The 143,780-nt window shown below is 42.2% G+C and overlaps 5 protein-coding genes, 1 long non-coding RNA gene and 1 pseudogene across 30 annotated transcripts; 2 read left to right on the forward strand and 5 right to left on the reverse strand.

Annotated features, from left to right (window-relative positions):
* Positions 1–5,051: 5,051 nt before the first annotated feature.
* Positions 5,052–20,436, reverse strand: LOC124001394 (annotated as a pseudogene).
* Positions 20,437–20,660: 224 nt separating this feature from the next.
* ckba (creatine kinase, brain a) lies at positions 20,661–32,110 on the forward strand. 2 transcript variants are annotated; one of them, XM_046308430.1, is made up of 8 exons: positions 20,661–20,686; positions 28,450–28,637; positions 28,776–28,930; positions 29,071–29,203; positions 30,696–30,867; positions 31,166–31,289; positions 31,448–31,637; positions 31,798–32,110. In XM_046308430.1, exons 1-8 carry the CDS (start codon positions 20,676–20,678, stop codon positions 31,974–31,976), a joined length of 1,152 nt encoding a protein of 383 aa, XP_046164386.1. In that variant the 5' UTR covers positions 20,661–20,675; the 3' UTR covers positions 31,977–32,110. The 2 variants fall into 2 exon arrangements, with proteins under 2 accessions (XP_046164386.1, XP_046164385.1); XM_046308429.1 differs by lacking the exons at positions 20,661–20,686; positions 28,450–28,637 and adding exons at positions 26,174–26,291; positions 26,934–27,135.
* Positions 32,111–32,178: 68 nt separating this feature from the next.
* On the reverse strand, positions 32,179–64,772 carry mark3a (MAP/microtubule affinity-regulating kinase 3a). 16 transcript variants are annotated; one of them, XM_046308426.1, is made up of 20 exons: positions 64,078–64,771; positions 61,932–62,114; positions 59,366–59,419; positions 56,171–56,219; positions 55,158–55,223; positions 54,422–54,492; positions 53,818–53,874; positions 53,051–53,287; positions 52,737–52,877; positions 51,956–52,055; positions 48,228–48,340; positions 47,976–48,123; positions 47,602–47,819; positions 47,373–47,476; positions 44,749–45,015; positions 42,800–42,826; positions 34,956–35,035; positions 34,770–34,816; positions 33,279–33,323; positions 32,771–32,909 (listed from the first exon to the last, which is right to left on the reverse strand). In XM_046308426.1, the coding sequence occupies exons 1-19, from the start codon at positions 64,126–64,128 to the stop codon at positions 33,306–33,308; spliced, it is 2,031 nt and encodes a 676-aa protein (XP_046164382.1). In that variant the 5' UTR covers positions 64,129–64,771; the 3' UTR covers positions 32,771–32,909; positions 33,279–33,305. The 16 variants fall into 16 exon arrangements, 15 of the variants coding, with proteins under 15 accessions (XP_046164370.1, XP_046164369.1, XP_046164373.1 ...); XM_046308423.1 differs by lacking the exon at positions 34,770–34,816 and having other exon boundaries at positions 32,681–32,909; positions 64,078–64,770; XM_046308425.1 differs by having other exon boundaries at positions 32,774–33,323.
* Positions 64,773–66,019: 1,247 nt separating this feature from the next.
* On the reverse strand, positions 66,020–72,317 carry LOC124001776 (eukaryotic translation initiation factor 5-like). 5 transcript variants are annotated; one of them, XM_046308826.1, is made up of 12 exons: positions 72,029–72,317; positions 71,649–71,832; positions 70,326–70,602; positions 70,064–70,145; positions 69,743–69,915; positions 69,133–69,244; positions 68,905–69,026; positions 68,570–68,728; positions 67,055–67,216; positions 66,751–66,915; positions 66,504–66,644; positions 66,020–66,367 (listed from the first exon to the last, which is right to left on the reverse strand). In XM_046308826.1, exons 3-12 carry the CDS (start codon positions 70,395–70,397, stop codon positions 66,269–66,271), a joined length of 1,287 nt encoding a protein of 428 aa, XP_046164782.1. In that variant the 5' UTR covers positions 70,398–70,602; positions 71,649–71,832; positions 72,029–72,317; the 3' UTR covers positions 66,020–66,268. The 5 variants fall into 5 exon arrangements, with proteins under 5 accessions (XP_046164782.1, XP_046164785.1, XP_046164784.1 ...); XM_046308829.1 differs by lacking the exon at positions 71,649–71,832; XM_046308828.1 differs by having other exon boundaries at positions 71,649–72,032.
* Positions 72,318–79,898: 7,581 nt separating this feature from the next.
* On the forward strand, positions 79,899–82,605 carry LOC124001095. The gene is made up of 6 exons (XR_006832737.1): positions 79,899–80,799; positions 80,909–81,010; positions 81,105–81,231; positions 81,477–81,586; positions 82,192–82,344; positions 82,486–82,605. It is a non-coding gene; the product is annotated as an uncharacterized LOC124001095 (long non-coding RNA).
* A 9,194-nt stretch (positions 82,606–91,799) lies between these two features.
* Positions 91,800–101,766, reverse strand: LOC124002168 (tumor necrosis factor alpha-induced protein 2-like). 2 transcript variants are annotated; one of them, XM_046309495.1, is made up of 12 exons: positions 101,563–101,766; positions 96,423–96,638; positions 95,517–96,168; positions 95,307–95,418; positions 94,798–94,920; positions 94,571–94,665; positions 94,343–94,438; positions 94,121–94,247; positions 93,853–93,978; positions 93,564–93,719; positions 93,285–93,406; positions 91,800–93,060 (listed from the first exon to the last, which is right to left on the reverse strand). In XM_046309495.1, the coding sequence occupies exons 1-12, from the start codon at positions 101,594–101,596 to the stop codon at positions 92,913–92,915; spliced, it is 2,007 nt and encodes a 668-aa protein (XP_046165451.1). In that variant the 5' UTR covers positions 101,597–101,766; the 3' UTR covers positions 91,800–92,912. The 2 variants fall into 2 exon arrangements, with proteins under 2 accessions (XP_046165451.1, XP_046165452.1); XM_046309496.1 differs by lacking the exon at positions 101,563–101,766 and adding an exon at positions 97,143–97,425.
* Positions 101,767–108,733: 6,967 nt separating this feature from the next.
* LOC124002191 (exocyst complex component 3-like protein 4) lies at positions 108,734–130,679 on the reverse strand. Of its 4 annotated transcripts, none has more exons than XM_046309531.1 (17): positions 125,011–125,140; positions 124,699–124,858; positions 121,119–121,452; positions 120,591–120,635; positions 119,774–119,983; positions 116,651–116,779; positions 116,236–116,448; positions 115,343–115,970; positions 115,103–115,220; positions 114,813–114,941; positions 114,571–114,671; positions 114,257–114,355; positions 112,780–112,903; positions 112,356–112,478; positions 111,230–111,382; positions 110,878–110,996; positions 108,735–109,983 (listed from the first exon to the last, which is right to left on the reverse strand). In XM_046309531.1, the coding sequence occupies exons 3-17, from the start codon at positions 121,441–121,443 to the stop codon at positions 109,761–109,763; spliced, it is 2,739 nt and encodes a 912-aa protein (XP_046165487.1). In that variant the 5' UTR covers positions 121,444–121,452; positions 124,699–124,858; positions 125,011–125,140; the 3' UTR covers positions 108,735–109,760. The 4 variants fall into 4 exon arrangements, with proteins under 4 accessions (XP_046165490.1, XP_046165489.1, XP_046165487.1 ...); XM_046309530.1 differs by having other exon boundaries at positions 124,967–125,118; XM_046309534.1 differs by lacking the exons at positions 124,699–124,858; positions 125,011–125,140 and adding an exon at positions 130,481–130,679 and having other exon boundaries at positions 108,734–109,983.
* Positions 130,680–143,780: the final 13,101 nt, after the last annotated feature.

Here is a 143,780-nt window from a genome sequence, read left to right on the forward strand (position 1 = left end):
CAGGGCAAGGTGACCGGAAACATGACCGAATACAAACAGTGTAGCTATTCCCTCCGCAAGGCAAACAACCTAAGCACCAGCATAGAGACAAAGTAGAGTCACAATTCAACGGCTCAGACACGAGAGGTATGTGGCAGTGCCTACAGTCAATCACAGACTATAAAAGGAAAACCAGCCCCGTCACGGACCAGGATGTCTTGCTCCCAGACAGACTAAACAACTTCTTTGCTCGCTTTGAGGAAAACACAGTGGCACTGACACGGCCCACTACCAAAACCTGCGGGCTCTGTATCACTGCAGCCGACGTGAGCAAAACATTTAAACGTGTCAACCCTCGCAAGGCTGCAGGCCCAGACGGCATCCCCAGCCTCGTCCTAAGAGCATGCGCAGACCAGCTGGCTGGTGTGTTTAGGGACATATTCAATCAATCCTTATCCCAGTCTGCTGTCCCCACATGCTTCAAGAGGGCCACCATTGTTCCTGTTCCCAAGAAAGCTAAGGTAACTGAGCTAAATGACTACCGCCCAGTAGCACTCACTTCAGTCATCATGCAGTGCTTTGAGAGACTAGTCAAGGACCATATCACTTCCACCCTACCTGACACCCTACACCCACAAAAATTTGCTTACCGCCCCAATAAGTCCACAGATGACACAATCACACTGCACTAACCCATCTGGACAAGAGGAATACCTATGTGAGAATGCTGTTCATCGACCACAGCTCAGCATTTAACACCATAGTACCCTCCAAACTCGTCATCAAGCTTGAGACCCTGGGTCTCGACCCCACCATGGGCAACTGGGTACTGAACTTTCTGACATGCCGCCCCCAGGTGGTGAGGGTAGGTAACAACATCTCCACCCCACTGATCCTAAACACTGGGGCCCCACAAGGGTGCGATCTGAGCCCTCTCCTGTACTCCCTGTTCACCGACGACTGCGTGGCCATGCACGCCTCCAACTCAATCATCAAGTTTGCAGACGACACTACAGTGGTAGGTTTGATTACCAACAATGACGAGACGTCCTACAGGGAGGAGGTGAGGGCCATCGGAGTGTGGTGTCAGGAAAATAACCTCACATTCAACATCAACAAACCAAAGGAGATGATCGTGGACTTCAGGAAACAGCAGAGGGAGCACCCCCCTATCCATATTGACGGGACAGTAGTGGAGAGGGTAGAAAGTTTTAAGTTCCTCGGCGTACACATCACAGGCAAACTGAAATGGTCCAACCACACAGACAGCGTGGTGAAGAAGGCGCAGCAGCGCCTCTTCAACCTCAGGAGGCTGTTGAAATTTGGCTTGTCACCAAAAACACACAAACTTTTACAGATGCACAATCGAGAGCATCCTGTCGGGCTGTATCACCACCTGGTACGGCAACTGCTCAGCCCATAACCGTAAGGCTCTCCAGAGGGTAGTGAGGTCTGCACAAGGCATCACCGGGGGCAAACTACCTGCCCTCCAGGACACCTACACCATCCGATGTCACAGGAAGGATAAAAAGATCATCAAAGACAACAACCTACCCGAGCCACTGCCTGTTCATCCCGCTATCATCCAGAAGGCGAGGTCAGTACAGGTGCATCAAAGCAGGGACCGAGAGACTGAAAAACAGCTTCTATCTCAAGGCCATCAGACTGTTAAACAGCCATCACTAACATTGAGTGGCTGCTGCCAACATACTGACTCAACTCCAGTCACTGGATAAATTTATGTAATAAATGTATCACTAGCCACGTTAAACAATGCCACTTCATATAATGTTTATATACCCTACATTACTCATCTCATATGTATATACTGTACTCTATACCATCCACTGCATCTTGCCTATGCCGTTCTACACCATCACTCATTCATATATTTTTTTGTGTACATATTCTTATTCATTCCTTTACACTTGTGTGTATAAGGTAATTGTTGTGAAATTGTTAGGTTAGATTACTCGTTGGATATTACTGCATTGTCAGAACTAGAAGCACAAGCATTTCGCTACACTTGCATTAACATCTGCTAACCATGTGTATGTGACAAATAAAATTTGATTTGACAGGGTTCAATTCTCGGGACTCTCTTCTCTGTATACATCAATTATGTCACTCTTGCTGCTGGTGAGTCTCTGATCCACCTCTCTAGACGACAACATTCTGTATACTTCTGGCCCTTCGTTGGACACTGTGTTAGCTAACCTCCAGACCAGCTTCAATGCCACGCAACTCTCCTTCTGTGGACTCCAACTGCTCTTAAATGCAAGTAAAACTAAATGCATGCTCTTCAACCGATCGCTGCCCACACCTGCCCGCCCGCCCAGTATCACTACTCTGGACTGTTCTGTATTATTGACTGTGTTTTGTTTATTCCATGTGTAACTCTGTGTTGTTGTGTGTTGAAATGCTTTGCTTTATTCTTGGCCATGTCACAGTTGTAAATGAGAACTTGTTCTCAACTTGCCTACCTGGCTAAATAAAGGTGAAATAAAAAAAATGTAGGTGTCTCTTTCTGGTTAGGGCCAGTTTGCGCTGTTATGTGAAGGGAGTAATACACAGCGTAGTACGAGATCTTCAGTTTCTTGACAATTTCTCACATGGAATAGCCTTCTCAGAACAAGAAAAGACTGATGAGTTTCAGAAGGTATTTGTTTCTGGCCATTTAGAGCCTGTAATCAAAACCACAAATGCTGATGCTCCAGATACTCAACTAGTCTAAAGAAGGCCAGTTTTATTGCTTCTTTAATCAGATCAACAGTTTTCAGCTGTGCTAACATAATTGCAAAAGGGTTTTCTAATGATCAAACTTGGATCAGCTAACACAATGGGCCACTGGAACACAGGAGTGTTGGTTGGTGATAATTGGCCTCTGTACACCTTTGTAGATATTCCATAAAAATAAAATATTCTGTTTCCAGCTACAATAGTCATTTACAACATTAACAATGTCTACACTGTATTTCTGATCAATTTGATGTTATTTTAAATGGACAAAAAAATGTTATTTTCTATCAGAAACATTTATAAGTGACGCCAAACATTTGAACGGTAGTGTATATCAAACCTTTGCTGATGTACCCAGAGGACCGTTACTAGCATGTTTTAACCACTCCTATGAAAATGGTTGATCAGATACTCAACAAAAAGCTCTGATTTCACCATTACTGAAACAAGTAAATACACTGCTCAAAAAAATAAAGGGAACACTAAAATACATCCTAGATCTGAATGAATGAAATATTCATATTAAATACTTTTTTCTTTACATAGTTGAATGTGCTGACAACAAAATCACACAAAAATTATCAATGGAAATCAAATTTATCAACCCATGACGGTCTGGTTTTGGAGTCACACTCAAAATTAAAGAGGAAAACCACACTACATGCTGATCCAACTTTGATGTAATGTCCTTAAAACAAGTCAAAATGAGGCTCAGTAGTGTGTGTGGCCTCCACATGCCTGTATGAACTCCCTACAACGCCTCGGCATGCTCCTGGTGAGGTGGCGGATGGTCTCCTGAGGGATCTCCTCTCAGACCTGGACTAAAGCATCCGCCAACTCCTGGACAGTATGTGGTGCAACATGGCGTTGGTGGATGGAGCGAGACATGATGTCCCAGATGTGCTCAATTGGATTCAGGTCTGGGGGACGGGCGGGCCAGTCCATAGCATCAATGCCTTCCTCTTGCAGGAACTGCTGACACACTCCAGCCACGAGGTCTAGCATTGTCTTGCATTAGGAGGAACCCAGAGTCAACCGCACCAGCATATGGTCTCACAAGGGGTCTGAGGATCTCATCTCGGTACCTAATGGCAGTCAGGCTACCTCTGGCGAGCACATGGAGGGCTGTGCGGCCCCCCCAAAGAAATACCACCCCACACCATGACTGACCCACCCCCAAGCCGGTCATGCTGGAGGATGTTGCAGGCGGCAGAACGTTCTCCACGGCGTCTCCAGACTCTGTCACGTCTGTCACATGTGCTCAGTGTGAACCTGCTTTCATCTGAGAAGAGCACAGGGCGCCAGTGGTGAATTTGCCAATCTTGGGGTTCTCTGGCAAATGCCAAACGTCCTGCACGCTGTTGGGCTGTAAGCACAACCACCACCTGTGGACGTCGGGCCCTCATACCACCCTCATGGAGTCTGTTTCTGACCGTTTGAGCAGACACATGCACATTTGTGGCCTGCTGGAGGTCATTTTGCAGGGCTCTTGCAGTGCTCCTCCTTGCACAAAGGCGGAGGTAGCGGTCCTGCTGCTGGGTTGTTGCCCTCCTACGGCCTCCTCCACGTCTCCTGATGTACTGGCCTGTCTCCTGGTAGCGCCTCCATGCTCTGGACACTATGCTGACAGACACAGCAAGCCTTCTTGCCACAGCTCGCATTGATGTGCCATCCTGGATGAGCTGCACTACCTGAGCCACTTGTGTGGGTTGTAGACTCCGTCTCATGCTACCTCTAGAGTGAAAGCACCGCCAGCATTCAAGTGACCAAAACATCAGCCAGGAAGCATAGGAACTGAGAAGTGGTCTGTGGTTACCACCTGCAGAACCAGTCCTTTATTGGGGGTGTCTTGCTAATTGCCTATAATTTCCACCTGTTGTCTATTCCACTTGCACAACAGCATGTGAAATTTATTGTCAATCAGTGTTGCTTCCTAAGTGGACAGTTTGATTTCACAGTAGTGTGATTGACTTGGAGTTACATTGTGTTGTTTAAGTGTTCCCTTTATTGTTTTGAGCAGAGTATAAAGAACCAGTCCACTGGGATCCCGAGTGGCGCAGCTGTCTAAGGCACTGCATCTCAGCGCTAGAGTCGTCACTAAAGACCCTGGATTGATTCCAGGCTGGAACACAACTGGCTGTGATTGAGAGTCCCATATGACGACGCACAATTGGCCCAGTGTCGTTAGGGTTTGGCCTGGGTAGGCCGTCGCTGTAAATAAGAATTTGTTCTTAACTGACTTGCCTAGTTAAATAAAGGTAAAATAAACATTTGAGTTCCCTTACACTTCAGTGTTGTGATGCAAAATGCATAGCGCAAATAATAAAAAAAGGTATGGTCGATATTATTCATTCAAATCAGTTTTGGAGATAAGGTACTCATAGCTAACTTTGAAAAGGCTTATGATAAAGTACGACTGGAATTTATTGTATTGTTCACTCAAAAATAAAACTTTTACATTACTGTGAAATGTACCTATAAAATGGTCTGACAGTGGACATAATCCGTATTCATATCCCTAAAGAAATGATAGCACTGCAATACATTAAGAGAAAGTTACCAAAAATAAGACCTTGCTACCATGGAAAGGAAAATACCTGTCTATTTATGGGAGAAATTCTTTAGTTATATCCCAGTTCACACATTTGCTTATGACCCTGCCTACACCTAACAACTTGTTATTTATACCATTTTATTTGGCAATGCAAGCCATAGAAAATAAAAACAGGTTGATTTATATAATATGAATTTGAAGGGCAGAAATTATTAAATATTAAAGCATTAGACCTCTCACTAAAGCCTACAAATATTATGGTTAAACTCAAATATACTAATTGATATAAAAAAAATATTTAAAATATATATAATCTTTGAAAATCATATAAATACAACTGGAAATATGGAAATGTCTGCTCTATCTAAAACTACAACCAATTAATTGGAGCATTACCGCAAAAATGGAAGAGGCAAGTGGAAGGGGGAGAAAGTAAGGAACTTGTCTGTCAGCCCTGCATTAAAGACCTAAATTAAGTCAAGAGAATTGTGATGAATTAAGAAGTATACAAGTTTCATTTAAGGACCAAAACATATACAGCTGTGCCATACAGCTTGCAAAAAAGTTGTGAAGAGATTTGATGTACCGATTCCATGGCACATGGTTTATGAACTGATACACAATGACACTTGATTCAAAACCGTCCCAGCTCTGCAGATGTTGCTGCAAAGAGAGAATAATTTGATCATTTGTTTTGGTACTGTCCATATGTAGGTTGTTTTTAGTTACAGGTTCTGGAATGGCTGAAGAATTGAAACATTTACCTGGAGCTAACTCTGCAAATAGCACTGCTGAGTGATTTGAAAAGTCCTAGTCAATCGATCAATAATACTCTTAGCAAAAATGCTAATCTTTCATTTACAATCTGTAGAAACTATGAGAACAGAAAGGTTCTGAAGTTTTGTGAAACATCACAGCTGAAACATATGGCAATACAAATCAAAACTGCAAACTGTCTTCGGAGATACATTGGGGTTGAGGGTAGTTGAAGGATGGGACTAAAAACAAAAGAGATATATATATATATATATTTTTTACATTAGTTATGTCTAAGCTGGAAATAGAAGCCTAAGTGTCATTGTCCATTAGTTTACTCCAATTTGAATAGGGGTGGTAGGGTTAGGGGAAAATAATCAATCAAAAGTGTTAAACCTTAGGTTCTCCCACTGATATTTTTTTATTTAAATTAGCAGACCTGTATCATTGGGCAGAGGATGTGTTCCTTTGTGTAATGGTATGTTTCTTCTACAGTAAAATGGTTTACAGTCCCTCACACAGAGGAAGAGAGGGAAGTAGAGCACATCTGCACCTCCTCCACCCAGCCTGAACGGCTGCCATTCCTCTGCCTGTTTTGGTCTGGAGCCACAGCTCTGTCCAGTAATGAAGATAATAGCACCTCATAAGTTAAAGAAAACATATCACAGTACAAGCAAGGCAGTAGGAAGGATAGTAAAGGTGCTTATTCTGCAGAGGGTGATGCTGTAACGAGGCTGAGACAAAACACCATCTCCCAAACACAAAGTGCAAAACAAATAGGTTTTCCACCCAGGTCAAGTTAGGACCCAAGTCACCAGCAATGTATTTAGATCTTAGAGTTCCCCTGACATAGCCTCCTAGACCAACAGTATCTACAACCTCCAGCAGTCAGTCCTCTACACCCGGGGTTTGGTGGCAAAGGTGAAGTAGCCTGTGTGCCCTGCCATCTCCCTGAGGGGCATAGTTGTCTTAGAGAACAGAGGTCCCCGGGTGTCGGTGGGGATCTCCAGGGGCCGGTCAGTACCAAAGTCTGGTAGGGGGAGCATGGCGGTGCGCACGTCATGCACCTTCAGCAGAACCTCCAGAGTGCTGATGGCCTCGAAACCATCATCAGCCAGCGCCTCACACGTCTTCTGCACCTGCTCAATACATGAGGAGAAGGAGCACACACACACACGTCCCCCTGCTGAGGGAGAGAGAGAGAATGAGACAGGGGGATTACAGGATGGAGACAAAGGGTAAAACAAATAAACAAAAAGGGAGTCAATTATTCTGTTTGAATCTCACACACTTTGCTTCTAGGAAATTTTTATGTAAACGACCTGAGTTTATATGTAAACGTCATCCCTAATGGAGAATCCTCTAGCCATGTTTAAGATTATTTTTCAACGCCGATACAGATTATTGGAGGACCAAAAAAAGCAGACACCGATTAAATCGGCCAATTTATTACATTTATTTGTAATAATGACAATTACCATACTGAATGAAAACTTAATATAATACATCAATAAAATCAATTTAGCCTCAAATAAATAATGAAACATGTTCAAATTTTTTTTTTTAATGCAAAAACAAAGTGTTGGAGAAGAAAGTAAAAGTGCAATATGTGCCATGTAAAAAAGCTAACGTTTTAAGTTCTTTGCTCAGAACACAATAACATATAAAAGCTGGTGGTTCCTTTTAACATGAGTCTTCAATATTCCCAGGTAACAAGTTTTAAGTTGTAGTTATTATAGGAAATATAGGACTCTCTATACGATTTGTATTTCATATACCTTTGACTATTGGATGTTCTTATAGGCACTTTAGCATTGCCAGTGTAACAGTATAGCTTCCGTCCCTCTCCTCGCTCCTGCCTGGGCTCGAACCAGGAACACATCGACAACAGCCACCTTCGAAGCAGCATTACCCATGCAGAGCAAGGGGAACAACTACTCCAAGTCTCAGAGCGAGTGACTTTTGAAACGCTATTAGAGCACACCCCGCTAACTAGCTAGTCATTTCACATCGTTTACACCAGCCTAATCTCGGGAGTTGATAGGCTTGAAGTCATAAACAGTGCAATGCTTGAAGCATTGTAAAGAGTTGCTTGCAAAAAGCACTAAAGTGCTGTTTGAATGAATGCTTACGAGCCTGCTGGTGCATACCATCGCTCAGTCAGACTGCTCTATCAAATCATAGACTTAATTATAACACACAGAAATACAAGCTTTAGGTCATTAATATGGTCGAATCCGGAAACTATCATCTCGAAAACAAAACGTTTATTCGGGTGGCACCCATAAGTCTAAATATTCCTGTTACATTGCACAACCTTCAATGTTGTCATAATTACGTAAAATTCTGGCAAATTAATTTGCAACGAGCCAGGCAGCCCAAACTGTTGCATATACCCTGACTCTGCGTGCAATGAACGCAAGCGAAGTGACAATTTCATCTGGTTAATATGACCTGCTAACCTGAATTTCTTTTAGCTAAATACGCAGGTGAAAAAAAAAAATCTGTGTATTGATTTTAAGGCATTGATGTTTACAGTCGTGCAACGATTGTGCTTTTTTCGCAAATGTGCTTTTGTTAAATCATCCCCCGTTTGGCGAAGTTGGCTGTCTTTGTTGAAGAAGAAATAGTCTTCACACAGTTCGCAATGAGCCAGGCGGCCCAAACTGCTGCATATACCCTGACTCTGTTGCAAGAGAATTTCTCGTTTAAAGAAATTCATGTTAGCAGGCAATATTAACTAAATATGCAGGTTTAAAAATATATACTTGTGTATTGATTTCAATACAAGAAGCCAAGTATTAAATGCTGAGCTGTAATTGATGAACAGCATTCGTACATAGGTATTCCTCTTGTCCAGATGGGTCAGGGCAGTGGGACAGCGCTGTCTGTGGACCTATTGGGGCGGTAAGCAAATTGGAGTGGGTCTAGGGTGTCAGGTAGGGTGGATGTGATATGATCCTTGACTCGTCTCTCAAAGCACTTCATGATGACGGAAGTAAGTGCTACGGAGCAATAGTCGTTTAGCTCAGTTACCTTAGCTTTCTTGGGAACACGAACAATGGTGGCCCGCTTGAAGCATGTGGGAACAGCAGACTGGGATAGGGATTGATTGAATAGGTCCGTAAACACCAGCCAGCAGTCTGCGCATTCTCTGATGACGCGGGTAGGGATGCCGTCTGGGCTGGCAGCCTTGCGAGGTTTAACACGTTTAAATGTTTTGCTTCTGTTGGCTGCGGTGAAGGAGAGCCCGCAGGTTTTGGTTGCGGGCCGTGTCAGTGGCACCCTATTGTGCTCAAAGAAGTTGTTTAGTTTGTCTGGGAGCAAGACATGGGTATGGGTGTCCGCGACGAGGCTGGTTTTCTTTTTGTAATCCGTGATTGACTGTAGACCCTGCCACATACGGCTCGTGTCAGAGTTGTTGAAATGCGACTCTACTTTGTCTCTACACTGACACTTAGCTAGATTGATAGCCTTGTGGAGGGAATAGCTACACTGTTTGTATTCGGTCATGTTTCCGTTCGTCTTGCCATGATTAAAAGCAGTGGTTCGCACTTTCAGTTTTGCGCGAATGCTGCTATCAATCCATGGTTTCTGGTTGGGGAAGGCTTTAATAGTCTATTGGTACAACATTACCGATGCATTTGCTAATAAACTCGCTCACCGAATCTGCGTGTACATCAATGTGGTTGTCTGAGGTTATCCAGAACATGTCCCAGTCCACGTGATCGACACAATCTTGAAGTGTGGAATCAGATTGTTCAGACCAGCATTGAACAGACCTGAGCACGGGCGTTTCCGGTTTTAGTTTCTGTCTATAGGCTGGGAGCAACGAAATGGAGTTGTGGTCAGATTTGCCGAAAGGAGGGCGAGCTTTGTATGCGTAACGGAAGTTAGAGTAGCAATGATCCAGAATTTTGCCAGCCCGGGTCGTGCATTTGATATGCTGATCAAAATTTAGGGAGCCTTGTTTTCAGATTAGCCTTGTTAAAATCTCCAGCTACAATAAATGCAGCCTCGGGATATGTGGTTTCCAGTTTACATAGAGTCCAATGAAGTTCTTTCAGGGCAGACGGGGTGTCTGCGTGGGGGGGGATATACACGGCTGTGATTATAGTCGAAGAGAATTCTCTTGGTAGATAACGCGGTTGGCATTTGCTTGTAAGGAATTCTAAGTCAGGGGAACAAAAGGACTTGAGTTCCTGTATGTTATGATCCCACAACGTCTCGTTAATCATAAGGTATACACCCCCACCCTTCTTACCAGAGAGAGGTTTGTGTCTATCGGTGCGATGCGAAGAAACCTGCTGGCTGTACCGACTCTGATACATGGCTCACTCGTGATAAGTTTTCCGTGAAACGGACACTGCTAATCTCTAATGCCTCTCTGGAAGGCAAACCTGGCTCGAATTTCATCTACCTTGTTGTCAAGAGACTGGACATTGGCGAGTAGTATACTCGTGGGCGATGTGCCCGTCTACAGAGCCTGAACAGAAGACCACTCTTTCTGCAGCGCCATTGTTTTGGGTCGCCTACTGGGATCCGATCCCATATTCCTGGTCGCAATGTTGGTAAGTTGACGTTGCTCTTATACCCAATAGTTCTTCCCGGCTGTATGTAGTAAGACTTAACATTTCTTGGGGTAACAGTAATAAATAATACATAAAAACAAAATACTGCATAGTTTCCTAAGAACGCGAAGCGACCATCTCTGTTGGCGCCATCATAAGATCTGTCTTTATACTATGGGCACCGATAGGTAACAGGCAGCAATAATTCTGGTGCTTGGGCATTTCGTCACTGGTTATTTGGACAAGGCCCTATTTTTCACAGGTGTATCGCGTCTTTAGAATTTTGGGAAGGGACAAAAATCGGCCCATAACTTGCAAAAAGCGAGGGTTGAGCTCCTCGTTACGGTTACGCTTCTCATTCTAGCATCTTTATCCCTTCTCTTAATACATGTGGACCCAGTACTTAATCGAACAGCTGACCAATTATGCAAGACTTAACTGAGATTACATTGTTGTGGATGGATGTAAAAAAAATATATATATATACATCCAAGTCAGGAGCCGAGTGTTTCTGGTCACTAAACTAGAGGTCGACCGATTAATTGGAATGGCCAATTAATTTATTTTTCATAACAATCGGAAATTGGTATTTTTGGCCAATTATTATTATTTTTTTTTTACACCTTTATTTAACTAGGCAAGTCAGTTAAAGAACACATTCTTATTTTCAATGGCCTAGGAACGGTGGGTCAACTGCCTTGTTCAGGGGCAGAACAACAGATGATTTTTACCTTGTCAATCTTGCAACTTTAACCACCTGCCTTACATTGCACTCCACGAGGAGCCTGCCTGTTACGCGAATGCAGTAAGAAGCCAAGGTAAGTTGCTAGCTAGCATTAAACTTATTTTATAAAAAACAAAATCAAATCAATCATAATCACTAGTTAACTACACATGGTTGATGATATTACTAGTTTATCTAGAGTGTCCTGCGTTATATACAATCGATGCGGTGAGCATTCGCGAAACAGGACTGTTGTTGCTCATTCATTATTGTTGTAATTGTCATTATTACAAATGAATTAATCGGCATCGGCTTTTTTTGGTCCTCAAATAATCTGTATAGGCGTTGAAAAAAAATCATGATCGGTCAACCTCTAGTACAGGTGCATCAAAGCTGGGGCAGAGAGACTGAAAAACAGCTATTATCTCAAGGCCATCACTGTTAAACAGCAATCACTAACATTATGTTGGCAGCAGCAACTCACCGACTCAAATCTCTAGCCACTTTTATAATAAAAAAATTGGATGTAATAAATGTATCATTAGTCATTTTAAACAATGCTACTTTATATAATGTTTACATACCCTACATTACTCATCTCATATGTACAGTCGTGGCCAAAAGTTTTGAGAATGGCACAAATATCAATTTTCACAAAGTTTGATGCTTCAGTGTCTTGAGATATTTTTGTCAGCTGTTACTATGGAATACTGAAGTATAATTACAAGCATTTCATAAGTGTCAAAAGCTTTTGACAATTACATGAAGTTGATGCAAAGAATCAATATTTGCAGTGTTGACCCTTCTTTTTCAAGACCTCTGCAATCTGACCTGGCATGCTGTCAATTAACTTCTGGGCCACATCTTGACTGATGGCAACCCATTCTTGCAAAATCAATGCTTGGGAGTTTGTCAGAATTTGTGAGTTTTTGTTTGTCCACCCGCCTCTGGAGGATTGACCACAAATTCCCAATGGGATTAAGGTCTGGAGAGTTTCCTGGCCATGGACCCAAAATATCGATGTTTTGTTCCCCGAGCCACTTAGTTATCACATTTGCCTTATGGCAAAGTGCTTCATCATGCTGGAAAAGGCATTGTTCGTCACCAACTGTTCCTGGATGGTTGGGAGAAGTTGCTCTCGGAGGATGTGTTGGTACCATTCTTTATTCATGGCTGTGTTCTTATGCAAAATTGTGAGTGAGCACACTCCCTTGGCTGAGAAGCAACCCCACACATGAATGGTCTCAGGATGCTTTACCGTTGGCATGACACAGGACTGATGGTAGCGCTTACGTTTTCTCCGGAGAAGCTTTTTTCCAGATGACCCAAACAAATCGGAAAGGGGATTCAGAGAAAATGACTTTACCCCAGTCCTCAGCAGTCTAATCCCTGTACTTTTGCAGAATATCAGTCTGTCCCGGATGTTTTTCCTGGAGAGAAGTGGCTTCTTTGCTGCCCTTCTTGACACCAGGCCATCCTCCAAAAGTCTTCGCCTCATGTGCGTGCAGATGCACTCACACCTGCCTGCTGTCATTCCTGAGCAAGCTCTGTACTGGTGGTGCCCCGATCCCGCATCTGAAGCAACTTTAGGAGACGCTTCTGGCGCTTGCTGGACATTCTTGGGTGCCCTGAAGCCATCTTCACAACAATTGAACCGCTCTCCTTGAAGTTCTTGATGAGCCGAAATGGTTGATTTAGGTGCCATCTTACTGGCAGCAATATCCTTGCCTGTGAAGCTCCTTTTGTGCAAAGCAATTATGACGGCATGTGTTTCCTTGCAGGTAACCATGGTTGACAGAGGAATAATAATGATTCCAAGCACAACCCTCCTTTTGAAGCTTCCAGTCTGTTATTTGAACTCAATCAGCATGACAGAGTGATCTCCTGCCTTCTCCTAGTCAACACTCACACCTGTGTTAACGAGAGAATCACTGATGTCAGCTGGTCCTTTTGTGGCAGGCCTGAAATGCAGTGGAAATGTTTTTTTTTGTAGATTCAGTTGATTTGAATGGCAAAGAGGGACTTAATTGCAATTCATCTGATCTCTCTTCATAACATTCTGGAGTATATGCAAATTGCCATCATATAAACTGAGTCAGCAGACTGAAAATTAATATTTGTGTCATTCTCGAAACGTTTGGCCACGACTGTATATACCGTCTACTGCATCTTGCCTATGCCATTCGGCCATCGCTCATCCGTATATTTATATGTACATATTAATTCCTCTACGCTTGTGTGTATAAAGTGTATAAACTGAGGAGATGATTGTGGACTTCAGGAAACAGCAGAGGGAACACCCCCCTATCCACATCGATGGAACAGTAGTGGAGAGGGTAGCTAGTTTTAAGTTCCTCGGTATACACATCACAGACAAACTGAATTGGTCCACTCACACTGACAGCGTCGTGAAGAAGGCGCAGCAGCGCCTATTCAACCTCAGGAGGCTGAAGAAATTCGGCTTGTCACCAAAAGCACTCAAACTTCTACAGATGCACAATCGAGAGCATCCTGGCGGGCTGTATCACCGCCTGGTACGGCAACTGCTCCGCCCTCAACCGTAAGGCTCTCCAGAGGGTAGTGAGGACTGCACAACGCATCACCGGGGGCAAACTACCTGCCCTCCAGGACACCTACACCTCCCGATGTTACAGGAAGGCCATAAAGATCATCAAGGACATCAACCACCCGAACCACTGCCTGTTCACCCCGCTATCATCCAGAAGGCGAGGTCAGTACAGGTGCATCAAAGCTGGGACCGAGAGACTGAAAAACAGCTTCTATCTCAAGGCCATCAGACTGTTAAATAGCCACCACTAACATTGAGTGGCTGCTGCCAACACACTGTCATTGACACTGACCCAACTCCAGCCATTTTAATAATGGGAATTGATGGGAAATGATGTAAATATATCACTAGCCACTTTAAACAATGCTACCTTATATAATGTTACTTACCCTACATTATTCATCTCATATGCATATGTATATACTGTACTCTACAACATCGACTGCATCCTTATGTAACACATGTATCACTAGCCACTTTAACTATGCCACTTTGTTTACTTTGTCTACACACTCATCTCATATGTATATACTGTACTCGATACCATCTACTGTATGCTGCTCTGTACCATCACTCATTCATATATCCTTATGTACATGTTCCTTATCCCCTTACACTGTGTATAAGACAGTAGTTTTGGTATTGTTAGTTAGATTACTTGTTGGTTATCACTGCATTGTCGGAACTAGAAGCACAAGCATTTCGCTACACTCGCATTAACATCTGCTAACCATGTGTATGTGACAAATAAAATTTGATTTGATTTGATTTGATAGTTGTGAAATTGTTAGATATTACTGCACGGACGGAACTAGGAACACAAGCATTTCACTACACTCACATTAAAAGCAACCATCCTTGATTGAGAGAAGCAGAAGAGGTGGAGCTAGTGGTGATCAGGCTGTCAACAACACTGATCCAGGGAGTGTGTGAAAGCTACCGTTCAAGGTATTTGACAACTAGTCAAAATATATCACGGGCCAGGCAGCCGTGCATACTGACAGAGGCAGAGAGAGGTCAGTAACAAACACTGTTGGGCCAATTGTCTCATCTTCAAGTAGGGACATTGTGTGTGTTGTGTGGCCAGATCTAAATCAGGCTAAGAGGGTTGTGTAGGGACAGATGGAGTGAAAGGGGTTGGAGCAGAACAAGCGCAGTGGGAGAGAGAGAGGGACAGGTCTGCCACTCATGAGCAGTGGTGTAAAGTACTTAAGTAAAACATAGTTTTAACTTAACTACTTTCCTTAACAAAATGTTGTACTTTTTACTCTACATTTTCATTGCCACCCAAAAGTACTCGTTACAATTTGAATGCTTAGCAGGACAGGGGGAAGAAATTTGAAATTCACACACCTGGTCATCCCTCCTGCCTCTGATCTGGCAGACTCACTAAGCCGACATGCTTTATTTGTAAATGATGTCTCAGTGTGAACCGATCTTTCAGTAAATGTAAAAACAAGAAAATGGTACCATATGGTTTGCTTAATAAGGAATTTTAAATGATTTATACTTAAGTACATTTTAGCAATTCTATTTACTTTTGATACTTAAGTATATTTTCAACCAAATACTTTTATTCAAATAGAATTTTACTGGGTGACTTTTACTTGAGTCATTTTCTGTTAAGGTATCTTTACTTTTACTCAAGTATGACAGTTGGGTACTTTTTCCACCACTGCTCATGAGTTTAGTTTACCAGGATCACAGCAGATCCACTTAACCCAGGATCACCTCCTCCTCTGGCCAAAACCTGGACGTGCAACACTCAGGCTCCAGGGAGAAGAATGTGTGTGTGTGTGTGTTTCTATGGTGACAAGGAAGCAGTGACAGGACCAGTGTTGAACTTCACGGGACTGAAAGAGCCGAGGCAGAACGTGTGTATGAATACATGAGTAGAATCAAACGCACAAGACTATGCATGCGTTTCCACTGAGATAATGCATCCAGAGAAAGCCTACACACATCATTAACTAACATCCAAGAATGTGTGCAAACTGCAAAGGATTTCCCTCTAAATACAAGCCCCACAGCAGGGTATGAGAGCAGCTTGCCAAGATATCTTCATTAACCTGGAGAGACTGAGTAAAGCATGCAGCCTAAATCACACGCCTATTACAGAAGCCTAGGTCTCACTGTGAGAAGACTTGATTTTAGAATTAACAGTGTAGGAACAGTGAGGTGGCTTTTTTGCCATACAAATAAAACAAGCAACACAAGCAGACATTTACTATTAAATGCCAAACACACACCCCAAAGTAGAAGGTAATATATTAGACAAGCACTCACAAAAAAAAAAAAACTGTCTAATCTTGGAAATGTGGGCCCTCTTAGATAGCGGACGTTCCATTGACAAATAAGAGCCGCCTTTCTCCTGCTAGACAGCTCTAAAGACATCCCCCATTGGCCCCATGTCTCCTGGAAGAGGGGGAGGGTCTGTGCCAGGATACAGGGTCTTCGGAGCACAGCTTCTCTAAATAAAAAGGGGCAGGCCACTGGCCATTTTTTTTTTAAAGAATTACAGTGAGAGAAAAAAAAAGAAATTCTTCACATTCTGCCCCTTACCCTGGTTCTCAGATCGTCGCATGACCAAATTTAAAGCAGGGTAAAGGAAAAAACACTTTTATTATTATTAGTGGTTATACAAGCTCTGTGCAGGAGCATGTGAAGCTCACAGGGGCAGTATAATTGACTTGTCAACTGCTGGACACCCTCGGCTGAAGCACAGAGACACAGCTCCATAGTGTTCAGTCCTCTAGAGTGAATGAGAGCGAGATGGGGAAAGGGGGATACATAGTTATACAACTGAATACATTCAACTGAAATGTGTCTTCCACATTTAACCCAACCCTTTTGAATGAAAGAGGTGCGGGGGGCTGCCTTAAATCGACATCAACGGCACCCGGGGAAAAGGCAGAACGACATATTTTTACCTGGTCAGCTCAGGGATTCGATCCAGCAACCTTTTGGTTACAGGCCTAATGCTCCTACCCGTCAGGCTACCGGCCAGACTCAAGTCTCTAAGACTGGAACAGAGGGAAATAAATGGTGCCTTGCCTAAAGGAGACTTCATGCAACCTCTCCCTACAGCACATAACCCTGTATGGTCATGGGACTAATTCTATATCCAGATATCTGGCTGTGTGTGTAAGGGGGAGTCAGATAGCTAAAGAGGAATATGCAGAAGTGAAACCATAAAAGGGAGGAGTGAAACAACTACTGCAGGAGAAAATGTAGGAAAGGGTGCTGGAGTCTTTGCATTGATGCTAGTCCATAAGATGATCAGTTCATGGTCCTCAGGATTATAAAAAGCAACTCAATCGTTTACAAAGCAGTTCATAAACCAGTGATCCAAAGTAAGTAACTGTACTAAACTAGGGTTATGTGAATAATAGCCCTGATGTATTCTATCCATGTCCCACCTTTAGCCCACGAACACACACGCTCGCAGAAACTGACCACCCAACTAAGCCACAAACTTGCCCAGGCTTGCCCCCACTACACCATGGGTCGTGGTCTGCACGGAGAACACTGCATGCACTTTAATCAGGTCACTTTATTCTGCATCCGTGTGACATGAAAGAAACAAACAGAAACAAACAGGGAGGAACACATGCGAGCCAAGGACCCATTTAATAAGCACTCTGCAGACCCAGATCAAAATACAATATGGAAGAGTGCACTGCACCGCCAGGGTACAAAGGCTTGCTGGGATTTCCGAGTGGACAGGCCAAAGTAATGTTATTGGGACCAAGTTTTTGGCTTTCTCCACACACAACCTTGTGTCTTACCCTGCCTCCTCGTGGCAATCTTGGCATGTTGGACGGCCTCCCAGGGAGAGGGGATGCCACCCTCCTTGCAGATGTCCTGGTTACGTGGGGCTCTCTGAACTCCGCCACCTTCTCAGCATGCTGCTGGTGGAACTCCAGTGTGCAGGTGGCCTGTGGGCGCAGGATGGCGTGGGACAGAGACCTGCTGCCCATACCTACAACCACAACAAAACAAACAGGGAATGGGTTAAGAAAGGGTATGCGACGAGTGGCAGTGGTAGTGTCATAGATGGCTGGCGTTTTCACAACGAGAAATGTCAAACAGATCAATACCAGTTATGTCATATTCCATAAATGTGTCTGATGTACAGTACTTTACGAGTTTGTGTAGTTGTGCAAACATCAAAATAGTAATCAAATATTGGACTGTACATCATACTATATGACCACAACAATACTTGCTGTTGTCTGATTGCGTCTGAAGCGATCTTGTGACACGTGGTTAGTGCAGGGGGACATGGTGATGGGCTACAGTGACCCTTTTCTCCTCCCATTGCATCACTGCTGCTTTTGTTCTCATGGCAACAATGGGTGCAATGTTTACCCCACAGCGGCACATTGACTTGCTAAACGCCACGTCGTTTGACCGACCGGATGACGGACATCAGAGCCAGGGGCACAGACAAGTGCCTGGTAACTACTTACTGCATGTAATCGGATGCTATGTGTGGGTAGTGTTACTGCATGGTAAGCCATTTCCCAGGCTTTGCAGTTTACTCCCCAATTTCATTCACAACTCTGCTCCAGTGTGTGTGATGTTCTACTATGACAATCCTTAAGCACTATGGGGATAGCTTCAAATCGCAAATATGCAAAACATCCAGTCACCTTCCATGTTAATATCAAGCAGGAACATTCCCTCAGGGTACACGTGGAGGCCTAAGCATGGAGTGCACTGAGGACACATTACTTACATATTCCACTGTAAAAAAATATATATATATCAAATAATCACACACACACTACCGGTCAAAGGTTTTAGGACACCTAATCATTCAAGAGTTACTTTCTTTTTATATCTCAGGACAAATGAGTTAGCTAGCTAAATTGCCATGAATGTTTAATGCTTTGACAGCGCACCCAGTCTAGTCAGCATGTAATCCTGGCAGCAGGATGGAGCCTGGTCAGCGGGCAGCAAAGAGGGAAGAAATTAAACATGAGAGGCAGCAGAACATAACAGGAGACCTTGTGCTAGCCTGCTGAACCGCAAGGTGACTCCTCTAGTGACTGAATTCTCCCTACAACACATGGTGCACACAGAACAGGCAACTGATAATCACCTATCACTGCCTGTTTACATTGCTCAGTCCCAAAGTCACTCAAGACAAAATAAGTCAACCCTGATATTAAGAAGTGCTTATCGGCAGATAAGCTCATTGCAACACTGCAGAACATGTTGCGGCTCCCCATTATGCCAGGGAGGGAGAGTGGGGGATGAGCAAACAGGTTGTTCATAGATACGCCGTTTTGAGTCGGCACACACGTTTACCGATGTTCCATCAATAACCTGCCCGACTGGGAAGGAACAGAACAGCAGTAAAGCATGATGAAGCACTGCAGCAAGAGCAGCAGTCTGCCTCCAGACACTCCTAGCCAAGCACGTACACACAGCCAAGGCTGCAGCAGCCATCCATTAACCACCCACACACAATCATTTTTCTTCTGAAATTAATTCAACCGGTGGACACTCCTTACCGGGGGAGATTTCTAGATGGTACTACTGTGGTGTTCCATCTCACGTCTAGTTCAGATCATTCTCATGACTGACCGCTTTACTGAACTTGTCAAGAGAGAAAGCTGAAGTAGAATTTGATACCTGTGGGCACTCGAAGTCTAAGAAATGGGATTTAAAACTCCACACGGTGTGTCCCAGTGAAAACAGACATCAGCAGCTTTCTTCAAAGGTAGATAATCATGACAACTTGACATGAGTCATCAAAAGCCAAGTGTGATGTTGTTCCCACCACTTAGCTCGAGAGCTTTCACTAACTGGCCCCTCTGTTACAAGAATCATTGGTGTCACATTTAGCCTTTTGTTGTTGAGTGCGTGGTTTCCCACTAGCCTATGACACATTCCTCCTCCAGGTCTTCTTTCTGTGACCCTCTCCTACAGGGACATGAAACATGCAATCCATACTGTATGTCATATGCTAAGCAGTTATTCTGTGAAACAGTGACGTTGGGAAAGTTTCAAATTATTTATGTCCTCAGATAAAGTAGCTTACACAAAGTTGGAAATCAGCAGGTTTTGTCCCTCTCACCGGTTTCACAAACGACAGAGCCAGGCTTGAGCTCCAGCATCATGATAATGTTGGCAATGTCTATTGTGTATGGGGCAGGTTGAGGGTCCACAGCTCAGGGGTGGGGTGCATTACATAGATCAGGAGACCATTGTGCCAAAGCGCTGGCCTAGGTCCTTGGAGTGGCAAATGACTCCATAGCGAGTCTGTGTTTGGGAACCCTGCTGCACCTTGACTGGCATCATAAGTCATAACCCAGGAAGATAATGGCAACATCACCCTCCTGGATAAACTCTGAACACTCTACAAAATTAATGTCTTCTATCACAGGGAGGAACCAAGGTAAAGAGTTCCAGATGTTATCACCACAAAGACTATCAAAAAGAGTGGAAACTAGTGAACATTTCCCCCGTGACAAACATAACACTATTCACAAATGCATAAAAATACAAGCTTGTACAATGTATTGGGCGACATAGCTGTGTTAAGCTAAACATCAGTTCTGTCTCCTGTAGTTAGGTGGTCTGGACATCAAAATCCCTCCAAAATGAGTGTTTATTTTCATACTCAGAACAGTTGCACGTGCGAGTTGTATATTTTGTTTTAAAAACAAGTATCATTTAAATCTAAACGACCGTTGTTTATTTTCGAATTAGAACAGTGGAGAAACTTTACTTCAGTTATTTGACTGCCTCCACCTAAGAACAGCCACAACCATGGAGAAAATGTAAGTGAAAAACAGTTTGTTCATTTTAAAATTGCATACCTAGCTAAGACATGTTAGTAAATTAACACATCTAGTTAAATGCAATTTAGCAACCTTTCATCGTTAGCTAGCTTGGTTCGACAACAAATGTAATATTGCTTTTCCCAAGTACACTATTCGGCAACTTCACTGTGCAAAACTTCTCAATGTTATGGGGGGAGCAATCAAGACGCCATTCATTAGTTAGCTAGCTAGATAACATTAGCTAAAGTCAGGCAATGAACAATCACGACAACGAACGTGTTAGCAAACTTTGACCCGCCATAAACGTAGCTACTTGGAACTAACTCTAGTAACGTTACTGTATAAAAGCGAAGTAAAGATCCTATTCGAAGTGATGTATATGTCGAAAGGTTAATGATGCAGCCTTGTTAGCGAACTTACTTGCTGTTCACATGCTCTTGCAGATCGCACATGTGGATTTGTTAGATACCACTGAGACTGACCAGACGAGACGTCGGTTCATTCGCAGTAATCCACTGAATCGTGCAATGAATGAGGCAGTTCAGGTGGTATATAAATCTGCGAAAAGGCGCACACGCGGTGCTTTTTAAATGCTCTTCGACAGCTGAGCTGTGCAGGCTCAAGTTGATGGCGTTTGGGATTTCGTAAAAAGGCAGAACAAGCAATTTAGTGAATCATAATTGACTTTCAGCCTTTTTCACATGACAGCCCTATATTTGTTAATGAATCCCTAGGAATTGCAAACAGTTTGAGCAAATAATAGTTAGTTAGGTCTATTTACATGCGCCAAAGAAGGTCAGTTCATAGCTTTTGGGACAACATCTGTGTATTGAGTGGACTGACACCACTCAGGGAGTCCAACCAACACACTGACTCTCGATGTTGTGTCCCAAAGCTAGTCAGTTCATATAATTTTACATGGGATAAAAACAGAGAATCATTGAGGCCACTAGGGGAAAAAGATGCAGTTTAAGAAAGCATGAAACAGATATATTACATTTACATAAGTATTCATTTACTCAGTACTTTGTTGAAGCACCTTTGGCAGCGATTACAGCATTGAGTCTTCATGGGTATGACGCTACAAGCTTGGCACACCCGTATTTGGGGATTTTCTCCCATTCTTCACTGCAGATCCTCAAGCTCTGTCAGGTTGGATGGGGAGCGTCACTGCACAGCTATTTTCAGGTCTCTCCAGAGATGTTAGATCGGGTTCAAGTCCGGACTCTGGCTGGGCCACTCAAGGACATTCAGAGACTTGTCCCGAAGCCACTCCTGCGTTGTCTTGGCAGTGTGCTTAGGGTCATTCTCCTGTTGGAAGGTCGTGAGCGCCCTGGTGCAGGTTTTCATCAAGGATCTCTCTGTACTTCTCTCTGTTAATCATTTCCTCAATCCTGACTAGTCTCCCAGTCCCTGCCTCTGAAAAACATCCCCACAGCATGATGCTGCCACCATTATGCTTCACCGTAAGGGATGGTGCCAGGTTTCCTCCAGATGTGACACTTGGCAAACTCCAAGCAGGCTGTCATGTGCCTTTTACTGTGGAGTGGCTTCCGTCTGGCCACTCTACCATAAAAGCCTGATTGGTAGAGTGCTGCAGAGATGGTTGTCCTTCTGGAAGTTTCTCGATGGTCAGAGTGACCATCAGGTTCTTGATCACCTCCCTGACCAAGGCCTTTCTCCCCTGACTGCTCAGTTTGGCCAGGCAGCTAGCACAAGAAAGTGTCTTGGTGGTTCGAAACTTCTTCCATTTAAGAATGATGGAGGCCACTGTGTTCTTGGGGACCTTCAATGCTGCAGAAATGTTTTGGTACCCTTCCCCAAATCTGTGCCTCAACACAATCCTGTCTTGGCGCTCTACAGACAATTCCTTTGACCTCATGGCTTTGGTTTTGCTCTGACATGCACTGTCAACTGTGGGACCTTATATAGACAGGTGTGTGCCTTTCCAAATCATATCGAATCAATTCAATTTACCACAGGTGGACTCCAATCAAGTTGTAGAAACAGCTCAAGGATGATCAATGGAAACAGGATGCACCTCAGCTCAATTTCAAGTCTCATAACAAAGGGTCTGAATACTTATGTAAATAAGGTATCTGTTTTTTTGTTTCAATACATTTCAAAAAAATTCTAAAGCTTGTTTTTGCTGTGTCATTATGGGGTATTGTGTGTAGATTGCTGAGGATTTAAACATGTAACATCTATTTTAGATTAAGACTGTAACGTAACAAAATATGGGAAAAGTCAAGGGGTCTGAATACTTTCCGAATGCACTGTATATTATTATGCAGTAATAAGTTTTTTTTTCTTCAATAATCAGTTACCCAATCAAGGCAGGGCCAGTTACCCAATCATGGCAGGCCCCCCCCCCCCCCCCCCCCCCCCCCCCCATCTGAAGATTAGCAGAGCAGCAGCAGCAGGCTGTCTAAACTCATTGTGAACTTCTTCCTGTGGTTGGCAGTTGCTGTAAAAAGATATATATATATATTACATATATATTACATATAATATATACTGTATGTATATAATATATATATATACACACACATATATATATATTACATATAATATATGCTGTATATATATAATATATATATACACACATATACACATATATACACACACATATATACACACATATATATTACATATAATATATACTGTATATATAATATATATACACATATATATATACATACACATATATACATATATATGCAAATATATACACACATATATATATATATTACATATACTATAATGTATATATTATATATATACATATATATATATAATAATAATAATAATAATAATAATATATGCCATTTAGCAGACGCTTCTATCCAAAGCGACTTACAGTCATGTGTGCATACATTCTACGTATGGGTGGTCCCAGGGATCGAACCAACTACCCTGGCGTTACAAGCGCCATGCTCTACCAACTGAGCTACAGAAGGACCGCGTATATATATATATATATTTATAGTACATATAATATATACTATATATAATATATACACACACATATATATATACATACACATATATACATATATATATATACACACATATATATATTACATATAATATAAAATGTATATATAATATACATACATATATATATATATATATATATATATATATATATATATATATATATATATATACACACATATATATATATATACACATATTTACACATATATATTACATATAATATATATATACATATATATACACATATTTATTTCTGTATATACATACATATTACTGTATACATTTCCTTTATTTTATTTTAGCTGCCTCTTGGGCCCTTCAGCCCCAGTAAGTCCCTGCATTAACCTGGCCTTGAGCAGTGCCATTGAGAGCTTCCACCATGCTTATTAATTTCAAAGTAGTCAACTGGGTGGGGATTCATATGGGTTGTAAAACCTCAATGGCACTGCCCATGCTGTCACAGACGCTCTCATGCTATAAATATGAAGATAAAGCCCTCTATTTTTAAAAATCACATTTTTACATTGTTATATCATATGTATAACCGTAAAAGGTCCAATGCAGCCATTTTTTATCTCAGTATTAAATAATTTCTGGATAACAATGGTCAAAAAGAAGAAGAAAAAATGTCTTCTTCGCAAAGAGCAATTTCTCAAGCAACAATTTCACTAGGACTGTCTGGGAGTGGTCTGAGTGGGGAGGGACTAGGTTACTGGCAGAGAGGTTTGGAACTCTCTTTCTTATTGGTCCCTTAACTCATTTACCGCCTGGTGATGTCATCTCACCAAAAACAGGCTGAAATTTCAGGTGGTCGTTTCAAACAGCTCTTACACTAAAAGGGCATTATCATAATTTTCACACTTTCACATTATCCCAACCTCATAGTATGGAAATATATATTTAAACAGAGGAAAATCACAATTTTGACTGCACTGGGCCTTGAAACCTCTTAGATGTAAAGTACCCTGTTTTGGGGACCTGCGTGGTCCTGGTACCGGTTCCGACTGACATTTTCCGCTTATAAATCATTATGTGGACACCATAGATTGAGCAGTAGCCCTGATTCTCATGGACACATGTCTCTTCTGCCTGTATGAAGCAAGATGTGAAATCTGACACCACTTGAAGCTGGAATGTCCCTCCTACAACTTAATTCACTCTTCCGACTCTCCATCAACTCCTGGCTGAACCCTAGGTCACAGCCACTAACAATGCATATGTCTGGAATCCTTACATCGTAATGAGATGTTCACAGCGATGGGGGCAGACGTTTTGATCAAGAGAGACCTTCAGAAGATATGCACATTTTCTCTAACAGTAAATAGACTAATGTATTTTACAGTTATAAGGAAGGTTAAATCTTATAGTTAGTCATTTTAGAAATTGATTATACTATATTTAGACAAAATATAATTCATTTAAAGTCTTATTCATACAGTTTTGTTGAATAGGAAATACATCATATCAAATATTTCATGTCCTTCTTTCATAGAGCATTTTTATCATAGAATTTGCACACATGACTGTAAGTGCTTTGATAGCGTCCTAAATGATTTGTTTGTACCTGATTTTGTGTCCTCAAAAGTGACTACACCTCAGCAATGTATAAAAAAAATGTCAACCTTTCTTGGAGTATGCATATTACTTTTTGGAATTAAGTAGATTACATTTTCGATTACATGTAGTTACATATAAAAGTTTTCAAGAGAAAAGTGTGAAGGCGAAGGTAAGGGAACATCTAAAAACTGCAATCCGGTATAGTACCAGTAGGTATTAGGTGGAGCTTCCTGGCCCCACCCACCTGTGGGTAAAACAATCTGTGGTTACCCAGGTAACTAAATTGGCTCACAGCAAAAACTTTCAAATGCAGTTTTCTTTTTGTTTGCTTGTTTTAACAAATTACAAACTACATTCAAGAAAAGTACATGTCTAAATATGACTTTTCAACATTGCTTGCTCCCTAGAACTCTCACTACTTAGAAAAACGTAATACTGTAGGGCTTCTCTCATGCCCTTTTCTTGACAATGCTAGCAGCCATGTGAGTGAGTGCTAGCTAGTTACCAACCTGACTATAAAGCTACAAGTAGTGAGGAGTTACAAACGGACTAAACTAAACAAGTTAAATGTCTTACCTGTGATTAAACGTTTTCAACATGCATAGCTAGCTATGTGTAGCCTACTTGGACACCTGATCCCAACATGTCCCAGTCTTCCACACAGAATAGCCTGTACATTGAATAACACAGCAGCATTTCGGAATGTTTTGTTATTTATGTATAACTATAAATATACTACTAAGTTGCCTGTTTTAAATTGGGGGTCAATTGGAAAGAACGTTTGTTTTGTGGGCGCAGTCCAGGGGGATTCCTTATTTTTTACATTAATATCAACTCGGAGTATAGCCTATAGTGTTCGACCAATAGAATGAATGGAATACAAACACTGACCAATGGGAGCCGAGTTCGCCTACTATAAAGAACCATCTCCAAGACCATTTCCCTCTACTGGAGTACCAAATAACGTTGGTGATTGCGCGTCACGGTCGGAAAAATAGGGATCTTTGTGTCTTCCCCTAGTAGTAGTGACCAGCCTCCGCAGCAGGTAGGACCCCTATTTCTACTCACTCGTGGATGATCAGAATGGCATCATTCGTTTTAACCCCAAATCAGCACATTAGTGACTCATTAGCAAATACTTTTATACGTTTTTAGCAGAGGCTAGATTTAAAAGGATATCATTCATATATTTGACATATTTCGGGGAAATATCGACAATAGACAACGCAAAAAAGTAATATCTGTAGCCGTGATCGAGCAGGAGACCTCGTTATGTTGATGTTCTTGCTCTAGTCTAGTGTGCCGCACCTGTTATTATCTCGCATAGCCTACCCTACTTTATTGTTCTGAACGACTTGGATTTAACAAGCAAAATACCACTCTAGACTAGAGCTCTGTGAAATAGTTACTTGGCTTGGAATGACACTGCTGCGCAATCTTTAGCATTTGACTTGCATTCCATCACTCCGCCTCTAGAGTAAAGGGATCTGTTTTATTTTAGCAACTTTCTGTCGATATTTTCCTCTAGCCTATATAATCGTGACTGTCTTTCGGTGCATTCGCTTACTACACAATGCGCATATTGATCCATGCAGTCGCATAATAAAAACCAACTATTTGACAGTTATGTTGTACTATTTTCAAGCTCCCATTCACCCGTTTTTCCTCCACTCCGTGTTGCGTCCAGGGATCAGCCATGCCTTTCGGAAACACCCACAACGCGCTAAAGCTGAAGTATGCTTCTAGTGAGGAGTACCCAGATCTCAGCCAGCACAACAATCATATGGCCAAGATCTTGACCCCTGCCATCTACGAGCGTCTGAGGAGCAAACAAACGCCCAGTGGATTTACATTGGATGATGTCATTCAAACCGGGATTGATAACCCAGGTAAAGACTCATGCAGCGTTCAACCATCAAGCCATGTGTTCTGCCTCTTCAAAGTGCGTTTAGTGAGGGCGTCCAGTACAGAGATGTTCACAAGTCTTTGAGGTAAAGGTCAAGCCATTGCCAACAGGGACGTTCTGCCTGCTGTGGGTTATCAAATCAAATATATTTGTCACATACACATGGTTAGCAGATGTTAATGCGAGTGTAGCGAAATGCTTGTGCTTCTAGTTCCGACAATGCAGTAATAACCAACGAGTAATCTAACCTAACAATTCCAAAACTACTACCTGATACACACACAAGTGTAAAGGGATAAAGAGTATGTACATAAAGATATGAATGAGTGATGGTACAGAATGGCGTAGGTCTATAAACACATTATTTTTGGGGACAATTAAATACATTTAAAGTTGGTTGCCAAACACTGTCATAATTATATAATTTACAGCATATTTAAATGACATGATTTAACATACACGCTAGTTCACTTGCTTGTTTTAACAAGCTTTACTTAAGATTAACGTTTGCTTGTTCCTGTCGTTTAACTACATAGCAATCGCATACACAATGTCCGCTCAATCAAAAGGACAAAGTGCAAATATGAGTAACTACTATTCTCCCATTGAAATAGATACGTCCTTGTCTGCATATTTTTTGCAGAACGCAGATGTTCTAGAACACTTTAAACCCCTCTGTATCAAACTACTTTCTGTTCCAATGCCGCCTGTTCCATGTTATCTGACAGAATGCACAACAAACTTATCCCAGTACTGACGTTCATTGTTCACGAGTCTCATCTAGAGGTCAAGTCTCAGACTCATGATCAATTGACTTAAGTCAAGTCGCAAGTCTTTTTCTTTGTGACTCGAGTCTGACTCACTCGAGTTTCCATCTTTGATCCAGTATCACACTCTAGGGAGGCGCTCATACACTTTTGTTCTGCACAGTGACCTTGTTGATGGATTGTGTAACTCTATATGAGTCTGTAATCAATAGGAAGAAGGATGCGTCTTTTCCATTGGCCTGCATCCATACCAAATGCCCAAAGCACAATGGTTCAATGATTCGTTTCAGGTAGCCTTTCAAATTCTGCTGGGAATAATGCTTGTTGGTCTAGCATACCATAATAATGTATCAATACAGACACTATGATCGATTGTCACTGCAATAAGTGACAAATCTGGTGACTCTATATGAACTAAAATGGTATAGTCCAACCCTTTTTGAGGGGAACTGAGGCGCTGAGTAGATGGTCCAAATGCATTTAAGCATAGCAGGTGGCTTACCCTGTAGAATGTGTGTGTTATTGTTCAGCAATGATAAAATGGCTAAACTGACCATCAAGAGGCTGTCACCTGAGGAGGAGTTCCCTGACCTAAGCCAGCACAACAACCACATGGCCAAGGTCTTAACCCAGGACATGTACACCAAACTCCGAGACCGTGCCACCCCCAACGGCTTCACCATAGATGGTGTCATTCAGACGGGGATTGATAATCCTGGTAAAACGAACCCATCCTGAGTCTGACTCCGCCTTTGGAGTCTGATGAAATGCTATCTATTATTTGAGGTTGTTAATGTTTGTCATGCTCTACAATTTGTCTCCTAATTGACTCCCCTGTTTGTTTTTTTTCCCCCAGGCCATCCCTTCATCATGACTGTGGGATGTGTGGCTGGAGATGAGGAGACGTACGAGGTCTTCAAGGAGCTGCTGGATCCCATCATTGAGGACAGACATGGAGGATACAAGCCTACAGACAAGCACAAGACTGACCTCAACCCAGACAACCTGAAGGTACTGCCCTCTAAATGGGTACCTGGTTGACTGTGGTATAAGGCAAATGTTCAACTGTGTACCCTGCAGGAAACTAGACCAGTGTTGTCAGGTTACAGGTAACTCTAGGATAACTTTGTTTTCCTTTCTTTTTTTTACAGGGTGGAGATGACCTGGACCCCAACTATGTCATTAGCTCCCGTGTCCGAACAGGCAGGAGCATCCGTGGGTTCTGCCTGCCCCCACACTGCAGCCGTGGAGAGCGAAGGGGTGTTGAGAAAATGTCAGTCGAAGGTACTTACCTCAACCCACCCAAAAGTCTATCAAGATGGACTGAACATATTTTCTAAATGTTTTTACCCAATAAATGGTGAAGATGGGAAGTGTAGAAACAATGTCTTGAGGGGTTGGGATGGTGTGTTTAATGCATGGTAGAATTGTAGACAGATGAACTAGAATTGTTTGAACTGTAGGGTGGAGCGGTGCAGAGACTACTCTAGAATGATGCCAGTTCCCTCTTGCAACATTACTGTGTGGAGGGTCCCCTCTAGTGGTGAACTATGTGAATTGATATGTCTGTTGCTGACAAGATGACTTCAGACCAAGGGTAATCATAGACCAGGAGTATTTATTTAAAAAACATATTTGTACACTTATCTATTTTTCCAGAGGTAGTGCAGGGGATCTGTGAAAAAATATTAAAATGTATTTAAAAAAGTGGGAAACTATTCAATGTTTTTATGACTTTTACTAGCAACAAGACTAGACTCATTTTGAATTACATACCTACAATGGAAAAGAGGTAAATCATCTCTCTAATGATTAACTTTATTTCTCAACTCCTAATAGTGCAAATTGCATTCAATGGAGTATCTGACATAGGCTTTGACTGGTAATCACAGGTGCTTTTTTTTTCATGGCAAGTGCTGCTGGTAAGCGTTCTTGAATTGGAAATAATTTTGCACATGGCAAACCTTTGTTTAAACAGTTGCTAATAGCGACCGTGTTTGGCGTAGAGCTGGCACAATTGTGGTATAGTCTTAATATATACATTTTAGGAGAAGGGGGGGGATGGGGGGATTCCAACTTTATATACAAATGTGGATATCTAGTTGACCTAATTAATTTCCAAACGTTCTAATTTGTCAGACATTGGTTTTTGAGAAAGGAGTGTCACCAAAGCTGCGCTGTATGATTTGGGTAAACTTATGTTGTATTTGAAAGGGGGATACCTAATCAGTTGTACAACTGAAATGTGTCTTCTGCATTTATGCATGTCTAAATGATGCATATAAGCTCAAAACACTTCAACAAAAATGACAATTATTACTATCTATGGTCATTTGCATGACAATCGTTACCCAAATGTCAGTTGTCACAGCCCTAGTTGGAGTTACCTTTCTAGCTAATGTTAGTTGACACTACTTCCAATTATAATGTGGGGATGTCAAAATAATAACACTATCTACCAAACCTTTACATTTTAAAATGTTGATTTATACTTGTCCTTCCCATTATTATTCACCGGATGACAAGGCGTGGGGGGGGGGAAACATTTTGTTAACATGATCTGGGTCCCTGGACAAGGAAATGTTGACGACCTCTGCTTTAGACTGCAGATCACTGTCTGGACATATTTATATACATTGAATTGATCCTTTCTTCCTTGAGGTAATTTCTGGTTCAACCAGATTGAAAGCCATGTAATGAAGACTGCACATTCACTCATCCAGTAAGCTCATGCAGAGCCAATGTATCTGACATATCTGATTGTGTTCCTCTGCAGCTCTGGACTCCCTGTCCGGTGACCTGAAGGGGAAGTACTACGCCCTGAAGAACATGACAGATGCTGAGCAGCAGCAGCTAATTGATGACCACTTTCTGTTTGACAAGCCTGTGTCTCCTCTGCTGCTGGCCTCTGGCATGGCCCGGGACTGGCCTGATGGCAGGGGTATCTGGTGAGAGGACAGGGTTTTTCATTCTCACACTTCTAGGTTTCCTCAGAGGTATTAGAATCTGGTTTTGTTCTAACTCACCAGTCTTTGTTCTCACTTCTCCAACCTTACTTTATTCAAGTAAATGACTGCTGGAAGGGAATGGTAAATTCTCAAATGTCCTCTAACTAGATGTACCTTAATCTCTGCTAAGTCAGAGGGTAAATGTTCATAATGGTTTATATGCTGGTGGTGGCATAAGCCATTGTCCATGAACCTTGTAAGAGGACCATATAACATCTATTTATTCTAATCGGTCAAGGCACAATGATACTAAGACCTTTCTGGTCTGGGTCAATGAGGAGGACCACCTGCGCGTCATCTCCATGCAGAAGGGTGGCAACATGAAGGAGGTGTTCAACCGTTTCTGCACTGGCCTCACAAAGGTGAGTGAATATCTGACGAATACCTTCAGGGTTTTGAGAATTTAAAGGATCATTTGCTGTTGCCATGTTAAATGCTCTGTGTAAACATGCTGGCAATGATCAATCGATTGTGTTTGTATTACTTTCCTTGTTAAAATTTGACACCGTCTCTTCCTCAGATTGAAACTCTGTTTAAAGATAAGGGCACTTCATTCATGTGGAATGAGCACTTGGGCTACGTTCTCACCTGCCCATCCAACCTGGGCACAGGGCTACGTGCTGGAGTCCACGTCAAGATCCCCAACATGAGCAAGCATGCCAAATTTGAGGAAGTGCTCAAGAGGCTAAGGCTCCAGAAACGTGGAACCGGTAAAACATTTATCCATCACAGAACCAGATATCTACTTTTGTTTGCTGTTGCTCAGGTTAACTTACAATCACATTAAGGCGGTAGTTCTAGGGTTAAAGCTGTAATTTCTCGAAGGAGTATTGTAGCTGTTAAGTCCATCTTCTGACGTCTCCATTCCAGGTGGGGTGGACACTGCAGCTGTGGGTGGCACCTTCGACATCTCCAACGCAGACCGCCTGGGCTTCTCTGAGGTGGAGCTGGTGCAAATGGTTGTGGATGGTGTCAAGCTGCTGGTTGAGATGGAGAAGAAGCTGGAGAAGGGACAGTCTATTGATGACCTCATGCCTGCCCAGAAGTGACACTCTTAATTGCCTCTCCCTTGTCATCTGAATGTGACATCCTGGAATGCACTCTGTAATAAACAGCACTTACACTCTAATACAAGACACTCTCATTGAAATGGGACATCTGAAAATAAAAACGGTTTCTTCCATGTTTGATTCTATTTCTTTCCCCATTTGTGATGTTGCACATCCTCATTTAGAACTAAAATATACTGAGTCAAGTTGACAATTTTATTGACACGTGTTCTTACCTAATTAACATTTACATAAATTCCACCTAAAATCAAACTGAGTATAACAGTGTAGCTGTCTTGAAAGTAAGATACATTATTTACACAAAACGATGGTAACTTTAATGAAATAAATAAAGACAAAGCTTTGTCCATTTTCACAGCATGACCAACTATATTCAATTTGTTATGATGGTCTAACATGACCAGAATATATACTGGAGCTATTAGTAATTCAGTGATTATTGTATAGCTGAATGCTTTTGGCATTTTCATTCAATACATACTGTATTTTTGTGGAGAAAAAAAATGGAAACTGCTACTTTAATCATTGTACAGCTTAAATACTTTCAGACAGTTTTGCCCTTTCGTTCATAGCTTTAACTCGTTGGCGACTTTGGATGCAATGTTTTTAAAAGTGATGGATGAGCCTGATATCCTCTTGAATCTCACGCCATTGAGGGAGAGGCGGGGCAGCTTGCACACCTCCATCTCCCATTGGACAAGGTTCTCAGCATGTCCATCACCATGGACACAGAGCAGCAGGAAACACTCTTGCTGTTCATAATCGCAGTTGTTGGCGTTGAGCACCTTGCGTATCTCTTCCATGATGTCGCAAGGCTCCATGGAGCTGGTGGTCCTCATACTCCAAGTGAATCTGAGGGAGCGGGGTTTACCGTCTTTACTTTCCCCTTTCTGATCCCCAGGTACATTGCGACTGAGAAGAGGGAGAAAGAGAAGATGAATTATCTAAAGCTCTGCATTTTCCCCTATGTTTAGTCATTGTCATATCTGTTTATGGCTCGGTATCATGAATAGACAAACTAATGCAAGGTGTTGATCAAATTAGCAAAGCATACAGGGAACAGATGGTCATGCAGCACACCACTCAGAGGAAACCACAAAATAACCACACCCGTAATCACATACAGAGACCACTTCCATGGGGAAAAGGTGAAGGACCTATGGATAGACAGATGGGACTACTGGTTGACTGACAGAATGGAGAACAGAGCTGGGAGTGAAATGATATCAAGCCTGTCGTCACAGAAATATCAGGTTGCGAAAGCAACAACATACACCTCACCTTGAGCCCTCAAATCTCCCGTTTCTCTCAAACTCGGTTGAGACTCTGACAGTTGTAGAGGAAGCAGAGCAAGATTAGGAAAAAGAGAAAAAACACATGTGGACTTCCAAAGAGAGTATTTTGTCATTTCAAGGATGAGAGATATAACATACAGTGAGCTCCAAAAGTATTGGGACATTGACACATGTTTTGGCTCTGTACTCCAGCACTTTGGATTTGAAATGACACTGACTAATTTGAAGGTATTTTCGTCCATATCGGGTGAACCGTTTAGTAATTACAGCACGTTTTGTACATAGTCCTCCCCACCCCATTATCGGGGACTAAAAGTATTGGAACAAATTCACTTATTTATATTAAAGTAGTAAATAGTTAATTGTTCCCAAATTCACAACACGCAAAGCTTGACTCTACATTTGTTGGATGCATTTGGTGTTTGTTTTGGTTGTGTTTCAGATGATTTTGTACCCAATAGAAATGAATTGTAAATAATGTATTGTGTGTCATTTTGGAGTCACTTTTATTGTAAATAAGAATATGTTTTTAAAACACTTCTACATTCATGTGGATTCATTATTATTCACAATTAATTTAGGATTATCCGTAATCATGGTAGCATCCACATTGGTGTAGAAGTATTTAGAAACAAGAAAGCCACCGCCAAATATCTATAACCTCAATATGGAAGTGTTGACATGAACCCTGTGCAGAATCAATGGGAAAAGAGACTTTGAACTGGTCACACTGATCAGTCTCGCCGGTGTTCAAACTAACAAAAAGTGCTTCAACAGACCACATAGAGCAAGGGGATACAGGAATGGAAATGTGTTGAGTGACGGTATGACAGCTTGGATACGTTTCTTGACATGACGAGATTCACCCAAACAAGACAAAAACAAAACCATACAGTGGAACTACAGTCCACACACCCACACGTCTAATACACACGTTGTGTATTAGGGTCAGTGCATGCAGACTGGGGCTGTTGCGGGAGCTCTCATGCAGTCTATTCTCGAGGTTGACAGACAGCAGGACAGAGGTCCTCTAGACATCCTCTAACATGTCCCATGTGTCTTCCCTCTATGTGACACTGGTTATATTTAGAGGAGAGGGGGTTGGCTTGAAAGACAATTAGGCAAGCAGTTACAGGGCCATTGTCGGACTGCATACCATGTCCACAGACCCTAATGAGTTTTGTGCTGCAGACATGCAGACTAGCTCTGAAATGAGTCTACAGGAGGGTAGAGAAAGTTTGATTCCCGGAGGGTTTAGTTAGTGGGCAAGATAGAAGCCTCTAGCCAGTGGGATGAGGGACAAGAGAAGTACTGAGACTGTATCTGGGGCTGGGAGTGTCACATACACATTCTAGAGAGAAGGGAATGTGACCATGTAACCATGTTGTATATGAGTTTGTTCTCTCCACACAGAACTCTGACATACAAAGTTGAGCCTAACTCTTGTGGGGACATAAGGGTTGAAATGATCCCTTACTTTAGGTCTCCATCTGCGACTTCCTATAACTTTCGATATCTTCCGCTCTTGAAAAGCGTGTATTTTTTACGGATACATGAAAAGAGAGTAAGAAAAAATGACATGATCACAGGCCAATAATGCCAGGATGACGAGGAAGAGGAAGGGGAAAAGAGAAGAGGAGAGATGAGTGGACAGAAGACTTACTAAGAGTCTTTGCTCCCTGGGAAGAAGGGATGGCAGGCCCTGATTTGGCCGTCTGCCGTTTGGCCGGGTCAATACTGACCCTGAGGGGAGGAAGAGCAGTGAAAGGTCCAAGGTTAAAGGGCACAGAAAGGTCAGGGAGACATTGGCACACAGCAATACAAAAGTGAGGAGAAGTGTGAAGGGAGGGCAAAGCGCATTGCCTACTACTGAGACAAGAGACTCCCTGCTAAGACTTCCTTCCTTATACTTCAACCAATCGTTTCTAAGATGCTGTTACTCTGTGCAGAAATAAGAATCACTCGACAGAGAAATGAAATGAGTGACAAGGACATGGTGAAGGAAGAAAGATGGGAGGGTTGCAAATGTGACGGAACTTCCTGAGATGTAGAACTCCTGGTCGCCACTTGATCTCAGTGTGCCACTAAAGGGCTTTTCACACTGCATTGTTCTTAGCCCCAGGCTAAGGCTGGCCCTGGGCTATCTTATCCTGTGTTCACACAAGCATTTGTTCACCTAGGGATATTGGGCTAAGCTTCAGCCCTGGGCTAAGGATTCACACTTGTATTCCAAAGCCCTGGCCTAAAGGGGTCTACACAGAATATGCAAATGGTGCCGACGGAGCGTAACGCAGTGTTGAAATGTTGTTTTACATCACAAAAGGGGCAGTGCCACATGAAAATTGTAACACGCCATATCATTCCTTCCAAAACCGTGGGGGCAGTGTTGTGTGAAGTGCTTGACTTGGAATTAAATAGGTGCCAGGTACCAGTACTGTTTATATTTAGGTGCAGGAGCTCCACAATACTTTCGACCTAATATTTTATAAGAGGAACAGGAGCTCAAGCAGTAGAACATTTTAGGTGCCAGTCCTCAGCTCCAGTGAGCTCCTGCACAAATCAAGCACTGGTTGTGTAGGCAATGAAGCTTGCTTGGTTCCTTGATCTATAGCCTATAGGTCCCTCAAACTCAACTCGACCTCGAAGCCAGTTCCACTGCATTTTTTCATTGTTCCCCTCTAACCAGGGACTGATTTAGACCTGTTACACCAGGTGTGTGCAATTAATTATCAGGTAGAACAGAAAACCAGCAAGCTCCGCACCTCGTATGGTAAGAGTTGAGTACCCTTGCTATAGGCTATGCATCAAAGTAGCCTATTTTACATTATTTTCTTAATCATCTCAGTGACTGTAAAAAAAAAAAAGGTTTTAAACATTGGAGCCTTTTTAGAATCCCACCCAAAATGTATTTTGTTTAGATGTAATAACTAGGGACTCCAGGTTACTGGTAAAAACCAGGGGTGTAAAGTACTTAAGTAAAAATACTTTAAAGTACTACTTAAGTAGTGTTTTGGGGTATCTGTACTTTACTATTTAGATTTTTGACTACTTTTACTTCACTACATTCCTAAAGACAACAATGTACTTTTTACTCCATATATTTTCCCGGACACCCAAAAGTACTGACATTTTGAATGCTTAGCAGGACAGGAATTGTGTCCAATTCACACATGCTTTGTTTGTAAATTATGTCTGAGTGCTGGAGTGTGCCCCTGGCTATCCGTAAATTTAAAAAAAATAAATAAAAAAAAATGTAAATGGTGCTGTCTGGTTTGCTTAATATAAAGAATTGGAAATGATTTAGACTTTTATGTTTGATACTTAAGTATATTTTAGCAATTACATTTACTTTTGATAGTATGGTGTATTTAAAACCAAATACTTTTAGACTTTTACTCAAGTAGTATTTTACTGGGTGACTTTCACTTGAGTCATTTTCTATTAAGGTATTTTACTTTTACTGAATACTCAAGTATTACAATTGATTGGGTACTTTTTCCAACAATGGTAAAAACAGCTGTGAGATATATGCTTTTTCTCCACAACCAAAACATGACATTCTATTTTAGTTGATATGGGATTGAATATATTCAAGCAGCATATCAAACTGGGATAATGTTCTAGATCACATGGTCAAGTATAAGAATATTTGTCGGATATTTTAACTATAAATCTGATAAGGGAAGCTAAGAAAAACTAGCTTGCTTGCTATGTTTTTAGCTGCCAGCTTGCTACTACAAGCAAGGGAAGGAGACTCTTCCTTGTTTTCACTAAATACAAAAATGAAAAAGATAATACATTGTCATCGCCCCCTTGTGAATACGAGTGGGACCGGCGAGGATATTGTGTTACCAAAAGGTGTCCGCTACTCCAAAATCCCACATTGTAAATGAGAACTTGTTCTCAACTTGCCTACCTGGTTAAATAAAGGTGAAATTTTAAAAAATGCACGCAGGTAGATCAACAGAGTGGAGCTTGTGGTAACCTTAACAGACAATCACAACATGCGAACAACAATCTATCTGCTAAGTAAGACATATATTAACACATTATGTCTTCTTGCTTCCAGCCTAGCATTTGATTTCCAACAGTGTTGGTTTGTAAACCTTGATGTCTGGCTGTCTGACCTCAAAAACAATGTTTCCCTCATACAGATCCTATTAAATTACTAGAGGGGCTATATCATAAACCCTCAAAGTTCCATAATGGCACCAAAATGTCAGCCATCTTGGTCAGGGAGAAATCAAAAACCACTCATTTACTTACGCAGGAAAATAAAAGGCATGTGATGTATCAGAATTTAATGTAATGGAATAATTATAGTCAATTGAAAATATTGTCATATAATTATAATCTGAGACATTTTCTGTATAAACAGCCTCTAAAACATATGTAGACAGACTATAAATGTCTCAGATTCTATTTTCTTGGAAAACTGTGAGCACTATTATATGACAAAATATCAGTACTTGTTGCATTTACAACTTGTCCAAGTCCTATCAACTGTTTGCGCCAGTGTATGGCTGCTGATGGAATGCATTGTTTGAATGTTTGCATATTGGCAGTTAATTAGAAACATTTATGGAATAATTATTCTAAAACTGTCTGCCTAGGTAGCTAACACACATACAGCGCAGATCAATTCTTCACATTCATTGTTTTACACAATATCTTATCACAACCCTGGCAAACCAAGGTTGACCAACATGGCTGACCTTTGGACCATCATAAGAAGGTTCATTCTAGTATTCTAAATAAATCAAATCAAATGTATTTATATAGCCCTTCGTACATCAGCTGATATCTCAAAGTGCTGTACAGAAACCCAGCCTAAAACCCCAAACAGCAAGCAATGCAGGTGTAGAAGCACGGTGGCTAGGAAAAACTCCCTAGAAATAGTATTCTAAATTCTATTCTGTACTGTTGAAATGTGATATTGCCCGGTACAGAGAATGCTGTGCATAGACGAGACACATTTTTCTGATCCAGGCAAAAATAATGTAACAATATCATTAATCTAATTAAAATGTCAATAGAAAAGCTATGAAAACAATCGAAAATTTGGACACACCTAATCATTCATGGGTTTTTCATTTTTACTATTTTCTACATCAAATAAACAATATATTTAGATTTGTTTTACACTTTTTTAGTTATAACATAATTCCATATGTGTTGTTTCATAGTTTGTCTTCACTATTAATCTACAATGTAGAAAATAGTAAAAATAAAGAAAAACCCTGGAACGAGTAGATGTGTCCACACCTTTGACTGGTACTGCATATATACAGTATATTATGGAATGCATTGACATTATGGATGGTATGTGGATAGAATATTTAGTCTATCTGTAGAATATGTAGGATAGAATGGTATATACTGTATTCAACAAAGGTTGAATATGATGCAGTTGACCAGAATACAGCATAAACAGCGGCTTGCGAAAGTATTCACCCCCTTGGCATTTTTCCTATTTTGTTGCCTTACAACCTGGAATTAAAATGTATTTTTGTGGGGTTTGTATCATTTGATTTACACAACATGCCTACCACTTTGAAGATCCAAAATATTTTAAAATTGTGAAACAAACAAGAAATAAGACAAAAAAACTGAAAACTTGAGCGTGCATAACCATTCACCCCCCCCCAAGGGCAATTCTTTTGTAGAGGCACCTTTTGCTGCAAGCCCCTTGGGGTATGTCTCTATAAGCTTTGCACATCTAGCCACTGGGATTTTTGCCCATTCTTCAAGGTAAAACTACTCCAGCTCCTTCAAGTTCGATGGGTTTCGCTGGTGAACAGCAATCTTTAAGTCATACCACAGACTCTCAATTGGATTGACTAGGCCTTTAAATGTTTCCCCTTAAACCACTCGAGTGTTGCTTTAGCAGTATGCTTAGGGTCATTGTCCTTCTGGAAGGTCAATCTCCGTCCCAGTCTCAAATCTCTGGAAGACTGAAACAGGTTTCCCTCAAGAATGTCCCTGTATTTAGCGGCATCCATCATTCTTTCAATTCTGACCAGTTTCCCAGTCCCTGACAATGAAAAACACCCCCACAGCAGGACGCTGCCACCACCATGCTTCACTGTCGGGATGGTATTCTCAGGGTGATGAGAGGTGTTGGGTTTGCGCCAGACATAGCGTTTTCCTTGATGGCCAAAAAGCTCCATTTTAGTCTCATCTGATCAAGGTACCTTCTTCCATATGTTTTGGGAGTCTACCACATGCCTTTTGACAAACACCTGACAGGCCGCCCCTGTCAGGTGTTGCTTTTTCATCTTCAAGCAATGTCTTTTTTCTGACCACTCTTCAGTAAAGCCCAGCTCTGTGGAGTTTACGGCTTAAATTGGTCCTATGGACAGATACTCCAATCTCCGCTGTGGAGCTTTGCAGCTCCTTCAGGGTTATCTTTGGTCTCTTTGTTGCCTCTCTGATTAATGCCATCCTTGCCTGGTCTGTGAATTTTGGTGGGCGGCCCTCCCGGCAGGTTTGTTGTGGTGCCATATTCTTTATTTTTTTAAATAATGGATTTTAAAATGGTGCTCAGTGGGATGTTCAAAGTTTCAGAGATTTGTTTTATAACCCAACTCTGATCTGAACTTCTCCACAACTTTGTCCCTGACCTGTTTGGAGAGCTCCTTGGCCTTCATGGTGCCACTTGTTTGGTGGCGCCCCTTTCTTATTGGTGTTGCAGACTCTGGGGCCTTTCAGAACAGGTGTATATATACACTGAGATCATGTGACAGATCATGTGACACTTCGATTGCACACAGGTGGACTTTATTTAACTAAGTATGTGACTTCTGAAGGTAATTGGTTGCACCAGATCTTATTTAGGGACTTCATAGCAAACGGGGTGAATACATATGCACGCACCACTTTATTTATTTTTTATTTCAACAAATTATTTTTTAATATTCACTTCACCAATTTGGACTATTTTGTGTATGTCCATTACATAAAATCCAAATAAAAATGTATTTAAATTACAGATTGTAATGCAACAAAATAGGAAAAACACCAAGGGGGTGAATACTTTTGCAAGGCACTGTACGTATGAAATGATAACACATTATGTAAACATTATTAAAGTGACCAGTGTTCCATTATTAAAGTGACCAGTGATTCCATGTCTATGTACATAGGGCAGCAGCTACTAAGGTGCAAGGTTGAGTAACCGGGTGGTAGCCGGCTAGTGACAGTGACTAAGTTCAGCGCAAGGTACTGGGTGGACAGTCTGATGGACTTGAGATAGAAGCCGTTTTCAGTCTCTCTGTCCCAGCTTTAACGCACCTGTACTTACCTCACCTTCTGGATGATAACGGGGTGAACAGGCCATGGCTCGGGGGGTTGATGGCCTTGATGATTATTTTGGCCTTCCTGTGACAGTGGGTGCTGTAGGTGTCCTGGTGGACAAGCAGTGTGCCCCCAGTGATGCGTTGGGCAGACCGCACCACCCTCTGGAGAGCCCTGCGGTTGCGGGTGGTGCAGTTGCCGCACCAAGCGGTAATACAGCCCGACAGGATGCTCTCAATGGTGCATGTGTAAACGTTTGTGAGGGTTTTAGGGGCCAAACCAAATTTCTTCAGCCACCTGAGGTTGAAGAGGCACTCTTCACCACACTGTCTGTGTGGGTGGACCATTTCAGACTGTTAGTGATGTGTACGTCGACGAACTTGCGGCCCCATCGATGTGGATGTGGGCATGCTCCCTCTGCTGTCTCCTGAAGCTCCTTCATTTTGTTGACATCATTTCTGGCACCACTCTGCCAGGGCCCTCACCTCCTCCCTGTAGGTTGACTTGTCATTGTTGGTAATCAGGCCTACTACTGTTGTGTCGTCTGCAAACTTGATGATCGAAGTGGAGGTGTGCATGGCGACGCAGTCATGGGTGAACAGGGAGTACAGGAGGGGGTTGAGCACGCAACCTTGTGGGGCCCCTGTGTTGAGGTTTAGCGTAGTGGAAGTGTTGTTTTCTACATTTACATTTACATTTAAGTCATTTCTACCTTCAGCACCTGGGGGAGGCCTGTCAGGAAGTCCAGGATCCAATTGCACAGGGTGGGGTTCAGACCCAGGGCCCTGAGCTTAATGTCTCAATCATAGCAATAGCGTCATTGCATAAAATGGTACGCAGCATCATCTGGATACGTGTGCAGCAAAAGTTCAACATTCACCTTCTGCTACCATTTCTGTCAAGCTGTTTTTTGGTAAATCCAACACAACGCAATGCAATGCTGCAAGGCAAATGCAGCGTTCCAATGGAAATTAAAGTACTTCTGGTGTACCAAAATGCAATGACCCTGTTTTACACGGGCTATTTTGGCACCGTGTTTCTGGGGCTAGCCCCGAAAAGTCATTTCTAACCTGCTCCGGAGCAGGGCCAGCTAGCCCTGGGCTAAGGTTGGTGCTAGTCCACTTTAGAATGTGCAAGTATGAACACTCGCTTGGCCCCGGGCTTAAAATCTCCCTTAGCCCTGGGCTAAGGAGCAGTGTAAACACGTCTTGAATCAGACTGAGGAACAGAAGGTTTTCTCTGAAGAGGATGTATAGTAGGAGAGCTTTGTCTTTGCTTTTTTTTATTTAAACTGCTCCTGAGCTGCCAGACCATCCGCTTGTAAATGTTCAGATATTGATGTCTCAAGACATAATTCCCTTTGAATTTGTGAATTGCATCTGATCTTGCAATCAGTACAACTTGTTCACAAAAAGCTACCCAATAATTTATTTCAGAACCCTCTTGGTTCCCTAACAGTGTACATATGACTCCACAAACCAATATTCCACAAACTTAAGTTCCCAAAGTCTTATAAACAATCATTATTATCAGAATAATCTATATCAGGGTATTCAACTCTTAGTTGGAGATCCGGAGCCTGCAGGTTCTGTTCTACCTGATAATTAAATTGCACCCACCTGGTGTCCCCGATCTAAAATCAGTACGTGATCAAAGGGGAAGAATGAAAAAAAGCAGTGGAACTGGCTTCGAGGTCCAGAGTTGAATTTGAGGGATCTATATCATGCCTCAGCACATCACAAAGTCGATCACATTGCTACAAGCCAGCCAAGTTATCACAGGGACCGTCGAGCATAACCCATAAACGTACAACAAAATCCAATACTGGACAGAGCACCAGAATCTGTCTACCTTTCAAACACATATCAGTCTACATAAAACACACACACTTACCTGGAACAACAGTTCAATACTAACCAATCATTGCTTTGTGAAAAACAAACCAGTCAATAGCAACTACATAAGCAGCCCCGTCCCCACAGCATGCATTGTAGATTGATTAGTGGCAAGCTTTCTGTTTGCTGTTGATGGATGTTTTTACTGACCGATCAAGAGGACAACACTGCCCTTAGAATATACCCCATCTTTGAAGCCTGAGACCAATCACAAAGGTTCTAAGCAGTGTGTTAGTTTGTCAGTTCCAGCTAATTATTGGTTAAAGAGAGTTTTAGTCGATTAATTGCACACACTGAAGGGAATAAGGGGTCCTACCTTTTGGTAAACCTGAATGACATGTTTCTACAACAGAATCAGGAAACACAAAGAAACATGAACATGAGGAAGGACAGCTGAAGGAATACGACTGATTGGCTGAAATTAGTGAACAAAATCACACTCGGCTGTCCCCATAGCAGGACCCTTTGAAGAACCCTTTTTAGTTCCAGGTTGAACCCTTTTGAGTTCAACATAGAACCCTTTACACAGAGTATTCTATATGGAACCCAATAGAATTGGTTTTCCTATAGGGACAGCCGAAGAACCATTTTGAGTTCAACGTAGAACCCTTTACACAGAGTATTCTATATGGAACCCAATAGAATTGGTTTTCCTATAGGGACAGCCGAAGAACCCTTTTGAGTTCAACGTAGAACCCTTTACACAGAGTATTCTATATGGAACCTAATAGAATTGGTTTTCCTATAGGGACAGCCGAAGAACCCTTTTGAGTTCAATGTAGAACCCTTTACACAGAGTATTATATATGGAACCCAATAGAATTGGTTTTCCTATAGGGACAGCCAAAGAACCCTTTTGAGTTCAACGTAGAACCCTTTACACAGAGTATTCTATATGGAACCCAATAGAATTGGTTTTCCTATAGGGACAGCCGAAGAACCCTTTTGAGTTCAACGTAGAACCCTTTACACAGAGTATTCTATATGGAACCCAATAGAATTGGTTTTCCTATAGGGACAGCCGAAGAACCCTTTTGAGTTCAACGTAGAACCCTTTACACAGAGTATTCTACATGGAACCCAATAGAATTGGTTTTCCTATAGGGACAGCCGAAGAACCCTTTTGAGTTCAACGTAGAACCCTTTACACAGAGTATTCTATATGGAACCCAATAGAATTGGTTTTCCTATAGGGACAGCCGAAGAACCCTTTTCAGTTCAACGTAGAACCCTTTACACAGAGTATTCTATATGGAACCCAATAGAATTGGTTTTCCTATAGGGACAGCCGAAGAACCCTTTTCAGTTCAACGTAGAACCCTTTACACAGAGTATTCTATATAGAACCCAATAGAATTGGTTTTCCTATAGGGACAGCCGAAGAACCCTTTACACAGAGTATTCTATATAGAATCCAATAGAATTGGTTTTCCTATAGGGACAGCCGAAGAACCCTTTTCAGTTCAACGTAGAACCCTTTACACAGAGTATTCTATATAGAACCCAATAGAATTGGTTTTCCTATAGGGACAGCCGAAGAACCCTTTACACAGAGTATTCTATATAGAACCCAATAGAATTGGTTTTCCTATAGGGACAGCCGAAGAACACTTTACACAGAGTATTCTATATAGAATCCAATAGAATTGGTTTTCCTATAGGGACAGCCGAAGAACACTTTACACAGAGTATTCTATATAGAATCCAATAGAATTGGTTTTCCTATAGGGACAGCCGAAGAACACTTTTGGAAACCTTTTTTTAATAAGATTGCAGGGTGGTTGGAATCATCAATGGTGAGAAGGAGAAGGTGCAAAAGACAAGATGTTGATTTCTATTCCTAATGTCAAGTTAGTCTTGGGACATCCCTAAATTGTTGTCAGTAGCCTGGCTGCCCGCCTGAGATGTGGTAGTCAGTCTGGACAAAAACTCAAATTGGGTTTCCCCTGCTGGTTTACACTTGAGATACATGTAATTATATGTATTTCTTAGGCTGGCACCCAGGCTACGTTATCAGTGCTTTTGGAACAATCTATTGTTAGTAGGACTGTGAACGTTCCACACAATGTGATTCAGGATGCTAAAAGGAACTGTGTTCAAAGGATTAAAAGGATTAAAAACAAACCATATAAGTAAGAATTTCACTGTTAGTCCACACCTGTTGTTTTGATTTGATATACAGTAGCTCGATATAGTCCGAGTATATTTTAGGGGCTTGGACTCGGCTGAATTGAGTGACGTGGAGCCGTTGTCCCTGACACCTACCTGCGGGTGAGTTTGGAGGTGAGTTTGGAGAAGAGGTTGCTGGAGCCGCGGCTGCGAGTCTGGGTAAGGTGCGCGGCGTCGTCGGACAGCGTGGGTGAGGCTGGGGGCCCATTGTAGGTGGCCGTGCGGTGCTCCCTCAGCTGGCCGCCGTGGAAGGTGCTGCGGCTCGCTGTGCCTCGTGGGAAACGTAGTCTGTCGGGCGTGGTGGCGCTGGTGATGCTGTGGGTGGACACCACAGGGTTCCGCTGGCCAGGAGACACGGCCACACTACAGGGAGGACAGAGGGAAGAGATGATACAGAAGACAGACTACACCTGGCAGTACATACCAGTTCTATACATAGCATCACCAGCTGGGCCATTACCATATCACCAGAACCTTACCTTCAAGCCCCAAACTCTCAAATTAAATCTAACCTGTGTTAATTACGTTAATTTAGAATAATACTAGTAGTTCCCTAAAATGTTCTATTTCGAAAGTGAGAGAGGTAACATGAACAGTTTGGGGAAACTTGTTAGTGGGGGAACATGGAGTGACCGACACAGTTTTGGATAGTCAAGGTAGAGGTGGGTGGTGGAGCTGTCAGTGCCAGACAGGGCCCGGTTTCCTGACAGCGATGGAATTTAAGGCTTACGAGTGTTTTAACGATGCATCTTTCCTACAACGGCCGAAGATGTAACGTGCGTTTCCCAAAACACCACGCAGAATGAAGTGCATCGTTGGAGCATGTGTTGATACTGATAGGATGGAAAGAAAGGAAGCGCTGCTCTCGGATCAGCTTTCTCCAATCAAATCTTACCTTAACATTATTTCACAATACTGACAACGGATATGCCACTAGAGAGATATAACCACCTACGGCTACAAATATTGAGGCGGTGTCACATTGTATAAATGATGTGAGACAGGCGCAGGAATTCGTAATAGGGAGATTTAATACTCCACCCAAAATATACAACATGCCATGAAAAGGCACGGGGACGAAGCCCAAAACAAACACGTACAAAAACACAGGGATGTATCCCAAACAAAAGAGCGATGTTAAACCTCAAATAAATACACGGGATGAGACCCGTAATAACAAATGCACAACACCCGTAATAACTAGTGCACAATACACGCAAGCCGAAATAGCAAAGCACAGGTACTCACAGACCAACAGACATGGGAACTATAACCGATAAAACAATGGTGAACAGAGGGCACATATATACGATTACTAATCAGGGGGAATGGGAACCAGGTGTGCGTAATGAAACAGTTCAGTGATGCTGAAGGCCATTGTGACGGAGTCTCCAGAGCCGGTGCACAGAATGAGCAGCAGTACCGGGGGAATCCATGACAGGCGGCTTATTCTAATACTAACCCGAGAAAAATGCACTAAAATCAATCATTTGGCACATCATTGCACACATGTTAGGTTACACACCATGAAATAGAGTATATTGAGACAAATTAAAGACAGTAGTCTTTAGACCGTAGCTAAATAAACCACAATTTATTTAACATGAAATGTATTTCAATATGATTGAAATAGTCCTTTAACCTACTGTATTTATAATTTGATGCAGTCATCTCGGTTTTCAACTGAAGCATCTTTTCATATATCGCTTGTTTGTATCGATTGCAAAGACATGGGCAACTTTGTTCTAAGTCATCTGTGGTCCCAGCGAGAAAGATAAACCATGTGATTCTATGTTCAGCGGAGATCTTTTGTGTATAAAGTGACACGGGTGGGTGGGAAAAAAACGCACTTAGCTGTCCTACAAGTGGTCATAGGCAGGCGTTACATTACGAGCGTTTTCAAGTGCAACGTTAATGAAGATGTTTTTGGGAACCCAGTGCCATACCAGGGCAAGACCAGGGTCAGACCAAAGCTACAAGGACCAAACAGAGGATGGAGAGATTAGGGAACAGAGTTGTGTGTATAATAAAGGGTGGGGCTGTCTCCTCCAAGAGGTTACAGAGAGGGAGAGATGTCGCCATCACAGCGGTTAGAGATCGTCCATAAAAGGGATGGATGGAGATGTGGGGCCGTCGCGTGGGTTAGAGAGGGCCCGAGACAGTGAAATAGGTGGTCTACACGTGGGAGGGGAGAGATCAAACAGACAGTTGGACTCCCTGCCTGCCGTCTTACTTGGGACCAGAGTGCAGTGGGAGTGGGGCAGCGTGGCCCAGTCTGAGTCTGAGAGGCAGGCAGAGAGAGGGCCTGGTACCTCAGCTGGACCGAGGTGGACGAGCCAGCCAACACGGGGGCAAAGCCAGAGAACAGACTACTCGTCACACAGGCAGACATCTCAGTTATACTGAGACACAACCAGACCAAGAGTTAACCAGATAGATAGAAGAGAAGAAGAAGGGAGCCAAGAAAGGCAAGTAAAAGAAGAGCAAGAAATTGATGGTATTTCTCCCCTAAAGGCCTTGTTGTGTTTTTCTTTAATAACTTCTCTCAATAATAACAGTATTACTACACATAGTTCTCTCCTCTGAGGCCTTGGGGGGATGGACAGTGAAGGTGCTGTGTTGAATGTTGATGCCATGTGGAGGGTTCCTGTGAAAGGGGCCACTAGGGGTTTAGTGCAGGCAGCCAGTAAACACAGCAACATTCCGGCCCGTTCCTTTACCTTTTCTCCTTCCCATTGGGAATGACAGAGAGCCGGTCCGTAGCGTTCTTGTCGCTGCACACGTACGTATTTCTCCTTGTCATCCCGCCTGAGCCAGTGTTATTCTGCAGGGTGGTACAGAAGCGCTGATTCAGCACACATCATCAAATCAGAATGAGGGATTCATCCCCACTTCAAGTGTCATACTATGTTCTACAATCGATCATTGAATGGAATATCAGACACTCACATTGGGGACGGGGGTAACACCCTTCTTGCCATTGGGAATATCAGCTTTGTTGGGGTTGTTGGCGTTCCCCAGCAGGGGACTGGAGGGGGGGACACTGCGCCCGCCGGGGGTGTTGGGTTTGCGTAGCTGCACCCCTCCCTCCTCTTTGATGTTGTTTTCGGCCGTGCTGGTCTGGCTCCTCTTGGGGTATCCGGACCCTTGGGGAACATTCTGACCCACTGGAGAAGAGAGAGAAAACGAGGAAGAAATAGTCAAAGGATATAGAAAGAAACATTACTGGCCTACATAGAATTGAATATCTTTAGCCTCACATTTGAGCTGAAAAGCATGAGTCAAAGATGAGAATTGCCTTGAAATGTTTGTGAGTGTCTCACCCTGGTCACTGTAGCGTCTCTGTTTCTGGTTGGAGGAGATGTTCCGCTGGACTTTGAGGTGGGAGGGAGACTGGCCATTGAGCTCGCTGGTGGGCCGGGGCTTGGCCAGGGACAGGTTGCTACTGGAGGTTGACTCACTGGGTTCCAGCTAGGGGTCAAAGGTCACAAGAACACATGTTAAAAAGACTGGACTCTGAATTTACTGTGCACTAGAACGGAGATATAAACAACTATCTATAGTGTTGCTCTGACCTCAGAAGACTTCCTCCCAAGCAGCAGGTAGGTGGCAGTGATCTCATCATACTTCATCTTGGCCAGAGACTCCTGGATCTCCTCTGGAGAGAAGCCCATCCCCACCATTACATCTGGAACAGTACAGAGACATGCTTTCACATACACAGCCCTCACCTCTACAACCACTGTCAACAACTTTCTCATTTTCAGGGACTATTCCTTTAATGAAATTGACCCCAATCCTGCAACCCAAAATGTTAACAAACGTAATAACAAAAATATCTTATTCACAAGTTTCAGCAACCAAAAACAGCCCACATCCTTAGTGTGTTCTACATAGTTAATACAAGATTCATAAGCAATTATGCACACTTAGTCCTCTGACTCATTTAAAGCAATGGTGTATTTATATCTTCCTATTCCACCATAACGACAAGAGCGAATCCACCACTTATTAAATGCAGCAGAAACCTCATGAGTGAGTCAGCATTGCATTCCAGCTCAGGTGTTATCACCCCTCCTCCCTCTCGCCCCATCCATCAGCAGAGGAGGAAAAGTGCTGGGGGGAGGGGAGGAGTGGGTAACACACAGGCCACCCACCCAATCACTGCCACCCCTGCTGCCTTCCAACCAATCACTCCCCATTTTCCATCTGCCTCCCGACCAATCACTTCCACCCCCGCTGTGCTGCTCACATCACGTTGAGAGGAGCATGCCAGGTGAGGAAGATCCCGGAGCTGTAGTTCCATCATACATCAGCTCCCTTAATAATACATCAGTTCCCTCTATCTATCACTGCATGCTTCTCTCTATCTCTGCATCCTTCTCTCTGTCTCTGCATCCTTCTCTCTATCTCTGCATCCTTCTCTCTATCTCTGCATCCTTCTCTCTATCTATCCATCCTTCTCTCTATCTCTGCATCCTTTTCTCTATCTCTGCATCCTTTTCTCTATCTATCCCTCCTTCTCTCTATCTCTGCATCCTTTTCTCTATCTATCCCTCCTTCTCTCTATCTCCGCATCCTTCTCTCTATCTCCGCAACCTTCTCTCTATCTCCGCATCCTTCTCTCTATCTCCGCATCCTTCTCTCTATCTCCGCATCCTTCTCTCTATCTCCGCATCCTTCTCTCTGTCTCCGCAACCTTCTCTCTATCTCCGCAACCTTCTCTCCATCTCCGCATCCTTCTCTCCATCTCCGCATCCTTCTCTCCATCTCCGCAACCTTCTCTCCATCTCCGCATCCTTCTCTCCATCTCCGCATCCTTCTCTCCATCTCCGCATCCTTCTCTCCATCTCCGCATCCTTCTCTCCATCTCCGCAACCTTCTCTCCATCTCCGCATCCTTCTCTCCATCTCCGCATCCTTCTCTCCATCTCCGCATCCTTCTCTCCATCTCCGCAACCTTCTCTCCATCTCCGCATCCTTCTCTCCATCTCCGCATCCTTCTCTCCATCTCCGCATCCTTCTCTCCATCTCCGCATCCTTCTCTCCATCTCCGCATCCTTCTCTCCATCTCCGCATCCTTCTCTCCATCTCCGCATCCTTCTCTCTATCTATCCATCCTTTTCTCTATCCATCTATCCTTCTCTCTATCTATCCATCCTTTTCTCTATCCATCTATCCTTCTCTCTATCTATCCATCCTTTTCTCTATCCATCTATCCTTCTCTCTAGCTATCCATCCTTCTCTCTAGCTATCCATCCTTCTCTCTAGCTATCCATCCTTCTCTCTAGCTATCCATCCTTCTCTCTAGCTATCCATCCTTCTCTCTAGCTATCCATCCTTCTCTCTAGCTATCCATCCTTCTCTCTAGCTATCCATCCTTCTCTCTAGCTATCCATCCTTCTCTCTAGCTATCCATCCTTCTCTCTAGCTATCCATCCTTCTCTCTAGCTATCCATCCTTCTCTCTAGCTATCCATCCTTCTCTCTAGCTATCCATCCTTCTCTCTAGCTATCCATCCTTCTCTCTAGCTATCCATCCTTCTCTCTAGCTATCCATCCTTCTCTCTAGCTATCCATCCTTCTCTCTAGCTATCCATCCTTCTCTCTAGCTATCCATCCTTCTCTCTAGCTATCCATCCTTCTCTCTAGCTATCCATCCTTCTCTCTAGCTATCCATCCTTCTCTCTAGCTATCCATCCTTCTCTCTAGCTATCCATCCTTCTCTCTAGCTATCCATCCTTCTATCTATCCATCCATCCTATCTCTTTCTATCCACCCTTTTCTCTTTCTAGACTACAGAGCCCTCAGTGAAACATGTGATCTCTCTCCACTAGACTACAGAGCCCTCAGTGAAACATGTGATCTCTCTCCACTAGACTACAGAGCTCTCAGTGAAACATGTGATCTCTCTCCACTAGACTACAGAGCCCTCAGTGAAACATGTGATCTCTCTCCACTAGACTACAGAGCCCTCAGTGAAACATGTGATCTCTCTCCACTAGACTACAGAGCTCTCAGTGAAACATGTGATCTCTCACCACTAGACTACAGAGCCCTCAGTGAAACATGTGATCTCTCACCACTAGACTACAGAGCCCTCAGTGAAACATGTGATCTCTCACCACTAGACTACAGAGCCCTCAGTGAAACATGTGATCCCTCTCCACTAGACTACAGAGCCCTCAGTGAAACATGTGATCTCTCACCACTAGACTACAGAGCCCTCAGTGAAACATGTGATCTCTCTTCACTAGACTACAGAGCCCTCAGTGAAACATGTGATCTCTCTCCACTAGACTACAGAGCCCTCAGTGAAACATGTGACCTCTCACCACTAGACTACAGAGCCCTCAGTGAAACATGTGACCTCTCACCACTAGACTACAGAGCCCTCAGTGAAACATGTGATCTCTCACCACTAGACTACAGAGCCCTCAGTGAAACATGTGATCTCTCACCACTAGACTACAGAGCCCTCAGTGAAACATGTGATCTCTCTCCACTAGACTACAGAGCCCTCAGTGAAACATGTGATCCCTCTCCACTAGACTACAGAGCCCTCAGTGAAACATGTGATCTCTCTCCACTAGACTACAGAGCCCTCAGTGAAACATGTGATCTCTCTCCACTAGACTACAGAGCCCTCAGTGAAACATGTGATCTCTCTCCACTAGACTACAGAGCCCTCAGTGAAACATGTGATCTCTCTCCACTAGACTACAGAGCCCTCAGTGAAACATGTGACCTCTCTCCACTAGACTACAGAGCCCTCAGTGAAACATGTAATCTCTCACCACTAGACTACAGAGCCCTCAGTGAAACATGTGATCTCTCACCACTAGACTACAGAGCCCTCAGTGAAACATGTGATCTCTCTCCACTAGACTACAGAGCCCTCAGTGAAACATGTGCTCCATCCAATCTCCCGCCTCTCTTTCTCTCTGTGCGCTAGGTGACTGGCATCTCCCTCTAACACATGTGCTCTGACGGAGATCCCAGCTGCTGTTATGCAATACCCCCACACTCCAGAGGACATCTTTCAGAGCATACGCCCTCTCTACCCCTCCCTCTCCCGCCGTAGTGCTTTTATCCAGGGCAGGATGTGGAGGCTTTCTCTGTCTCATGTGTCTCACCCTCTCTCAGGGGCTCTCGCAGAAACAAGGCTGCTTTTATGCTGCATTTCTTCTTTTTCTTTTCAAAGTGTTTAAATGCTGAGAGTGATTCTGTTGCAGTGTTGCTGCTGCCTACACACTCGAGTTTCTGAAGCGCAATAACAAGAGCAGTTTTTCTCCCGTTTAGTACCTATTCTCTTCTGATCCGTGATGTCCTGTTCTGGTTCTACAAAAGGCTTAAGCTCGTCCTCCTCCGATCCCACGTTGATCCAGCGGTCCTTCATGATTTGCTGAAAGAAAAATAAATAGTCCTTATAATACAGGCCAGGGTCCTCTTAGTACAGGGTTTTAACATCATGATCAGTCATACGTACACATGGATGTGTGTAGCATAAGGAACCCTCTTAAATTCACTTTCACATCATTGAACTCAAATAAAGTGAATTGTGGTTTCCTTGAAAAAGATTGGATAGAGACTTCGATTCGATGCAACGCTCCACTGTTTGAAACCAGAATCGCCATTTAAAGTCTGTATAATGTCATTTTCAAACAAACTCGCCAATCAATAGGACAGTCGTGTACGATGGGTTTACACGATAATAGGAAATGTACAATCACGAGGCCGACACCTATTCTAAATGACATCTTTCAATGCAAGGTTACAGCTCATCTGAACATCTGGTGACAAGAGGGGTGAGGGTGGATTCTAGCACGCACAATGTGAACACAGAAACTAAGACAACGTCGGTGTTGTTCTCAGAACCAAAAAGGATGCAAAAATAAGAGTGATCATGAATTATGTACTGTGCCAACAGCGGAGAGATAAAGAGAAGGGAGAATATGAAGCGCAAAAAGAGAGTGTCGAGCAGATGCCAGGCCGAGGAGTGGTGGATGGATGGAGAGGTGGCGGGTGGAAAGAAATGCTCTTGGAGTGCCATGGCGGCGTGAATAAAGAAGTGTAGAATATTTACATTTTCGCTGTCGTCCCTCACCTCGAAAGTCCCCCGCTTGGCCGGGTTGAGCACTAGGAAGCGCTTGAGGAGGTTCTCGCAATCTGTGGACATGTAGAAGGGGATACGATATTTTCCCCTTAGAACCCGCTCCCTGAGCTCCTACAGAGAGACAGACAGGGAGAAAGAGTGAATGAGACAGGCAGTGAGGGCATCTTTGAAATTGTAAGTTCTTGTCCATCTAAAATTCTACCCATATGTTTCATTGACTATGAATCTCCCAATGACAAAGAATCTGAGGAAGGAAGTATTTTTGTGATAGTATTTTTGCTGACCTTGAGGTTCTGCCCATCGAAGGGCAGCGAGCCGCTGACCAGGGTGTAAAGGATGACCCCTAGGCTCCAGACGTCCACCTCGGGCCCGTCGTACTTCTTCCCCTGAAACAGCTCCGGGGCGGCGTAGGGTGGGGAGCCACAGAACGTGTCCAGCTTGTTCCCCATGGTGAACTCATTACTGAAACCAAAGTCTGCTATCTTAATGTTCATGTCTGCATCCAACAGCAGGTTTTCTGCCTAGAGACACAGGAGGGAAGGGAGAGAAAATGGACGTACGGATGAGGTGAGAAATAGCAGTGAAATAGAATAGATGTAGGTAACAGACCAACTGGGTCACAGGTAAAAGCAAATACTTGAATAACTCAAAGACTCATGATAACAGTAGAGTTCCATTAAGATATAGAGATGCCAGAGGCACAAAAAGATCAACTGATGCCTGAAGAGGGTCCTTTACAGAACACCCCCCCCCACAAAAACAAAGTGCTCTGCAAGTCAAAGTTAGTGTTGCGTTTAAAGTTTAACTGTGTTTCCGCCTCTCCCCAGTGACACAAACACACAGGGTGGAGATGGATGCTCTCTGCTCTCACATCTCTGTCCTCATGGATCATTCATGAAGCTCTACAGAGGAAGCAGACTGTGGTCACGCGGCTGCCGCCAGAGGAGGGGAGATGGGAACTCTGAACAGAGTCACTCCCACCGAAGCCTGCCTCCGGCCACCTGACTTCATCCTACTCTCCCCCACATACACACCCTCACTGGTTCCTTACCTTCAGGTCTCTATGGACAATGTGCTTCTGGTGGCAGTACTGCACAGCAGATACGATCTACAAAGAAATAGACAGACAGTTACAGTCTTCCACCTGACAATGTTTTCACACACCCCTCCCCCCGGGTGAAGGATGTGGTGAGGAGATGTGGTGTAGAGTGAGAAGATACTCTGTGTCTCTAGCTGTATCTCAGACACAAGGTGTAGACATGACATCTCTAGCTGGGAGAAAACTGTGTCCCCTCTTCCTGTGTGAGCATCTGCTCTAGATGTATCAGTATATCAGTGCCCCCAGTGAAACGCTGCAGTAAGATGAACCTGCAGTGAGACCAGGGAAGTAGGAAGCTGTAGCCTAGACATTTCTGAGTGTGCCTTTCCTTCCACTGCAGAGCACTGTGTGTAGGCAGCACACCCCCAGTGTTTCACCGTCAGTGACAGAGAGATAAGAGATGAGGGGAGCTCTGTGTTTTGTCAGAGTTCTCATAACTCCACAGTTCTCATAACCCCACCTCATACCCTGGGTGGGTCAGGACACTGACTTGTGACGTATGGCCAGGCAGGCAGGGTGTGAATCCAGCACACTGCGGGAAAAGTCCTGTACTTACCTGTCTAAATTTAGCCCTGGCCTCTTTTTCTTTCATCCTTCCGTGTGCAACAAGGTAGTCAAAGACCTCTCCTGCAAGAGAAATGAAAAAGTTAGGAGCTGAAATTAAAGGTTGCATATTTCAAAGGGGAAAAAAGTTTAAAAACGTCAACATTCAGACAGTACATCTTATGAGGTAAATGTTTTTTTTTAAAGTCAATAACTACTGTGAAAAATGGTATGTGGAGCATGTGAGCCTATCTGTTCCTCATGCCTACAGAGGGAAACAGAACTCTAATTAATATACTGTAGTTCTGTCCTGAAGGCACAAGTTTCGGAGTATGGCTACAACATCAGAGGCATTCCTCAGCCCACGCACCTGTGTCTTTGTGGGGGGGCAGCATCAACACAATACTCCCCATAAAACCTCTAGTTCTGCATCCTCAAAACCCTCCCACACACACTCAGTGTTGACCGGAGGCAGGGAGTAAGTGTGTGTGTGTGTCCATGTCCATGTGTGTGTGTCTCCCACCTAGACCAAGCTCTTCTCTGTCCTGGCACTCTAATGGAAGAACCAGCTTCCCCCTGAGGCTAGCACAGCAGAGTCCCTGCCCATCTGAAATCCTACCTCTTCAAACATCTTAAATAAATAACCCCCCCCCCCATGTATGTATGTATGATATGTATGACTCTTCACCAAGCCCTTTACCATGACAGCAGTTATGAGGGCTGAGAAGCCACGGCGCAATACTGCTCACCTCCACTGGCATACTCCATCACCAGGTACAGCGTCCTCTCGGTCTCGATCACCTCAAACAACTTGACTGAGGGGGAAAGAGAACTATTTGTCTTTGGCCCACACGCAATAACAACTAATACATTGCATCTTTCTGGCTCAACTTTGTAAAATGCTTGTCCTGGATAGCGCACAGGGCATTCAAGATGGTTCTAGGGAGTTTCTGCTTCGCAGTATAAATAGCAAGCTGTCGTAACTTAAAGCAAGGAATCCAATAACTTACATTTTCTACTGCTGAAAGCCTTGAGGAGGCTGAGGAAACTGAAGACATTTCTAAGTTCCTTTTGTGCATGCATGCCTGCGTGTGGGACCCAGTCATAGACTAACGCTTACCATATCTCACGTGTGCATATACTGTAGGGCACTCACACATGCTTATTGGGTATATACTTTAGGGCACTCACACATGCTTATTGGGTATATACTTTAGGGCACTCACACATGCTTATTGGGTATATACTTTAGGGCACTCACACATGCTTATTGGGTATATACTGTAGGGCACTCACACATGCTTATTGGGTATATACTGTAGGGCACTCACACATGCTTATTGGGTATATACTGTAGGGCACTCACACATGCTTATTGGGTATATACTGTAGGGCACTCACACATGCTTATTGGGTATATACTGTAGGGCACTCACACATGCTTATTGGGTATATACTGTAGGGCACTCACACATGCTTATTGGGTATATACTGTAAAGTCGTCTTCCCTGCAGTGTTTTCCATGAGCTGATCTAACAGTCTCTGGATGAAGAGTGGCTGAGCTCCAGGGCTATATATAGCAGAGGTGGGATGTAGAAGCGGTTCTTTCTCTCTTTTAGATGGTTATCATTGTGTATGTCATTATAATCAGATTTGAGAAATCATGGCATGCGTGGGTTAAAAAAATCAAACTAAATTAGCAGAGAATCCTGTCTACTTCCCCAGCTGCAATTGTGTGTGTGTGTGTGTGTGTTCTACTTACCTATATTTGGGTGGTTTAAAAGCTTCATTATTCTTACTTCTCTGAAGAGCTGGAAGCAGAGAAAATAAATGAATTCATATTTCAGTGTTGGACTGGATGTGTCAGAGAAGAGAGACAGTAGGGAACCTTCGACTTGACCATTTTCAACTTAATTTGAGCAGGATGTGCACACACACACACTAAACCATTACAGAGTTGTGTCAGAGCCATGTGCAGTTTTTTGATTGATCTCCCTTTAACTATAGCTATCTGTGCTCCCATCCCATCCATAAAATAATACAAGTCATCCATCTTTAATGGAACAGGACACATGCCTGATGTTGTGCCATACTACTGTGAGGCTGGCATTATCCAAGACATAATAGTGCTACAGTAGACATAAACAATGCATTAGAGGAGATACAGTATATCACCATGTCTGAAAGTTGCACTGTTCACCCAAAGGTCTGTTATTTAAAAAATTGAACCACTCACATGGTAAACTATCAGATACTCAGCAAGGAGGTCGAATTTCACTGTAACTGAAACAGGACCCAGGTGGCAAATATAAAGATCCAGTCCACCTAAAAAACTGGAGGCCACTTGCACTTCAGTTACCATCAAATCCTAGAAAAATGTACAGCTCTTAGAATTAAAAAGGTATTGTCAGATAATATTAATCCTGATGAAACAGGTTTTTTACATGGGTGATACATTGTAGATAATATAAGACAAGTACTTGACACAATAGAACACTAGAAAAAAAATCTGGGAAACCAGGCCTGGCATTAATCGCTGATTTTGAAAAGGCCTTGGATAAAGTATGACTAGAACTTATATAATTGGACTATTTGGACTATTTTAGTGTTGCACAATGGGTTAAAGTTATGTATAGTAACCCCATGTGATAAAATAGTAAATAATGGCTACTTCTCAGAAAGTTTTAAAAAGGGGCAAGAGGAGTAAAACAAGGTTGTCCGTTATCAGCATATCTATTTATTATGGCCATAGAAATGTTAGCTATTAAAATCAGATCCAACATTAATATCAAGGGGCTAGAAATCTAGGGCTTAAAAACAAGGGTATCATTGATCTGTGTACCAATAAATGTCTGCAGCATTGAAGGTAACCAAGAACACAGTGGCCTCCATCATTCTTAAATGGAAGAAGTTTGGAACCACCAAGACTTCCTTGAGCTGGCTGTCCCAACTGATTGGGGTTAGGGAGGCGTAAAGGGTCTGAATACTTATGTACATTTATATTTCAGTTGTTGTTGTTTTTTTATTTGTGAAAATTTCTAAAAACCTTTTTTGTTTTGTCAGTATGGGGTATATTGTGTAGATTGATGAAGAAAAAAACTAATGTAATGCATTTTAGAATAAGGCTGTAACGTAACAAAATGCGGATAAAGTCAAGGGGTCTGAATACTTTCCGAATGCACTGTATATGGGGGATAGGAAATTCTGTAAACAATTACATAGATAGAACCCACAATCTATCTGCAATGTTAAAGCTGATCTGCCTGTTAAAACATACAAAAATAACTGTTAAGCCATCAACAAACACAGACAGAAAGATAGACAGACACAGGCCACACTAGAGGAGGATGAAGACCGGAGTGGTTCAAATTTAAGCTCACTTTTCCCATTACATCTCTCTACCCATTATTACATCCAAAATATTGTCATAGTTCTGCATAAATATTGAGAGAAAAAAATCAAAGGCCATTTTCCATGTCATGGAAAGGCAGGCAGGCGTATCATTGTTTCCAAAGAAAAAACTATGGGGGTCAGACAACACTATATTACAGCAGTTAATGACAGGCTTATGGGGTGACAAAGATCGGAACTCTCACACACGCACGCATGCACAGACGCACGCACACACACACGTTAGACTTCAGTCTACATCAAGAAACATCCAGAGTGTGCGTAGAGGCATAGACACAGACCACATGGGAACTATCAGCCCAGGGCATTAAGAAGTCTGCCAAAACATCACGAGACACAACACTTCTAGATGTTGTTGCAATCAATGCAGCTATACCAGAGCAGTAATACATGGATCATTAATCTTTACTTGCGCAATGCTAATTGTCACAACGGGTAACTTTCTAACAGGCAGTTCCACATTTACTGGTGAGCACTGCTTCTGCTCTCATTAGCCTATAGTGAGACTAGTGCTGCTCTGTGGTGACTTGAGAAGAACAGAGTAGGAGAGCAGTAGAAGCTGACGCCACACCAACATTTGAGAACAAACTGTTTACCTTTAATCAAGGGCTTCCATAACCGTTGCCCTCTAACCTATGCAACAACAGCCCGGTCTGGTCATGTGACCTCCAGTGAAGTGTGTGTGGGGGGGCTAGGGATGGATAGAGGGAGGCGAAATAAAATCACAATAAGCTTGTGACAGATGTGAGCTGGGCCTCCTCTCTTCCAAACTAGGAAGAAAAAAAACTTCACATCCAACACCTGTAATTACATAACTACAAAGGTCAAGGGCCAAGGTACACTGAGAAGAGGAGACTACAAATGCGGGTGGCTTCGGTTATTGGGACAATAAATCAAAACATGGACCGTGTCAGAGAGAGGTAGAGTTTCTATTTGTTCACAAATCAAAGTCTCTGATAGCATTGTCAGACAAGGGAATTTCAACTGGCAAAGGGGACATTTAAGCATGATATCTGTAGCTTTGCATTGCTATAAATGAGTTAAATCAACATGACTACTCCTAGGGCTTATTTATAACGACCTACAAGGAGGTTGTCAACAGAAGAGTCATGTTTTGTGTGTTTCCAACAAGCCACCTCATGAAGAGCCCCTCGTGGCTCTGATTGTTTCTGTTGGTTTAGCACAGTCTATGTCGAAGGGCCAGGCCTTAAATACAAAGCACAGAATCAATGGTGAAAAAACAGATGGAAACTGCAGCTAAGCATTGAGTGAGAGAGATGCTTACCCTAAGTCTCAGAGTCGGGCAGGCAGAATACCAACGGCCACACAAGATATGCCCTGGTCATGCTCTGCTTTCTGTCTACCAAAACCCTGCCTGCTACAGCACATCAGTCAGATCAATAATGGCCTCTGACTGGCAACAACCACAACCAGGCCAAAACTACAAAGATCAGGGGTTGCACAGCCACACTCACAAATTATACATTTTGTCACACCACCTCAATAAGTGTACTGTGAATCGCAGCCACACGGGGAGGATCCTTACCTTTTGAAGGCTGTTTGGGTTTAGTTGTGTCTTGTCGATGATCTTTATTGCCACCTGAGGAGAGAGCAAAAACAAGGTGTGTAGAAGACAAAATACCAGTATAAACAGTTGGTTAGGACATCTACTTTGTACATGTCACAAGTAATTTTTCCAACAATTGTTAACAGACAGATTATTTCACTGTATCACAATGCCAGTGTGTCATGAACGTACGTTGGTGCGAAAAGTGCAAATCAATCCCAGAACAACAGCAAAGGACCTTGTGAAGATGCTGGAGGAAACAGGTACAAAAGTATCTATATCCACAGTAAAACAAATCCTTTATCGACATAACCTGAAAGGCCGCTCAGCAAGGAAGAAGCCACTGCTACAAAACCACCATAAAAAAGCCAGAATATGGTTTACAACAGCACATGGGTACAAAGATGGTACTTTTTGGAGAAATGTCCTCTGGTCATATGAAACAAAAATATAACTGTTTGGCCATAATGACCATCGTTATATTTGGAGGAAAAAGGGGGATGCTTGCAAGCCGAGGAACACCATCCCAACCGTGAAGAACGAGGATGACAGCATCATATTGTGTGGGTGCTTTGCTGCAGGAGGGACTGGTGCACTTCACAAAATAGATGGCATCATGAGGGAGGAAAATTAAGTGGATATATTGAAGCAACATCTCAAGACATCAGTCAGGATGTTAAAAGCTTGGTCGCAAATGGGTCTTCCAAATGGACAATGACCCCAAGCGTACTTCCAAAGTTGTGACAAAATGGCTTAAAGACAACAAAGGCAGGGTATTGGATTGGCCATCACAAAGCCCTGACCTCAATCCTATAGAAAATATGTGGAAAAAACAGAAAATGTGTGTGCGAGCAAGGAGGCCTACAAACCTGACTCAGTTACACCAGCTCTGTCAGGAGAAATGGGCCAAAATTCAGCCAATGTATTGTGGGAAGCTTGTGGAAGGCTACTCGAAATGTTTGACCCAAGTTTAAATTGTTTAAGGCAATGTTACCAAATACTAATTAAGTGTATGTAAACTTCTGACCCACTGGGAATGTGATGAAATAAATAAAAGATGAAATAAATAATTCTCTCTACTATTATTCTGACATTTCACATTCTTAAAATAAAGTGGTGATCCTAACTGACCTAAGACAGGAATTGTGAAAAACTGAGTTTAAATGTATTTGGCTAAGGTGTATGTAAACTTCCGACTTCAACTGTACATACACTCACCGGACAGTTTATTAGGTACAGACAGTGAGTCACATGGCTTGCTATATAAAGCAGGCAGACAGGTATCAATTCATTCAGTTACTTTTCAATTGAACGTTAGAATGGGCAAAACATGTGACCTAAGCAACTTTGAGCGTGGTATGATCGTCGGTGCCAGGCGCGCAGGTTCCAGTATCTCAGAAATAGCCGGCCTCCCGGGCTTTTCACGCATGACAGTGTCTAGGGTGCGACAAGCAAAAAACATCCAGCGGAAGCCCTGTGGGTGAAAGCAGCTCATCGTGCAAGCTAACAGGTGGGCCACAAACAGGAAAATAAGAGCATAGTACAACAGTGGTATGCAGAACGGCATCTCGGAACGCACAACTTGTCAATCCTTGTCACAGATGGGCTATTGCAGCAGATGACCACACCAGGTTCCACTCATACCAGATAAAAACAAGAATAAGTGGCTTCAATGGGCACACGATCACCAACACTGGACAACTGAGGAGTGGGAAATTGCCTAGTCCGACAAATACCAGTTCCTGCTGCATCATGCCGATGGCAGAGTCAGGATTTGGCGTAAGCTGCATGAGTCCATGGCCCCATCCTGCCTGGTGTCAAAGGTAATGCGGTGGTTACAGTGGTGTACTGGTGTGGGGAATGTTTTCCTGGCACACATTAGGTCCCTTGATATAAACAAGCAACGATTGAACGCTACAGCGTATCTCAACATTGTTTCTGACCAAACCCAATAGAGCATCTATGGGATGAGAGAGAGAACAGGATGAGATAGATGTGCACAGCATGAATGTCCTGCTGTCCAGTCTGCAGCAACTGTGTCATGCCATTGCGTCAGCATGGACCAACATACCTGTGGAACGTTTCTGACACCTTTCAGAATCCATGCCATGAAGAATTCAGGCTGTTCTGAAGGAAGGGGGGGGTACGACCCAGTACTAGCTGGGTGTACCTAATAAACTAGCTGGTGAATGTTCATTGCTTCTCTTTTTTATGTCACCTACTGATGAAAAACATACAATTCATATTTGCACAACAAGAACAACGCTATTGAGAGGGGAAAGAAGAGTCTATTTTACGAAATTATTTAACCAGGCAAGTCAGTTGAGAACAAATTCTTATTTTCAATGACTGCCTATGAACAGTGGGTTAACTGCCTTGTTCAGGGGCAGAACGACAGATTTTTACCTCGTCAGTACAAGGATTCGATCTTGCAACTTTTCGGTTACTAGTCCAACGCTCTAACCACTAGGCTACCTGTATGTGTTGCTAGGTAAACCAGAAAGGGGCTACAGCAGCCTGTCATGCTGCAGGTCTCTCCTCTCACCTCTCTGCCAGTGAGGATATGGCGGGCCAGCTTGACCTTGGCGAAGTTGCCCTTCCCAATGGTCTTCAGGAGCCGATAGTTCCCCACATGAGGCTGCTCGTCGGCACCAGAGTTTCGGGTGCGGACTCCCGAGCGGACAGAGCGCGTGGTGACTTCCTGGCGCCCATTGCTGTGAGCCGTATGCTGTGGACAGACAGACAGACGGACAGACACGAGTGAAACAGTGTGCTGTAGACAGAAAGACTGACGGACAGACAGGAGTGGAACATCTCTGCACTAGCAGTGGCTCATGCTGGGGCATTCCATCCCCTGTCAGGATCCAAAACAACTCTCCTGTTTATTACATGTTTATTTTAAAAGATTATCATCAAGTAAACCAAGAGGGTAAAGAAAGGTTAGTGTAGGCTGGGGTTGCAAAATTTCGGGAACTTTTAATAAATTCCCTCGGAATGAAGAGGGAATAAGCAGGAAATCCAGAATCCTCCTACCAGGATATCTGGAAAACCAGGGAATTTTGCAACCCTAGTGTAGGTGACTCACTGTAGTGCCGTTTGACTATCCAGTGTATGTCCAGCGTATTGATCCTCTGACCATGGTTAAAAGCCCACAACACCCCATCCCAAAATCAGATAGAGACTTTTCTATGGGTCAGTATTGACTGTTATCACTGTTATCACTTGCAGGGATGCTATAATAAAAAATGTTCAAATGTAACCCTTTTTTCTCCCCAATTTCGTGACATCCAATTGGTAGTTACAGTCTTGTCCCATTGCTGCAACATGTTTTAATTTCTGTTGTGATCCACTACCAGCCTAGACAACAACCTAAACACAACACCTCTGAATGTGAGAACAATTCAACTCTCTCATAAACCTTCTCTAAGTAGATCACACTTACAAGTATTATTACCTGGCAATGTACTGAGTATACCAAACATTTGGAACACCTTCCTAATATTGAGTTGCACCCCACCTTTTGCCCTCAGAACAGCCTCAATTCCTCGGGCATGGACTCTACAAGGTATCGAAAGCGTTCGACAGGGATGCTGGCCCATGTTGACTCCAATGCATCCCAAATTTGTGTAAAGTTGGCAGGATGTCCTTTGGGTGGTGGTCCATTCTTGATACATGTTAGAAATTGTTGACCATGAAAATCCCAGCATTGTTGCAGTTCTTGACACAAGGTGGTGCGCCTGGCACCTACTACCATACCCTGTTAAAAGGCACTTAAATATTTTTTCTTGCTCATTCACACTCTGAATGACACACATACACAATCCATGTCTCAGCTGTCTCAAGACTTAAAAATCATTATTTAACCTGTCTCCTCCAATTCATCTACACACTGACTGAAGTGGATTTAACAAATGACATCAATAAGGGATCATAGCTCTCACCTGGACAGTCTGTCATGGAAAAAGTAATACATATGTTGTATACTCAGTGTATGTTCCTTCACTATAATATTAATTCCAGATGAACCAGATACAAATGAAGGAAACTTCATACAACAGTATAAATACAACAGTATAAATGATCAAATTCACTAACAGACATTCAAAGAGAGTTGCAGAGATTTCTCTTATTAATACATCGTTACTTACTATGGTGATGGGGGGTCTCTTCATCGACGGAGACCCTGTCATTTTTGTGCTGGCAATTTGAATGCCATTTAACCAGATAACTCTCTCGTTTTTGTGGGGGTAACTCATAGATCCCCTCGCGCTTGCCCGATACTCTCAACGAGAATGAAAACGGACAGACGATTGCCTTTGAACTGAAAGGGGTGGGAACTGTGTAAACCCACTGGTAGGCGAGCAATTGGCACCTCTATTGACCGACACTTTTAAAAACCAGTCTTCTAACAGGTAAGGTTTGGATGGAGATACAAATGAGGATCTATCATTGTCCACAGACCAAACACAGCATATGTCGTGTTATCAGGCAACATAGGAGATTACAGCCATGGACATGCACAGTAGAGGAACATATGCCCATCTCCCGTGTGACACAATGTATCGAACACTCAGATACAATGTAGCCAGTAGCCTAAGTAAAATGGTATGATACAATGGGACAGGGAGAGTGGTTATTTTGTATTGTCAGACACAATACACCTCTAACTACTTAATAATACGTTTACTTACGCTTTCCGCCTCTTTCTCATTGACCGTAGGTAGTGGAGTTTTTGTTGACATTTTATTCTCGGTGAATGTTGCCTCTATTTCCCGGATGATTCAATTCTGCACCTTCTTTGGCAATACAAGGGGTGGCGATTGTACTCTTGCTTCTGGACCAAAACCATGGGTTCTGGATACTGACTCAACATCGGTCCATCCAATCCAAATGTGTCTCAAGGTGTCCCGAGGACGCAGAAAAAGTGTGATGACATCTATTTCCCTATAACGCTCACTCGGTATATAGTCATTTATATTGAGAATGAAGGTTGATAAGCTATATTTTTATTTTAAAATTCCATACATGGCCTCTTAAATTTAAGTAATTATCAGAGACTGGCTCCAATCTAGGCTAGAATAGCACTCGGACAGAAAGGACGGCAGATGGTTGTTGTCACCGGTCCCAAAATCGCTCCTTTTTGTAACGCAATCCTTGTGTGCCTTGATGTCCTGTCCGTCTGTATTCCTGAGTTTCAATAGCGTTTATCTTTCTGACTCGCTGTCGGCTCAATTTCTTCCATCTCCGATTCAGAATGAGGCTAGTGTTTTAGGTGGGACCAAAATGGCTACTCACGGGTTGGATCGGGCCAAATCCTGTCAGAACAGCAGAGGAAGTGAGGAAACAGGCGTCCCTCGGCGCTCATTGGACCGCAATACAGCCGGTGATAGCGCAGTCACCACTCAGTGATTCACATTAATGACAGATAGGAAATAACTGGTCTTTCTCTTGTGTACAAGTTCATGCCTTTACCTACAGAAACCATGAGGCAGTGGTTGTGCTTGCAAACGTAGCTGGGTTATGGCAGGTCCCTCCCATAAAGAAAATATACTGAACAAAAATAGAACGCAACATGCAACATTTTCATTGATTTTACCGAGTTACTGTTCATGAGGAAATCAGTCAATTCATTAGGCCCCAATCAATGAATTTAACATGACTGGGAATACAGATATGCAGCTGTTGGTCAGATACCTTTAAAAAGTGGGCCTCAGGATCTCGTCACGGTATTTTTGTGCATTCAGATTTCCATCGATAAAATGCAATTGTGTTCGTAGTTTACGCCTGCCTGCCCATACCATAACCCCACAATGGGGCACTTTTCACAACATTGCCGTCAGCAAACCGCTCCGCCACACAACGCCATACACATTGTCTGCGGTTGAGGCAGGTTCGATGTACTGCCAGATTCTCTAAAACTAAATTGGAGGCAGTTTAAGTTAGACATTAATACTACATTCTCTGGAACAGCTCTGGTGGACATTCCTGCATTCAGAGTGCCAAATGCTCTCTCCCTCAAAACCTGAGACATCTGTGGCATTGTGTTGAGACAAACTGCACATTTTAGTGTGGCCTTTTAATGGTCCTCAGCACACCCATGTAATGACCTTGCCGTTTAATCAGCTTCCTGATATGCCACAGGTCAGGTGGATGGATTATCTTGGAAAGGGAGTAATGCTCACTAACAGAGCTGTAGCAAATGTGCACAAATTCAGAGAAATAAGCTTTCTGGGAGTATGAACATGGGATATTTTATTTCGGCTCATGAAAAATGGGACCAACACTTTACATGTTGCGTTTATCTTTTTGTTCAGTGTATATTTGCCTCATCCAAGTGAAGTAGGCCTATATAATAGATACTGATGCAATATACTGAATACAAATGAGGGGGGGGGGGGGTTAAGGAGTCACACCGATGAGCTTCATATAGTTGTGTTTTCTCTGTGCTCATTATTCCAAAAAGTTGTATCAATTCAAAAATATGCTGCAATGGCACTGCTGATTTGTCAAGAGGGGGAATACCACAAGTGTGTTGAGTACTGAGTGACATCCAGAGGTTATGCACAGTTTACACATACCACAGAGCTGACAATATCAAGAATACCATCTAATAATTCAATTGGAGCAAAATAGTTGTGGACGGTAAAACATTTAATGACAAAAAAGGGAAGAAATTCATGCCAGTCAAGTAATTCCCCCAAAACTGACCCATATCTCAGATCGGATACATCTCAAAATTACAGAGGAAATGTGCATAGCGCCATGTTAATCATGCCAGGAAACAGTGAGGGTGTGAGAAAAGGAAAGGAGGGCTGGTGATTTGACAAGATGAAAAAATGTGATTCAAAGCTACAACTTCTCAAAAATGGCATCCTTGTTTAATTAAATTGCATCAATATCGAAGTCGTCCTCTTCCTCGTCAGGCTTGTTCGGTTTTACGGTCTCCACTTTCAGTTCCCGAGCAGAAGAATCATACACAACCTGAGTATGAGAAGAGTTGTTACATTACAGTAAGTCTTGCATTAGCTGCAATTTTGACTAAACAGATCCTAGTAGCCCAACTCAAACAGTATAAAACTGGAAAAGCTGTGAAATCAGGGGATAGTCTAACCAGTACCTCCACATTTTCATCATCCTCTTCCTCCTCTACCTCACTGCCCTCACTCTCTTCCTCCGCCTCCTTCAGCCACCTGATGAAAGGAGATGCCCTCGCATGGATCTCTTTAGCAAGTTCCTTAGAGACATACTTCTTGGACACCTGAAAGAGAGTCATGAGCAACGAGACTTAGAGAACCGAGCAAACAGAAAATTAAATGTCACTTATTTTACACGAAGCTACGTAAGTGGGATGTTTCACCACACACCTTCTCTGCCCAGGACAGTATGACATCTTCCTCCACTAAATCAGCATCATACAGGTCTTTGAGCACGACAGGCACACGGGGCAACAGCTGGGCTTGGTGCAGCTTCACCAAGCACTCAAAGCCTCCCAGGAGGTACTTCTGGGCCTTCTTGTTATTCACACAGAACTGAAGTCATAAGGAACAGTAACAAAACCCATGATCAATTTGAGATGGTTTTGGACAACTGTCCCCCTTGAATGCATTACCACTGAGTTATGAGGTTAAGACAGAGGTCAAACGTAACAATACGGATTTGAAGACTCACGCGAAGGAAATGGCGTTTGTATTTCTTGATCTGGTCACGGATGTTTTCGTCAAACAGCAGTTCGCTCAGAATCAGCGGTCCCATGGCCATCACATCCAGACGCTCTGCCTCCACCAAGATCTCCTTATCTGCTGCATCAACGGCGCAGTCCTCCCTTTTTTGCTGGAGACGGGGAAAGTAACCACAAAGAAGAAGTGACAGAATTCTGCTCTGGCATAAAATGTTCTGTATTTTCTCCCCAACAATAAACGTCGCTGACTGATGTGCTGCTGTGATTTTTTTTATGGCATGGTAGCTAGAGGTTTAATTTCTATTAAATGTCTTGGTTAGTCACAGTATTTAACTAACTTTAAAAGTACTTTTTTAGGACATAGTCTGCCCACAGGCAAGGCAGCAGGCTGCACACAGCAACTCAGGATTTGATTGACAGTTCTGGTTGCCTAGTGATGGACATTAGTTCTGCTTCAGAAGCCTCATTCCTTTACAGACAAGTACAATGCCCATTCATATCTCCAGAAGTTTAGTGTCGGCATTTAAAAAGCCGTAGTGTACCCTATTCTAGCAGACAAACATGCCGTAGCTGCAGTGCGTTCAAGGGGTCACATTCCATTATGTCTGAAAAGGGTAAATCAATAAAGGCTCTCGGTAGCCTTCTGTAATTTCAGATGAGGCAGAAACGAAGAATAGGCTACCCTGTGCTCACAAAACTGTCCCGAAGAGGCTACTGTATCCCGGCAGAATCTGTTTTATTTATTTACACATTCTTATTTACAATGACAGCCTACCCCAGCCAAACCCTAACGACGCTGGGCAAATTGTGCACCACCCTATGGGACTCCCAATCACAGCCAGTTGTGATACAGCCCATGATTGAACCAGGGTCTGTAGTGACACCTCTAGCCATGAGAAGCAGTGCCTTAGACCCCTGCGCCACTCTGGAGCCCTATTCATCGAAAATATTCTACACGCAACAGACAGAAGACTGATCACACATTTGCATCATTAGGGAAAAAGAGAGCAGACAGGCCAGCATGGGTGAGAGAGGCAGCAGAAACATGCTAATTTGTTTTGGTAATGTGCATCTCGCAATGTCTTGTCTTGCAAATTCCCCAAAGTAGCCTAAAAGGTTCCCCTTCCTATGGTTTTACACAACTTTCCCAGGCCTTTATAGCCTATAACAGAAAATAACTGCACTGCGATTTCAATTAAGTGGGGGGGAATACAAAAACATTGTTTGTTTTTCTTAACGTTAAGGATCCCAACTTCGTTTAAAGGTTCACACCCTTACCGCAGGTACTGCAGGAGCTTGTCCCAACTACACCCCACACCAGACCAACCGAGCTAATTGCATTTAGTCCGTCACTGAACTAATCAACACACCCGGTCTGGTTAAATCAAAAACATGAAGTGCTTATGGCACTCTAGGACCAAAGTCACCTACACCATAGCAAAGAGAATTTCACAATCAGTCACAAACTTTCATTATCCTTGTAATTAGTTTCAGGCACAACTTACTTTGACAAAGTTATAGAATATGTTGACCCGCTCCTCCAGGGTCTTCTCCAGGTCCTCACTGAGGGTCAGGTTCTTCGCATGGGAGCTGATCTCCTCCATCCTTCGTCTCTGTGCCTCCTCCGTGGTCTCCTCTGCCCAATCCTCATCATCTTCACCGTCCTGATACACAACATATTATCACTGGGTAAATGCTGCTAGATGGCAGGCTTGAGATACTGACAAACTAGACCCTCAGACCAATAATAACTTGGGAGGCAGGTGGAGAGTTGTTCCCCCTATTCAACCGCTAACATGAAGAACTGGCATGGTTTGCGTACATTAATGAGGATACTCACCACGGCATCAGGGGCATCTATGTCGTTATGGTTCCCAGCCTCAACGCTGCCAGAACCATTCTCCTTGTCCTTCTTACGATTCTTCTTATCTTTCTTCTTCTCCACAGACCCAGGTTCATTTTCTGATGAAAAAGCCACCGGCGCTTTGACTCAATAGGGCACATATCTGACTTGACTTTTAGATTAGTAAGGAAACAAATTATGGGCAAATTCTTATTGTGTGCTTACCTGGTGGGTTTTTGAGGATGAATGTGCAGAGCTTGTGTCGTGTGTCTAGCATGCCACGGTACCCACAGGCCTTACAGGAGTTACCGATTGTTTGTTTCTTAGGATTGATATGCTGCAATGAAAAGGTCAAACAAATTAGCATATTCACCCTAATGACAGTGACTATACCACCAATAACAGACAAGTAATAATTTACCCAACAGACCATAACTGTATTGCAAGACAAAAAGACAATTCATCACTCAATGCAGGGTATGTAGCATACAAAATTAGATCCAAATGGCTGCGGCATGAACAAGCAGAACCCAAAATTACAGATGTAGCACAAGGTACGCAGGACATCAAATATATCTATTTACAAAAACCTGACCAGGGCTGTCATATCTACAGGCCTCAGGAGGGACCTTGATAACACATTACGCGGAGTAAAAATAAATAAAAATAAACATGATTAAAAAAACATTACCGGGAAAACTGACCATCTGTGACGTTGGTATAATGGTCAAATTACAATTGCAAAGTCCCACAGATCAATGCGCTCTGCACACTTCATTCCTGTTCCCCTCTACTACCCAAACGTACACCACAAATATGTTCCTCAAATAGTTACCAGATCAGTTTCAGGGTTATCACACTCAGGACACAGCACAAATTTCCGGATAAATACATCTAGCATGTCCTGCAACTTGTTTGCCTCATGGGATCCGTTGACGATGAAGCGGTCATTCTTGGCATCAAACTGGGTCTGAGCACCAAGCTCACAACCAAAAAACTTGGTCGGATCTGCAAGGAGGATAAGAGTCAAAATCAACATCCCCTAAGCTAATGGATGGTAATGCACACTAACATTTAGCCACGTCAAGGTATCAATGTATGGTGCGAGTCAATGTTAGCACTTCAGAAAACACTTGTGGTGGGGAGGTCAACTTACATGTTGGAGGCCTACTCAGTGCCTTTGCAACATCAGTCATGTTGACAATGACGGTCTTGATTCCATTTCCTTTGCCCTCAACCTGGACACAAATCCGACCACAAAAACAAAACAAATTTTTAAGAATCATTTTGAAGATGATCACCCTTGAGGCCTGCACATCTCACTGGAAAATAACTAAAAGAACCACCCTAAGATAGTCATTCAACATTCTTGATATATGAAAGTCATTTCTCTTACAGGATCATACTATACCAGTCACCTTAGCAATCAGACGGGGCATCTTGTAGCGATAGAACTGGTCTGCCACACTGCGGTTGACATTAACAGACATTTTGCCTGGCTACTAGCACTATCAGTAAGATAAAAATATATTGAATGGAGACGTTTCGGGATCTTCTGTCTGGAAAATAGAGGATGACATAAACGACTGCAAGCGTCCACCGTCTCTGACATGAAAAATATTTTGCCAAAGTGGCTGCAAGCTCCTTGCTTGTAGACTAGGTTTCCACACAGGTTCCAACAGCTGCACAACAGCTCTGAAAGAAAGGGCGAAAGGCACAGACATCAGCTCTAGTGCCACAGATTCTGACAACAATGATGGCAATGGCTTTTATTGAATACCCAAGTAGCCTATATAATTCTATGACTTGACCTTTTAAAACAATCTGTATAGGTATATTGTTAGCTACCCAATGTGTCCAAAGTGTGACTAAAATATCACCGTTGACAATTAGACAATACGAAAAGGCAGTCTGACATTTAGCTCATTATCCTCCAATTCCGACCAGGCATTGCCATAGAGGTGGTCAAGTCACGAGTTGAAGACATCAAATTCGGCATCAAAAATTACTCTAACCTACGGAGCTAGCCATCTTCACGACTAGAGCAGTTAATCACATGTCAATGGGTTTGTTAACTAGCTACGCTAGCCAGCAAATTGATTTTGCTTTACCGTTAACTAGCTAATACATTTAACGACATAATTTCACCTCGATATACAAACCCCTTACAAACGAAGATGGGTAGATTAGCAACCAGAAAACCTGACTGATGAAGCGTACGCAGAATTCAAAATAACTGGGAACTCAGAAATCTCCGACTTCAGGACGTCCAGAACAACTGGCAACTCAGAAAAACCGAGTTCCGACTGGTATTTGTCATTAAGGGTCATCCAACTCGGAATCTCGGGCACCTATCTAGAGTTCCGACTGAAGAGCATTGACGTCATGATTCGACCTCGTTTCCGAGTTCCCAGTTATCGTGAAAGCGTCATTCATGCCGCGATCAAAACAACTGGGAAATCTGGAGAAGAAAAAGCGCGCTCCGACTGGGAAAGATAGATTTGAATTCCACCTCCGGCCTCTTTCTAGAGCTCCGACGTCACGATTTGACCTCGTAAGTGTCCGGGTTCCCAGTTATTTTGAACGCGCCAAAACTACTAGTTGGCACTGAAGAGTGCGTCATCAGATGGCACGAGTGATGGGAGACGCCATTTTGATGTTAAGACGCAGAAAATGTCATTTTAAAATATAAATACATTTACGATAGCACCTTAATCGTTATATAGTCATAATGCACTCACCGATTTCGTAAAACAAAGACATAAACACACCGCTGGTCGTCCAAGAGGCGCAGTGAACCAATAGCTGTGATGTGTTGCTAGGCTTGTGGTGGCAAAATAAGTGTCGTGAACGTCGGAGGTGACACGATCCAGCAGATTCTTGCCCCTATTGTGAAAATATTCTGGACGCCCTCAGTGGGGATACCTAAGGAAACGCGAAAGTCAGTCAGTATAAACTTGCTAACTAGATAATGCGGATAGCTAGCACGTTGATACTCTCACGCTAACTTTAGCTGTTGTTGTGTATGTTGCCTAACTAGCTTTGGCTAAATATAACATGTTGGTAACACAACAATTGCTAGCTAGACAACAGTAAGATGGTCGACAGTAAAATGGCTTACCTCTCGAAGGTTATTTTCCAATGCTTCTGCTTCTTCTGCGTTCACGACAACTGGGAACATGGAACTCGGGAATCTCCAACATCAGATTTTACCGTGCGTTCCAGACAACTGGGAACGCGTTCCGACTTTGAAAAATAGTTTGTCATGCAACTCTGAATTCCAAGTCGGAAACTCAGGGATCATCCTAGAGCTTCGACTTCTCCGACCTAAAGATCAGTGATTTCGTAATTTGGCCGAATTCCTATGGTGCTTTCAGGACAGCTAGATTTCGGAATTGGATGACCAAGTTAAAAACTATTTTTCCCCGTCGTTCGTTTTTTCAGAGTATCCGGTGTTCTTGAACGCACTGAAGTCGGAGAAGTCCAAGTTCCCTGTTATTTTGAACGCAGCACCATACATCCTATTATGGTGCATGGTTTTACACATAGAATTAAGCATTTAAAGCTACATTTTGGGGTGACCCAACCAAATTCACATATAAATCTGTGTTATAGGTTCTCATTGAAAGCAAGTCTAAGAAGCGAAACTGTGTATTGTTTCTATTTGCACTCTTTCCAGTGGTGTAGAGTAAAAATACTTTAAAGTACCACTTAAGTCGTTTTTCTGTGCATCTGTACTTTAATATTTATACTTTTGACAACTTTTACTCCACTACATTCCTAAATAAAATGATCTACTTTATACTCCATACATTTCCCTGACACACAAAATTACTTTGTACATTTTGAATGCTTAGCAGTTAAAGGCAAAATCCCTGGTCATCCCTACTACCTCTGATCTGGTGGATCACTAAACACACATGCCTTGTTTGTTAATAATGCTGGAGTGTGACCCCAGGATATCTGTAAATTAAAGAAACAAGAAACCTTGTCTGGTTTGCTTACAATAAATTATTTGATATTATTTGCATAGTGTATCTTTAATATGATCTTTATGGTTTTATGCATATAATTAGGAACTAGTAATTTAATAGGATCTCTATGATTTTATTGTACTGGGCATGCCACGTTCACATATAGTCGGAACTAGGAAATGTCCAGCTTGCAGAATCATTAATCGCAACACGTGTTTAACTGCAACCAGTTAGTAAGTCGGCAATGTCAGTTTCTTAGTTCCGAATAGCATGTGAACGCAGCAACAGTCCGCAATTTTGGCCTTTGTCTGGTCTCCCGCAACCAAACACCACTAATGTAGAACAAAAAGGTTGATCTGTCCCGTATTTCAGTAAGACATTCCGACCTGTCTATTGCAGTTACCTTGCACTTATGAAAATATAGGCCTGTATCACAGGATGTCGGTGGCACCTTAATTGGGGAGGACGGGTTTATGGTAAGGGCTGGAGCGGAATCGTATCAAATACTTGGTTTCCATGTAGAAAGATTAACATGCTATCATACACACACATTTGCATATGTCTTAACTAATAATATCAAAATGGCGTCTCCCATCACTCGTGCCATCTGATGACGCACTCTGCAGTGCCAACTAGTAGTTATTGTAAGAAAACTCCTCACAGCCAGGAAAACAGCAAGTAGCTCCAGGTAATTGATATGCAGTGCTCTTAGTTCTGTCGACCAAACCCCCCTTTCAGAGTAGCCACACACTCTCCCTGTCTCCTGCAGCCAGGAAGCCCCCTTAACACTGATTTAAAAAAGAGAGGCCCTTCTCCAGTAACCCCAATTTTTCTAAGAAGTCAATGAACAAATAAGTCTGAACTCTTCTGGAGATACTGAGTGTGTTTCCACCCCAGGCAAACAGGACAGCACTTGTGAGTATCATGCCCTAGTCTTACTCTTACCACTGGCCATCTTACTCAAGCAAGGAAGCACAAACTGCACAAGCAAAGCAGAAGTGCTAGGCTTTGAGCAAACACAAATCCTACCCAAGCAAGGAAGTATTAGCTACATGAGCAGAAAGTAGTTTGGTTTTAGCAAACACAAAAACCAATAACTAGACTCCAAACTCGCAACATCTAGGTGGACAAATAATCTCTCCCCACTAACAGACACCTAAGACGCTTGTAAATTGTGTGAGCTGAAGAATTGAGGAAATGAATGCTAGTCATGGTGTTATAGCCAGGAAGGCGAGGCTTCCGGGGATGGGCTCTGCCCTTTGGGCATGTTTTTAGTTTTCTTCAGGTGAATGTGATTGGTTGTTGACTCCCCATAGTATGTTATACAGAGTGACCGACTGAAAGAGAACAGACTCCCACTTCTTCCATCCTTCAAAGTTCCATATCTCCTCACTCGGGGTAGTACAGCTCGTGACAGCCTTTCATGTAACTCCATTGCCGAGAAGTCCTCCAATCTCAGAAACCGCTCGGCCGCATCCACAATGTCCATCTTTCAAGACTTTTTCTCCACTTTGGCAGTGCCGTTGATCACCATAGCCATAAGGACAAAGTCCACCTTCTTAACCTATAGAATATCTGGGTCCTGATGATGAGAGCCAACCCCTGCTGCCTACAGTGAATGCCTATCCACCACCTTTGGCCCTTCAGGACCATTCGCCTCCTCAACCCTCTTGGCAGCTGCTGCATATGATATGTTCTGGTTGGCCCTGACTTTAGCCACCTCATTTTCTTTCACCCTCGTCGGGCACGCCAAACATGAAGCAACATGGTTCCCACCACAATTGAAATATTTCACATGATCAAAACTCAAACCACACTCAATGTGATCTCTATAACTTTCACTCCTTTGCTTCTTTCATCTACAGACACTTTCCACATGTCCAAAGGCACTATAGTGATTACACTGCAACAATCTTAGGACAAACGCTCTAGGTAGGGACTCCGGTTCAAAAAACAAATTGCAGATACTCTTCACTTTCTCTCCCGTAACTACTTGATTCATCCAATGTGCATCAATCACTCCAGGGATATTTGTTATTTCTTCCATCTTGACTTCCTATGAACGCCAGATATTACCCCCTTGAGAGGTGCACTGCACCGAAGAGCTACGCACGACACGGTAACCTTCTCAAATCAAGTACACAAAATCAAAAAAAGTCCACTTATTGTAATCCTCACTGCATTCACCCATCACTCTTTCCACCAGCTTGGATAGTTCAAATTGATTCCTCAGGTTTGGCAACTCAATCCTCCCCTCCTCAACAAACCACACTCCTACAAGATAAGAAAGGGCATTCACAGAACTACCTGTTTTGTTTCCCAGCACTACTTTGGTCCGTTTCCTGTTCTTTTGGACCATAGTCCAATCTTCCTTGCTTTTACCACCATAAGTTTGAAGTTCATCACCGTCTCCAGTTTCCGCCATCTTTCTGAGTTGCCTGTACCTCAACGCCATTGGTCCCACTCAGAGGGAGAATCTCAACTCCATACTCCTTCTCAATTAGATTTGCTAAACTCCTGCGTCCTCTCTCCTCCTTCCTCTCTCTCCTTTTGAAAAAGGTCAAAGGTAGGCCTAATCGAGGATAGGCGGCAGGTAGAAGGAACATTGACGAAAATCCACTTGTATGAAATTACATTTACAGGGGTGAAATCCCCAAATAAATGTGTATATTGATTTTTTTTAAATAGCTAGTGGTGCAAGACATTTTATAGATAAAAGGATACATATCATATTTCTCCTTCCAGAAAACAACAACTGCTTCAAAGGGGGCGTGGCAGATATCAAAACTCTTCCGCGAAGGACTCCGGTAGGATACACATGACCATCCTCGATGAAAGATGGCTATCAAGGAGGGGAGGACAATCTTCTGTTCGACTACTAACATATTGACTTCTCAACCACCGACAACTTATTGGTTTCTAGGTCACTGAAGATAGAGGCTGGAGGACGAGCTTTTGCCCAAATGACAAAAGGCTCTTGCGTCCTTTCTCCTCACCTCCTTCTCAAAACCCATTGGAAAAGGTCAGAGGGGAAGGACTTCTGACTTTCTCATCCAATGGGATTTGAGAAGATGGCAAGAAGAGAGGACTCGAGGAGTATGCTATTGAGATTCTCCCAGATGGCTCATTTTCATACAGGATTTACCCCAGTGTTTTACCCAAAAGCCAGACTTTTCTGTTTCCATCTACGCGGGCCAGCACCCGTGTCTCACTGGGCCATGGCTCCGGTGGATCCACTTTCACCTGGGGCCAAAGCCAGGCCACTGGTACTTTTCAGCCCTCATCTACATAACAATGGCTCACTGTGAATTTGAACACCTTTGCACAAAATAACCATTTACATTTACATTTAAGTCATTTAGCAGACGCTCTTATCCAGAGCGACTTACAAATTGGTGCATTCACCTTATGACATCCAGTGGAACAGTCACTTTACAATAGTGCATCTAAATCTTAAAGGAATACCTAGGATAGGATAAGTAATCCCTCTCACCCCCCCCCTTTAAGATTTAGATGCACTATGATGCTGCCACCCCCATGCTTCACGGTTGGGATGTCCTTCAGCTTGCAAGCATTCCCCTTTTTACTCCAAACATAACGATGGTCATTATGGCAAAACAGTTCTATTTTTGTTTCATCAGACCAGAGGACATTTCTCCAAAAGTACGATCTTTGTCAGCATGTGCAGTAGCAAACCATAGTCTGGCTTTTTTATGGCGGTTTTGGAGCAGTGGCTTCTTCCTTGCTGAGCGGCCTTTTAGGTTATGTCGATATAGGACCTGTTTTACTGTGGATATAGATACTTTTGTACCTGTTTCCTGCAGCATCTTTGCTGTTGGTCCTTTGCTGTTGTTCTGGGATTGATTTGCACTTTTCACACCAAGGTACATTCATTTCTAGGAGACAGAACGCGTCTCCTTCCTTAGCGGGGTGAAGGCTGCATGGTCCAAAGGTGTTTATACTTGCGTACTATTGTTTGTACAGATGAACGTGGTACCTTCAGGCATTTGGAAATTGCTCCCAAGGATGAACCAGACTTGTGGAGGTCTACAATTTTTTTCTGGGGTCTTGGCTGATTTCTTTTGAAATTTGTAGAGAGGTTGAAAAACAAGTTTTAATGACTCCAATCTAAGTGTATGTAAACTTCTGACTTCAACTGTATATTTATTCTGTACAGGTTTCCTTCTTTTCACTCTGTCAATTGGGTTAGTATTGTGGAGTAACCACAATGTTGTTGATCCATCCTCAGTTTTCTCCTATCACATTCATTAAACTCTTAACTGTTTTAGTCATCATTGGCCTCATGGTGAAATCCCTGAGCGGTTTCCTTCCTCTCCGGCAACTGAGTTAGGAAGGAAGCCTGTATCTTTGAAGTGACTGGGTGTATTGATACACCATCCAAAGTGTAAAAAATAACTTCACCATGCTCAAAGGGATATTCAATGTCTGCTTTTTTATTTTTTACCCATCTACCAACAGGTGCCCTTTGTTGAGAGGCATTGAGAAATCTGCCTGGTCTTTTTAGTTGAATCTGTGCTTGAAATTCACTGCTCGACTGAGGGTCTTTACAGATAATTGTATGTGTGGGGTACAGAGATGAGGTAGTCATTCATAAAACATGTAAAACACTATTATTGCACAGAGTAGTCCATGAAACTTATTATGTGACTTAATGAGCACATTCTTTTACTTATTTAGGCTTGCCATAACAAAGGGGTTGAATACTTATTGACTTTTTTTGTATTATTATTTATTATTAATCCACTTTGACATTATGGAGTATTGTATGTAGGCCAGTTACACAAATCTCAATTGAATCCATTTTAAATTCAAGCTGTACACAACAAAATGTGGAAAAAGTCAAGGGGTGTGATTACTTTCTGAAGACACTGTACATGTATAGCTCAGTGCCCACAACAGCATGTCCCCTTGTGATTAGTACTGACAAAGGTGGTCTATGGCTTTGCCTCTTCCTCTTTGGTACTGATAAAATGATTGCGTCATCATTATCTCATCTTTGAATAATCATGATTGTCATGTCAACAATAAGGGGAAGTTTAGCGTTCACCTGGGAAAATTCCCTTTATCCTGATACACAAGCTACTACCATACCCACTGCCCCACCCACATCTCTGGTTACCTGTTATAAAACAAACAGCCTGTGGTTTCATACTTCAATAAATTATATTTCTCAGTCAACCATGATTATGTCTACTGTGGCAGACACAAATAGGCCTACAGTACTTTTTCATATTTTTTTCCTATGAAACCAGACCAACAGCTTGTTATGGGCCTGTTATGAGTGGATTAGCAATCACGTTTATCCAGAGCCCCTTCCAGGAGGCATGGTTGGGGAATTTGATTATGTAAACGTTGAATGAAACAACCAGGTAGATCAGTTGTTATTAAGGAATATACCAAACATTCCCCCACACTTTGAAAATGTTCCCGACCTGGGAAAGTTTTGGGGAATTCAAAACAGCTGATTCATACCATCACCCAGATATGCAAGTGCTGCATAATGCAAATGTGTTCAGACTATAACCTCCAGCATGTTTACCTTAAAATGTATTGTTTCCTGTCAGCAGTTAGTCCATTTAACAGATCAGTTGGTATATTAACAGGATTCTCATAAAAAAAGTATTCACAATGTGTAATGCTCCGGGTGTCTTGGGTGTGGAGTCAAATGCAGGAGACACGAGTTCAATGCTGTGCGTCTTTTAATAGCACCAACGCACCACAGGGTGCTCACAAAAGTTACGTTCCCAAACACAGGGAATCAAAAATACAAAGGAAAACTCACGACCATGCACAACCACGTAGCTTTACACCAGAGCCGACGTTTACAATGAAATAATCCCGCACAACAACCAGGCGGGCCGGCTGTCTAATAAAGACAAACTAATTAACATGAACAGGTGCTACCACTAAACATACAAGGAAGGGGAGGAAAAACAATCAGTGGCAGCTAATAGGCTGGTGACGACGACCGCCGAGCTCCACCCGCCCGGGAAGGGGAAACACCCTCGGTCGGACTCGTGACACAATGAGTGTATTGTTCAACATGTAATGGTATATAGGTGTGCAGGACAATACAATGCGGCCACAGAAACTGAAAGCAACTCTGACTGTGGTGTCTCCAATCAGAAAACGGGAAATTCCCTGCTCCAGCACCACTCTATATAGTTTGGTAAACGGACAATTGTATGGATATTGGTGGTTGGTTGACAAACTGTGACTTACAGTAGTCCTCATTTGGACTACTGTACATGTACTTGCTACATCCTCTCAAGATATTCCATCATCATATCCACCTACTTGGATTCTGACTAAGGACCAGTTGAGTTCAGCAGTGGTCCCTTTTGTGGCAATCAGTGTGTCAGGCAATCAACCCAGAAGAAAACCATGAAGAAATTCAACTTCATGAGCAGAAAGAGTAGGCCATTGGGGATAGAGGACCGGAGTCCTCTGATTAAGAACAGTACACTGTCTACAGATGGTGAGGTCCAGATTATTATTATTATGGTCTATCTATTGTTTGTCTTGAGTTTTAGTCATTCGTCATGTTTGTTCCATAAGCAAGTGTAACAGTATAATTTTAAACCGTCCCCTCGCCCATACCCGGGCGCGAACCAGGGACCTTCTGCACACATCAACAACAGTCACCCACGTCGTTACCCAAGCGTCACTACTTTACGATTGAAACGCTATTTAGCGCACACCGCTAACTAAGCTAGCCGTTTCACATCCGCTTCGCAGCAACCAGTAATCCGGGTCACGGCACCAATGTAACAGTATAATTTTAAAACCCGGGCGCGAACCAGGGACCTTCTGCACACATCAACAACAGTCACCCACGAAGCGTCGTTACCCATCGCTCCACAAAAGCCATGGCCCTTGCAGAGCAAGGGGAAACACTACTTCAAGGTCTCAGAGCAAGTGACGTAACCGATTGAAACGCTATTTAGCGCACACCGCTAACTAAGCTAGCCGTTTCACATCCGTTACACAAGAAGATATGTCTACATTTGTTGGGATAAATTTGTTATTTTAATGTAATAATAGCATGACCAAAACAAACAGTATTCAATTTATAATGAATTAACTAAGAATACATGAATGGTTTTATAATGGTATTTTGCATATTGTTTTTAGCACTGTACTCATTCAAATGCATTGCATTATTGGTATATTCACAGAAGAGGAACAAACTGGGAATGTGGGGTATGGGAATCCAGACTTGGAGAATGGCTTTAACAATAATCAGGAGTTGGGCAATCAGGGGGGTCAGGAGAAGGGACAGTCATTGCTCAGTGTACTTGCAGAAGCTTTGAGGGTCAGCCATGTTGGCCCTCAAGAGAGACTTGAAGCTAATTTGGAGGGGCCACCAGAAGAGATTATGTGCCATGAGGCTCAAAAGAAGGACGATACACACCCAGACCAGAAGTCTTGCTCCAGAGGTACTTTCATCTTATTGAAGCGTCTGTGGACAAACACTTTCCCAAACTGCCAGCAGGGAACACTGTGAATCAGCTGGAGGGCTACCTGATAAAAGTGCAAATAACTGTGCAAGGGGAGCTTCTGAGGTTGGCACCCCTGCTCAAAGAGGCTCAGTTGCGGAAGCATTTGATTGCTTGCTATCATCAGCGTATGTTTGACTGTCTACAGCAGATCCTTCAGCATGTCAACACAAAAAAGAGGCCTTCACAGTTCTTGACTGAGTACTACAATAATAATAAATACACTATAATAAAGTGTATCACTGTAAATCTATGCGAAGCCCTTTCTCTCCCGGTGACTCTTCCTGCTCCACATAGTGCATCAATGCTGTTCTCCAGAAAGCAAAGATGATGAGCCAAACTCTGATGCGCAAGGTCCAAATAGTCTGTTGGCAAGAACTACAGGACTTTGTGGAAAGGTATTTGTCACCTTTTCCTAGTACCACTCTACTGTTTCATTGTCTTGCTGTTTGTCTGGTAATACACTGAGACCAGGCAAAATGTTGAATGAATGTGCTTATTGTGCAGGTATGTCAATGTTGAAAAGAAGCACCTTCAGAAACAAGCAGGAATGGGAACGTCAGGCACAATGCACTTCTTTAAGACGTTCAACACCTGCATTGAACTAAAGTAAGTTTTATACGTTTATATTTATGCTATGAAATCAAATCTCATGTATTGTTGTTGACTCATGATTATCATTATGATTATGTATCTGTTGCAGGTTGTATATTTCAAGGATTGCCAAAGATGACACAAGCTTAGACTGTGTTAAAACCATATCAACACTTAAGGGGTTGGAAGCTCTTTCTTGGAAACTTCTCCTGGAAAAACCAATTCAACTTGCACAGGTTAATCCCCCCCCCCATAGAAATACTATAGCAAGACAAGCCTATCTGTTAGAAATACTATAGCAAGACAAGCCTATCTGTTAGAAATACTATAGCAAGACAAGCCTATCTGTTCAAAATCCACAAGTTCCCACTTCCAATATGAACTTCATCCTAGAAACACATTAATTTTGTCATCTTCATTTCTATGAAATTATATTGAAACAATTAAGGGAAACTGTGTTAGAATGTTTTGTGATCCCCAGATGTCCTTAAAGAAGTATTTCAAAAGAGAGGAAGAACAAATGGAAAATCTAATGAAAGAGATTATACATTTATTTTCCAAGACCTTCCCAAAGACAAGGATACGCAAAAGGTGTGTTCACTGTTCACATCTGGTGTGAGAGCATTCCTATGACATTCATCTTCTTTTTTTGTACCCCCTTTTTCTCCCCACGTTGGTGGTATCCAATTGGTAGTAGTTACAGTATTGTCTCATCGCTGCAACACCTGTACGGACTCGGGAGAGGCGAAGGTCGAGAGCCATGCGTCCTCCGAAACACAACCCAACCAATCCGCACTGCTTCTTGACACAATGCCCATCCAACCCGGAATCCAGCCGCACCAATGTGTCGGAGGAAATACCGTACACCTGGCGACCTGGTCAGCGTGCACTGCGCCCGGCCTGCCACAGGAGTTGCTGGTGCGCGATGAGACAAGGATATCCCTGCTTGCCAAACCCTCCCTAACCCGGACAATGCTTGGCCAATTGTGCGCCGCCCCATGGGCCTCCCGGTCGCGGCCAGCTGCGACAGAGCCTGGACTAGAACCCAGAGTCTCTGGTGGCACAGACCACTGCGCCACCCGGGAGGCCCCACCTATTACATTCTTATAACGAATCTGTAATGTGAAATACTCAACACTTTTCTCTTGTTCTTTCCAGTATATTATTTTATACATCTCTGTCCTTTCTCTCTGCAGACTGTGATTAACAAAGCCTATCAGTGCATCACCCTTCTGTACCTCCAACACCTGGTGCAGAGTAACCATGGGAAGCTGGTGAAGAGATGGGATTATGTGAACAAAAGAGTGATGCATGATGCCGAGCTCCTTCACTCCATCTTCTCAGTCCTGGTGAAAAAGCTAGTCCTGTTGTACACCAATTACTATAAATGCCTCCTTTCTACCCGATAAGATGCAGCTGGTTCTTCTCAGAATGTGTAATTACTTTAAAAGGTCAACATTCTTCTACTGACATTAGTTATTTTTTATCAGAATCCTGATGTTAAACAGTGGAACATCATACTGACTAAAGTGAGAGAAGTGCTGGAGTGCAGCGACATTGAAAGTCTCAAGATAAGTCAGTGAGATACTGAGGGACAACACCAATACAAGGTAAAACAGAGTATACCACAGAGTTTCAAAAGTATGCATGGTCCACAGCACTGAATGTAATTTTATTACATATGGATTAGCTTGAGAACAGGCTTGATATCTCCAATATTATGTATTGATAAATGTTTATCTCTGTTGTAGTGCTGCTGAGCACCTTCCAGCCCTGCTGCGCTGGAAGGGAGGCCTGTCATGGAGACTGACCCGGGAGGTTCTGGAGGCAAGCCATGAAGTGTACTCCATTGACCTCTCCCAAACCAGGTCTGCACCCTGGTTTGACTGCCTTCTTTGCTGCTGAGTGTGTGAACTGGGACGTTTCAGGCAAAGGACAATAACGACCCCATTCTAAACAACGTGACCATCAAGTTCTCACTCTACTGCACAATATTTGGAGCTCTGTTTACATGTCTTTGTCAACTATTTTAAAGGTATTCTATGGCAAGTTATTATTTAATGTCTTAAAGAAGAAGAACAAATACATATCTGAAATTGGAATTAAAACTGCCTAATGTTTTTCATTTTGAGGTCAAGTGATTTTAATCCTTATCAAAAATGCCTCATGGAAAGACTTCATGTGTAGTGAGTCATGCCCTGTAGATGGAGACAAAGGCAGTAAGGCTATCGGTAATTGTGCTTCCCCTGAGAAAGGAAATCCCCTAACAGTCTTCTGGGCTTGTGAGAGTAGTACTGGAATATTGGAAATTCCAAAATGTACACATACAGTAATCAGTAAGTCAATTTGAAAGCGTTTTGGATGGCTCCATTGGAGAGGTAGGATGGTATTTAGCTTATCTTTTTCAATGGACAGTATGGTGTTTCCCTTTATATCATTATCACAAACTATTATCAAATCACTGACAGTCTTCCAGTGGAGATAAAGACATTAACCTGGAAGAATTGGCAGCATGATTCACTTGAAACATCTATCCTGTTAACAAGGCTGTTAATGTGGTTTCCTTCCTCCTTCCAAAGTCATAGGTACACTACCGGTCAAAAGTTTTAGAACATCTAGTCATTCAAAGATTTTTCTTTATTTTTACCATTTTCTACATTGTAGAATCATGGTGAAGATGTCAAAACTATAAAATAACACATATGAAAACATGGAGTAAACAAAAAGAACAAATAATTTATTTTAGATTTGATATTCTTCAAATAGCTATCCTTTTCCTTGATGACAGCTTTGCACACTCTTGGCATTCTCCCAACCAGCTTTATGAGGTAGTCACCTGGAATGCATTTCAATTAACAGGTGTGCCTTCTTAAAAGTTAATTTGTGGAATTTCTTTCCTTAACGCATTTGATATAGCTATCCTTTTCCTTGATGACAGCTTTGCACACTCTTGGGATTCTCCCAACCAGCTTCATGAGGTAGTCACCTGGGATGCATTTCAATTAACAGGTGTGCCTTCTTAAAAGTTAATTTGTGGAATTTCTTTCCTTAACGCATTTGAGACAATCAGTTGTGTTGTGACAGGGTAACGGTGGAATACAGAAGATAGCTCTATTTGGTAAAATATCAAGTCCATATTATGCCAAGAACAGCTCAAATAAGCCAAGAGAAATTACAGTCCATCATTACTTTAAGACATGAAGGTCAGTCAATACGGAAAATTCAAGAACATTGAAAGTTTCTTCAAGTGCAGTCGCAAAAACAATCAAGCGCTATGATGAAACTGGCTCTCATGAAGACCGCCAGAGGAATGGAAGGATGGATGCTGCAGAGGATAAGTTCATTAGAATTATCAGCCTTAGAAATTGCAGGACAAATAAATGCTTTACAGAGTTCAAGTAACAGACACATGTCAACATCAACTGTTCAGAGGAGACTGTGTGAATCAGGCCTTCATGGTTGAATTGCTGCAAAGAAACCACTACTAAAGGATAATAATAAGAGACTTGCTTGGCCCAAGAAACATGAGCAATGGACATTAGACCGGTAGAAATGTGTCCTTTGGTCTGGAGTCCAAATTTGAGGTTTTTGGTTCCAACTGCCGTGTCCTTGTGAGATGCGGTGTGGGTAAACGGATGATCTTCGCATGTGTATTTCCAACCGTAAAGCATGGAGGAGGAGGTGTTATGGTGTGTTGGTGCTTTGCTGGTGACACGGTCTGTGATGTATTTAGAATTCAAGGCACACTTAACCAGCATGGTTACCACAGCATGCTGCAGTGATACGCCATCCCATCTGGTTTGGGCTTAGTGGGACTAGAATTTGTTTTTCAACAGGACAATGACCCAATACACCTCCAGGCTGTATAAGGGCTATTTTACCAAGAAGGAGAGTGATGGAGAGCTGCATCAGATGAACTGACCTATTATTCTACAATGTGGAAAATAGTAAAAATAAAGAAAAACCCTTGAATGAGTAGGTGTTCTAAAACTTTGGACCGGTAGTGTAACTTACTGGTAAAGTGAGTGTTTACCTGGAACTGATACACAAAATAAATCATGGTCGGCTAGACAGGTGCTTAGAGTGTATACTTTCCATTTTAATTGACAGACTGGTAACAATGACTTGGAATCATTGACTAACCAATTGAAGGGAAATCCTTGAGTAAGGCAGAAAATACTAAATAACCACATAATTGTTGAATCCATGAAGGAGAAATTGAGAAATGTCAACTACACTGAGGTGCCTCACATACATGTAATGAATTGCTCTTTTTATTACATAAATAATTCAACATGCAAAATTGTTAGAGGAAATTGTAGTTAAGATGATTAATTATGTATACATTATTGATTAGAACCATTTATTCTAATACTATTATGTTATGATATGAAAAGTAAAAGTTATTGGTTAAGCTGTTACTGAAAATGTAAGCAGAACTAATTTGATTGTCTGTGCCTCTTGGGAAGGTTAAGGGGGAGAAAAAGCTTTTCAGACAAGATAAGAATGTTTGGGTTTTGTTCCATTGGTAGGAGAAAAGTATATCTTCTAGACAGGTTGTAATGTCTGGTTTATGAGGGGAGTAGAAAGCATCTCCGGACCTAAACAAAAAACAACGGGGCTATCGTGGGAAACTGATGATGTCATTTTGAGTTTATAACCTGTGGAAATCTGTGTATGTAGTTAGTACTCTCTGGAATTAAACGCTCTTTACCTGGATTTTAAGACTGGTCTCGATCTACTTCATGCATAATTAATGAACTTACAATTCATTAATGAATTAGAAATGAGTGCGAATTGGTTTTGGCAATTAAAGCATAAAGGAATTTAGAATTCCTCTATCAAAAATACAACATAAAATCGTGAAGAAGCAAAAGTACAAAGTTAAACAGCCCCACTTCACACAGATGAGTATGCCACAGGGTGTCCAAAGTTTGCATGATCCACAGCACTGACTAATTTACTCCATAGGGAATAGCTTGAGTACAGGCTTGATATCTCCAATATTATGTATTGATCCATGTTTACCTCTGTTGTAGTACTATGGAGCACCTGCCTACCCTGCTACATTGGAAGGGAGGACTGTCACAGAGACAGACCTGGGAAGTTATGGAGGCAAGCCAGGAAGTGTACTCCATTTCCTGTCCCAAACCAGGTCTGCAGCCTGGTATGGCTGCTTTTTTTTGCTGCTGAGTGTGGGAACTGGGAAGTCTCATGTAGAGGACAATAACAACCCCCATTCTAAACAACATGACCATCAAGTTCTCACTCTACTGCACAATATTTGGAGCTCTGTTTACATGTCTTTGTCAACTATTTTAAAGGTATTCTATGGCAAGTTATTATTTAATGTCTTAAAGAAGAAGAAAAATACATATCTGAAATTGGAATTAAAACTGCCTAATGTTTTTCATTTTGAGGTCAAGTGATTTTAATCCTTATCAAAAATGCCTCATGGAAAGACTTCATGTGTAGTGAGTCATGCCCTGTAGATGGAGACAAAGGCAGTAAGGCTATCGGTAATTGTGCTTCCCCTGAGAAAGGAAATCCCCGTACAGTCTTCTGGGCTTGTGAGAGTAGTACTCGAATATTGGAAATTCCAAAATGTACACATACAGTAATCAGTAAGTCAATTTGAAAGCGTTTTGGATGGCTCCATTGGAGAGGTAGGATGGTATTTAGCTTATCTTTTTCAATGGACAGTATGGTGTTTCCCTTTATATCATTATCACAAACTATTATCAAATCACTGACAGTCTTCCAGTGTAGATAAAGACATTAACCTGGAAGAATTGGCAGCATGATTCACTTGAAACATCTATCCTGTTAACAAGGCTGTTAATGTGGTTTCCTTCCTCCTTCCAAAGTCATAGTTACACTACCGGTCAAAAGTTTTAGAACATCTAGTCATTCAAAGATTTTTCTTTATTTTTACCAGTTTCTACATTGTAGAATCATGGTGAAGATGTCAAAACTATAAAATAACACATATGGAAACATGGAGTAAACAAAAAGAACAAATCATTTATTTTATATTTGATATTCTTCAAATAGCTATCCTTTTCCTTGATGACAGCTTTGCACAGTCTTGGCATTCTCCCAACCAGCTTCATGAGGTAGTCACCTGGGATGCATTTCAATTAACAGGTGTGCCTTCTTAAAAGTTAATTTGTGGAATTTCTTTCCTTAACGCATTTGAGACAATCAGTTGTGTTGTGACAGGGTAACGGTGGAATACAGAAGATAGCTCTATTTGGTAAAATATCAAGTCCATATTATGCCAAGAACAGCTCAAATAAGCCAAGAGAAATTACAGTCCATCATTACTTTAAGACATGAAGGTCAGTCAATACGGAAAATGTCAAGAACATTGAAAGTTTCTTCAAGTGCAGTCGCAAAAACAATCAAGCGCTATGATGAAACTGGCTCTCATGAAGACCGCCAGAGGAATGGAAGGATGGATGCTGCAGAGGATAAGTTCATTAGAATTATCAGCCTTAGAAATTGCAGGACAAATAAATGCTTTACAGAGTTCAAGTAACAGACACATGTCAACATCAACTGTTCAGAGGAGACTGTGTGAATCAGGCCTTCATGGTTGAATTGCTGCAAAGAAACCACTACTAAAGGATAATAATAAGAGACTTGCTTGGCCCAAGAAACATGAGCAATGGACATTAGACCGGTGGAAATGTGTCCTTTGGTCTGGAGTCCAAATTTGAGGTTTTTGGTTCCAACTGCCGTGTCCTTGTGAGATGCGGTGTGGGTAAACGGATGATCTTCGCATGTGTATTTCCAACCGTAAAGCATGGAGGAGGAGGTGTTATGGTGTGTTGGTGCTTTGCTGGTGACACGGTCTGTGATGTATTTAGAATTCAAGGCACACTTAACCAGCATGGCTACCACAGCATGCTGCAGTGATACGCCATCCCATCTGGTTTGGGCTTAGTGGGACTAGAATTTGTTTTTCAACAGGACAATGACCCAATACACCTCCAGGCTGTATAAGGGCTATTTTACCAAGAAGGAGAGTGATGTAGTGCTGCATCAGATGAACTGGCCTATTATTCTACAATGTGGAAAATAGCAAAAATAAAGAAAAACCCTTGAATGAGTAGGTGTTCTAAAACTTTGGACCGGTAGTGTAACTTACTGGTAAAGTGAGTGTTTACCTGGAACTGATACACAAAATAAATCATGGTTGGCTAGACAAGTGCTTAGAGTGTATACTTTCCATTTTAATTGACAGACTGGTAACAATGACTTGGAATCATTGACTAACCAATTGAAGGGAAATCCTTGAGTAAGGCAGAAAATACTAAATAACCACATAATTGTTGAATCCATGAAGGAGAAATTGAGAAATGTCAACTACACTGAGGTGCCTCACATACATGTAATGAATTGCTCTTTTTATTACATAAATAATTCAACATGCAAAATACAACATAAAATCGTGAAGAAGCAAAAGTACAAAGTTAAACAGCCCCACTTCACACAGATGAGGATGCCACAGGGTGTCCAAAGTTTGCATGATCCACAGCACTGACTAATTTACTCCATAGGGAATAGCTTGAGTACAGGCTTGATATCTCCAATATTATGTATTGATACATGTTTACCTCTGTTGTAGTACTATGGAGCACCTGCCTACCCTGCTACATTGGAAGGGAGGACTGTCACAGAGACAGACCTGGGAAGTTATGGAGGCAAGCCAGGAAGTGTACTCCATTTCCTGTCCCAAACCAGGTCTGCAGCCTGGTATGGCTGCTTTTTTTTGCTGCTGAGTGTGTGAACTGGGAAGTCTCATGTAGAGGACAATAACAATCCCCATTCTAAACAACATGACCATCAAGTTCTCACTCTACTGCACAATATTTGGAGCTCTGTTTACATGTCTTTGTCAACTATTTTAAAGGTATTCTATGGCAAGTTATTATTTAATGTCTTAAAGAAGAAGAAGAAATACATATCTGAAATTGGAATTAAAACTGCCTAATATTTTTCATTTTGAGGTCAAGTGATTTTAATCCTTATAAAAAATGCCTCATGGAAAGACTTCATGTGTAGTGAGTCATGCCCTGTAGATGGAGACAAAGGCAGTAAGGCTATCGGTAATTGTGCTTCCCCTGAGAAAGGAAATCCCCTAACAGTCTTCTGGGTTTGTGAGAGTAGTACTCGAATATTGGAAATTCCAAAATGTACACATACAGTAATCAGTAAGTCAATTTGAAAGCGTTTTTGGATGGCTCCATTGGAGAGGTAGGATGGTATTTAGCTTATATTTTTCAATGGACAGTATGGTGTTTCCCTTTATATCATTATCACAAACTATTATCAAATCACTGACAGTCTTCCAGTGGAGATAAAGACATTAACCTGGAAGAATTGGCAGCATGATTCACTTGAAACATCTATCCTGTTAACAAGGCTGTTAATGTGGTTTCCTTCCTCCTTCCAAAGTCATAGTTACACTACCGGTCAAAAGTTTTAGAACATCTAGTCATTCAAAGATTTTTCTTTATTTTTACCAGTTTCTACATTGTAGAATCATGGTGAAGATGTCAAAACTATAAAATAACACATATGGAAACATGGAGTAAACAAAAAGAACAAATCATTTATTTTATATTTGATATTCTTCAAATAGCTATCCTTTTCCTTGATGACAGCTTTGCACAGTCTTGGCATTCTCCCAACCAGCTTCATGAGGTAGTCACCTGGGATGCATTTCAATTAACAGGTGTGCCTTCTTAAAAGTTAATTTGTGGAATTTCTTTCCTTAACGCATTTGAGACAATCAGTTGTGTTGTGACAGGGTAACGGTGGAATACAGAAGATAGCTCTATTTGGTAAAATATCAAGTCCATATTATGCCAAGAACAGCTCAAATAAGCCAAGAGAAATTACAGTCCATCATTACTTTAAGACATGAAGGTCAGTCAATACGGAAAATGTCAAGAACATTGAAAGTTTCTTCAAGTGCAGTCGCAAAAACAATCAAGCGCTATGATGAAATTGGCTCTCATGAAGACCGCCAGAGGAATGGAAGGATGGATGCTGCAGAGGATAAGTTCATTAGAATTATCAGCCTTAGAAATTGCAGGACAAATAAATGCTTTACAGAGTTCAAGTAACAGACACATGTCAACATCAACTGTTCAGAGGAGACTGTGTGAATCAGGCCTTCATGGTTGAATTGCTGCAAAGAAACCACTACTAAAGGATAATAATAAGAGACTTGCTTGGCCCAAGAAACATGAGCAATGGACATTAGACCGGTGGAAATGTGTCCTTTGGTCTGGAGTCCAAATTTGAGGTTTTTGGTTCCAACTGCCGTGTCCTTGTGAGATGCGGTGTGGGTAAACGGATGATCTTCGCATGTGTATTTCCAACCGTAAAGCATGGAGGAGGTGTTATGGTGTGTTGGTGCTTTGCTGGTGACACGGTCTGTGATGTATTTAGAATTCAAGGCACACTTAACCAGCATGGCTACCACAGCATGCTGCAGTGATACGCCATCCCATCTGGTTTGGGCTTAGTGGGACTAGAATTTGTTTTTTTCAACAGGACAATGACCCAATACACCTCCAGGCTGTATAAGGGCTATTTTACCAAGAAGGAGAGTGATGGAGTGCTGCATCAGATGAACTGGCCTATTATTCTACAATGTGGAAAATAGCAAAAATAAAGAAAAACCCTTGAATGAGTAGGTGTTCTAAAACTTTGGACCGGTAGTGTAACTTACTGGTAAAGTGAGTGTTTACCTGGAACTGATACACAAAATAAATCATGGTTGGCTAGTCAAGTGCTTAGAGTGTATACTTTCCATTTTAATTGACAGACTGGTAAAAATGACTTGGAATCATTGACTAACCAATTGAAGGGAAATCCTTGAGTAAGGCAGAAAATACTAAATAACCACATAATTGTTGAATCCATGAAGGAGAAATTGAGAAATGTCAACTACACTGTAATACATGTAATGAATTGCTCTTTTTATTACATAAATAATTCAACATGCAAAATACAACATAAAATCGTGAAGAAGCAAAAGTACAAAGTTAAACAGCCCCACTTCACACAGATGAGGATGCCACAGGGTGTCCAAAGTTTGTATGATCCACAGCACTGACTAATTTACTCCATAGGGAATAGCTTGAGTACAGGCTTGATATCTCCAATATTATGTAATGATACATGTTTACCTCTGTTGTAGTACTATGGAGCACCTGCCTACCCTGCTGCATTGGAAGGGAGGACTGTCACAGAGACAGACCTGGGAAGTTATGGATGCAAGCCAGGAAGTGTACTCCATTTCCTGTCCCAAACAAGGTCTGCAGCCTGGTATGGCTGCTTCTTTTGCTGCTGAGTGTGGGAACTGGGAAGTCTCATGTAGAGGACAATAACAATCCCCATTCTAAACAACATGACCATCAAGTTCTCACTCTACTGCACAATATTTGGAGCTCTGTTTACATGTCTTTGTCAACTTTTTAAAGAGGTACTATATGGCAAGTTATTATTTACTCTTAAGAAAAATTGGAATTAAAACTGCCCAAAGTTTTTCATTTTCAGGTCAAGTGTTTTAATCCTCATCAGAAATGCCTAATGGAAAGACTTAGAACCAATAGTGCCCTGTAGATGGAGACAACGGCAGTAAGGCTATCAGTGATTGTGCTTCCGCTGAGAAGGGAAATCCCCTAACAGTCTTTTTGGGTTGTGAGAGTAGTACTCGGATATTGTAAATTCCAAAATGTACAGTAATTCACAACACATACAGTAATCAGCAAGTCAATTTGAATGCGTTTTGGATGGCCCCATTAGAGACCTAGGATGGTATTTATTTGATATTTTTCATTGGACAGTCCCATACACAACATGCTTCCTCAATGGTATCCCAGGGGATATCAAAGAATGGTGTTTCCCTTAAATCCTTATCACAACCTATATTATCAAAACTGACAGTCTTCCAGGGGATATAGGGACATTAACCTGGAAGAATTGGCATGCCTATCCTGTAAACGACAAGACTGTTAATGTGGTTCAAGGGAAAATGTCATCTAAATTATAATCTATGTACCCACAAGTAATTATTTATAATGAGATGGCAATAAACAATCATTTGTAATGCAGAATACTCCAAGAAAGATTAAAATCCCACCTTTCTGGTATTTAAAAAAAAATATTGCTGAGGTGTAGTCACTTTTGAGGACACACGCTCAAAGTACACAGTACAAATATGATACACATATTAAATATTTTATGATGCATTTGCTATTCTACACCAATGTATGAATGAGGCTTGAAATGACGGATATGCTTTCTAAATATAGTACAATCAAATTCTAAAACGACTAACTATAAAATGTCAACTTCCTTAGAACTGTAAAATACACGTTTCATGTTAGAGAAAATGTGCATATTCTCTACTCATTATGAACTGGCCATTCTTCTCATATTAATCTTGTCTGTCTATGTCTATGGCAAACAGAAAAAACATTTATTTAAAATCTGAATCTGAATTATTGTTAATGACTTTGATGAAACCATTCTCTCCTGCTACGCTAGGATCTAAGGATTGCAGGCATGTGCTTTGTCAACGGCAGTGACGTAGCATTCAGCCATGAGTTGATGGAGAGTTGGAAGAGTCAATGAAATGGTAGGCAGGACATCCCAGCTTCAAGTGATGTCAGATTTCACAGCCTGAGGTATACAGGTGGAAGATATATAGTCCAGAGTCCGTGAAATCTAGGGCTATCGCTGAATGCATGCTATTTCAATCTATGGTGTCCACAGAACGATTTATAAGCGAACATTTCAGTCAGAACCGGAACCAGAACCACGCTAGTCCCCTCTTTAGGGTACTTTCCTTACAAGAGCATTGCAGACGTGACCCATTAAGAGTATTCAACACTCATTTGACCTGTACCTTGGAGAAAAAAGATGGGACATCCTGGGAGCTGGTGGTGTCCTGGTTGTCCAGGAGGGTCTTGTTTACCCTCCTCACGGCAGAGGCAGAAAGGTTGGATTTGAGGCTAAGCAGGGCGGACACCTGGAATTCACTGTGGGTCAAAGTGGAAAAGGTTGAGCTCACTGGGTGTTCAACGCAAACACAGCATCATCTGCCGTGTGTTATTGGCTTTGTGCAAGGCACTGTAACTGAATTTAGCATTATAAAAGGAACTGTTAAGCAATCAGCATTAGAATATGCAAAGAACATACAAAATCCCATAGCTACAGTATTGTCTAACAACAGTTATGTGAATAACAAGTATGAAAGTTTAACCTGAGATCAGGGTAAGCTTGACTCAGAGTCACTATCTCCAGCTGTATGGCGGAAATGTCTTGGAGTTTCAGCACTTCAGCAATCTTGGGAAGGATGTCACTTAGCCACTCCTCCCTGGAACCCTGTGACAACACAAACACAATATGATCTCCTGTGTGTGTGTGTGTGTGTGTGTGTGTGTGTGTGTGTGTGTGTGTGTGTGTGTGTGTGTGTGTGTGTGTGTGTGTGTGTGTGTGTGTGTGTGTGTGTGTGTGTGTGTGTGTGTGTGTGTATTCTCACCGCTTCAGTGAACAGTTTGTGTAGTCTCTGGCCATCCTCACACACCGACCTGGCTGCCTGCTCCTGCATCTCTTTGTCTCTCAGCTTGATCTTCCTCTTCAGTAGCCTCCTCACATACTCCACTGTCACCTCCAAGTGCAGCTGGCTCAGCAGCTCCTGTATAACCATTCGACCGATTAATCAATCAACCAACCAACCATTTGATTTCTCAATCTATCAATTAACCAACCTACCACTCAACCAGGAAATTGGCCATTCCATCTCTCAATCAATCTGTTAATACATTTACCTGATGACAGGAGTCAGTCAAGCCCTTAAGATCCTGGGTGTGTTTGTGAATTCCTTCAAACAGCATCTCAAACACCTGTTTCTTCTTCTCCAACCAGACAGGCGTCCCCAGATCTCTGTACTGAGACTGTGTGTATGTGGCGAGGGCAGATAGACAATAGATCAGAACTGAATTAAGAGCAAGGACAGGCTAGTTGGTACATTACACTTTATATTACTTCACTCAGACTCAAAATTAAAGAGAGATGAATTGTGTAAGTCAACTATACCTTGAGATCCTTGTGTATAGGGCTTGTTAAAAATGTGTAGCCAATGTTTTTCATTTCAGCTACTATGGACAGACAGCATTCCTTTACATCCACCGGGAAGATATCGGCTTTGTTTACAATATAGTCCCTGTGTGGAATCATAGACATCAAATTAGATGACTAGATGTCATCGTGGTCCAATCAATTTGGATATAAAAAACTGAAAAGAAAAGTAAAACATACCTAAATTGTTCAACACAGGCAAGATTGGCCATAATCACAGTTCTGCTGTTTCCATTGTTGCTTCCCTTGAGAACTTTCTCCTGGAATTTCTTATAGCTGCAAGTGTGTAATTTGGTATATTAGTAATAGATAATCATAATTTTATAGTATTTGGAGTAGAATACAATAAAATGCATTGTAACTTCAGGTCATGCAATTATTTCCTGCAAAAAGTGTATACTGTAGTACCTATTCAAGAAGTCCTTCAATAGGCACACAATTATCTGGACTTTGGACATGGCTCCCAAAACTGTCTCTATCGATTTCACTGCAGCATTAATAAACTAAAGGGACAGTGAAATAAAAAAATGTATTAAATTAATCCCTGTTAAAATCAACAACCTAATTTGTGACTAACTGAATAGTTAGAGCAATAAAGGCATGAGGATGCCAAATATGTCCTATATAATGTCTACCTGAATCACGTCGATGGCCAAGGGGCTAAAGTAACAGTCGTCTCTGAGCTCAGGCACAGACCCCTCCATCCAGGCTTGCTCCTCCACCATCAGAACTTTGTTGATCAATGTCTGCACCTCTGTCTGAAAACAAGGCATCAACAAAACAATTCATCTAACAAGGGAAACATTTATCTCTGCACTCTTAGAAAAAACAGTGCTATCTATAACCTAAAATATAACATAGAAAAAGGGCTCTATTTAAACCATATTGCGGAAGTTCAGCGTTAATGCATGATTGAAATTTAAAGGCAATGTTCTTGCGTTAGTGAAGACTTTATTCATGATAAACGCTGCGTATGTCGGCTCAATCAGATATTACCTTCACATTTCTATCGCACAATCTGTAATGCTTCAGCGATACAGACTGAATAGAGCCCCTAATCTTTTGCTGTACAAAAACATAAACACATGGGTCCGAAAGCTGTGGTCCAGTTTGCAGGACACATTTGAATTGAAATCATATTTACCTCTTTGTGAGTAAGACATTGATTCTCCAATGGTGTTGTCAACTCTTCAGTCAACAGCTTTCCTAACATTTCAGGGTTAATCACCTTGGTCAGTTCCGGATTTTGTAGAATTCTAAGAGAAAAACCAGGAGTTACTATGCTAGTCAGTCACATTTCCTAACCTCATTATATAGTCTTTTAATAACCAAACACAAACAAGACATCACTCACTCTGGGTAGGCAACATTCACCCAATACAGGAGGTAAGAGCAGTCATCCATGCCCAGCCCATACTCTTCAATATTCCTCATCGCTGCGCTGAAGGCTTGGTGATACATCTTTCCATAGAAGTTGCAGATATCCATGTCCTCTGGGTAGCAGTCCTTCACATCCGTCACCACCCTCAGCAGGTCCTCCTGCACCCGCCTGCCCTTCCCACAGATATCCCTCTGCAGGGAGGAGCGTAGCTTGTTGCTCTCTTCAGGAGGCAATTCGGCATTGTCCATACGCTCCTCCACCAGGCTCTGGAGGACAGTGTCGTGGTGACGTCTACACTCACTGGGCCTCCAGGCAGGCTGTTTACCCACCTGCTTCAGCCATCGCCTATCCTGCTCCTCCTCCTGTAGGATAGCTTTCACTGCAGACTTCAGAGCCTCAAGACTGTCTTCATCTGGACTGAGAGAACTCTTTACAACCAGGTCTATTTGGCTGAGGAGGGCTTTGTGATCTCTGGTGAACTGCTCTTCCTCCTTCTCCCACTCTGTGGTCGACTGAACCACCTCTTCTGAGATCTGTCCATATAGACGCTCCTCTCTCTCAATCAGCTGTTGGCCAGCAGCAGACAGGCAATTTCTCTCAAGGTTCTGCTCAAACGTCAACAACTCTGAGGGGAAAGACAACAAAGACTGTGTAGTGTTTACAGTGTCTAAACTATATGCCATAAAACATTTGCATATGAATGTACTGTATGATATCGGTGATACTAACCATCTACAGATGTTATATAAACAAATGAATCAGTCATAAGGGAAATGTAAATTCCACAGGGATTTTGATAACCTTTGACAAGAAAGGAATCATTTGAAAATACGATGCAATGACAGATAAAAGGTAGAACTCATTGCAGTGTTTACTCACCCTCGAGAGGGGCAGTAATAACACTGGATGTGTTGGGGACATCTGGAGCCGTGATGTTGGTGTTACTCTTGGAATTCCGTCTTAGGATCCGGGGCAATGTTAAAGGTTTAAACTTTCTTCCAGCTGATGTTGTCTTTCCACTGTGTTCCACTGAAGAGTTTGGCTCCGTGGATCCTGTTCCCAAGACTGTGTTTCTAGTCCTTAGGGTCCTCATCACTATAGAGAGACAGTCAGAGACAGATGGACACTTACTGCATTATCATCAGAGGTGGCATGCCGATGGGGGTGTTTTACAGACACAATGTGCAATAAACTGATGGTATTCAATCTGCTGCGCTGTTAAATATGGCAGCGACATTAACACAACACATGGCGAACTCATCAGTTTGGACCGTTTAGTATAAACGGTTAAGCATTTCGCTACTGCTAAAAATGTGTATGTGACCAATACTATTTGATTTGATTAAGGTGTTAGTTTGACAGTCGCTGAACAGGATTGGGTCTTGGTCGTGGCTAACCCCCAAATTCGCTACAATATTTAAAAATGTAAGGCCTTTTTATCTGGCAATATCTTTATCTAACGTTACCCTAAAAAAGTGGGTAAATGATAAGATATATATTCTGCAGATATCATTGCTATGTATATTTTGTTAATTAGAATTTTGAGATCATAAGCAAACGTTCAGTATGTGTAAAAGAAAGCATTCCGTATAGACATACCTTAAGCCTGATAGAAAAATAAGTGTGAACCGAAAGGAATAGCTCTACTCTCCCGACAGGACTGACCACTTTACTTGTATAGCGTAGAACCAGAGTTGCCAACTCTCACGCATTGGTCGTGAAATACACGCATTGGCCCTCTTCTCACGCTCACACCGCACACGTTTTACACATTGAAAAGTACTGAATTTATTTTTGTAATTAGTCGATTATATAGTCAGCGCCTTAACTTTTCAACTGTGCTCCAACTCATTCTGAAATCGGAGCATATATGCGCCTGCAATTTAACATCACGAGCGGAACATCTATAATGGTCCTGCCCTGCCACCCACTGTCAACCGCCACTCATTGAAGAATATGATTGGTCTAAATATCTAAGGGATCAAGATAATTGGTTGCATGTTTTAAAGAAACGCCCCTCAAGATTAGAGTGGCGCTGAATGGAGAGAAAGGCGGCATTCCAAAAACTTAAAACACACCCTCTTCCCCTCAAGCGTCAAATTAAGTGAACACTTCTGATCCTGACGTCTGACGAGTTTACACTTTTATTTGTATTAAACAGTAACATGTGAAACACAAAAAGCAGAACAGCCAGAGGGATTCCACAAAAGAAATCTCAATTTTTTGAATAATCTGAATATTACTTTTAAGATAAATTGGGCTAAACATTTCTTAAAAGAATCCAAATTCAATTTGGAATTTCATCCCTCATTAAATCTTCTCCCATTTAGGTGGCTTCAATTGTATGTAACTTTGTAACTATAACATTCATAAGATTCCTACAAAATGATCTGCTTTTCATAGGCAAGTATCCTTAGAGTGGTCGTTAATATATAAACATACTTTTCCCCCGCATAGGTATTTCATTTTGAACAATAAGGATATTTGGTATAGAAACAAGTCTTTATTTTTTAAGAACTGGTTCAATAACCATATCCTGCTGGTGAGTCAACTTTTCAATGCAGAAGGATTGTTACTCAATTATGAGGAATTTGTTATCTCGTTACAATATCCCTGTTACACCTAGAGAGTTTGCCATAGTCTTTGATGATACTCTATTTGTAACTCTGTTGTTTAAAGATGTAACCAGACATCACCTTCTTGACCTACCCTTGCTTAACCCAGTTGACTCTCCAATAGGAAAACTGTGTTTCTCCTTGCTCCCTCAGAACAACAGATCTATACGTGCTTTATTTCAAAGGGATATTTTGTCCATTCCTTATGTCACAACTTACTGGAATACATTTGTCAATAATATCTGTTGGAAAAAAAAGTCTAGTTATTACCACACAAATACCTGCTTGTTAATAACAAGGTCAAAGAGGTCACTTTCAGAATGATCCATAAATATTACCCTTAACATTAACATTAACTGTACTTTTTGTGTTAAGCACCCAGAAACAGTTTTGCATTCATTTTGGCATTGTCTACATGTAAAGAAATTATGGAAAGATATTCATAGTATTTATAATTGTTAATATTCTTGATGTCTTGTTGTTTTATGGGAGAATGTGCTGCTCAGTTTCCTTAACTATAATAAGGATAAAGAAACATTTTTACCTCATGAATCTAATTGTGCGGATGGTATAAAATGTCATATTCACAAATGTAAATTCACGAATAAAAAAAACATAATTCCGTGTTGTCTATAAGGAATTCGAGCAGTACATTAAGACCATTCTACATTCTTCTAATAAGAAAGCTGTTAAAACAATGTGTGTATCTTTTAAAGTCTTTCTATAATCTGTAATTGTTTGTAGCCCCTAGCATATGTTATAATTGTCTGTTTGTATACTTATTGTATGTATACTGGGGTTTTTTTGCAATAAAAAACAAGAATAATAATTTTAAAAATATACAAATGACAAAAGAAATATGAAAAAAACAACAAAAATCTGTCAATTATGATTGCATGTCTACTTATATTAACTAACGTTATATATTTGATAGCTAGCAAATTATTAAGTTAGCTAACATTAGCCTGCCTAGCTGGAACTTCTGAAGAAGGAAAATGTTTGTTTTCTACATTTTTCAAAAACTAACCAAACAAAAACAATGACCTTTACGTGCATTAGTAGCACCATTTCTAACTGATTTATATTCGTTTTGATTTACGCTGGTTGTTGACTCCACCATATTGACGTTGAGGTTTTAAGTTTTGTCTGACTCTTCTTAGTGGATGAACAATTAAAAACGAGGGCTGAGGAATTTACGTTGCAAACTTAACCTTGCTTGGCTAATAATTTGAAACGACGACAAATATGGCCGCGGGGATTCCCCCAAGGGCATAAGGCGAGGGTAAGTAGACGAGGGTAAGTAGACGAGGGTGTGTCTTTTATGAGTTTGAAACGTAGCCAGAGAACGTTCTCTGCTGAGATTATAAAACTGTAAAAAGACGCTGTGGCAGCCCGTCATTCAGGGCAGGTGGGGATTTTGAACCCCACCTGTTTTTGCATGTTATTTTTGCATTGATATGTGACGTTACCACGATTCAACTTTTTTTTTCCCAGAGTTCCCAGCTGTCTTGAAAATACCATAAATCCAGTGAATACCAGAATTCGATGACAACTTTTGATGACAAAATTTGCCTATTTAGCCCATTGTTCTGACTTGGTGGTGCACATGTAGCCTATAGCCTGTTTTAGATGACAACTTGTTTTCAGGAGATTTTATTATCTATTTACTTTAATTAGTCTGGTCCATGGAACAATTGTCATTCTTAACAATTGGCTAAAATATAGGGTAATTACTGTGCTTGTCAGAAAGAACTCTACTGTTACACTTACTTTGTTATTCCACTTCTTCCCAATTATGCCAGTGTAATCAGTGTGCCAGTGTAATGTTTAAAATCTCATATTTCTACTTGTCTTTGAAAATGAATAATATGAGGCTATGTATTTTTGCAGCCATTCATGGACAGTTTTGAATAAGTCATACAAATAAGCATTTCTCCAGGAACCAAATATAATTTCTGACATTTGAGTATTGTGCACATGCTAGGCATTGGAACACTCACAACTCATAAACACATATTTTGTCTATGTAGAGTAAAAGGATGGCAAGGATCTTCAACTAGTAGGCCTAAACCACCTGAATATTGATATTCATTGCATTCGTCCTGAAGGTTTGGTGATTGAGAAATGTATTATTATAACAAGAACATTTTCAAACACTCAACTCTTGGGAAACATAGATTAGCGGTTCCCAACCCTCCTGGAGAGCAAGCAGGATTTTCTTCCAGCCCTATTTTAAAGAGTTCACCCAAATTACAATATACAAAATGTTTGCAATTTGCAAACTGATTTGGTTAGCCACTGCCATCAACCATTATTACTATTTCCTGTGTAGAGCCTTGGTGTAGTGGTAACATTCCCAGGCACGTGGTGCATGCAACCTTCCACCTGAGAACAGGGATCATTGCCTGCTTCCAACCTTCCCACTGTTTCTAGCATTTGCCTGTCTCCTTATTTCATTACTGCCTGAATAAAGTGTCAAACCACCTAAAAAATATCTCACAGTCACACCTATTGTCACGATCGTCGTAAGGAGCGGACCAGAATGCAGCGTGGTATGTGTTCATGATGATTTTTGAATTAAAGAAAGCACTGAACACTGAATACAAACTATACAAAACAATAAACGAATAACGACCGTGAAGCTATAATGAGAACTGTGCTGACACAAGCAACTAACATAGACAAATCACCCACAAACAAACAGTGAAACCCAGGCTACCTAAGTATGATTCTCAATCAGAGACAACTAATGACACCTGCCTCTGATTGAGAACCATACTAGGCCGAAACATAGAAATCCCCAAATCATAGAAAAACAAACTTAGACTGCCCACCCCAACTCATGCCCTGACCGTACTAAATAATGACAAAACAAAGGAAATAAAGGTCAGAATGTGACACCTATCCCACTTTTGTAGAAGTCCAGAATGAGAAAGTGTAGGTTATATAGAAATACAGTAATTATGCTCAAATTAAAAAATGTTAAACAAAATAATGAGGATTTATATCAGCCTAATCGAGGTGAGATGACATCTCACATTTCAGTGTTCGTACTTGTAAACAAGGCTGCATGGGATTTCTCTTAATCCAATTCCGTGCAGCCAATGGCAATTTCGATTTTAGGGATAATGCGGGGAGAGCTTGTGGATTTGACTGCCTTAACGCAGTTTCACCTCCAACACAGTTAAAACATCAGCTATGTGGATGTTGGCTAAAGCGGATTTGATTAAATCGGCCATAAAACACTTTGAGGCTATGTAATTTATCACCTGTTTTAAACAGATAGACTATTGCATAGCTATGTCAATAATAACTACTAAAGAAGTGAAAGCTTAATTGTTAGATGTATTTTTCCGCTATGCGATGTCATTGAGTTCTATACTTGAGAAATGATCATTCCTTACCTGCTTCATCCCTCAACCCTCGAAATAACTTCATTCTTCCACAGTGTGCGCTGATATTAATGATGGGTCAAGTGTTCTACCTCCCCTGCATGTGGTCCAGTTGAACTGAATGTTGCTTAGAAATAGATACCTCAGGAGGATACTGAGCTGTCTTTTATAAGACGGTTGAGCTGTTCTTTAGCAACATTGCTTCCTTCCTCATATGACGATATGGGTTTTCCTGTAGGTGTAGCTGGCTTCTGTGATCTGATGCTTTGGGGTTTGTTTTCATAGAGCATGTCTCAACAGTCTCAAACATATTTCCCAATCCTACCATGTGCTGGGTTGACCTGCATGCATCTCACATGATAAACAGGCAAATATGTATTGACTTAAAATAAAAAAATTATGTACAACATAATGATTACCTTCATGACACATTTACTTGTCATTATAGCTACAATATAATTAATAAGCTGACACACATGAGTACAAAGGAAGGAAACTAAAGTTTTCACTTAACTAACAAATGGATAAGACTGCATTTGTTTTGTGGTTTAATTCTCAAAATGTTATATTTCAAAACCTCACTACACAAAAACAGGACTGTCCCCCTTAAAAAAAACGATAGGCTAGATAATATCTGCAACGGAATGCATCAAAGTAGCCCGGAAATAGCTGTACTTTCACTTTCGTCAATGGTAAAGTTTTTCAACACTGAACATCAGGGGTGCAACTTTCACTGGGGACGGGGGGAGCATGTCTCCCCCACACTCTGAAATTGCATTGTTACCTCCAGTTTTATCATGAAAGAGGTAATGGTGTGCTTCAGGACCATATGGACACCTCCAAGCGGTCGGTTAAGCTGTTTGGAGTGTTTATCCGACTGGATTTAGGACCACTTGGACACCACAGAGCGGGCTGACAGGCTGTGTGAAGGCAAAGCTTCTGGAAGGTTGGCTGGACCAACATGGGAGAGTTGAGCATAGTTACGTGATGATTACGTGTTACGCTCTTTCCCTGAGTTGTGAAAGGAACAGAAACTGGCTACTTTTTAGTTGACTGATGTAGCTGGCAAGGTAACTGCTGTTTAACTTAACAGGAAAAAATGAAACTTGTGTTTATTCACAGTGCTGAGCTAGTATTGTAACTGACATGTGATGTTAGCTAATGTTTCATCCCCTCGACTGAGGTGAATGAATAAGCTACGCTAGTGAGTAGCTACCACAGCCAGGTCAGCTCTAGCCTTTAGTTATCTGTCAGATAGTGATATGAGGTGGCTATTATTACTACATTAAACAGCAGTTGTTTGTATGGACATGTTTTGTAGCCTTTGTTTTGTCATGTTTCAGAAGTAAATTAACTTGGCAAGCTTTTGCCAATTGATAGAGAGATAGCTGGCCAAAAGTTGGCTTACATTAGCTATTATTTTTGCCTCAATCTAACTAGACCTGACTCAAACAATGAAACCATCGGCCAAATGATTGAAGATTGCACTGAAAAAACATCAGAATATCAATGTGGGTTGTATTAGTCAGTATGTCAATGTAACATTATTGATCTGTCTGTTTCCCTAGCTAATTCCCTTATTTTCACACTAACAGAAATAAACAGCTCTAACGTTACAGGCTTTACTATCATGGTGCACAGTAGAGGTTTGCACCAGACCAATTTCTTCCTCCAGCTCTCGCCTGCACCAGCTGGCTTTCTGTCCGACTCCCACCCGCTACCGCTAGAACTGGTCCCAAACCCAACCTCTGTCCTGCAATGTTATTTTAGGCATATGTGATGCAGTTCACTTGCCAGCCATGATCCCAGCAATTTTGCACCCTATAGGCAATTTCAAATGCGCAAAAATAATTTAAGAAATAGGTTAAATTACCAGAGATTCTCACATGGCCCTTATCTGCCAATGTGCTAGATGTAGTTTGAAGAGAGCAGAGTTGGAAAGACTTGCACTAATTCTTGAGCTACAGTGCCTTGCGAAAGTATTTCGGCCCCCTTGAACTTTGCGACCTTTTGCCACATTTGAGGCGTCAAACATAAAGATATAAAACTGTATTTTTTTGTTTAGAATCAACAACAAGTGGGACACAATCATGAAGTGGAATGACATTTATTGGATTTTTAAACTTTTTTAACAAATCAAAAACTGAAAAATTGGGCGTGCAAAATTATTCAGCCCCTTTACTTTCAGTGCAGCAAACTCTCTCCAGAAGTTCAGTGAGGATCTCTGAATGATCCAATGTTGACCTAAATGACTAATGATGATAAATACAATCCACCTGTGTGTAATCAAGTCTCCGTATAAATGCACCTGCACTGTGATAGTCTCAGAGGTCCGTTAAAAGCGCAGAGTGTCAGGACCCGGTTACGAACCCGGGTCTCCGGAGTGAGAAACAGTCACTTAACCAACTGAGCTACGAATAGTCGGCAGAACCCAGAAGATGAGGCAGACACAGCAGTACTTGAGACGGTGTATTTAATGAAGTAAAAAGTGAAGTTCTTCAGGAAAACATGTAACTCCACAACCTCAAAAGGAATTCCACAAGAACAAAGGTAATCCTCCAAGACAAAAAGGTAAATCCATAAGGTGGAAGGTATAGCACAAAAAGCCTCAAAAGATACTCAAAAACAAACAAACAAGAACAAAAAACAGAATTCCACAAGAGAGTCCACCGGGATCAACAAGAGTTCACAGAGTACTAGGGCTGGGTGCTAACATACAAACACAGAGCAAAGAACTGAGTAAAACAAAGGGTTTTAATACAATCAGGGGAAACGAGGCACAGGTGCAAATAATAATGGGGATCAAGGGAAAACAAAAGGTCAAAAGGCACAATGGGGGCATCTAGTGACCAAAAAACCGGAGCAACCCTGGCCAAATCCTGACACAGAGAGCATCATGAAGAACAAGGAACACACCAGGCAGGTCCGAGATACTGTTGTGAAGAAGTTTAAAGCTGGATTTGGATACAAAAAGATTTCCCAAGCTTTAAACATCCCAAGGAGCACTGTGCAAGCGATAATATTGAAATGGAAGGAGTACCAGACCGCTTCAAATCTACCAAGACCTGGCCGTCCCTCTAAACTTTCATCTCATACAAGGAGAAGACTGATCAGAGATGCAGCCAAGAGGCCCATGATCACTCTGGATGAACTGCAGAGATCTACAGCTGAGGTGGGAGACTCTGTCCATAGGACAACAATCAGTCGTATATTGCACAAATCTGGCCTTTATGGAAGAGTGGCAAGAAGAAAGCCATTTCTTATATATATCCATAAAAAATGTTGTTTAAAGTTTGCCACAAGCCACCTGGGAGACACACCAAACATGTGGAAGAAGGTGCTCTGGTCAGATGAAACCAAAATTGAACTTTTTGGCAACAATGCAAAACGTTATGTTTGGCGTAAAAGCAACACAGCTCATCACCCTGAACACACCATCCCCACTGTCAAACATGGTGGTGGCAGCATCATGGTTTGGGTCTGCTTTTCTTTAGCATGGACAGGGAAGATGGTTAAAATTGATGGGAAGATGGATGGAGCCAAATACAGGACCATTCTGGAAGAAAACCTGATGGAGTCTGCAAAAGACCTGAGACTGGGACGGAGATTTGTCTTCCAACAAGACAATGATCCAAAACATAAAGCAAAATCTACAATGGAATGGTTCAAAAATAAGCATATCCAGGTGTTAGAATGGCCAAGTCAAAGTCCAGACCTGAATTAAATCGAGAATCTGTGGAAAGAACTGACAACTGCTGTTCACAAGTGCTCTCCATCCAACCTCACTGAGCTCGAGCTGTTTGCAAGGAGGAATGGGAAAAATGTTCAGTCTCTCGATGTGCAAAACTGATAGAGACATACCCCAAGCGACTTACAGCAGTAATCGCAGCAAAAGGTGGCGCTACAAAGTATTAACTTAAGGGGGCTGAATAATTTTGCACGCCCAATTTTTCAGTTTTTGATTTGTTCAAAAAGTTTGAAATATCCAATAAATGTCGTTCCACTTCATGATTGTGTCCCACTTGTTGTTGATTCTTCACAAAAAATGCAGTTTTATATCTTTATGTTTGAAGCCTGAAATGTGGCAAAAGGTCGCAAAGTTCAAGAGGGCCGAATACTTTCGCAAGGCACTGTATTTTTATTGCCTACCTTTTAGGAGTGGGAAGAATTTCAGGTGGAGAAATATAGGTGATCAATATTCAGGCTTTTCTAGGCAATGTAGTAAACTATAGCCTAATCATAGGCCTATTTAGAAAGTACATTTCCTTGGAAAGATAACTGTCCCGTGCTTCTCTGCCCATTCTCTTAAATGCATACCAGCAAAACCACTACACAACACATTAATTGCACTATAACTGTGACAAACGGTGCCCACAGATTGTTAGGGCCTACATAAAGCTGTCCCAACAGAAGAGTCCCGACACCTTACCACTGCTACACCTGGCTATTAGCGGAGCCTTGTCTGGCAGCGAAACAGTTAATTTAGCCTCAGTTACTGCCTTAAAAAAACATAGCTGATATGGCTGACTTGCTTAAACAAATGTGGTTTCTACTGAAAATTGAGATGTACAAACTACATTATGGCATAAGGGGATGACGAGTGGATAAGAGGCAATCTGTCATTTCGATTAAGACATTAATGAGCGAGCTAGGATGGACCGAGTCAATATAACTAATTGTTCAGCACTTTTGAAATGTACAGCAACAGAATTCATTGCATAGACCGTTCATACACGATTCTCCCTGGGCACCAAGTCAGAACTGTAGGATAAATAAAGGGGGCATAAAAGCAGACAATGAAAGCTCTTACAATATTCAATGATTACATTTCTCTAAAACAGGCTATAGGCTACATGTGCATCACCAAGTCAGAACAGTAGGCTAAATTATGAGGGGAAAAGGGACCAAATGATTAGGATGAGGCACGTGGGCTACTAACAGCTTACTACACAACATACACTTATGTATTACTTTCTTAGCTACAGTATACATATCTTCCTGGCATTTTACATAATTTATGCAGCAGCATACAATACATTTTTTGGACTCACCTTGTTGTGCTGTGCTCACTTGAACAGGAAGGTGGCGCGGCTGTCCTTCGTGGGCAAATTCGTGGGCAAAATCTCTGAATTTATGGTGCTTCCGAGACAACTGGGAACTCAGTAAACTTCAGGTCGGAGCTCTAGAAAGAGGCCTGAGTTCCCGACTTGCAATTCAGAGTTGGATGACCGTTCAAAACATATTTTCTCGTGAAGAGGGCACGACAAAACCTATTCCCCCTCAGGAGACTGAAAAGATTTGGCATGGGTCCTCAGACTTATTTTTCAACCACTCCACAAATGTATTGTTAAAAAACTATAGTTTTGGCAGGTCGGTTAGGACATCTACTTTGTGCCTGACACAAGTAATTTTTCCAACAATTGTTTACAGATTATTTCACTGTATCACAATTCCAGTGGGTCAGAAGTTTACGTACACTAAGTTGACTGTGCCTTTAAACAGCTTGGAAAATTCCAGAAAATGATGGCATGGCTTTAGAAGCTTCTGATTGACTCAAATCATGTCAATTAGCCTATTGGAGGTGTACCTGTGGATGTATTTCAAGGCCAACCTTCAAACTCAGTGCCTCTTTGCTTGACATCATGATAAAAATCAGAAAAAAAAATCAGCCAAGACCTCCACAAGTCTAGTTCATCCTTGGGAGCAATTTCCAAACGCCTGAAGGTACCACTTTCATCTGTACAAACAATAGTATGCAAGTATAAACACCATGGGACCACGCAGCCGTCATACCGCTCAGGAAGGAGATGTGTTCTGTCTCCTAGAGATGAACGTACTTTGGTGCGAAAAGTGGAAATCGATCCCAGAACAGCAAATGACCTTGTGAAGATGCTGGAAGAAACAGGTACAAAAGTATCTATATCCACAGGAAAACGAGTCCTGTATTGACATAACTTGAAAGGCCGCTCAGCAAGGAAGAAGCCACTGCTCCAAAACCATCATAAAAAAGCCAGACTATGGTTTGCAACTGCACATGGGGACAAAGATCGTACTTTTTGGAGAAATGTCCTCTGGTCTGATGAAACTAAAATAGAACTGTTTGGCCATAATGACCATCATTCTGTTTGGAGGAAAAAGGTGGGAGGCTTGCAAGCCGAAGAACACCATCCCAACCGTGAAGCATTGGGGTGGCAGCATCATGTTGTGGGGGTGCTTTGCTGCAGGAGGGACTGAGGCACTTCACAGAATAGATGGCATCGTGAGGAAGGGAAATTATGTGTATATATTGAAGCAACATCTCAAGACATCAGTCAGAAAGTTAATGCTTGGTCGCAAATGGGTCTTCCAAATGGACAATGACCCCGAGCATACTTCCAAAGTTGTGGAAAAATTGCTGAAGGACAACAAAGTCAAGGTATTGGAGTGGCCACCACAAAGCCCTGACCTCAATCCTATAGAACATTTGTGGGCTGAACTGAAAAAGCGTGTGCGAGCAAGGAGGCCTACAAACCTGACTCAATTACAGGAGGAATGGGCCAAAATTCACCAAACTTATTGTGGGAAGCTTGTGGAAGGCTACCCAAAATGTTTGACCCCAGTTAAACAATTTAAAGCCAATGCTACCAAATACTAATAAGTGTATGTAAACTTCTAACCCACTGGGAATGTGATGAAATAAATAAAAGCTTAAATAAATCACTCTACTATTATTCTAACATTTCACATTCTTAAAATAAAGTGGTGATCCTAACTGACCTAAGACAGGAAATTTTTGCTAGGATTAAATGTCAGTTATTGTGAAAACCTGAGTTTAAATGTATTTGGCTGAGGTGTATGTAAACTTCCGACAATTTGATTGGATCCCTTGGGGCAGGACAGGGTGACCCAGCTATATTGTGTGCAAGTAAAAAGAGCTCTACAGAACTATTAGGCCTATACTGTTATGTGTAGGTGTATGTGTGTTTTCATTCAACTTTTGTTTTCCAAAGCTTTTCCTTGAGACAAAAAAAAGGTGGGAAGGATGTTGTGTTGGGGAGAGTTGAGTTATTGAATAGACTGGTGGGGGTCGGGCATGTGGGCGGCTTGGGTCGGCTGGGTGGTCTGCCTGAAATTTTATATGGAGGATGTCTTAAAGAAAATCAAACGTTTTAAACGTTGTTTATTTGTTAGGTTATTGGTTAAAAGGTGCAACACAACATTGATTATTGAATTATCATGGATCTAGTTCAGTCTTATCAATCACGTAGGCATATTTAATAATCTCTCATCTAGCTTGATGACTGTGGGCATTTTTGCTTAATTTTTGTTGTTCTAAAGAGAGATGGCTAGAAGTGCCATGGGTCATATTAGATTGTGTAGAAATGCAGGAAATGTGCTTTAGATGCCCCCCAAAATGGGAGGGCCCCGAGACCTCCGACCAAGTTATTTCCCCCTTTGCAAATAGCACTGCTGGGTGATTCAAAAAGTCATAGTCAATCGATCAATACTATAATAATACTCTTAGACAAATGAGTATTTCTTTATTTACAATATGTAGAATCTATGAGAATAGAAAGGTTCAGAAGTTTTGTGAAACATCACAGCACAGTTCCAAAATATGGTAAATGAAATGGTGTTCAATATATGGCAAAACTGGATAGTGTTCAGAGATCGATGGAAAGGGTTGAGTGGAGCTGAAGGATGGGACTAAAAACAAAAAGATAACTATTGTAAAATATACTGTGTCCATAAAATGTATATAGCATGTATAAGCTGGAAGTAGAAGCCTAAGTGTTGTTGTCCATTAGTTTATGCCAATTAGGGGAGGGATGGTAGGGTTAGGGGAAAATAATCAAGGAAAATATATATATATATATATATATATATATTTTAATAGACATATTTACAAATAAAGATATGGGGGATTGGAAATGCAGACAATTACATTGAGGGAAGCCACAATCTGCTACATTAAAGCTGTTCTTTCATTTAGCAAATCAGCCCCATTATTATTTGTGTCCTAAGCTTCTTTTTGCGACAGTGGGCTGGAGTAACAATACATGATAGGAAACAAATGAGGTGTCTTAAAGCATCCCTTTGATTACATGAATCATTATTCTCAGTTTGATTTGTGTGAGGTGATCCTACTTGTGATACAGTATGTTATTTTTCTCAGACAGTTTGGTTAGGTTAACATCTCTGTCGTAGGCTCCTGTATCTAGGTCCGTTCATTAGCTGTCTGGGAGGAGGAAGCAGAATAACGGAATGTCAGCCAGACAGTCTGTATTGGTGACAGTGACCTGCATATCACTGAAGAGGGCTCTTCTATTATCTCCAATGTTCCCTGCGGTTCCCAGTTCCCTCTTCAGCTCAGTGAGACGCTGCAGGATCACCTGTCTCTCCCTGCCCCGCATCAAGCCCCTGAAGTACAGCACAGCCGACAGGTGCTTCTTACTGACAAAAAGACAAAAAATTAAGTGAATCTTGATATGTAGTTTACTAAAGTTCAAAACAACAAATGACATGTCAGAGAGGTTAACAAAAACCCAGACCAGGACAATGTTCTGGGATAGTACAGCACAACATACAAGGAGTCATGCCTCATCGGGGAACACCCCCCCCCACTGTCAACCCTGCTTTGTAGTCAATTCAATGGGCTTTTTTCACATGGGAAACATTGCCAAATCAAGTGAAATAGATAATAAACAAAAGTGAAATAAACAAAAAATGAACAGTAAACATTACACTCACAAATGTTTCAAAGCAATAAAGACTTTCCAAATGTCATTATGGACAGTGTTACAAATAGGGAAAATAAACATAAATATGGGTTGTATTTATAATGCTTCACTGGTTGCCCTTTTCTTGTTGCAACTTGTCACAAATCTTGCTGCTGTTATGGCACATTGTGGTATTTCACCCAATGGATATGGGAGTTGTTCAAAATTTGATTTGTTTTCTAAATCTTTGTGGGTCTGTGTAATCTGAGGGTAAGTATCACTCACCAGGCTCAGGCGGGTCTTGCCCCTCCTATGTACATCATGCATTTACTGCTCTCAGGAATCAACAATGCTTTCTGCTCCCTCTCAATCTGCTACTGTCAACATGCGTCCCCTGTCTGATGAACACTGCTAACCACTGGCCTACTTTATCTTCCACTGCTGTTCTCTCTTCACAGCAACAGGGCCATGACAAGAGTCATAACAGAGTCAGAGTAGAATTCATTATGTTTTTTTAACTTGCTCTTTTTCTGTCATTTATACTGTGCATATTACACCGGTATACTCCGTTGATTACCAAAGTCAACAGATACAAGATGACCACAGGAAGATGCATGGTATTTATTACCTGATGTCTGGGTAGTCAGCAACTAAAAGTTCCAGGTGCTTCTTTATGTCCCTCTTGTTTGTTTCCCCAATGATGTTACTCAGGTGGTCTCCTACTGGGTGGAGCCAGTCATGGGTTGTCTTATAGAAGAGGAAAGAATGTGTGTCTTGTAGTCTTGAATGGTTATAACACGTCATTTGTTTATGACAGCACTGAGGGGCCTTTCTGAATATACAAAGTAACATTCCTCAAAACACAAAAGACATAACGATGAAACAAATCTATGTACTGTAGTATTCTACATTTTAAACAATGTTGAATGAACATGAAAAGTGGAATGTGTGTGAATGTAAATTGAAGAAGTGTTAGCTACCATTTCCTCAAAAAGATCCTTGAGTTTATCCCACTGTGCCCTCATCTTGGTGGCGGCTTTGTCATGCTTCCTGTTCTTACAGGAGTAGTTGTTTTTCATCAGCTGGGAGACATACTCTTTCACCACGTAGTAGTGCAAGCAGCTCAAAAAGGTCTGATGCAGAGGAACACAGGGGCAAGAGAAAATAATTAAAAAGAGAAATGAAAGTCTGCTGTTTTCACAGTTTACATTCTCTTTCACATGACTGACATCATCCTAATCAACTAAGTGACATCCATCCTCCTCTCCCTTTTACTGCTTTCACCGACAGTTCACCGACATCTCCACATCAACTCAAGAAGCTACTTTAATCCATTTTCCATTCTATGCATGGTCACCTTCCAGCAACAGACTCTTTAGGAAAGAGAATAGCAGGGTCTCTCCAGCCATACTTAAGCACTGCGCTGACCAGCTCTCCCGTTTTCACGGACATATTCAAACAGTCACTAGAGCAATGCACTGTTCCTGTCTGAATGACTACAGACCTGTAGCACTCACCTTGGTCATCATGAAAACCAACGAGTGTCTGGTACGGTTCCATCTCACAAACATCAATGATGCTTTCCTCGACGCACTGCAGTTTGCCTACAGAGCTAACTGGTCTGTGGATGATGCTGTCAACATGGGCCTACACTACATCCTCAAACATCTGGAGAACCCAAAGACATATGCAAGGATACTGTTTGTGGACTTTAGTTCTGCATTCAATACCATCATCTCAGAACTGCTACAAGACAAACTCTCCCAGCTGAATGTGTCCAGCTCCTTCTGTCATTGGATCACTGAATTCCTGAACTCCCACAAATGGAAGGACATCACAATGGTCACCAAGAAGGAACACCAGCGGATGTACTACTTACGGCAGCTGAAAAAACGGCTAACTATTTTATAGCTCTATGCTCACTCTACCTAGTTGTATTATATAATGTATGTAAACTTTGTTTAAACTCCGGTGTCTGTATTCTGTCTCTAAATGTTGTTTATCACTAGCAGCACCATATCACCAAGTAAAATTCTGAGTATTTGCTTACTTGAGTGTTATATGCTTAATTTAAAACAATATGAACAGCACTTCCCGATTCCTTACCTGTACATATGGAGGTCTCATTTGTGAACAGCGATGGGTCAGCTTCTCTGTCCTGCTATACAGCTGTTGGAAGTCCTCATCTGTGGAGAGCCACTTCCTCGTCATCATTCTCCTGAGGTAGGGCTGGAAGAAACGCATATTAACCCACCCATTCCCTCACTCATTCATTTTTTTGTTTGTTTGATCACCCATCTATAACATTGACAGCAGGAGCAATTGAGAGTTTAGTTTAAAAGCCTTTACAAAAACATGTGCAAGGAGGAAATCGGTAGGCTACCAAACTAAGTAACTTCCAGGTCACCCGAGACAAGTAACAAAGACAGATCTCAATCACCTCAACACACTCTGATCAACTCAGGCTATCAGGGCATTTGTAGAATGAGGACAAGGTCAAAGGTCAATCAAAATTCCCTCCCTAACCTACCCTGACATCATTTTTAAACTGGTCCTCCAGGCTCTGGACCAGTCTATGGACCAGGCCATCCACCTCTCTGCTGAGATGGTCCACCTGTGTTGGGCAGCTCTCCCTGTAGCCCTCCATATGCTCCCTAGAGGAAGAGAAAGAGGGAAATGAAAGAGGTCAGGTCAGGTTGTCATTCATACACACCTATGTTCAATTCATCAGAACACTACGTCGGGGAAGGGGGGGGGGGTAGAGGGGGAATGGCATGAGGGTTTAAACAGGGGTTGTCAGAATTATGTTTTGTTTGTGTAACAATGTGATGTTTCTTGTGAAACTGGGGGGGTTTCAGAGTCTGTTTGGAAACATTTGTGACAGATGGATTTGGTAATCTGGGGAAGAAGGGCTATGCTGTCTTGATAGAGCTGCGTGATGAGATTATCCAAACAAACATTATGCCAATAGTAGAAAATATGGCTAAACAGTATAAAGTTATATCTGGCCATCTGAGTGTCCTGTCTCCTTGAACATGAATAACTAAATCTGCAGGAGAGAATTCTGACTTTTTCTGCCCATTTCTAATACTATGTTCCTCTTTTTTGACTGACATAGGCATGCTGTGGATTGATTCAGTGGCATTACCAGCTCTTTGAGCATGGAGAGAGGTCTTTCTCTTTCTACAGCTTAAACCCCTAGGCAGTTATTTTTTGCAGCTTCGTTTCCCCGAAACCACGTGGTGTTGCTCTCTTTAGATTGCTAGTGATATACTTCAGAAATACCTGGAAACAGCTGTGCTCTTCAATACACTTTCACTTGTACAATAATATGATATAGTGTGCCACTGAGCCTGCATGTTAGTGTGTTTGAGTATGTTTGAGTTGGTTTGTAAGATAAGATTGTAAGACTGTACATATTTATCCATAATTCAACATGACTTGTGTATTTTTTATGTTTATCTTGAACAGCATCTTGCAGGCAGGCTAAATTACCATATTTTGGTTCCACAGAAAATGCACATGAAATAACTGCTCTCTTATAGTTGTTCAAATCGTCCCAGTTTTCCATCACACTTCTGTTGCATAAGTGGCAACTTCAAATCAGACATAGTGAAGTTAAACTTGTACCTAAATGCATGACATTTATACCACTAAAATATGGTTGCAAACAAAAAATGTGCATCAAATCACTGAGATAGTATTAAACTAATTGTTACGGACACTGTTCTTCTGATCCAAGAATTCTGTTCTTAGGTCAACCTTTTAGGCAGCAGTCAAATGTTTCGTTTATTCACACCTTCCTTTGGTGAATGTACCCCAAAGTGTCTGGCAAGCTGAACTGACTGCCTAGCAACTGTTGTCTAGGACATTCTAGTCTACATTGTGGGTGGCAGAAAGGGGGAAACCTAGTCATTTGTCCAACTGAATGTATTCAACTGAAATGTCTCTTCCGCATTCGGGGGTAGTGTTGTTTACCAGATGTAGTGAAGAGGAGTCAGACTTACATAAGAGCTGTAAAGCTGTTGATGTAGGTTATCTGATAGTCAGCCCAAAGTGAAGGGTTTTCCACACTGTTACAGCAGTACCTTAATTTAGTCTCAAATCTATGGAGATGGTGAGATAAAACATATATAAGGCATGGGGTTATTAACAAGCAAATGAGAAGGCCCGGTTTTGTTTTTCCAGTGAATAATGGTTAGGATAGAGATAGAAAAAGCAGACTCAAATCAAATCAAATTTTATTGGTCACATACACATGATTAGCAGATGTTATTGCGAGTGTAGCGAAATGCTGTTGCAGGTCTGTTGCAGAGCATACCGTTTGGGAAACTGCTGTAACTCTTCTAGGCAGGAACAGACTACTCTCATCTCCAGGTTCACATCAATCCTCTTGGAGTTAACAGCATTGCTCTTAACATTCTACAAAGAAAGCAACATCAGTTTCAACTCTTACAAAGTTGTAGCCTGTCACTACAATCAAAATGTAACTAAGTAGGCAATGTTGCCCTCTAATGGAGATATGACAGTATTGCAACATGTGAAATCATGACAAAACAATACCGTCCAAATATCCATGTGTATGTCAGAGTTCAAGAAGTGTTCATCATCGGTCTCTGGTGCCTGTTTCTTTATCCAAATGTCCTCATTTTCAAGCTCTAATATTTTATCCAGCGAAGCTCGCATGTCCTCCTGGAAAAGACATGGAAAGCAAAAGAATAATAAAAGGCTAAATGACTGATGAGCAAAAAAATAACAAAACATTTTGGAAACTCTTCTAGTGCACCTGCTTTCAATCTGAATTCCTCCTAAACATCTTTCCATCTGTCTCTTAGGAGTGTTCGATCCCTTACCTTAGCCCGCATGCAGTACTTCCCCTTGAGCTGGTCCAGGAAGCCCTCCTCCAGTGAGAGGCCTGTTTTCTCAGCCTCTATCTCTGGTCTCAATGAAGGACTGCTCATTATATTCTCACTGTTCAACAGGGATGGTGTCTCTCAGATACAATAATACTCACCATTTTGTGAGTCTTAGAAAACATTTTGTGTATATACACTGTATTCGTAGTCAAGACAATGACTTTTAGTCTTCCTCACCTCTCATAGCGATTGATGATCCAGTCCAGCAGGGCGTAGTAGTCCTTCAGATCTGTCACCTGCTGCTGAAGCGTGTTCAGGTGCTGGCTGACAGCACCATGGTAACAGCTCATGTAGGTGCTGAACACGTTGAAGCTGGGTGGGTAAGAGCCCTGCAGCTCTCTCTTCACCTTCTCCAAGTCTTTTAAGATGGCCTTGCCCAGCAGACCCAGGTGGATAGCCAGCCAGGAGGCATTCTGCTCGGGCCTGTCCAGAGGAACTCTCTTCAACGTTGCCTCGACCCCCTCGCTCACAGCCTCCCTCCAGGCACCCCGCCAGTCCCCTAGCCCAACCACGCCCCCAGGCTCTGCCTCCCTCTTCTCCTCCTCCTGGATGACGCGGGCCACATGCATCAGGAGCTCCTTGTTGAGGGAGGGAAGGCTGTTGGAGTTGCGCACTATCTCCTTCACCTTTTCCTGCATGGCTATGTAAAGGATGCTCAGGTCCTTCTCCTTCTTTGCCAGCTCCATGGGGGAGGCCTCCTCCGTGCACTCATCCCTCTCCCGCTGGAACTCCTGGCGTAGGGAGAGGAGGTTCAGGTGGGCCTCCTCCAGCACCTCAGTCTTAATCAGCTCGTTGATCTGCATCACTGGAAATCAAGAGCAGACAGAGTGAAGGCCTTAGTGCATAGAGAGACGACTTTGTTATCCGTCTGTGGAAGTTCAGGCTGTTTTACCTAATACACACACACAAGCGTAGTGATTTACATCACAGATAAGATCTCTTGTGATCTCTGTTGCTAAAACAAAGAAAGATGGACGAGACAAATCAAACTGAGAGAGAAAGAGAGTGTGAGTGAGAGAGGGGGAGTGAGAGAGGGGGTGGGGTGGGGTGGGGGGGGGGGTGAGCCTCACCTGAGAGGGGTGTGAGGGGTATCTCTGGGAGTATGTATGACTCTTTGATCTCAACGCTCTCCTCCCCCGCTCTCTTCTCCTCCACTGTGATCTCAGTGACAGACTGGAGCTGCTCCTGTTTGAGGGTCTTGTCCTTCTTATTCCCCGCAAGTCGAAAACTCCGTCGAATGGAAGCCCCCTTCTTCAGAAGAGAGTCCCCAATGGTTGATGGGTCTATAGATGGCCAATACAGAGATCAGATTATGAAGACCTTAAAAAGACTCAGGATATCGCAACGGAGCTCTCTAGAATTCTGTCAGTCAAAAATATGTATTTGTGCTCATCTTTGAACAGCATTTATGCCTACTGCAAACAGCCTCTAAAAACATCCATTGACAAATACAAGTTATGGTTGGTTGGGTAAACAGTGGTGTACCTGAGTGTGTTCTGGAGTGTTTTTTCTGGGATGATGGTGAATCTTCTGCAATCTCTCCTCCCTCCTTTATTTGGAAGAACCCAACCGGACTCTTCAGGGGAGAGCCCACAGGAGACCCAGCACTCAAACCTGAGTGAGAGAGAGAGAGTTGCTGCCCAGCTAGCATCTAATGCCAGGAGAATCATATGTTTCTTAGAGTTTGGTGAGAGCATGGTTGTCCTATGGTTATTTTACATACAACTTTTTTTTTTCACAATGATCTGGGAAGGGTGCAGGATAGCCAGGTAGCACATAACGTTCTGAAAACCATATGTTTCTTAGGTGGGAATTTCAGCATAACGTTTCCTACAGGTTCCTACATGGTTCTACTTAAAATCATGTTCTCAGAACATTAACAAAACTTTCCATAAAACCACAAGAAAACACTAATGGAAAGAACGCAACTTAAAAACATATACATTCCACTCTCAGCTTCAACAAAACTCTCTCTATCCTCTATCTTGTTAAGTGTGTTTAAGTGTTCCACTAATTGGCCACACATGATCTTAATGAGTGCTTGTTTCCTTTGAAAATGGGGTCTGTTTGAATAGAGTAAAATTAACAGTTTTATATGAGTTTAAAAAATGACACGCTAGCTCCATCCTGGTGGCGCAGAGGACTAATTCCTTGGATAGAAGACAGAAGATCAGAGGTTAGAATCTCACTGACGCCATGCTACAATAAATAACAAATGTTTTTGCATGATTAATGCCGAAGCAAATGAATTTCTGTGTGTCCCATCTGTGCTTGGAGTTCAAAACAGTTAACCCAAACTAAGCTAGCAGTACTATTAACAGTATTACTGAAACATGTTCTCAGAACAATTTGTAAAGGTGCACTATGCAGATTTCACTGCCATTTTCTGGCAAAAATTACAGTGGGGCAAAAAAGTATTTATAGTCAGCCACCAATTATGCAAGTTCTCCCACTTAAAAAGATGAGAGGACTGTAATTTTCATCATAGGTACACTTCAACTATGACAGACAAAATGAGAAGAAAAAAAAAAATCCAGAAAATCACATTGTAGGATTTTTAATGAATTTATTTGCAAATTATGGTGGAAAAGAAGTATGTGGTCACCTACAAACAAGCAGGATTTCTCACTCACAGACCTGTAACTTATTCTTTAAGAGGCTCCTCTGTCCTCCACTCGTTACCTGTATTAATGGCACCTGTTTGAACTTGTTATCAGTATAAAAGACACCTGTCCACAACCTCAAACAGTCACACTCCAAACTCCACTATGGCCAAGACCAAAGAGCCACCAGAAACAAAATTGTAGACCTGCACCAGGCTGGGAAGACTGAATCTGCAATAGGTAAGCAGCTTGGTTTGAAGAAATCAACTGTGGGAGCAATTATTAGGAAATGGAAGACATACAAGACCACTGATAATTTCCCTCGATCTGGGGCTCCATGCAAGATCTCACCCTGTGGGGTCAAAATTATCACAAGAACGGTGAGCAAAAATCTCAGAACCACACGGGGGGACCTAGTGAATGACCTGCAGAGAGCTGGGACCAAAGTAACAAAGCCTACCATCAGTAACACACTACACCGCCAGGGACTCAAATCCTGCAGTGCCAGACGTACTGGCTTAAGCAGGGGGACACATGTCCAGGCCCGTCTGAAGTTTGTTAGAGAGCATTTGGATGATCCAGAAGAAGATTGGGAGAATGTCATAGGTCAGATGAAACCAAAATATAACTTTTTGGTAAAAACTCAACTAGTTGTGTTTGGAGGACAAAGAATGCTGAGTTGCATCCAAAGAACACCATACCTACTGTGAAGCATGGGGGTGGAAACATTGTGCTTTGGGGCTGTTTTTCTGCAAAGGGACCAGGATGACTGATCCGTGTAAAGGAAAGAATGAATGGGGCCATGTATCAAGAGATTTCGAGTGAAAACCTCCTTCCATCAGCAAGGGCATTGAAGATTAAACGTGGCTGGGTCTTTCAGCATGGCAATGATCCCAAACACACCGCCTGGGCAACGAAGGAGTGGCTTCCTAAGAATCATTTCAAGGTCCTGGAGTAGCCTAGCCAGTCTCCAGATCTCAACCCCCATAGAAAATCTTTGGAGGGAGTTGAAAGTCCGTGTTGCCCAGCAACAGCCCCAAAACATCACTGCTCTAGAGGAGATCTGCATGGAGGAATGGGCCAAAATACCAGCAACAGTGTGTGAAAACCTTGAGAAGACTTACAGAAAACGTTTGACCTCTGTCATTGCCAACAAAGGGTATATAACAAAGTATTGAGAAACTTTTGTTATTGACCAAATACTTATTTTCCACCATAATTTGCAAATAAATTCATTAAAATCCTACCATGTGATTTTCTGGATTTTTTTTTCTTCTCATTTTGTCTGTCATAGTTGAAGTGTACCTATGATGAAAATTACAGGCCTCTCATCTTTTTAAGTGGGATAAATGGCACAATTGGGGGCTGACTAAATACTTTTTTGCCCCACTGTATAATAGTTTGCCTACTTTCAGTTAATGTGACAAAACAAGCAAGTATAGTGTACAGAATTATACATTATACCATCTAAATCCCTAGAAAATCTTGCATTTAAATTTTCAGCTGGTGTACAAAACCAAAAGGAAAAGACAAAAATGAAATTTAAGAAAGGGAAGCATAGAAATAGTGCACATAGAACAGATCTACCGCTTCTTAGACTTGCTTTCAATGAGAATGACAGATCTATAACTCACGTTTCTATGTGAATTTGGTTGGGTCGCCCAAAAAGTTACATATTGTCGTTTTAATTCCCTTCAAATAACCTATAATTTATGTTCTCGGAACGTTAATAAAAACCTCCCAAGAAAACTTTCAGGGAACCATTGTAAAATGTTCTAATAACCTTCCTGCACCCTAAAAATGTACATTCCAAGAACAGTCGAAATTATCACTTCCGTTCTCAGAACATTAAAAAAAATGTTTTACCGGTTAGGAAACGTATCGCTTTTTTTGAAGAATCAATGGAAAATCCTACATTCCCACAACTTCCAAGTAACCAAATGTTCTAGCTGGGTGATCTCTTTGACTTTGATATTGAAAGAGAGAGAGACAGACAGAGCCTTACCTGAGGGTGGTATGAGGGGTATCTCTGGGAGTATGTATGACTCATTGATCTCTTCTTTCTTCTTCTCCCTCTTCTCCTCCACTGTGATCTCAGTGACAGACTGGAGCGGCTCCTGTTTGAGGGTCTTGTCCTTCTTATTCCCCGCAAGTCGCAAACTCCGTCGAATGGAAGCCCCCTTCTTCAGAAGAGAGTCCCCAATGGTTGATGGGTCTATAGATGGCCAATATAGAAAACAGATTGACAGTGGTTCCCAAACTTAATCTTATCAAACAAAAGAATAACATTTATCTTCAAATAGATTTACGAATACAACCTTTTAGTGTCAACTAAGGACCTCTTACACTATTGGAACGCACTTTCATGTCATTATTATGTGTTGGAACAGCCTGCGGGACCTAACATGTTGTAAATATGAACATACAGCGTTAACTAGGGGAATATAATTTTCCCAAATGGGGTCCTCTGTATTTTCTGGTGTCAATTTGGGGTCAAGTGCAGTAAAGGTTTAGGAACGCCTGTATTACAGAAGGGTATCCCAACAAAGCTCTCTAGAATTCTCTCAGTGAAAGATATGTATTTGTGCTTGTCTTTGAACAGCATCTATGCCTAGTGCAAACAGCCTTTAAAAACAACCATTGACAAGAACAAGTTCTGGTCGGTTGGGTTAACAGCAGTGTACCTGAGTGTGTTCTGGAGTGTTTTTTACATTTACATTTACATTTAAGTCATTTAGCAGACGCTCTTATCCAGAGCGACTTCTTGGATGGTGGTGAATCTTCTGCACTCTCTTCTACCTCCTTCCTTTGAAAAAACTCACCTGGACTCTTCAGGGGAGAGGCCACAGGAGACCCAGCACTCAAACCTGAGAGAGAGAGAGTTGCTGATCTCTTTGACAATGAATACCGGTAGAAATGTAACTACTTTTTCAGTGTAATAGTGGGTGTGCTGACTGTTTGTGTGTGTGCGAACAAACGGAAAGTCGTACAGTCACACACACGCACAAACAGAAAAAGATACTACGTTGGCAACTGGTTAAGCAGCTTCTGTCAGATTTGTTATTGTACGAAGGTTAGATATGTTAGTGTATATCCTGCTTGGTTGGGAGCTGTTTTCTGATTAAGATAGGAATGTAATGAGGAAAACCCCCTGCTCAGTCTGGCCTATGTCAGGCTGAAAAGAAATACCCAATACAGTGCATAGGAGAGTCCTTCCTGTAATTTATACTGTCATCCTATGTCTCCTGATACTTCCTCTTCCCATGACCTTGGGAAGCCATTTCTTGACGAAAGAGGATATTTCATAACTCACTTAATTTGACAGAGGGATAAACCCGAGTAAAACTTACTTGGTGAGTGAGTGGGCGGCAGCTGATGGGTCAGAGATGTCACTTCAGGGTCAATACTGTCCCCCCCCTGGTCTGAATAGGGTCTGTCCTTTGACCCTTTGCTGTTTGAGGCCAGAGGACTCCTCTCTCCAACCCGCTTCATGCTCTCCCTGAATTGCTTCATCATCCCCAGTTTCTTCTCCTTCACCGGGCTGTCGGGTTGGGTCTTCCCATTCCTCTCCATGGTGGATTTGAGGGAGGGGCCGTCCTCTAGACCCTGAGCTTCATTGACCTCCTCCATGTTCCCAGGTTCCCCAATCTCTGCCGTCTGATCACCGCTTGCCATTGAATGTCTCTAAAAAATAAATCTCTTGAGTCAGGTAAGGCTGTGTCTGTGGAATGTGTTGTTAAAAGTGCCTGTAGCTATTGGTGACTGTCTCAGCAGTCAGCAGGAACAGCTTCTGTTTACAGACAACATGCTATTTTCTCTTGAAGGTAAGAGGGACAGGGACAGTATAACGTGTACACTGGGAGTCGGGAAGCAATGACAGGGAGTGAATAATTTAATTAATAAATGAACATGGAACAAAACAAGAAACCTGAGCAGTGTACAGACATGGACCACAAACAGAGGAACAGGAACAGAAACAATAACGCCTCGGGAAATAACCAAAGGGAGTGACATATATATAGGGAAGGTCATCAGGCAGGTGAGTGAGTCCAGGTGAGTCTGATGAAGCGCTGATGTGCGTAATGGAGGTGACAGGTGTGCGTAATAATGAGCAGCCTGACGACCTCGAATGCCGGAGAGGGAGTGTATGTGACAGTACCCCCTCCCCGATGCGCGGCTCTAGTACCCAGTCCAGAGCGTCCGGCGACAGTACCCAGTCCAGAGCGTCCGGCGACAGTACCCAGTCCAGAGCGTCCGGCGACGGGCCACAGAACGGAAACCTCCAGCGACGGGCCACAGAACGGAAACCTCCAGCGACGGGCCACAGAACGGAAACCTCCAGCGACGGGCCACAGAACGGAAACCTCCAGCGACGGGCCACAGAACGGAAACCTCCAGCGACGGGCCACAGAACGGAAACCTCCAGCGACGGGCCACAGAACGGAAACCTCCAGCGACGGGCCACAGAACGGAAACCTCCAGCGACGGGCCACAGAACGGAAACCTCCAGCGACGGGCCACAGATGCAATGTTTAGCGAGAAGGAGGAGACTCCACCCAAAGTGGGGTACATATATCACCACTATTGTAAACATGTTTTGTCGATTCAGCTGTTCAATCCTTTCGGAAGAAAAAAACTTGGTTTAAGCTTTCAGTGTCCGTCTTGTTCTTACTCTAATAATTAGAACCTAACGTTACTGACTTTCAATAAAGCAGTTTCCGTATTGTGAAGTGAGCGGAAACCTGACTGAAATTGTTCATACTCAAATAAGCCACCAATTGCTCGAAAACAACTTTCGCTCTTGCATCTTTAACCGCAACATTGTCATTTCTCATCAGATCCTTCATTATCTCATAGAATACTTGAAGTTCGCAGGCCTTCCATTTATGTTCAGCTTTTCTACGTTCCCTTTTTAAGGTACGAGTGTGGTCATTTAACCAAGGTACCCCCTAATTAATTTGCAGTGTTGGGGAAGCTACTCTGAAAATATAGTTTACCAAGCTACCAATTACTTCACACTGGAAGATGTTAAGCTACACTAAAGCTTTCTTATTTTATTTAACCTTTATTTAACTAGGAAAGTCAGTTATGAACAAATTCTTCCCAGCTAGCAATGACGAACTGGCCCAGAAGCGGCCCTCTTCCGGGGACCCAGAACTGATTGAATTGGCCCGGAATCGGGTGTCAGAATTGGCCCGGAATCAAAATGAATGACTGTACATCGGACCGTTTCAGTCTACTCTACCGGAATTCAGTTGATTTTGCCGGCATCTTACCAGAATCCCCCCAGGAGCGGCCCAATGCAAATTCAAATAAATGTATACAAAATTACCCAATTTAGTAATTTTACCCCTTTTCGTCATATCCAATTGGTAGTTATATTCTTGTCCTATCGCTGAAAATCCCGTACGGCCTCAGGAGAGGCGAAGGTCGAGAGCCGTGCGTCCTCCAAAACACAACCCCGCCAAGCAGCACTGCTTCTTGACACAATGCAAGCTTAACCCGGAAGCCAGCCGCACCAATGTGTCGAAGGAAACACAGTAAACCTGGCGACATGTCAGCGTGCATGCGCTTGGCCCACCACAGAAGTCGCAATAGTGCGAAGGGACAAGGACATCCGGGCCAGCAAAACCCCCCCCTAAACCGGACGACTCTGGGCCTCATTGGTTTCGCGGTCGTGGCCAGCTGCGACACAGACGGGTATCGAACCAGCATCTGCAGCAACGCAGCTTGCACTGCGATACAGTGTCTTAGACCGCTGCGCCACTCGGGAGGACCCATCCACAAGCTTTTTTTTTTTGATCACAGAAACAATGAGAAAATATGGAAAAATAAATCATAATGAAATGTTAATTATATAAAGCAGCCCTTGTAATCATCTGCCATGAAAACATAGCATGGTAGCAACACAACATGACAACAACATGGTAGCAACACAACATGGCAGCAGCGCAAAACATGGTACAAACATTATTGGGTACAGACAAGAGCACAAAGGGCAAGAGGGTAGAAACAACAATACATCAAGCGAAACAGCCACAACTGTCAGTAAGAGTGTCAGTAAGAGTGTCCAAAGCTACCCTTAAGAAAAATACAGCTTACTTAAATTAAGTTACTTAGAAAAAGTAGTTAACTACATCCAAACTACTTCGTGAAAAATGACCATATCTAAATATGAAATGTCATAGACTACAAATTGCAAGAACAGTTCACTCTTGAGTCAGATGTTAACAGAATGTGTAATTAAGCCTATTAAAAACCAAAGTGAGAATTAGGCACACACAAAAAGGTGTTTCAAGTGAGAATTAGGCAAGTTTGATGATGAAAAAGAAAGGACATTCTTGCCTACTTCACCCATATTTTATTATTATTTTTGCAAATAAAAGTAGTGTAGTTCCAGTAGTTATCACTACATGGCAAAAATGTACAAAACACTAGCAAGATACTACTGAAAACGCTGCCAAGATTTGAATTTAGTACAACTACCGCCAAGCTATTGCAAAATGTAATTACATTACTAGTTGAAATGTACAGTAGTTCACTACTCCCCAACACTGTTGATGAATAAACATCCTCCCCACTTAAGTTTCCATGAGAGGGACAGCTTATTTGTTGATAGCTGCAGTGACATGTTAAAACGTGCCTGTCAAAATGGAAAGAGACGCTTGGTATCTATTGAAGTATGTCTCTGCATAGCCTTATAGTACATTCGTCACCATTTTCGAAGCAATACTTAGCATGCAGAGGCTAAAGAGTTTAATTGTATGACAAATGCCCCAATTTGCATGAAACCTAGTCTGTAAAAACAATCTGCCTCAGCAAAATCCTCTGCTCTTATTTTCTATAGGGGTAAGCATTACAGACATACAGACACATTTTTCTCATAATCATAAACCCTTTCAAATGTCAAAATAATATAGCCTCACTCACCTGAGCAACACCTTTTACCGTCTGGAGCGGTGACTAGGCCTAACAATCTGGGGATTTCACTGCTTTAATTTTCATGTTCACCTCGACCAGTAGTGACAGGTAGCTACAGAAGTCTTGTATAACCAACAATATCGCAGCAAAAATGCGGGCTCGAGAGAACCTGCGCATGACAGAAGCAAAGATTCAATAGTGTTAGAAAGTTAATCATTACATTACCATTAATATTTGTTGAAGCTAGGCCTAAATCCGTGGCAAAACAATTACACACGATATCGAACGACGATGCTTTTAAACCAGACTGAACTTTCATACAGGCTTAGTTTTGAGATATCACAAAGTGGAGTTCTACAGTAGACTGGATACGCTACAGGTCTATCTGTAAATAGCAAACAACTGCTCAGAAAAACAACTTTTGGATTATTTTTGAATGGTTGGTTATTGTGTGCTTGTTTGGCATTTACTGCATTGATTGCACCTGCCATAACACCTGCTAACATATTTTGATGGTGAAGTCATACTGAGACTATGGTCTCTTTTACAGATGAGCCCTGCATAAACACATCAAGCACTTAAAATATACAATACACAAAATTACAAAATGCATGAAGACAAACACACACATAAACATAAAAAAGGGTTGTTTGTCTGTCCCCATAGGATAACCCTTTCTGGTTCCAGGTAGAACCCTTAATTGTTCCAGGTAGAACCCTTTTGGGTTTCATGTAGAAGCCTCTGTGGAAAGGCTTCTACATGGAACCCAAACTAGTTCTACCTAGAACCAAAAAGGGTTCTATGGGGACAGCTGAAAAATCCTTATAGGTTCTAGATAGCACCTATTTTTGTAGCCAAAGTATTGTGTAGCCATAGTATTTTCTCCGATAGGGTGGTGTATAACCTATTCTATGGTTTGGAAGACAACAGTCTCCATATCAACAGTTTCATATCGTAAATTATTATAGGCTTTATATAATAGTCACTCCCACACATTATATTTCCGGCCAAGATGTGGAATTAATAACTGTGTGTCCGTGGACAAACAATGTCATCACTCAGCTGTGTGTGTATGTGAATGTGTGTGCATATGTGAGCATTGTTATGTTCATGTTTGTGTCTGTGTATAGACCTACATGCGTGAGAGAGTTGTGTGCCCAGAGACCAGATGTCCGTTGGATTACATTTTGGAGCCAATGTGTTACTGGACTACAGGTCAAGGGCTTGGGGTTTGGGCATGACCACAAGGTATCATATGATTAGTTAGTGTGATGATTTGGCTATACTTGCTGTGTCATGCCAATGCAGCTTTGATGGCTGATGCAGAGCTCTGACAACACTTCCTCTGACATCTTATCTTCCACGTACTACTCCATCTCCTCTACCAGAGGAGTGCCTCTGTGTACCACAGCAGTTATTCAAAAGCCTGGTGGGAGATTTTCATGAGGAGGCAGGGAGAGAGGATGAGAGAAGTTGACTTCCTGCAGACAGTGGTAGAATAGAGGTTTGGAGGTCACAGGAGGTTGGTGAAACCTTAGTTGGAAAGGATGGGTGTCACACCAGCCTTCGCTTTGGCTCCCCCTCCTGTCCAGCTCAGGCGTTCGGCGTCGAACCTACTGCTGGAAAACGCCCTTTACTCTTCAGTCTTGCCGAAGAACGCATTTCCATTCCTACGGAGTCCAATGGCGGCGAGCTTTACACCACTCCAGCCGATGCTTGGCATTGCACATGGTTTTCTTAGGCTTGTATGCAGCTGCTTGGCCATGGAAACCTATTTCATGAATCTCCCGAAGGAACAGTTCTTGTGCTGACGTTGCTTTCAGAGGCCGTTTGGAACTCAGTAGTAAGTGTTGCTACCAACGACAGACGATTTCTATGCGCTACATGCTTCAGCACTTGGTGGTCCCATTCTGTGAGCTTGTGTGGCCTACCACTTTGCAGCTGAGCCGTTGTGGCTCCTAGACATTTCAACTCCACAATAACAGCATTTACAGTTTTTATACATGTCAGCAACGTGTGTGGCTGAAATAGCCGAATCCAGCAATTTGAAGGGTTGTCCACATACTTTTGTATAACATAGTGTAAGAGCTTTAAATAGTTTAGTCAGTGCTCTCTGTCAGAGGTCTTTACAGTGTTGTATGACATTAATGCTTTCATCTGTTGACACTGAAACCTGAATCGCCTGTTACAATTTTAAGTTCTACACTTCATTTTGATCACCACTTGGTGAAGTAATTTCTTGTAAAAGAAAAATGTGTGATTCACCTGTCAGGATAAGTAAAACGCTTTTCAATCTGTCATTCTGTCTACATTGCCAAAGAAGCCATGGAGAAGGACAAATGAGGAAGCGATGAAGAAGGCAGGAACCTGGAATGAGGTCAAGAAAACTTCCCAGAACAGAGTGTGCTAAATAACAGGGTAAAAACTGATGGACAACTATAAAATCTCAAACCAAGTTTATTCAAAGGCTCAGGCAGCTGAACAGACAAGGAACATATTCACACAAGTACTGGTATTTAACCCTTTCTCTTATGCTGCGCATCCTCCTTGCATCTCTGAACAGCCAATACATCTCTGTTGCTAGACAGAACTCTAGTGATATCTGTTCTTCCTCACTTCATCTGACCTGACCTCAGCCCCAAATTCCTCACTCCTCCCCATAGGATCCCCGATGTCTAACAATTGTCACACCCTGATCTGTTTCATCTGTCTTTGTGCTTGTCTTATCAGGTCTTACCAGCGCGTTTTCCCATCTCACTGCTTTCTCAAGTTCTGTTTCCTAGTTTCCCCCGGTTCTGACCATTCTGTCTGCCCTGACCCCGAGCCTGCCTGCCATTCTGTACCTGCTTGACTCTGACGCGTTTACAAACCTCTGCCTGTCCTGACCCCAAGCCTGCTTGCTGTTCTGTACCTTACTGACTCTGCCCTGGATTACGGACCTCTGCCTGCCTTTGACCGGTCTTTTGCCTGCCCCCTGTTTGGGTCAACAAACATCTGTGATTCTAGCTGTCTGCATCTGAGTCTTATCCTGAGTTCTGATAGTACAAAATGGACATGACTGACCCAGCAGACTCAGACCAGCTCCACAATTCTGTCTTTCTGCAGGGAGCTACCATTGGAAAACACAAGAGTTACTGCAATGTCTTATGGAGGGACTCCATGCCCTGGCAGAAAGCCATGACCAGGTGTTCGATACATTGCTGGAGCAGTTCCACGGATTCCCCACTGGGCAGCAGGTCACACCCGTAATCTCCCAGCCCACCCCAGTATCCCAAGAACCCAGCTTATCTCCTCCGGACCGCTACGCTGGAGATTCCCGATTTCGGAACCTGCCGGGGACCTTCTCTCCAGTGCTCCCTCATTTTCAAGCTGCAGCCTTCTTCGTTCCCCTCGAACCGCTCAAGTATAGCATACATCATAACGCTGATGTCCGGGAGGGCACTCGCCTGGGCTACGGCGGTGTGGGAGCAACAGTCTGCCGTCTGCCTCAGTCTGGAGGAGTTTGTGGAGGAAGTTCAGAAGGTGTTTGATTCTCTGTTGTCTGGGAGAGAGGCTGCTCGTAACCTGCTCCAGCTACGTCAAGACTCCGGAAATGTGGCAGACTACGCTGTGGATTTTTGCACATTGTGAGCTGAGAGTGCCTGGAACCCGGAAGCATTGTTCGACATGTTCCTTCACGGATTATTGGACGTGACCAAAGATGAGCTCGCTGCCCATGGACATTGATTTCTCATAGACTTAATCATCCAGATCGATGGGCGGCTTCGAGAACGTAGAAGGGAGAGGGAATCGTTCTCCTGCGCCTGACTTCCCTACCACCAACACGCACAATTTACACTTACACCGACTCACACCCAGAGCTGTCTATATAGTGGAGCTATGGAACATTTCGTAGCTATCTGCACATTAAAAACCCAGGCAGTAGATGATAATTCTGCAACAAATTTGTCTGTTTAATTCCACCAATCTCTGTGCCATTGTCACGACTACCGCCGAAGTTGGTGCCTCTCCTTGTTCGGGCGGCGTTCGGCGGTCATCGTCACCGGCTTTCTAGCTGCCACTGATCTATGTTTCCTTTTCCATTTGTTTTGTCTTGATTGTACACACCTGGTTCCCATTACGTTAGCTAGCTGACAGCTTGGCTAAACACAAGGTCAGCGTAGGCTTTAGCTTACACATAGAACTGAAGTAGCTGACCATCTTGAGATGGCAAGTCAGTCAGGAGGGGAGAAGTCCTCAACTTCAAAACTTCAAATTCTCTCCATAGCAAAGTTAGCCAGCTGCAGCTATCCCCAAGCTAAGCTATCTTATCTACCTAATATTTCTCTGTCAAATCAGTTATGGTAAGATAGCAAGATGTGTTTCATAACACCTTGCTATGAAAGTAGCTTTCACTTTAGTTCCAACCTTTCGTCATGTAAATACATCTTACCGTAGAAATGGTATCAACTGTGAGTTGAATCCCCGGTCTTGAGTCAGCTCAGCTGTCCTACAACACAATATTCTATAACTGGCTAGTTTTGTCTCGTCTCGTCTGTCCATTGTTAGATCTAATATCCCTACAACAGTAAGCTACATGTGGACATTGCACAAACATCGCCCATCTTGATTGTAGATACATTTATATAGTAAACATTGAGTGTGCTCACGTTACAATATTTTATGCTGTAAATGTCATATTGATGTGCTTATAAAGACAGTATGCCTACACTTACCTAGCAAATAAAAATAAATAATAAAAATAAGTGTGTAGAGTACAACTTCAGCTGCCTGACCAGAACGGCATTCTAATTGTCTATGTAACCACACAGACATGCACAGCTCTCTGGGTGAGGTTCTTTCTTCAAGTCTCCAGTGGGTGATGAAGTCCCTTCCATCTATGTAACGTATTACAGATTATGGAGAGGTGAAGTCAGGTGGCAGGAAGGGTGGAGTGCATGACCCATGAGTTCAATAACTACAGGTAGTTGGAAGATGGTACTCTTCTTATACCACTCTGTAGGCTACTGACCAATTTATAACAATTTGTCATCGGTCAGTAGCCTGCAGAGTAATATGAGAAGAGTGGAATTGCTGAACTTATGTAGATAACTTTCAAGTGGAACAGTTCCATGTAGAATAAACCATACTTCATATAATACTGTAGAAGCAGTGTTCTGCTAATATAACAATTTGCAAACATTATCCCTTCCTGTATGGCAGGACCGACTTTTGGAAACCGTTAAGTATGGTGTCCCGTATAAGATAGCAGTTCCCTGACATGCTATTGATCGTACCATTTTGCTATTTGCTGCCAGAGCCATAGCTATATTTCTATTAGAAAAGTGTGATCCTTCATTTATTTTTGCCCTTGAAAATACAAAATAAACTTGTATAATGTGGTGTCCAAGCCCAGTCCAGGATGAGTCTTTGCCTGGCTGACACCTACTGTTCCCACACAGTAGTGGACCTATAGAAGACACCGAAGACCAATTAGACCTAATTGCATACAGGTGTGAGTGGGCAGTGTGGAGAATTTGAAAGGCATTTCTGCTTTACTTTGAGAGGTACTGTGCTACTTGTTGTGTGTGTGGAGCTCTGCAGTCATTTGTATGCCAGGGAATCAGCCAATCCAGGACACGGCTGGACTCAGCCCTTAACTGGTATGGTAACTGAAGTCCAAAAGGAGGGACAGTGGAAAGGGAGCCAGTCCAGGCGCATGTACAGTGCTTGCAAAACATGTACCAATCACTGTTTCCTTTAGAATATTCATATACACAGAAACATTGTTAGATGTGATTGAATTGTTTACCTTTTCTATGCTTGAATTAACAGCACTGCTCAGATTGTTGACTAAAATCCTCTGTACTAATCTTGCAGTGTCTTTCTCTCCCAGTCTAGTCGTCCACGACTCCACAGTTGATCCGGTGTGCACTGTGTCTTGGGAGGACAAGCTGGGGTGACGTTCCTGTGCTCCCTTCACCACTTTGGCAGTGAAGCCCCCAAATGAATGAGATTATAGAGTAGTGTGTTTGAAATGGAGGGAGTACAAGGCTTTGTCACACCTGCTCCCGCTTCCCCTCTCTGGTGCTCGAGGGTGTCAGGCGGCCCATCATTACGCACACATGTCACCATCATTACCCGCATCAGCGCTTCATGGCACTCACCTGGACTCTATTACCTTATTGATTGCCTCCCCTATATTTGTCACTTCCTGAGTTTCTTCCGTGTCTGCAGTGTTGTTTTGTTCCCCCTGTCCAGATGCTATCCTTGTTTTGGTTCATGTTGGTTATCTATTAAATATTTACACCCTGTACTTCTCGTCTCTCGAAGAGGCGAAAAGTAGATTTTGCCTTGGAAATGTTGATTATTTTAATGAGGTGAAAGTGAGGAGGTTGAAAAGGCAGAGGATGGGTTTGAATCTGTTGAAGCTAGCAATAACAAGGTATGTCGGAAGATTGGTGTCAAGTTCCAACTGAGTGAGCAGCACGCCAGTTCGAGTTCTGGAGGTGAAATGGAAGGGGGTAACACAATGTTGTGAGGAGCTTGGAGCCCGAGCCTTGCAATGATGGACATGGTTATGGTAAAGATACGTTTGGTCCAGTGGGAGCGAGAATCTTTTTTGAAGTGGTTGGAACCATCAGCCTTTTGGCTGATCCATGGATGGGTTCAGGTTGGGTGGAGAAGATGGTTTGTGAATGTAACCCTAAGTGGACTTGAGATGTTTGTTCAGATCAGAGGGAGCAGGCACTCCGTGCAAAGCAACTTGGGTCAGGATCTGTTTCTTGCTTTGCTCTCAGGAACAGGGCACCATTTCATTGAATGATCTATGGGTTAGCAATTGAAGTTGAAGATTCCTGTTTTTTGTGACACCTGGCGTTTTGTGACGCAGACCCGGTGGTGAGCGTGGCAAAACAGAGTCACTGTCAGTCATTTTGAGTATGAGTTTTTACCTGCCAATGTCATGTTAGGACATATCATATATCCTGTTTGAGTGTTTGTGGAAAATCTACTGCACTTTTTCAGGTGCAACGTTTATGGTTATGTCGCAGCAGTGTGTAGGAGGGAGATTCTGAGAGGTGTGCAGGAGGGCGTGGGATAGAGGATTGTGTAGTTTGTGGATAAAGTTGTGCTTCATCTGTAAGGGTGCACATGTTCCTGGGGATCAGAAGTGTCCATTGCGAGAGAGGCAGGTTGAGGTGGCCAGAGTCAGACACATCAAATGTGGTCGATACCACTCCATTCCAGACATTATTATGTGCCGTCCACCCCTCAGCAGCTTCCACTGGAGTTGTGTAGGGCCGAAGGAGTCGTATGCTGGGGCAGTGAAGAAAGTGGAGGATGGGTCAAGGGTGAAGTATCCTGAAAGGGGGCCAGCACAGAGGGATAGGCCAATGAATGATATATGCTTCAGTAAGGTTGGCTTCTTAGCGTTCATAGCAATGGTTATCAACTGTACTGCAGAAATGGAACATAATTCACAGAAAATAGATGTGGTGGCAGCTGCAGAGAAGTACTTGGGGATACGAGATTTGAAGAATTACAGCATGTGTTGAGTGGTAGTGTCTCACCCTCTCAGGTCGTTGGCCTGGGATAGGATCAGATAGAGTTAAAGTAGTAGAAAAAGGTGATGGGTTTTAATGAGTATAGGTTTTGTTGGTAGGTAATGCAACATATTGGATGCCAACCGCCGTTAAACCTAACCAAAGAAGAAGTCGCCAAATGCTATCTACCTAACTTGCAAATCCTATTTAGTTAAATCTATTATCTGAGTTGAACTGAGCCAGTTAGTTTAAACATTGAAAGCAAGCTGGCTACATCCTATGATTAGGTAGCAAGCTAGTATCTAAGTGCCTGCCCTGTATTGACCATAAATGCCAATGGGCTACAGCTATCTGTTAACAAGTGTCATAACTGTCCACGAGAATCCAAATAGGTCAGATCAGGTGAGCAATGAATAACTTCAATCAGACCCCCTCTCACCTTAGAGTTGGAAGGAAATAACTAGTGGGCGTTAACAACTCACACCCTGTTGTAAATCAAGGGAGAAGATTCAGGCCTGCACTCTCAAGAGTCACCAAAGGATTTTTCTTTGTTTCAACAAACTTTTTCCCACTGAAACATGTTCATTAGCAAATACTGGAACAATATTTCTAACATAGAACGTGGGGAATGGTCAGAGGTGATCTATAGAACACTGTCATTTTGTTTTCATATGACATTAAATGTTTTTATAAAGGAAATACTGTAACTTGGAAAGTATACCCACTACATATATTAAGTTTCCATACTCTGCGTTGTGGATGTAATATGAAAAATGAGGAAAGTGTTTTTGTTAAGGGATGTGATTTGAGAAGCTATAAGAGAAATGCTTTCCCTAACTTTGCACAGTGAGCAGTCACCATCCCGAAGTGAGGTCAGAGAGCATGTCAATCAGAGCCTTACAAGCGTGCTGCGAAAGGGCCCAACCCCCTTTCCAAGGCTGCCCTATTCACCAAAAGATATTCCTGACAAATCCAGGCATTTCACATAAATACATTCATGATTTCTTACTCAAAGCGGGTGGCAGTTCGTGGGCAAATTATATGGTTACTGTAGGTTAGAGTAGTTTCTGAATGTACCAATGTTAAGTGTCTGTCCCCCTCTCCCTCGCCATCTTTTCTTTAACAAGCAGCCATGTTGTTGTCATTCCGCTAGGGACCTGTTTTCAGCATATTAAATCTCCAATAACCGGTGCAAAGTGTGTATGTTTATCCTATGTTCCCATTTAATTAGCTAGCAAATAAATAATTAAACCATTTGTGTACTACTAAATCATAAGTAAGGCTCAGGTTTTTGCAGATGCAAGGAGGTTACGACTGTTCAGAATGATGATATGATACGAAGTTATAAGTTGACTGTTTTATAGATGTGTTGGATAAAGACCTCTTGGATTTTAATTCGGGAGATGGTAACTCTTTAAAGAACTGCTCTCGTGGTGCCCCGAGATCCTAATGAGTTAATTGTTACATTATTAATTTAATTGTGTAAAAATTAAACAGTTAATTAGATAAATAACAGTCTTCAGATGAATGTTGAAGTCAAGTCAGGACACAAGGTAACTAGCTAACGTGAGCTATGCACATCTTCCTCTGTTGCTACATCACATTAGACATTAGCATGATATATTTAGCTAGCTGCAGTATCATTTCCCTTTCATCATGCTATCATAGCTAGCCTGGCCTGCTAGCATTATATGTTGTATAACCAAAAATATCTAGACAGCTAGTACCAGCTATCTACTTAGCTAACATATGTAGTATATCCCTAATATATTAATCACCCATAGCCTAGCTGATTGAAACAGTAGCTTTTTCATAACCATGACTTTAGTATTCTCAGGCCGCTTTAGAGCCTGTCTGCAACCCTATAATTAAAGCTCGCACAACACACACACCCAGCCATAAACTGCCCCTCTCAGTTCCCCTTGTCTCACGATCCCCTGACACACAAATACCTTCTTGCATAAGCACACACACACACACACTCCACCCCCTCTTCAACTGGGCAGGAGACAGGATCGGGCGAATTCACGGGGCATCAATAAGGCTCCTGCACAGGCTCGGTCAGGACCCTCCTCCAACCTTCACCAACCAGTCAGAAGACAGAACTACAAGAATCAACCTACGTCATTCTATGTACAAAATCCACTGCACATTCTGTTTAGGGACCCTTTTCAGCTGACTCCTTCCGAGCCATATGATTAGGTCCGTGCACGTAAAAATGCAGGACAAGATATCTTTTGACTAAATAAACTGCCTTTTGTTACAACTGAAATCCACTCTGTCCAGCGTCGTTGTTTTGCATTCCCTCTCCAGTATGATAACACCAACACATACTCACCAACACTAGTGGTTTGATGGTTGACAGAATTAACCATGTTGGATGTACAGTGCCAGTCAAACGTTTGGACACACCTACTCATTCAAGAGTTTTTCTAAATGTTTTACTATTTTCTACATTGTAGAAAAAATAGTAAAGACATCAAAACTATGAAATAACATATATGGAAAAGTGTAAACAAATCAAAATATATTTTATATTCTTCAAAGTAGTCACCTTTTGCCTTGATGATAGCTATGCACACTCTTGGCATTTTCTCAACCAACTTCATGCATTTCAATCAACAGGTGTGCCGTGTTAAAAGTTCATTTGTGGAATTTTTTTCCTTCTTAATGCGTTTGAGCCAATCAGTTGTGTTGTGTCAAGGTAGGGGTGATATACAGAAGGTAGCCCTATTTGTTAAAAGACCAAGTCCATGTTTTGTCAAGAACAGCTGAAATAAGCAAAGACAAATGACAGTCCATCATTACTTTAAGAAATGAAGGTCAGTCAATCTGGAAGCTCTGCTACAAGACCCGAGCCCGTCGGCCCCGACATTATACATTGGGTTAGGGCCGGTAGGGCCTGGTTTTTAATCAATAACTAGGGTACCAGCAGGGCACGGGCATCACTAAATTGATCACTACCAGTAACATTTGAAGCCAAACAATTTGCGCGTGCTCTGCTGCGCAGTACAGTCATATCTGACTAAGACTATAACATAGTGTCAATCCGAAGTGCTTCAACCTTGTCAAATAGAAGACAGGAGAGATTTCACAGAAAATAATAAAGTTCCTTGAGCTTTGTCCGAGTTTAGAGCTACGAAAAGTAGCTAACTGCTCTCTCATATCTCTTCATTGAGCAGAGCAGCCCAACCAGGACCGTTGCTATGGATACTCGTAGATTTAGAACCGCCATTAGCAAAGCGAGCACAGGGAGCGAGTGACAGAGAGGAGGAGCAGCTAATTGATTTACTAACAGAGGAAGTTATTTGTGTTTTCGGGTTTCATGTTCTAGGACCTTTCTCTAACTGGTTTGACAGTGGGAATGCTCTCAAATAGTTCAGAGAACATTAAGAAACGACATTCTTCAATGTGAATTTCAGTACTTCAGCATTACATTTCCTCATGGTTCTATTTGAAGTCATGTTCAAAAGAAGATTAAAGAAAACTTTCCACAAAACATTAGTAACATTCAAAGAATGTTCTAAGACTGTTATTTACAAACATATAGTCCTGTTCTCAGCGTCAACAAGACTCTCTCAATCCTCTATCTTGTTAAGTGAGTTCAGGTGTGTTGGCTGCACCTGATAGACCAAAATCAGAGGAAGACTCGAAGCGAGAGGGATAACTGAGCTCGAACCTGCCTTCTCCAGCAGGTGGTGTTCTTTCCCCATTTGTTCACTCACTTATGTGAGAAGTTTTTGTATGGAGGTCAATGAAACTGACGAATTTGGTCAACAAAAAATGTAATGACTTATTTTCTATGTGAGGTTTACTTGATCGAATATATATTTCTTAATTCTTATGTTGTTACGAGTGTACTGATAAAAGTAGTAGGCCTGGGAGGGCATATGCCCACCCACTGGGGAGCTAGGCCCAGCCAATCATAATGAGTTTTTCCGCACAAAAGGTCTTTATTACAGACAGAAATACTCCTCAGTTTAATCAGCTGTCTGGGTGGCTGGTCTCAGATGATCCCGCAGGTGAAGAAGCTGGATGTGGAGGTCCTGAGCTGTTGTGGTTACATGTGGTCTGTGGTTGTGAGGCCAGTTGGACGTACTGTCAAATTCTCTAAAAGGATGTTGGATGCGGCTTATGGTAGAGCTCTGGTGGACATTCCTGCCATCAGCATGCCAATTGCACACTCCCTCAAAACTTGAGACATCTGTGGCATGACAAAACTACACATTTTAGTGTAGCATTTTATTCTCCCCAGTACAAGGTGCACCTGTATAATGATTATTTTTTAACTAGGCAAGTCAGTTAAGAACAAATTCTTATTTTACAATGATGGCATAGCCCGGACAACCCCTCCCCTAACGACACCGGCCAATCATGGCCAGTTGTGATACAGCCTGGGATCAAACCAGAATCTGAAGTGACGCCTCTAACACTGAGATGCATTGTCTTAGACCGCTGCGTCACTCGGGAGCCCATGCTGTTTAATTTGCTTCTTGATATGCCACACCTGTCAGGTGGATGGATTATCTTGGAAAAGGAGAAATGCTCACTAACAGGGATGTAATCAAATGTGTGCACAACATTTGAAAGAAATAAGATTTTTGTGCATATGGAACATTTCTGGGATCTTTTATTTCAGCTCATGAAACATGGGACCAACACTTTACATGTTGCGTTTATATTTTTGTTCAGTATAGATCCCCTACATACTGGTCTTGATGAAAATTTTAAAAAGTTAGAAGCATAAATATCATACCCTGGAGAGGGGTATGATATTTGTACGTTTTTAACTTTCTCACTCATTATTATTCACGATTCAGGACTATCCATAATCATGGTACATGTAGCATCCACACCAATAAAAGTGACTCCAAAACAAACAAAACATGCATCCAACAAATGTGTAGAGTCACACGCTTGATGTAATCATTGCATGCTATGAATATGGAACTAAATACTAAACATTTTACTACTTTAATGCACATAAGTGAATTTGGTTTCCTAAAATGGGTGGATTAGTACATACACAGTGCGGTAATTTCTAAACGATTCACCAGAAATGGATGAACATACCCTCACATTAAAGCTGATAGTTGTCACGCCCTGGTCTTAGTATTTTGTGTTTTCTTTATTATTTTGGTCAGGCCAGGGTGTGACATGGGTTAATTATGTGGTGTGTTTTGTCTTGTTTTTTTTTTGTAGGTATTAGGATTGTGGTATAGTGGGGTTATCTAGAAAATTCTATGGTTGCCTGAAGTGGTTCTCAATCAGAGGCAGGTGTTTATCGTTGTCTCTGATTGGGAACCATATTTAGGCAGCCATATTCATTGAGTGTTTTGTGGGTGATTGGTCCTGTCTCTGTGTTTGTTTGTGCCAGATAAGCTGGTTAGGTTTTCACAGTTCGTTTGGTGTGTTGTATTTTAATTTTTATTAAAGATGTATACAAATAACCACACTGCATTTTGGTACTGCTCTCCTTCACCGGAAGAAAAATATAACAATAGTCTGCACTTTAACCCCACAGTCATATCATCAGTGCTGGAGTACAGAGCCAAAACAAAGAAATGCCATTGTCCCAATACTTTTGGAGCTCACTATGTATTTTTTCTTTACTGACAAATAAAATCAACCAACCAATCATGATCGTGACAAAGACACACTTTATGTACTGTTTAAGTGCCATTTTATGCTTGTCACAGAATCCCTAGCTCTCCTCGGCTCTGCCATGTGTAGTGCCTCTTATCTACAATTGATTAAAGTGACATTTAATGTTTGCTGGGAAGGCTAAAGGTGTGACCCTCAGCTGTGGTAAATATGAACACCGCATCACCAACAGGAGGAGAGAAGTAGCTTTGAGCCATTCAGTGAAGAGCCCTGTACATAATGAAGTGGTTATGCTACACTGATTGATATTCTATAAAGCATTCAGAAACTGCATGTTCGCTTACAATTCTCTAGTGAGGCTGCTGTTCTATCTCCCTGACAACATTTTTTTTTTAACCTTTTATTTAACTAGGCAAGTCAGTTAAGAACAAATTCTTATTTACAATGACGGCCTACCCCAGCCAAACCCAGACGACGCTGGGCCAACTTGAGCCGCCCTATGGGACATAACGACCCTGCCATTAGAGTTCTCTGGCCTGCTGCCCTGATGATGGGGAGACAACATCCCCATCAAATTCCTGCTCGGTGAGATGAGGCTGAAAGTGATGTGTGAAGGCTGAGGATACTGAGTGGTTGGTGTGTGAAGGGATATGTTAGGTGTGGTAGGGTATCTAACTTGACCCATTATGCCCCGCTTTAAAGGACCTGTTTGAAGCCAGCGGGAGAGAAAGATGAAAGTGGGAACACAGAGTGGGCACCATCTGGCGTGGGTCACAATTTGTCCAACAAAATGGAACAAAATACAAATCAATGAGGAGGGAAAAAACACAAACACAGAAGATTATAAATATATTTGTAATGATAATCACCATGAACAAGGGAACACCGATGATGATGGTGATTGTATCAACATGCAGAGAGAGAATCAACATGCAGGTTTTGTACAACTGGGTCAAGTGTTGCTTTTGAAATTATATGGAAATGTGCTTGCCATGGTGATGCTGCAGCCGTGTCAGAAGATTGTTGCCATGACATGAGAAATGTGCTTAAATATATAAAATACGTGTTATATGTACAGTAGCTGTATGTAAAATAACTTTTTACTTGAGGGCGCAATATACTATTATTGTGAACAAAGAGAATAATTAGGTCTGGTGTTTATGTTCAAACAAGAGCGAAATTGTGGTTTAGATATTTTGGGAGGAAAATAGCCACATTACCTGCAATTCTACAAAGTTTTACATTACTTTTAATGCCTCACACAGTATAAGTGGCAGGATAAGTGGGGATAAGTCATCACCATCATTAATGAAGGTATTTCAAGGCAAATATTAAGAATACACAAAATATGAAGACTGAGTTCAACTATGATGCCCACATGCATATTTATATTAACTGCGTTTTATTATAGTTCGCTTACCTTATGCCCAGTCCAATAAAAAAAAGATTAAAGAATATATATATATATATATACACAGTCCCAGTCAGAAGTTTGGTCACACCTAGTCATTCCAGGGCCTTTCTTTATTTGTACTATTTTCTAAATAGTTTAATAATAGTGAAGACATCAAAAATAGGAAATAACACATATGGAATCATGTAGTAACCAAAAAAAGTGTATATTTTAGATTCTTTCAAATGTAGCCACTCTTTGCCTTGATGACAGCTTTGTACACTCTTGGCATTCTCTCAACCAGCTTCATGAGGAATGCTTTTCCAACAGTCTTTAAGGGGTTCCCACATATGGTGAGCACATGTTGGTTGTTTTTCCTTCACTCTGCGGTCCAACTCATCCCAAATCATCAGAGGTAGGACCACGGACAGCTCAGAGGAAACTTCTAGACGGCAGCAGTTCATAGTCACTTTAATTAACTCTACCTACGTGTACATACTACCTCAACTAACCGGTGCCTCTGGACATTGACTCTGTACCGGTACCCCCCCTGTATATATTGGTATATACAGTTGAAGTCGGAAGTTTACATCCACCTTAGCCAAATACATTTAAACTCATTTGTCACAATTCCTGACATTTATCCTAGAAAAAATCCCTGTTTTAGGTCAGTTAGGATCACCACTTTATTTTAAGAATGTGAAATGTCAGAATAATAGTAGAGAGAATGATTTATTTCAGCTTTTATTTCATTCATCAATTCAAATGTATTTATAAAGCCCATCTTACATCAGCTGAAATCTCAAAGTACTGTACAGAAACCCAGCCTAAAATCCCAAACAGCAAGCAATGCAGGTGGAGAAGCACTGTGGCTAGGAAAAACTCCCTAGAACGGCCAGAACCTAGGAAGAAACCTAGAGAGGAACCAGGCTTAAGAGGGGTGGCCAGTCCTCTTTCATCACATTCCCAGTGGGTCAGAAGTTTACATACACTCAATTAGTATTTGGTCGCACTGCCTTCAAATTGTTTAACTTGGGTCAAATGTTTTGGGAAGCCTTCCACAAGCTTCCCACAATAAGTTGGGTGAATTGTGTCCCATTCCTCCTGACAGAGCTGGTGTAACTGAGTCAGGTTTGTAAGCCTCCTTGATCTCACATGCTGTTTCAGTTCTGTCCACAAATTTTCTTTAGGATTGAGGTCAAGGCTTTGTGATGGCCACTCCAATACCTTGACTTTGTTGCCCTTAAGCCATTTTGCCACAACTTTGGAAGTGTGCTTGAGGTCATTGTCCATTTGGAAGACCCATTTGTGACCAAGCTTTAACTTCCTGACTGATGTCTTGAGATGTTGCTTCAATGTATCCACATAATTTTCCTACCTCATGATGCCATCTATTTTGTGAAGTGCACCAGTCCCTCCTGCAGAAAAGCACTCCCACAACATGATGCTGCCACCACCGGGCTTCATGGTTGGGATGGTGTTCTTCGGCTTGCAAGCCTCCCCTTTTTTCCTCCAGACATAACAATGATCATTATGGCCAACAGTTCTATTTTTGTTTCATCAGACCAGAGGACATTTCTCCAAAAAGTATGATCCTTGTCCCCATGTGCAGTGGCAAACCGTAGTCTGGCTTTTTTTATGGCGGTTTTGGAGCAGTGGCTTCTTCCTTGCTGAGCGGCCTTTCAGGTTGTGTCGATATAAGACTCGTTTTACTGTGGATATAGATACTTTTGTACCTGTTTTCTCCAGCATCTTCACAAGGTCCTTTGCTGCTGTTCTGGGATTGATTTGCACTTTTCGCACCAAAGTATGTTCATCTCTAGGAGACAGAATGCGTCTCCTTCCTGAGCGGTATGGCGGCTGCATGGTCCCATTGTGTTTATACTTGCGTACTATTGTTTGTACAGATGAACGTGGTGCCTTCAAGCATTTGCAAATTGCTCCCAGGGATGAACCAGACTTGTGGAGGTCTACAATTATTTTACTGAGGTCTTGGCTGATTTATTTTGATTTTCCAATTATGTCAAGCAAAGAGGCACTGAGTTTGAAGGTTGGCCTTGAAATATATCCACAGGTACACCTCCAATTGACTCAAATAATGGCAATTAGCCTATCAGAAGCTTCTAAAACAATGACATCATTTTCTGAAATTTTACAAGCTGTTTAAAGGCACAATCAACTTAGTGTATGTAAACTTCTGACCTACTGGAATTGTGATGCAATGAATTATAAGTGAAACAATCTGTCTGTAAAAAATAAAATATTGGAAAAATGACTTGTGTCATGCACAAAGTAGATGTCCTGTTCGACTTACCAAAACTATAGTTGGTTAACAAGAAATTTGTGGAGTGGTTGAAAAAACAATTTTAATGACTCCAACCTAGGTGTATTTAAACTTCCGACTTCAACTATGTGTATATCCACTTCTGGCGCCGACAGAGATGGCCGCCAAACGTCGTGTTCCTAGGAAACTATGCAGTATTTAGTTTTTTTACGTGTTATTTCTTACATTGGTACCCCAGGTAATCTTAGGTTTTATTACATACAGTCGGGAGGGACTACTGGATATAAGAGCAACGTCAACTCACCATTATTACGACCAGGAATACGACTTTCCCGAAGCGGATCCTCTGTTTTGCCCACCACCCAGGACAATGGATCAGATCCCAGCCGGCGAACCAAAACAACGGCGCCGTAAAAGGAGCAGACGAAGCGGTCTTCTGGTCAGGCTACGGAGAAGGGCACATCGCTCACGAGCATACTGCTTGCCAATGTCCAGTCTCTTGACAACAAGGTTGATGAAATCCGAGCAAGGGTAGCATTCCAGAGAGACATCAGAGACTGTAACGTTCTTTGCTTCACAGAAACATGGCTCACTCGAGACACGCTATCAGAGTTGGTTTCTTCACGCATCGCGCCGACAGAAACAAGCATCTTTCTGGTAAGATGAAGGGCGGGGGGGTATATGCCTTATGATTTACGAGACGTGGTGTGACGTGGTGTGATCATAACGACATACAGGAACTCAAGTCCTTCTGTTCACCTGACTTCCATAATTCCTCACAATCAAATGTCGACCACATTATCTACCAAGACAATTCTCTTTGATTATAATCACAGTCGCATATATTCCCCCCCAAGCAGACACATCGATGGCCCCGGACTAACTTTATTTGACTCTATGTAAACTGGAAACCACATATCCTGAGGCTGCATTCATTGTAGCTGGGGATTTTAACAAGGCTAATCTGAAAACAAGACTCCTTAAATTCTATTAGCATATCGATTGTGCTAATGTCCAGTCTCTGGCTGGTAAAACCCTGGATCATTGTTATTCTAACTTCCGCGACGCATATAAGGCCCTCCCCCTGATCACAACTCCATTTTGTTGCTCCCTGCCTATAGACAGAGACTAAAACAGGAAGCTCCCGCGCTCAGGTCTGTTCAACGCTGGTCCGACCAATCGGATTCCACACTTCAAGATTGCTTCGATCACGTGGACTGGGATATGTTCCGCATTGCGTCAAACAACAACATTGACGAATACGCTGATTCGGTGAGCGAGTTTATTAGCAAGTGCATCGGAGACGTCGTACCCACAGCAACTATTAAAATATTCCCAAACCAGAAACCGTGGATTGATGGCAGCATTCGCGGGAAACTGAAATTGCGAACCACTGCTTTAACCAGGGCAAGGAGACCGGAAACATGACCGAATACAAACAGTGTTGCTATTCCCTCCACAAGGCAATCAAACAAGCTAAGCATCAGTATAGAGACAAAGTAGAGCCGCAATTCAACGGCTCAGACACAAGAGGTATGTGGCAGGGTCTACAGTCAATCACGGATTACAAAAAGAAAACCAGCCCCATCGTGGACCAGGATGTCTTGCTCCCAAATATACTAAACAACTTCTTTGCTCACTTTGAGGACAATACAGTGCCACTGACATGGTCCGCTACCAAAACCTGCGGACTCTCCTTCACTCCAGCCGACTCGAGTAAAACATTTAAACGTGTTAACCCTTGCAAGGCTACAGATGCACAATCGAGAGCATCCTGTTGGGCTGTATCACCGCCTGGTACGGCAACTGCTCCGTCCACAACCGTAAGGTACTCCAGAGGGTAGTGAGGTCTGCACAACGCATCACCGGGGACAAGCTACCTGCCCTCCAGGACACCTACACCAACCAATGTCACAGGAAGGCCATAAAGATCATCAAGGACAACAACCACCCGAGCCACTGCCTGTTCACCCCGCTATCATCCAGAAGGCGAGGTCAGTACAGCTGCATCAAAGCAGGGACAGAGAGACTGAAAAACAGCTTCTATCTCAAGGCCATCAGACTGTTAAACAGCCACCACTGAGTGACTGCTGCCAACATACTGACTCAACTCCAGCCACTTTAATAAATCAAAAATTGATGTAAAAAATGTATCACTAGCCACTTTAAACAATTCCACTTAATATAATGTTTACATACCCTACATTACTAATCTCATATGTATATACTGTACTCGATACCATCTACTGCATCTTGCCTATGCCGTTCTGTACCATCACACATTCAT

Source organism: Oncorhynchus gorbuscha, linkage group LG17 (genome assembly GCF_021184085.1).
Source record: "Oncorhynchus gorbuscha isolate QuinsamMale2020 ecotype Even-year linkage group LG17, OgorEven_v1.0, whole genome shotgun sequence".
NCBI classification, from domain to species: domain Eukaryota; kingdom Metazoa; phylum Chordata; class Actinopteri; order Salmoniformes; family Salmonidae; genus Oncorhynchus; species Oncorhynchus gorbuscha.

Coding starts and splice junctions, on each gene's coding strand:
- ckba (XM_046308430.1), top strand. Junction 28,638..28,775: donor GACGGGGATTGATAATCCTG/GTAAAACGAACC, acceptor TTTTTCCCCCAG/GCCATCCCTTCATCATGACT. Junction 31,290..31,447: donor TCTGCACTGGCCTCACAAAG/GTGAGTGAATAT, acceptor TCTCTTCCTCAG/ATTGAAACTCTGTTTAAAGA.
- mark3a (XM_046308413.1), bottom strand. CDS start 64,128: ATGTCAACAAAAACTCCACTACCTACGGTCAATGAGAAAGAGGCGGAA. Junction 56,220..59,365: donor ACCCAAACAGCCTTCAAAAG/GTAAGGATCCTC, acceptor CTCTGCTTCCAG/CTCTTCAGAGAAGTAAGAAT. Junction 48,124..48,227: donor TTGGGAGGAAGTCTTCTGAG/GTCAGAGCAACA, acceptor TTTGACCCCTAG/CTGGAACCCAGTGAGTCAAC.
- LOC124001776 (XM_046308829.1), bottom strand. CDS start 70,397: ATGTCTGTTAATGTCAACCGCAGTGTGGCAGACCAGTTCTATCGCTAC. Junction 69,245..69,742: donor ATAACCCTGAAACTGATCTG/GTAACTATTTGA, acceptor TTTTCATTGCAG/CATATCAATCCTAAGAAACA. Junction 66,645..66,750: donor TACTGTCCTGGGCAGAGAAG/GTGTGTGGTGAA, acceptor ACTCTCTTTCAG/GTGTCCAAGAAGTATGTCTC.
- LOC124002168 (XM_046309495.1), bottom strand. CDS start 101,596: ATGAAGTTATTTCGAGGGTTGAGGGATGAAGCAG. Junction 96,639..101,562: donor AGGGTTGAGGGATGAAGCAG/GTAAGGAATGAT, acceptor GTCTCTCTATAG/TGATGAGGACCCTAAGGACT. Junction 94,666..94,797: donor TGGCCATCGACGTGATTCAG/GTAGACATTATA, acceptor CTGTCCCTTTAG/TTTATTAATGCTGCAGTGAA.
- LOC124002191 (XM_046309534.1), bottom strand. CDS start 121,443: ATGGCAAGCGGTGATCAGACGGCAGAGATTGGGGAACCTGGGAACATG. Junction 119,984..120,590: donor CTCTCCCCTGAAGAGTCCAG/GTGAGTTTTTTC, acceptor GGCCATCTATAG/ACCCATCAACCATTGGGGAC. Junction 114,356..114,570: donor TTACAGCAGTTTCCCAAACG/GTATGCTCTGCA, acceptor CCATCTCCATAG/ATTTGAGACTAAATTAAGGT.